General features: G+C 34.6%; 22 protein-coding genes and 1 long non-coding RNA gene across 25 annotated transcripts in view; 12 read left to right on the top strand and 11 right to left on the bottom strand.

Annotated features, from left to right (window-relative positions):
• The first annotated feature begins 2,120 nt into the window (after nt 1-2,120).
• Nucleotides 2,121-4,830, top strand: LOC106446779 (protein kinase PINOID 2). Its single transcript, XM_013888568.3, has 3 exons — nt 2,121-2,846; nt 3,508-4,049; nt 4,182-4,830. The coding sequence occupies exons 1-3, from the start codon at nt 2,215-2,217 to the stop codon at nt 4,643-4,645; spliced, it is 1,638 nt and encodes a 545-aa protein (XP_013744022.2). The 5' UTR covers nt 2,121-2,214; the 3' UTR covers nt 4,646-4,830.
• A 5,767-nt stretch (nt 4,831-10,597) lies between these two features.
• LOC106446778 (non-specific phospholipase C2) lies at nt 10,598-13,520 on the bottom strand. The gene is made up of 3 exons (XM_013888566.3): nt 12,943-13,520; nt 12,130-12,502; nt 10,598-11,409 (listed from the first exon to the last, which is right to left on the bottom strand). The coding sequence occupies exons 1-3, from the start codon at nt 13,503-13,505 to the stop codon at nt 10,705-10,707; spliced, it is 1,641 nt and encodes a 546-aa protein (XP_013744020.2). The 5' UTR covers nt 13,506-13,520; the 3' UTR covers nt 10,598-10,704.
• A 5,140-nt stretch (nt 13,521-18,660) lies between these two features.
• On the top strand, nt 18,661-25,369 carry LOC106446777 (ABC transporter G family member 32). The gene is made up of 23 exons (XM_013888565.2): nt 18,661-19,028; nt 19,124-19,244; nt 19,352-19,440; nt 19,528-19,612; nt 19,704-19,863; nt 19,948-20,024; nt 20,104-20,157; nt 20,236-20,326; nt 20,413-20,714; nt 20,878-21,159; nt 21,252-21,568; nt 21,651-21,811; nt 21,883-21,986; nt 22,066-22,225; nt 22,314-22,436; nt 22,506-22,597; nt 22,677-23,009; nt 23,088-23,462; nt 23,625-23,758; nt 23,846-24,073; nt 24,155-24,326; nt 24,505-24,759; nt 24,898-25,369. Exons 1-23 carry the CDS (start codon nt 18,754-18,756, stop codon nt 25,168-25,170), a joined length of 4,263 nt encoding a protein of 1,420 aa, XP_013744019.2. The 5' UTR covers nt 18,661-18,753; the 3' UTR covers nt 25,171-25,369.
• Nucleotides 25,370-25,650: 281 nt separating this feature from the next.
• On the bottom strand, nt 25,651-28,727 carry LOC106446776 (CBL-interacting serine/threonine-protein kinase 3). 2 transcript variants are annotated; one of them, XM_048777778.1, is made up of 14 exons: nt 28,377-28,727; nt 27,970-28,183; nt 27,823-27,885; nt 27,678-27,749; nt 27,489-27,596; nt 27,316-27,396; nt 27,187-27,240; nt 26,985-27,110; nt 26,779-26,868; nt 26,575-26,697; nt 26,384-26,494; nt 26,179-26,292; nt 25,964-26,095; nt 25,651-25,900 (listed from the first exon to the last, which is right to left on the bottom strand). In XM_048777778.1, exons 2-14 carry the CDS (start codon nt 28,141-28,143, stop codon nt 25,826-25,828), a joined length of 1,323 nt encoding a protein of 440 aa, XP_048633735.1. In that variant the 5' UTR covers nt 28,144-28,183; nt 28,377-28,727; the 3' UTR covers nt 25,651-25,825. The 2 variants fall into 2 exon arrangements, with proteins under 2 accessions (XP_048633735.1, XP_013744018.2); XM_013888564.3 differs by having other exon boundaries at nt 27,970-28,191.
• A 756-nt stretch (nt 28,728-29,483) lies between these two features.
• On the bottom strand, nt 29,484-31,461 carry LOC106448672 (proteasome subunit alpha type-3). Its single transcript, XM_048777779.1, has 9 exons — nt 31,200-31,461; nt 31,077-31,116; nt 30,914-30,997; nt 30,771-30,844; nt 30,468-30,639; nt 30,318-30,364; nt 29,987-30,052; nt 29,793-29,883; nt 29,484-29,715 (listed from the first exon to the last, which is right to left on the bottom strand). Exons 1-9 carry the CDS (start codon nt 31,301-31,303, stop codon nt 29,644-29,646), a joined length of 750 nt encoding a protein of 249 aa, XP_048633736.1. The 5' UTR covers nt 31,304-31,461; the 3' UTR covers nt 29,484-29,643.
• A 1,038-nt stretch (nt 31,462-32,499) lies between these two features.
• Nucleotides 32,500-34,815, top strand: LOC106446774 (calmodulin-7). Its single transcript, XM_013888563.3, has 3 exons — nt 32,500-32,760; nt 32,869-33,238; nt 34,489-34,815. Exons 1-3 carry the CDS (start codon nt 32,685-32,687, stop codon nt 34,580-34,582), a joined length of 540 nt encoding a protein of 179 aa, XP_013744017.2. The 5' UTR covers nt 32,500-32,684; the 3' UTR covers nt 34,583-34,815.
• Nucleotides 34,816-34,994: 179 nt separating this feature from the next.
• LOC106446773 (protein argonaute 4) lies at nt 34,995-40,960 on the bottom strand. The gene is made up of 23 exons (XM_013888562.3): nt 40,775-40,960; nt 39,607-39,870; nt 39,314-39,519; nt 39,011-39,235; nt 38,796-38,932; nt 38,612-38,709; nt 38,419-38,516; nt 38,124-38,298; nt 37,914-38,030; nt 37,716-37,823; nt 37,586-37,648; nt 37,389-37,502; nt 37,132-37,297; nt 36,935-37,050; nt 36,713-36,850; nt 36,480-36,607; nt 36,326-36,391; nt 36,167-36,230; nt 35,978-36,089; nt 35,828-35,901; nt 35,641-35,735; nt 35,512-35,543; nt 34,995-35,420 (listed from the first exon to the last, which is right to left on the bottom strand). The coding sequence occupies exons 2-23, from the start codon at nt 39,865-39,867 to the stop codon at nt 35,245-35,247; spliced, it is 2,769 nt and encodes a 922-aa protein (XP_013744016.2). The 5' UTR covers nt 39,868-39,870; nt 40,775-40,960; the 3' UTR covers nt 34,995-35,244.
• A 2,247-nt stretch (nt 40,961-43,207) lies between these two features.
• LOC106449976 (GDSL esterase/lipase At5g45920) lies at nt 43,208-46,948 on the bottom strand. Its single transcript, XM_013891632.3, has 5 exons — nt 46,717-46,948; nt 46,043-46,267; nt 45,060-45,127; nt 44,737-44,901; nt 43,208-44,635 (listed from the first exon to the last, which is right to left on the bottom strand). The coding sequence occupies exons 1-5, from the start codon at nt 46,813-46,815 to the stop codon at nt 44,473-44,475; spliced, it is 720 nt and encodes a 239-aa protein (XP_013747086.1). The 5' UTR covers nt 46,816-46,948; the 3' UTR covers nt 43,208-44,472.
• Nucleotides 46,949-47,192: 244 nt separating this feature from the next.
• Nucleotides 47,193-55,551, top strand: LOC106448671 (GDSL esterase/lipase At5g45910-like). Its single transcript, XM_048777781.1, has 6 exons — nt 47,193-49,596; nt 49,859-50,089; nt 50,386-50,534; nt 50,621-50,897; nt 51,057-52,094; nt 53,913-55,551. Exons 1-5 carry the CDS (start codon nt 49,350-49,352, stop codon nt 51,293-51,295), a joined length of 1,143 nt encoding a protein of 380 aa, XP_048633738.1. The 5' UTR covers nt 47,193-49,349; the 3' UTR covers nt 51,296-52,094; nt 53,913-55,551.
• Nucleotides 54,411-55,551, top strand: LOC106445445 (NDR1/HIN1-like protein 13). Its single transcript, XM_013887006.3, has one exon. It carries the CDS (start codon nt 54,561-54,563, stop codon nt 55,341-55,343), a length of 783 nt encoding a protein of 260 aa, XP_013742460.2. The 5' UTR covers nt 54,411-54,560; the 3' UTR covers nt 55,344-55,551.
• Nucleotides 55,552-56,692: 1,141 nt separating this feature from the next.
• LOC106446771 (serrate RNA effector molecule-like) lies at nt 56,693-60,210 on the bottom strand. Its single transcript, XM_013888560.3, has 11 exons — nt 59,755-60,210; nt 59,481-59,627; nt 59,129-59,203; nt 58,980-59,054; nt 58,842-58,889; nt 58,682-58,750; nt 57,828-58,589; nt 57,698-57,746; nt 57,359-57,609; nt 57,093-57,251; nt 56,693-56,971 (listed from the first exon to the last, which is right to left on the bottom strand). Exons 1-11 carry the CDS (start codon nt 60,129-60,131, stop codon nt 56,911-56,913), a joined length of 2,073 nt encoding a protein of 690 aa, XP_013744014.2. The 5' UTR covers nt 60,132-60,210; the 3' UTR covers nt 56,693-56,910.
• Nucleotides 60,211-62,449: 2,239 nt separating this feature from the next.
• LOC106446769 (inactive protein RESTRICTED TEV MOVEMENT 2-like) lies at nt 62,450-63,439 on the bottom strand. The gene is made up of 2 exons (XM_013888558.3): nt 63,187-63,439; nt 62,450-63,089 (listed from the first exon to the last, which is right to left on the bottom strand). Exons 1-2 carry the CDS (start codon nt 63,296-63,298, stop codon nt 62,506-62,508), a joined length of 696 nt encoding a protein of 231 aa, XP_013744012.2. The 5' UTR covers nt 63,299-63,439; the 3' UTR covers nt 62,450-62,505.
• A 234-nt stretch (nt 63,440-63,673) lies between these two features.
• Nucleotides 63,674-65,762, bottom strand: LOC106446770 (FBD-associated F-box protein At3g49020). Its single transcript, XM_048777780.1, has 4 exons — nt 65,459-65,762; nt 64,403-65,299; nt 64,233-64,367; nt 63,674-64,153 (listed from the first exon to the last, which is right to left on the bottom strand). The coding sequence occupies exons 1-4, from the start codon at nt 65,459-65,461 to the stop codon at nt 63,851-63,853; spliced, it is 1,338 nt and encodes a 445-aa protein (XP_048633737.1). The 5' UTR covers nt 65,462-65,762; the 3' UTR covers nt 63,674-63,850.
• A 1,154-nt stretch (nt 65,763-66,916) lies between these two features.
• LOC125608206 (glycine-rich cell wall structural protein 1-like) lies at nt 66,917-68,433 on the bottom strand. Its single transcript, XM_048778183.1, has 2 exons — nt 68,430-68,433; nt 66,917-67,269 (listed from the first exon to the last, which is right to left on the bottom strand). The coding sequence occupies exons 1-2, from the start codon at nt 68,431-68,433 to the stop codon at nt 66,917-66,919; spliced, it is 357 nt and encodes a 118-aa protein (XP_048634140.1).
• Nucleotides 68,434-73,224: 4,791 nt separating this feature from the next.
• On the top strand, nt 73,225-78,948 carry LOC106446766 (abscisic-aldehyde oxidase). The gene is made up of 9 exons (XM_013888555.3): nt 73,225-73,609; nt 73,774-75,575; nt 75,651-75,860; nt 75,946-76,164; nt 76,708-77,679; nt 77,764-77,859; nt 78,112-78,210; nt 78,285-78,474; nt 78,553-78,948. The coding sequence occupies exons 1-9, from the start codon at nt 73,474-73,476 to the stop codon at nt 78,780-78,782; spliced, it is 3,954 nt and encodes a 1,317-aa protein (XP_013744009.2). The 5' UTR covers nt 73,225-73,473; the 3' UTR covers nt 78,783-78,948.
• Nucleotides 78,949-84,483: 5,535 nt separating this feature from the next.
• Nucleotides 84,484-89,839, top strand: LOC106446765 (CO(2)-response secreted protease-like). The gene is made up of 10 exons (XM_013888554.3): nt 84,484-84,615; nt 84,759-84,850; nt 85,160-85,257; nt 85,616-85,777; nt 86,429-86,540; nt 86,926-87,427; nt 88,012-88,112; nt 88,205-88,565; nt 88,764-88,962; nt 89,122-89,839. The coding sequence occupies exons 1-10, from the start codon at nt 84,520-84,522 to the stop codon at nt 89,679-89,681; spliced, it is 2,283 nt and encodes a 760-aa protein (XP_013744008.2). The 5' UTR covers nt 84,484-84,519; the 3' UTR covers nt 89,682-89,839.
• Nucleotides 89,840-90,501: 662 nt separating this feature from the next.
• Nucleotides 90,502-98,642, bottom strand: LOC106446763 (structural maintenance of chromosomes protein 3). Of its 2 annotated transcripts, none has more exons than XM_013888551.3 (30): nt 98,475-98,642; nt 98,261-98,302; nt 98,091-98,166; nt 97,877-97,915; nt 97,609-97,676; nt 97,434-97,505; nt 96,973-97,052; nt 96,808-96,886; nt 96,593-96,710; nt 96,342-96,517; nt 95,863-96,108; nt 95,623-95,744; nt 95,257-95,401; nt 94,897-95,069; nt 94,717-94,816; nt 94,382-94,518; nt 94,052-94,253; nt 93,823-93,910; nt 93,588-93,737; nt 93,279-93,430; nt 92,979-93,170; nt 92,714-92,897; nt 92,538-92,608; nt 92,311-92,462; nt 92,056-92,224; nt 91,832-91,978; nt 91,392-91,487; nt 91,138-91,312; nt 90,841-91,049; nt 90,502-90,755 (listed from the first exon to the last, which is right to left on the bottom strand). In XM_013888551.3, the coding sequence occupies exons 2-29, from the start codon at nt 98,273-98,275 to the stop codon at nt 90,859-90,861; spliced, it is 3,615 nt and encodes a 1,204-aa protein (XP_013744005.1). In that variant the 5' UTR covers nt 98,276-98,302; nt 98,475-98,642; the 3' UTR covers nt 90,502-90,755; nt 90,841-90,858. The 2 variants fall into 2 exon arrangements, with proteins under 2 accessions (XP_013744005.1, XP_013744006.1); XM_013888552.3 differs by having other exon boundaries at nt 98,261-98,372; nt 98,475-98,603.
• Nucleotides 98,643-108,589: 9,947 nt separating this feature from the next.
• Nucleotides 108,590-116,893, top strand: LOC106407789. Its single transcript, XM_013848652.3, has 3 exons — nt 108,590-111,944; nt 112,032-112,206; nt 112,528-116,893. Exons 1-3 carry the CDS (start codon nt 111,735-111,737, stop codon nt 113,178-113,180), a joined length of 1,038 nt encoding a protein of 345 aa, XP_013704106.2. The 5' UTR covers nt 108,590-111,734; the 3' UTR covers nt 113,181-116,893.
• BNAANNG14620D lies at nt 110,602-111,030 on the top strand. Its single transcript, XM_013848651.3, has one exon. It carries the CDS (start codon nt 110,602-110,604, stop codon nt 111,028-111,030), a length of 429 nt encoding a protein of 142 aa, XP_013704105.3.
• Nucleotides 116,894-117,804: 911 nt separating the features above from the next.
• LOC106448667 (zinc finger BED domain-containing protein RICESLEEPER 2-like) lies at nt 117,805-122,831 on the top strand. Its single transcript, XM_013890524.2, has 5 exons — nt 117,805-118,095; nt 120,364-120,840; nt 120,915-121,065; nt 121,151-122,697; nt 122,775-122,831. Exons 1-5 carry the CDS (start codon nt 117,805-117,807, stop codon nt 122,829-122,831), a joined length of 2,523 nt encoding a protein of 840 aa, XP_013745978.2.
• Nucleotides 122,832-123,324: 493 nt separating this feature from the next.
• Nucleotides 123,325-126,026, top strand: LOC106446762 (GTPase LSG1-1). Its single transcript, XM_013888550.3, has 7 exons — nt 123,325-123,638; nt 123,710-123,811; nt 123,896-123,982; nt 124,482-124,575; nt 124,662-124,718; nt 124,797-124,876; nt 124,952-126,026. Exons 1-7 carry the CDS (start codon nt 123,412-123,414, stop codon nt 125,895-125,897), a joined length of 1,593 nt encoding a protein of 530 aa, XP_013744004.1. The 5' UTR covers nt 123,325-123,411; the 3' UTR covers nt 125,898-126,026.
• A 1,553-nt stretch (nt 126,027-127,579) lies between these two features.
• On the bottom strand, nt 127,580-128,563 carry LOC125608040. Its single transcript, XR_007339060.1, has 2 exons — nt 128,511-128,563; nt 127,580-128,417 (listed from the first exon to the last, which is right to left on the bottom strand). It is a non-coding gene; the product is annotated as an uncharacterized LOC125608040 (long non-coding RNA).
• A 1,479-nt stretch (nt 128,564-130,042) lies between these two features.
• Nucleotides 130,043-135,474, top strand: part of LOC106448665 (serine/threonine-protein phosphatase BSL3) — a 6,653-nt gene continuing 1,221 nt past the window's right edge. The window contains exons 1-18 of the mRNA XM_048777782.1: nt 130,043-130,708; nt 130,805-130,865; nt 130,957-131,035; nt 131,116-131,195; nt 131,273-131,367; nt 131,458-131,557; nt 131,650-131,719; nt 132,060-132,161; nt 132,240-132,321; nt 132,698-132,877; nt 133,222-133,486; nt 133,572-133,809; nt 133,969-134,139; nt 134,414-134,652; nt 134,743-134,827; nt 134,914-135,012; nt 135,082-135,281; nt 135,364-135,439. Coding sequence (XP_048633739.1) covers nt 130,294-130,708; nt 130,805-130,865; nt 130,957-131,035; nt 131,116-131,195; nt 131,273-131,367; nt 131,458-131,557; nt 131,650-131,719; nt 132,060-132,161; nt 132,240-132,321; nt 132,698-132,877; nt 133,222-133,486; nt 133,572-133,809; nt 133,969-134,139; nt 134,414-134,652; nt 134,743-134,827; nt 134,914-135,012; nt 135,082-135,281; nt 135,364-135,439 — 2,637 coding nt within the window. The 5' untranslated portion in view covers nt 130,043-130,293. The remainder of the gene's footprint in view (nt 130,709-130,804; nt 130,866-130,956; nt 131,036-131,115; nt 131,196-131,272; nt 131,368-131,457; nt 131,558-131,649; nt 131,720-132,059; nt 132,162-132,239; nt 132,322-132,697; nt 132,878-133,221; nt 133,487-133,571; nt 133,810-133,968; nt 134,140-134,413; nt 134,653-134,742; nt 134,828-134,913; nt 135,013-135,081; nt 135,282-135,363; nt 135,440-135,474) is intronic.

Below are 135,474 nucleotides of genomic sequence, written 5' to 3' on the forward strand. Positions count from 1 at the left end.
CGTTTATAGAAATATGAATGATTTTAATGTTGTGAAATAGACACTTTTAAAAGAAAAAAAACGGCAGCAAAGCACTATATATTTAAGCTTTGATGTTTATTTGCGAAATCAATGTTTTACAATTGTTATTTTCAGAACTGGTTGCTGATATATTATGTACCTGTGATTATCCCTTTGTGGAATGTAGAGTAGTAAACAGATTGTACTGTCCCAGCGTGGCATGCTAAAATTGTCGTATTTTATACTGATAGTGAGGTTGCTGGTGAAGTTTCTGGTCTCAAGATGTGTTTATTATTAGTTGGAACTGCGACTGAAAAGCAAGTGATATGTTGCTTATGCTAATGAGCCGCAACATGAGAAGATTATAAGGTAATGTTGAAGGAAATTTTTTGTATACTTTTTTGCATTAAGAGGGCATGGTATTTTGAATTAGCATTTCCATTTTGGTGTGATTTTTAGGTGCTAGGCTCTAAGCATATATCTTACAGTTATACGACAAAGAAGGAGCAGACGACTAGAGGTTAAAATCCTATCATCAGTATGGTGGCATGTTACGCTCTGACATTTGCTTATACGGAAACAAAAAAAATTATTGGTAAAATACCAATCTATTACACTATAATAGGCAAGGACAATGTAAGCCACACTTTCAGATAAATAAATAGGACCAAATGGAAACAAGTTTGGTATTAATAACGGCGGCGAGTGAGTTCGAGTGTCTAACGTATTCCGAAAACAAAAAAAACATGTTACACTAAAAATCAGTAAGAACATATACCGTATCTAATTTTTGTGTAAGTTATGGGCCAAATCAATCCATACATGGTAAAAGGTACATAGTTTTCCCTTGAAGTTTAACAACATAATGCAAAGACGGCCATTAGTGGCAAGATCTACTTGCTTCATCTGCATTTTTCATGTATTTATGAATGATTTTTAAAGCCGATTAGTTTCATGGTGTTTACGTGCTTCTTTCTTTATTGTGCAATTTAGCTACAACAATCACATCTCAGTCTGAAATTTTAACTTGAAACTTTTAGCTTGCTAAGCCGTTACGGACAATGGTTTTGGGAGCTCCAGTGGAGAATGCTAGACATCTTACTCAACGTTATGACAGAATGCGCCAAGAAGCTGAAGCTTACGTACTACGAAATATAACATTTCTGGTTTACTAATTTTCTTTTAAATGATTGTATTATTATCAATATCGGTTATAAATGTAGTATCTTTTTTTTGAAACACCAAATGTAGTATCTTATATACAGTGAATAATTTATATATCCAAGGAAAAAAAAGATACTAAAAGTTGTGTAGGAATTATAAAGATACTAAAAGTTGTAAAATGTTTATGAAATGAAAAATAATTGAATCATAACTAAGTTAGCTTCTTATAATTTATTTTTATACTACAGTACATATTCATTATATATACATAAAATATAATAGTGTAAACTAAATTATAAATATGTGAAAAAAACTCGGGAGTAATCTACCAAAAATACATATTAGAAATACCATCTTACGACTGAAAGAAGTTGAAGAGATTAAGCATTAAAAATAAAATAAAATCTTTTCTTATGTGTTTTCATATGTCCATGATCTAATGTTTTTGAAAATTTACTAGTCAAAAGTCAAAAAAAAAACAATTATATGTATTTATTCATAATCCGTGCGTGGTGCTACCTAGTATAATTAATTTTTGTATTTCAAATTTCATACAATCAAAATTATAAATAATTTATTGACTTGTTTGTTGATTCGAACATGCCAATATAATTCCATAATTTGTCAATCTTTTTGTTTTTGTTTGTTAACCAAATAAATTTATCTTTCGCACGTACATGTAAATGATGATTAAAATAAAAATAAGTTTGTGGTCACTGGTCACTCACGTAATTGTAACTTTTAAAGTTATTCATTATAATTTGGCTATCTACGGATTATCGAATATTCTAATACCTAAAGGTAAAAGCTGGCATAGGATTTTATTGTTCAAGCATTTAACTTTACAGAAAACAAAGGATAGTGGTGGTGTCAGCTTGGCGAAGCATGCCTGACATGTGCATCTCATCAATACTCCTTTATGTTCATATCCGCATTAGATCTATATCGGTTATCTTCACGCATGGTGTTATCTTTACTACTTTCTTTTATAAAATTGATTGGAAAGTAAATATATAAACAAAAATACAAAAAGTGAATAAGGTGGAGATTATGATAAATAGTACAGACAAGACAGTTTTCATTCCCAAAACGCTTCAAATGGCAAACTCCACAAAGTCTTACAAAGACCATGAGTCCGATTATGAAACCTCAACAGCCGGACCAGACTCCAGCCGCCGCACGAGCTGGCTAAGTAGTTCTTTCACGGCCAGTCCTAGTTGTAGTAGCTCCATATCTCATCTAAGTAACCATCATGACCTCAACACCTACAACCACCAATCTAAGCCTCACAAAGCCAACCAGATCGCATGGGAAGCTATGGCTAGGCTACGCCGACGCTGCGGCCGTGCGGTAGGGTTAGAACATTTCCGGCTGTTGAAGAGGTTAGGCAGTGGTGACATTGGAAGTGTGTACCTCTGTCAAATACGTGGAAGCCCGGAGGTTGCGTTTTACGCCATGAAGGTTGTGGACAAGGAGGCAGTGGCGGTGAAGAAAAAGCTTGGAAGGGCGGAGATGGAGAAGAAGATTTTAGGGATGCTTGATCATCCTTTTTGCCCAACTTTATACGCAGCGTTTGAGGCTTCTCATTACTCTTTTCTCGTCATGGAGTACTGTCCCGGTGGTGATCTCTACACCGCCCGCTTACGCCAGCAGTCAAAACGTTTTGGTATTTCCTCCACTAGGTAATCCTTCTTTAAACAATAGTATTTCATAGTTACAAAAAAAAAACAATAGTATTTCATCCACTATCTAAAAATAGAGGTTTCAATTGTTCTTTTGCTTTTTTGTTTGGGGTTTCGTTTTAGATTTTAACCACAAAATTCTTTTTTTAAACAAAACTTATTTATTAATTGTAAATTTTTTCCATCAAATGGCACTATATATGTGTACTTATCAAGAAAATGTTTTCACCTTTTGTGTTAGTTGACCGCTTTATATATGGTTTCGGTAACCACCCATTTTCGCAGGACCTGGATTAGATTTTTCAGCTAAAATATATATACCAATCTTTTTTGTGGTGAAGGCAATCTTTCTTCTTTAAAATAAAGTAACCCTATAATAGAGATATATTATTCAAATTTATTTTGTAAAATAACATTTCTTAATATAGAGAGTAGAAAATGGAAAACAAATGCTATCTATTTCCCTAAATATTAAAAAACAAATAGAGGAAAATACATATATAAATGTATTGGAGTAAATTTACCCTCTAATAATACTATATATTATTGAAGAAAATATAAAAATAAGTTGGAAATGCTCTAAATAATGCATGGTATATATTAGTAGGTTTACATATTTTGGCAATGTAACAACTAATCATCAAATGGTGGATAATATCAGGTTTTACGCAGCAGAAACACTAGTTGCTTTAGAGTATCTCCACATGATGGGAATTGTGTATAGAGACCTAAAACCGGAGAATGTATTAATAAGAGGCGATGGTCATGTGATGCTCTCTGATTTCGACCTCTCTTTCAAATGCAACGTCGTTCCACAGCTCCTCAACCACAATGACTATGACCGTCAAGTCCATGACTATGATGATGATGATGATGACTTCAGCATATGCTCGACACCTTCTTGCACCACGACTCCATTACACCCCGTAATCTCCTGCTTCTCTCCCGCTTCTAGCAGAAGAAGAAGAAGAAAGAATGTTATTACCACCACAATACACGAGACAGCAGCATGTACTAGCGGATCGGTCAAAAGCAACGACGTTTCTAGAACGTTCTCTCGACAACCTTCTTCTTGTTCTCGGGTTTCAAGTGGGCTTAGAGACCTCTCTGGTGGATGTCCATCAATTTTCGCCGAACCAATCAACGCTCGTTCTAAGTCGTTCGTGGGAACACATGAGTACTTGGCCCCGGAGGTTATCTCAGGTATAGCCACAGCAATATATTTTTATAAATTTTTATTTGCTTGATTTTTTTGAGTGAAAATTATATTTCTATGATTTTAGCTTGGTAAGCCAAACAAATTTTCAATACTGCTAACTAGTTATTATTTGTCAGGGCAAGGGCATGGAAGTGCAGTTGATTGGTGGACTTTCGGTGTATTCATGTACGAGATGATATTCGGGACGACTCCGTTTAAAGGCGATAACAACGAGAAAACGCTAGTAAACATTCTTAAAGCACCATTAACATTCCCAAAGGTTGTAGTGAATAGCCAGAAAGAGTACGATAATATGGTGAGTGCTCAAGATCTTATCACCAAATTACTGGTGAAGAACCCTAAGAAGAGGTTAGGGAGTCTCAAAGGCTCTATTGAGATCAAAAGACATGAGTTCTTCGAAGGTGTTAATTGGGCACTAATCAGATCTATAAAGCCACCTTGGGTCCCTAAAGAAGAGACTAATCACAAGATTAAGAGTGATAATCGTAGCGTTAATTATTTTTTGCCGCCGAGGTTTATGATGACTAGGAAGGAAAGGGATGAGCCTTACCATGTGTCTAATCATTTTGATTATTTTTAACTTTAGGATATATCTTCTTTTTTTCTACTGATACGGTATTATTTAGCACTCCTAGCTGTCGAGATGTATATTCATATAATTTGAATTATATGCGATTATCATGAGATTAAAAGTGTAAATATCATTAGGTGAATTGTTATTTCTACTTTGTACTATCATGTGATTATAAATTGTTTTTTTGAATTTTCTAACCATATTCAATAGTCAATACTCAAACAAAGAAAAATAAAAAATCTTTGTAGAACAGAAATCCATGTCTAACAAGAAATAATTACACTCTGTGACATTTTTAGAGATTAAAATTATATTAGAAGACATTTTAAATATGTGGAACATTTTTTTCAGGCGGAATGTGTAATATACTTTCAGCTTGAGACTATCTCCAATGGAATACTATTTTTTCTTCTATATTTTACAATAAAATAGAGTAATTCTATTTGGAGTAAAAAACAACATTCTTCTATATTTCAATCTATTATAGTGTAACTCTATTATAAAATAAACCATTTGAGCAAATTCAATTCTATAATAGAATTACTCTATTTTAGTGTAAAATATAGAAGAAAAAATAGTGTTTCATTGGAGATGCTCTGCTAACGAAAAACGTATGCCAACCGATATGGTAGCTAAAGAGCCGTATGCGGGTAGATACATCGACATGTGTATTAAGGTTACCGGATGGGGGTTGGTTATATCCATTGTGTTGATGCATAGAATGCGATGATAAGAATGTGATGATGGTTGTATGTTGAATGAATGATGATTACAGTTTGGTAAAGTATTGAAAGTGTGGTCAATTGTTGTTTAATTGGTCTCTGCTACTAGTCAGTTTTTGTTATACATTGAGTTATATAGAAGTTCATAAGGGAAGGTTGGTCTAAAGACTATCTTACTAATTAATCAATTTACTAATCTCTCCCTTTTCATTTCTTTGCATGCAGACTGTAAATAGAAGTAATGTATATGGTTGAGTTGGTGGATTTAAACAGTATAAAACACGTCTAAAATTCATAAAAAAAAATTGACGCGACACAGTGGCTTACTTTTAAACATGTGTCTCTAAACCCGCGTTCTCCAGTTTGCTGGGTGAGCGGCATTTACAAACGATACATATTGTTTCTTCTTTGTTTGGATGATTTATAAATTACTCGTTTTGTTTTCAACCATGTTTACACCGTGTATCCAACAAAATGAGCAGTTACGTATATATCCGGAAAGATGAACGGTATCCTAGTTATACACCAATTAGTTTAAATACTGACTAAAGTTAGATATGCATGTAAGCATGTTAGTATGTTACATATTACATGTCCACAACATTTCAAAATTAATAATATGGAAGTGATGCGCGATGATGTTATTACGGATACCATAATGATTTCACTCACTGGAATCACGACCGGAGGGGGATCTTTTATGTGAGACAATTATGATTCTTCCCCAAAACTAATGATGGGAAACTTAGTAAATTATATGTTTCCCATTACTTTTACGGAAGAAAAGTAAAAGGTTTTGGCCGAAAAGAGAATTTTCATAATACGTTTGAATTTAATGATTTTTATAATCATAGCTTTTACGCGCACCGCTTGATCCTAAACTATAAATCCTAAAAATTAAACCCTCGTCATACAACTCAATTTTCCAATATATAATAGTTTGTATTTCATCGCTGACAAAAAAAAATAGTTTGAATTTCATCTGTTTTCCAATATATAACTATTTTAGAATTGAATACACGGTTTAATAAATTATTTAACTAGGCAAAAACATCATTAGCTATCTAACTAACTATATTTCAACCAATAAAAAAATAATGTGCATAATATAAAAAAATATATTGCATAAAAATTAGTAAATTTTACATTAAGAAGCGCAAACATCATGTAGTTTAAAATAAAAATATTTCTCCAAAACGTCATCTATTAAAAACAGATGGAGTACAATTTAGCAACAGAAACTGTTTGCTTTTGTTTGGAAATAAAAGCATGTTGTCCATATAGATACAGAGCTCCAATTTAGTTTACAAAATTTATATAAGTATGTTTAAGTTACACACAAAAAAAAAAACTTAAATCAGTAATTTTACTATTTCTTTTGTTTTTTTTATTTTGATATTTTTGTTACACAAAGAATGTTATTTTAGAATCTAATACAATTTATATTTATTTTCAGTTTAGTATTAATTATAAAATACATTGATCTTATAAAAAATATTTATTCAAATACTATTAATTTAATAAATATATAAATATATATTTAAATTATTTTTAATATATATGAAAAATGTTAAAATAATATTTTTTACGAAACTAAAAAGTAATGTTTAAGTTGTAATTGATCACTACTGGAAGAACAGTAGGAACAAATGTGACAAGAATGAAAGAATGAACAAAATAATTGTAATAATGATAATATATTATCCCTTCTCAAATTTAATTTGATAAATTGTGAAAATAATTTTTTTTATTGATGGTGTATTTTAAGTAAAAACAAATAGGAATACATTATTCTAATTTATTCTTTTGATGTTGTTTGATGTTGTCAAAAAAAAAATTATTCTTTTGATAGCCATTTAGAGTTTCAATATGTTTATGTTTTTAAAAAAAAAATCCTCTATAATTAATTTTCAGTCAACTTTTACTTAGTCAAACGATAACTTAAGGGAGTCATCCATAAAATTTGATGAGTTATTAGAAATAATGGTTAAGCTTGGATTTATAATATTTAAAATAATATTTAGAATTACATTCTTAAAAAAAATATTAAAATTTAAACATTCGTAGCGAAAACACATTCGTTAAATTCCTCAAGTGTCCAAGTAAGATACAGCCACAAAAACAAATGAATGAGCAAAACAAACCACCCGTTATATAGATATGCAACATCTTTTTTCTTTACACAAAAGCAAACATGAAACTGCGATTCAAACAAATGCCTAAACTTTATTGACATAGACCACAAAACAAAAACTTCTTACGGTTTACTTACAGTTAAGACCCGGCTCTGTTCTGTAGTCTGGGCCGGCAAGCGTCACCTGTATTAAAGCCCAATACAATGTGTGATGTAAACCCATGTCTCTAGGTTTAGAAGTAAGTCAGAATTGTATAATTTTTTTTTTCTTTGACTAAAGAATTGTATAAGTTTTCTTGTAACCTTGGCTGTCTGATGTATGGTCTTCCCCACTCATTTGGGTAGCGTGACAGAAGCCCTACACTGAAATCAACATCGTGTTTCCGTACTAATGCCTCCACATAGCTACCCAATCCAGCAGCTGGCACCAAATCAGGATTTCTTATTTGTCATCGAGTAATGATGATGAAATTAGCATTTGATCATGAGGAATCATGAGGACATAACAATGAACATGGATTAATCTTTCCCAATGTGGATAATGAAAGCGTATACCGTAAATGATATTTGCATGCAAGGCTCGGGTGCGTATATATTTGTGGCACCTGATATATTATTTTTTTTCCAAAGAACATGGAATGTATATGTGATATTGGAGTCAGCGTCGGTGACCAACAATATTTAAGTCAAATGTCAGTTTAAGGTGAAATCGGCATGAATCAAAAAGCTGAGATAGAAAAAGACACAGCGGAAATGATTAAGGTTGGAATTTGACCATTATATGGAAAAAAAAACTTGAAACCTATAAATTTATCCAATAATTTGGAAATATTCTAAAACCCCAAGAAAATCTAAAAATATTCAAAATCCAAAATAAAACCAAAAACCTAAAATAAAAATATAAATACTTGAAAAAATGAGAAAAACTATAAGTACCAAGAAAATGTATTCAAATACCTCAAAAATAAAATCATTAGTACCAAAAATATGCAATCAAAATATACCCAAAATCTGTGACAAACTATAAATATCCAACATCCCAAAAATATTAGGGATTTTTTATTTATTTTTTAATTTTATAGATTTCTTGAAATTTTGAATATACATAGATTTCTTGAGGTTTGGAGTACATTTTGATTTTCGTATGTTTACCATTTTTCTCAGGTTTTTGGCTAGATTTTCAGATTTTTTAAAAAGGTTTTCGGGGTTTTAGAATTTTCCAAAATTTTGGGTACATTTTTTGGTTTTTGAGTAATTTTTGAAAAAAAAAAAAATTACAAATGGCAGCTAGCAAAGGAGAAAGTGTATATGTGCTATTTGACTCAACGTGGTTAACCAATATTATTTCAGTTAAAGTTGATTTCGACTGAAGTTTGATAGTTCAGTTAATTTATTCGAAATAAATGTTAGTTTAAAATAAAATCGACATGGTATCAAAGTTGAAGTATTAATATGCAGCAGCGACCCTGGACAGGAGCTATAGAAGCATGTGCTTCCGGCTTTTTGCGAATATGTATAATTTTCTGCCGACTTTTCAGTATTGTATGTAGTTCAGTTGGTAATATCCGATGTTACCTTCTAAAAGTGAAGAGTTCAAACCTATTTTTCTAATATAATTAACTTTTCATCATTATTACCCGTTGGTACAAGTCTTTTTTACCTTTACTGTTTCTAGTCCAATTTTTTATGAGTTTTCAGGGCCGAGCTTGTTAATACGCACGATGAAAATTGTTTAAGTTGGTATTGACTATGTTTTCTTCTTGTTCTAAGATAAGATACAACAATAAAAATGAGTTGATTACACCTTATGACACTTTTTGTCTTTCCTTTACAGTGAGAGTCACTTTCCAATTGTGAGACACTTTCTAGTGGGACTCAAGTATGTTTTTGACAAATTTGTCCTTGTGAACGACGAGTTTCTTATATTTATGTGTTTTCAAAAGATATTTGCTGATTTTTTGAAACTATAAATCTCTATTTTTTGTCTACCAATTAGTGTATGATTTCTAATTGTTTTTATTTTGGTTTTTCTTTGCCAATGCCCAACAAATTTTAAGTAGATTTTATAATAAGTCTCCTAGACCTTGATTATATATCAAATATTTTCCACTAATAACATTTTAATTAATTGTATTAAATTTTAATTTACACATTTCATTGTTACATGATTTATACTAATTTTAATCATATTTTTCTTAAACTTTTAAAATTTAATTATAAGATCAACTTATGTAGTATAAACTACTTTATCAGCTTTGGATTTTGCATAAATGTATTTTCTAGTTTTGTGTTTGTTCATAAGATGTTAGTTGTAGTTTCACAACCTATTAATGTTACTTTTACATTGAGTTGAATAAAATTATTTTGTTCTTTAAACCAAATTTTAGGTCTTTTTGAAAATTTACCTTTTAAGCTACTCCACTTCTTTTTTTTTCTGTACCAAGATTATGCAATGTTACTTTAGTTGATGTTTAAGATTAGTGTACACATATTAAAAAAAGTACAATTTTTATAAAAAATTATTGGTAACATTAAAATAATATTAAATAAAAATTAATTTAACCAATAAAAATACAGTATTATGTAATTATTTGCAAATGTCAAATGACAATAGATTTTTATATAGGATAGTGAGATCATCACTAGTTATATAATTAAAAAAAATTCTTGAAACATCAAATAAATTGAAACCAAGAGAGTGTATACTTTCATCCATAACCAAGCAATAGAGTCTTGCGGTTAAAGCTGCACTTTCAGATGCAGTCTCCTTAGGGCTCAACTCAGTCACCTTCTGGTCTGACTCGAAAACGCTCGTCTCAGCACTATCTTCTGAGGATAATGTCATTGAAATTCAAGGGATCCTTCACGATATCTCTGTTCTTCGTGAAGCCCTTGTCTCTAGCTCTTTTAATTACGTTCCTCGTCTTAAAAACCTTGAAGCTGATGCTCTTGCAAAATCAGCTTTGTATGAACCTTAACTCTGGAGTTTATAAGTAATGGAAGTTTGGTTTGTTAAAAAAAAAAGAAAAAGAGTACCGGCACAAAAAGAAAATTGTAAAGTTTGATGGGAAATGGTATCCTAAAATTGTTGTAATTTTAAAATTAGTGTCAATTAAAACACATTTTATTAGTAAAATATGAGGTGTTTGACTTGTATAAGTAACAAAGGAAAAGGTGAGATATGATAGAAATTTAAGGGGAGAACGAGCTTAATGTCTTCTTCCAGTAAGGGAAGGTTTCATATGAACAAGCTCTTCTTTATTCGCTCCCATGTCTAAAGCTAAACGACCAGCCTCTAAGAATCGTTTCACAGCATCTTCCATATACTTCTTCCCTTGAATCACAGTCATTCCTTTTCCTATTTCTTTAGGATATGCTGTAAGTACATCATCTCCTTTTAGAACCGCAGCTAGTTGTACAAGCTCTTGCTGAAACTCACTCAATTTAGCATTCTCATTCGCCTCAGTCATTCTTATCTTAACCGGTTCGGGTAACGTCTCGGGACAATCAGTTCTAGGCTCTTTTCGGATTTGCAAAATGTTCTCAAACGTCCCTGCCCATTCATCTCTTTTTGTGAGGAAAGGCGTTGATAGATTGAATAGTTTCTTTACAGTCGCCGGGATCGAAGAATGCTCATATTCAGATGATGGGAATGGTGACCCGTTTGGTCCATGTACGACCGTTCCTTTCTCGATCCATGGAGACACAGCTATTGTTGGTACACGAATACCTAAGCGGTTGAATTCGAATAGGAATGGTTCTGGTCCGACTATACCGTCCGGGCTAGGCACATTGCGAACTGGTGTTGGAACGTGGTCGAAATATCCACCGTGCTCGTCGTAAGTGATCAAAAGTAGGGTTTCGTTCCATTGTGGGCTCGCTCTAAGTGTCTCGTACACTTCCTTTATAAACTTCTGAAAATGTGTAACGAAACATTGTTGGACACTAGAAAAAACATTGGAACATTTTATTTGCACTTCATTTATAAATTCTATAATATTAAGTTATTTTATGATAAGTAGCTTAGAGTCTATGTCATGGAAATTTATATTTTTACATTGTCAAAGAAAAAACATATACATCCAAACATAAAAATTACTAGTCTATTATTATTAATTAATTCATATACTTAGTATAATATTTATAAATTACATAAACCATAATGTGAATATATATATATATATAAGTATTAAATATTTTCAAAGTTATATTAGCTATGGAAAAATAAAATATACTATTAATTAAAATAATTATGTTTCTAAGTAAATCATTAAAACTGTGATTTATCCTCGAAAGTTTGATAAAATAAAAATAAAAATAAAAATTGTTAGTAACTGGAATCGAAATTCAACATCAAGCTTTAGTTTATCTTGGAAAGTTAATTACTTATATAGCTGATTAACATATTTCTAAAGTTTGAATAAATATAATGTGAAAATTTCTAAATGTACTATATTTTAAATCTCAATATTTATGGATAATAAAACATCGTTTCTTCTTAATTTAGTTATTGTTATTTTAATAATAATTTTAATTAAAAAATCTTATCTTTCTAGAATTTTTTAAAATACTAACTTTACATAAAATTGATATATACATATATGTGTATAAATTAAATAAGAGCCAAAATAAACCTGTCCTTGGTAGACGTCATGAGATGGGTGATCATCATTAGCTGGCTCAAATGTTGTATCCATGTAACGTTGCTCAATCACAGCATAACCAGGGAGCTTTCCTTTCTTTGCATGATCCTTGAAGGATAAGCTATAGCTATGGAACTTAGGAATGTATTTAAGTTTCCTTAGGTTTCGATAAAACAATACCGCCGGAATATTCTGGAAGTAGATTCCGAAAGAGATATCGGCTTCATCAAGATTTTCGAAAATGGTTCTTTGAGGATAACCTAATGCAAGTGACTTTGGGTCGTTGCTTGTGGCTCCTCCCGACGTGCCTGAGTGCACGAACATCCGGTTTGGTTGCGTCGATGATGGAACCGATGCAAACCATCTGTTTAAAATCATTTTCAGATTTATTGCCTTTTAGTACTAGTCATTTTATTAGTAATAGAAAGTTTATTATATACACAAAAGGTCAATAAGAATATATTACGTACTTAACCAAAACAAGAGTATATATCACGTATTTTATCAAAAAAAAGAAGAGAGTATATATATCACGTAACAATACTTCCATAAAGAGATGAAAATACAAAAAAGTAATATTTAGAAAATTATTCTAATGGAACCATATGTTTTTGTTTTTAACCATTTTTAACAATCAAGTAAGATGGCCAGTCAGTACCGTTAATAAAATATATATACCCGAAACGTAACGTTAAGATGGCCAGTCAGTAAGAGGACAAAGGATGCGACAATAAAATTCTATGACGTAATAATACTTTCAAAGAAACGAAAATACTAAAAAAATTATATCATTAAAAGAATTACCTATCAAAGACAGCGAACTCAGAGACGAGTGTCTTGTAGACAGGAACCTTATCGGGTTCGAATCCATTCATAACACTTGCAGACATATTACCAGTGGGGTCCTCCGAATATGCTTGTTGAACAAACCCGTTCATCGGTGGAGGATCTTTGGATGTATCATTCGACCCGAATATCTGTTCCCTTATCGCCTGAAACGAATGACCCGGATCCGGATCAACGTAATGTGAACCTGACCCGAACTGGATTTTCTTTGAAGAAGGGTCCGATGCTGAGACCGGGTTCGACTCCGAACCATCAACGCCGTTGATTTCTGGGTTTAGTTTTTTCATCCAACCAAGCATGTGATCGAATGATCGATTTTCCATTACCAAAACTACGATGGTTTTGATTGGACTTGTTGCATGAACTTGGTTGTTGTATAGAATCGTTGTTGCTAGTAGGAGAATCGTTGCAAGTGGTGAAATGCATTTTTGGACTGACATTTTCTTGAGACGAGAGACTTTGATGATAGAGAGATAATCAATGGTGGGGATAACTTTTGTCTTAGGCTTCTCTCCAAGCATAAATATCTATATATATATAACATAAATAAATGGAATGTCTTTACAAACCTTGAATATTGAATATATTGAAAGTAGTCAAAAAGTTTCACACCAATTTTGGTATTTAAGTTAAAGAATTTAGTAAGACATTATCTAGAATTTAGTAAGACACTATCTTGAATTTAGAAGATATTATCTAGAATTTAGTTAGACTTCTTTATCTAGAATTTAGTAGATATTATTTTGAATTTAGTAGATATTATCTAGAATTTAGTTGAAACATCAAAACTTCTTTTTTTTTTTTTGTCACGAAAACATCAAAACTTCTCTAAAACATCTTTATATTATGGAATAGATGGCGTAATAATCATGGATTTTTTTTTTTGGTTCAAAATCCAGCAAAACTGATTACCTGATACAAAGTCAGCATATAATAACGACAACTAACCTAAAAAATAATGACAACTAACATAAAAGTCACTAATATAAATGACAATGAAATCGTATCCTAATAAAAAATTTACAAATTACCAAATACATGCAAATGTGTAGTAGTATATGTATGTAAGAATTTAGTGTAAATTTTCCCTTAAGAAATAAAGTTCAATAAAGCGTAATTGAAGATCTTTGAATATAGTGAATATATATATTATTAAAATATAAATACAAATATAAATTAACCCTTAATTTTTTAAATTATTTACAATACTATGCCATTGAAATAATAAATTTACCTACATGTTAGTATTTTTGTCTTTTATAGTTTAATTGATGCATTTTCTTAAAATACAGTTTAACAAATTATGTTTACTTATTTAAAAAATATTTCATATAATCTAGCTACATAATAAATTATACTTAATCAATGTCAAAAATATAACAAGATTTTATTATTACGGGGTGGTTATTTTTTATTTTGGTATATTAACTATGTTTAAAAAACATAAAAATGTTATAAAAATACATAATATGAACCACAAAACTGTAAATAATATGTTGAATTATTTAATCGTATAAATCAAATATAAAAATAGATAACCATTTTATTTACATTAAAATTTTGATCTATAAAAAATACATTTGCACGAACACACGGGTTATATATTAAAAATATGTTTGTAACAGTTGACACATCAAAAAATAAAATAAAATTATTCATTATAAATTATTAAATAATTATGTTTAGAAATATATTAAATAATTATTTAATATATAAATATAAATTTTAAAAATGTATACTAGTATTTATACAAGATAATTTTTTTTTTTTGCAAAGCAAAAACGAATATCCACGCGAATCAAGCTCTAGCCATTATTGAATTGAAAGATAGGAGACGAAAGTAAAATATATAAGGAATGAATAACGTGGTCAAACCTATGCGGTCAAAAAACCACTGTTAATAATTTCAAACTGAACTGAAAACCTTATTCCAAAGGGTAATAAACCGCATTGACTAATAACATCGAATCCACCTAAATAAATGTTATTTATATCTGATGAATGAGATAAATATTCTTTCTATTTCATGTCATTTCATTCTATAATTTCAGTGTAATTTCGTACATTAAATTTATTTTTTTATCCTTTTGAATAACTAATAACTTTTTATTTAAATCATTTTTATTTAATTAATTATACATTAAATTAGAATATATTAATCTATTATATAATTTTTTTAATCTCCGTGAAAAATGTCACAACGACAACTTATAACGAAACGGATGAGTAGATGATTTGGACTGTGGAAACCTCTTTGATTTAGTCGTTTAAATAAAAGTTAATGTTTATATACTGAAAAGCTTCGAATCCTATAAAATGTGAAACTATGCAAACTAATGGAATTTTTTTGTACAATGGATATACAGTGTTAAGAAAGATGACTTGATCTATAAAAACAAGAAAATAGATTGAAATATGGAGAACAGACTTTACACACATTCGACTCATTTCTTTACTAAATTCACTTGTTCTTTTGTCAAGGCTCGTTAATTATCAATAGTAAAGCCATTTTTTTCTTCATTCACACCTCACTTCGTTTGAAAGCCAGACTTGTACGCATGCATTTGAAACATTTTAATAGAGCCCATCTTATGGAGCCCCCATTTCTATTTTTTGTTTATATTTGTGTATTTTATATAATGCTAAACGTACAAAAAGGTTAACAAAAAAAAATCAAGTTATATCTATGAGAATAAAATATTAAGTTGTGACGTGGGTGTTTAATTTTTTAGGATTTAGATAATAATAAATTTAACACAAAATTTAAAATAAATAAAAATCATCTTCTTTTTAATTCAGTCACGGGCTTACAACGACTTTTCAGTTTCTAGTGAAACAATTTTTTTGTTCAGAGAAACTAAAGTTTTTATTTTTCTGAATGGGCCCCCAAAATACAGGTTCGCCTCTGCTTCGTCTATATCTCATTTTTAACTAAACTGTTGCATATTTTTCCAAAAAACCTTCACGATTTTTCATATCGCCAGACGATCCCGGTTTTCAGCTATTCCTATTTAATATTTATAAATTTTAACAGTTATAGTTTCTTCCAGGGCCGGCTTACAAGGGGGGACAAGCAGTGCGACCGCCCCGGGTCCGAGTCCGTGTCCCCTCATGTAATGATAAATAAGGGGCCCAATTTTTTATAAATCTATATTTTTATATATAACAAAAAATTATAAATACAATAAATAAAATTGAAAAGGGCCCAAAATTATTTGATTGTATATAGTTTTATTTTCATTACAAAATATACAAAATATTATTGATTAAATTTTAAAAATATTTTAAACATTATCTCTATATAAATTTTAGAGAGTAAAAAAATTTTTTTTGCCCTAGGGCCCCTATCAGTGTTGAGCCGGCCCTGGTTTCTTCTACAACAATACAACTCTAAAAGGAAGGGATTGGCTAGTATAAACTTCAAGGCAAAGGAAGCACAATGGTGAACAATCAGAATATGTAGAAAACCATCACTCAGTTTCATATAGAAAGAACATATGGTCGTCATTAAAGACTAGATTGATGAAAGTAACCAGTGAAAAAATGACCTATATCACAATCAATGACCGAGTCACGCTCTGAAATGACATGAATACAAACCAAGTAGCTCCACGTGTGACACAAACGCCCCCTTGCCCCCCTCCGAGGTCCTAGTGGGCGTAAATGGAACTACACTTGCAAGGCTGGCGAAACCCTAGCCATGACCTTGACAAGAATAAACCTAGAGGGTTGAACCCACAAAATAATGGGAAAGGCAGTCACAACCCAGTGGTTCCACTAGAAAGAAGTTTGAATCACATCTATACTTTTTTCCTGCATCCACCTGGTTTTTTTTTTTTTTTTTTTTTTTTTTTTTTTTGATAATCCAGGGGTTCCCCACTTACGTGGGTCATTCCCCTGGGCCCGGTTAGGCAGCGGTCCACTTCACCCGGGAGGGCTTTACCTGGGCTGGGGACAAGGCCCAACACCCAGTACCGCATTTGATGACAGAATGGGTAGTTCGCCTCCGCTTGGCGTCGAACCCGTGAGCATGACAATTGGCCCACAAGGTCCTTACCAAGTGAGCTACCACATCCCGTCCACCTGGTTTTCCGCCCTATATTTATTTCATGAAGAACATAACAATGGACGAATTGTCCAAGAGAAAGAAGTTGTCCGATTCAGTTTGGGCTGAGCCAATTAGTTCTCCAAAGAAAAACAAGTCCAAGGAATCTCAGTGACATTTTAATGCTCATAGAAACATGACAACAATTCAAAAACGTAAACCAAAAAGTTTATTAACTCAAAAGAACTTTCACTACTGCTCCAATTCATGTATCAGTTTAAATATATATATAAAAAAAAAATAACTTGTGGCTCGTCTCTCATTTCTGGTTGACCAGATTGCTCGGGCGCATGCAGTTCAATTACACAACCCTTCAGTTGTTCACGATAAAGATCTCATGAGATGGTCTCTCAATCTGTGCAGGTAAAAATGCTGCCATTGCTGGAGTCCACACAAGTTTTAAAGGCTCTGTGGTCAGCTCAAATTGCATGTAGACACGAATGATGGATACATGTCCGCCGGGAAGGAATCTCACTAGTGTGATGGCAACTCTAGGCCCATACAATGATTGCAACTGGTTCGTGTTGTGAAGTTTTTGGCTGAACCACACTAAATGCAATGGGAAAGAAGAGTCAAAAGAAGCTGTACTCCACCATCTCTCACTAGTTCTTCACCAATCAATGATGATGCAGCACCGCGGACACAGATAACTTTGAAAGCATGGGACTAAATTAAATTATAACTGCAAAATTTTAGCAAGAGATGTACGTTAACTAAACAAGCACAGTTGCTGCAACAAGGAGAGGGGCTCTATCGTTTAGACATAAAAGTTGCTGTCTTCCTTGTCCACTGTAAATGGATGATAGTATGATTGTTTTAAAATAGTATGATTGTTCTAAAATATAGCCCAAACAATAATCTATTGAGATTGATTCATCTAACTTGTAAATCTGTCAGACCGTCCAAAATCCATGTAATAAATGTGAATTGGAAATTTCTAAACCTAACACATAAATGATAGAACGTGAAAGTCGTCTTTGTTTAATACTTGTCCAAGACTTACTTATTTTTTATAAATCATGAGTTCAAGAGTTGAACTCTAAGAAAAATTTCAAATAATCACGATTTTTTCAAAAACATGTAAAACTATATGTTGAAGGGTAATTCTTATACAAACGTAATATTTCTAATAAAAAAAATATTTGAAACGGATGATAGAACCAGACAGAAAATGACGCTTGGAAATTCCAGCCTCACTTTAGTTTCAACTTTGAAAAATCACACTGGATAATCGTTTTGAAACGCTCGAGAAAAACATTGTCTTAGTTAAGCAATAAAACAAATAGAAGTAAAAAACCGTTGAGGGGAGGGGGAAGAAGAATGTCGTTGGAATCAAATTAATAATTAATTCAAAATATAGGTAGAGTAATACTACTACTATATAGTTATACTCTAATCCGACGGTCCATTTATATACTTGTCCCTACAACGATCAATGTTAGAAAGAAAAAAAGTTCAATTGTTTTTCCCCGCTTAGAATTAAATAGCCTCTCGTCTCCTCAACTGTTATTTCACCTTTAACGGCCAGATGTGAGAGAGAGAGAGAGAGAGACAAGTGCATTAATGGCAACCTTCACCTACCACTTATCTCGTGTGTGAGAGATTAAACCAACAGAAGAGAGAGAGTGAGAGCAAAGCAAAAGCAAATCTCATCTCGTCTTGTGATGTGGAACTCGACGGAGAACGCATTCTCGCGTTCGAGCTCGTTGAAAGACGAAGTAGAGGAAGAAGAAGAGCTTCGATGGGTGGCGTTGCAGCGTCTGCCGACTTACTCTCGGATCCGACGTGGCATTTTCAGGGATGACATCGGTGAGCACAAAGAGATCAGAATTGGTAACCTCGAAGCTAGCGAGCAGCGTATTCTACTCGACCGCCTTGTTAATTCCGTCGACCATGATCCTCAACTCTTCTTCGCTCGCGTCCGCAAGAGATTCGACGCGTAATTCACCTTTTTACTTTTTACTGCTTTTCTTTTTAATTTGCTTACTTCTCAAATTTCAATTTGAATTATTATTTTTTACCTTTTTTTGGCAGAGTGGATTTGAAATTCCCAAAGATTGAAGTTCGGTTTCAGAATCTGATGGTGGAATCATTCGTCCACGTGGGAAGTCGAGCGTTACCAACAATTCCCAATTTCATCATTAACATGGCAGAAGTAATTTCTTCAATTTTTTTCATCTTTTATTGTGTGAGAATGATGTTATTTTAGGCTAAGAAGATTTTTAAAAAAATTGTTATAACCATCTTTTGTGTATTTTACAGGCGTTTTTAAGGAATATACGTTTGTATGGTGGGGAAAGAAGCAAACTAACCATCTTAGACAATGTCAGTGGAATCATTAGACCTTCAAGGTATTTTTATTATTTCTGTTATTCATTTAAAAAGTTTTTGTATGTTTTGTTCAGTTATAATTCTTCATTCGCTTTTGCTTTTTGTAGATTGACACTCCTTCTAGGCCCTCCAAGTTCAGGAAAGACAACACTGCTCTTATCTTTAGCTGGACGTCTTGGAAACAGTCTTCAGGTACAAACAACAAGGGTGATAGCAGAATCTTTCTTGCTTTGTAAAGATATTCTTCTTTACGTTGACATATTTTTTTCTTGGCAAATGAAAGACATCAGGGAAAATAACGTACAACGGATACAACCTCAAAGAGATAGTTGCGCCAAGGACGTCTGCGTATGTCAGCCAACAGGATTGGCATGTGGCAGAGATGACAGTTAGGCAAAATCTCGAGTTTGCTGGTCGTTGTCAAGGTGTTGGATTCAAATATGGTAAGAAGCGGTGTGTGTGTGTTTGTGTAGTGTGCACTTATTTCTTAGTTTGGCACTTTAAAACAAACTGAAAAAAAAAAACAGATATGCTAGTGGAGCTAGCAAGAAGGGAAAAGCTTGCAGGCATAGTACCTGATGAAGATCTTGATATATTTATGAAGGTAAACTGTTGTTTTAAGTTGAAATTTAATCTCTTCTTCTATGTTTAATCATACCCTTTATTCAATTCGAACCCTCTAGTCTTTAGCTCTTGGGGGACAAGAGACAAGCCTCGTCGTGGAGTATATTATGAAGGTACCAATCCAAACTTGTGACCATTTCCTATAGTTTCTTCTTCAAACTCTTTCTGAAATTCTCAAACATCCAACAAAGATCTTAGGGTTGGACACATGTGCTGACACATTGGTTGGTGATGAGATGATCAAAGGAATCTCAGGAGGACAAAAGAAACGGCTCACAACAGGTGTGTGTGTGTGTTATGTCTTTCATCATGTAAGATGATTTAACAATTTGATATTTTACTAAATGAGTGGAATTTTGAAATGACAGGGGAACTGTTAGTAGGTCCAGCAAGAGTCCTTTTCATGGATGAAATATCAAATGGTTTAGATAGTTCAACGACTCATCAGATAATAATGTATATGAGGCATTCAACTCATGCCCTTGAAGGAACCACTGTCATCTCTTTACTTCAGCCTTCTCCCGAGACATACGAGTTGTTCGATGATGTTATCCTTATGTCCGAGGGACAGATTATCTACCAGGGTCCTCGTGACGAGGTTCTTGACTTCTTTTCATCCTTGGGATTTAGCTGCCCTGAGAGGAAGAATGTTGCAGATTTCTTGCAAGAGGTATTAAGGTTTAAATAATTTGAAGTCGTCCATTGTTTTTAATTATAAAATTTAAAAAATGAGCTTCTGTTAATAGTGTTAGTTCTGGAAGTGTTTTAAAATCTCTGTGCACCTCGTTTTGCTCATATGCTTTCTTCTAAATTTAATTTGCGTTTGTTCACAGGTTACTTCGAAGAAAGACCAGCAGCAGTACTGGTCAGTCCCTTTTAGGCCTTATCGCTACGTACCACCTGGGAAGTTTGCTGAAGCTTTTCGTTCTTTTCCAACCGGCAAGAAGCTGGCAAAGAAACTTGATGTTCCATTTGATAAACGTTTCAATCATTCAGCCGCGTTGTCTACATCTCAATACGGTGTTAAGAGGAGAGACCTTCTCAAGATCAACTTCTCTTGGCAAAAGCAACTGATGAAGCAGAATGCATTTATTTATGTGTTCAAGTTCGTTCAGGTTCGGCTCCCAAATTATTATCTGTCTTCAGAGTTATTAGTTAAATAAACTTAAAAGTAATTCATTCTCATCCACATATTATATATATGCAGCTTCTTTTAGTTGCCTTGATCACAATGACCGTGTTTTGCCGGACAACAATGCATCACAACACTATTGATGATGGCAACATATATCTTGGGTCGCTTTACTTCTCCATGGTGATCATTCTCTTTAACGGATTTACAGAAGTTCCAATGCTAGTGGCCAAGCTTCCGGTTCTGTATAAGCACCGAGACTTGCATTTTTACCCGAGCTGGGCTTATACATTACCTTCCTGGCTTTTGAGTGTTCCCACTTCAATAATAGAGTCTGCCACATGGGTAGCAGTCACGTATTATACAATCGGATACGATCCACACTTCTCCAGGTACATACATTTTCATAAAACGAATTTTAATTGCACAAAAAAGAGTTTAATGGGGGTGAACTTTTGTCTGATCAATCTTCAGGTTTCTTCAGCAGTTCTTGCTGTATTTCCTTCTGCATCAGATGTCATTGAGTCTTTTCCGGGTGATGGGTTCTTTAGGCCGGCATATGATAGTTGCTAATACGTTTGGGTCTTTTGCAATGCTGGTGGTCATGACTCTTGGAGGGTTTATAATTTCCAGAGGTTTGTATACTCTCTTTCTTGAACTTTCTCAATGAATTATTCATTAATTTCTCTTTGTTTTGATATCTCAGATAGCATACCCACCTGGTGGATTTGGGGTTACTGGATCTCTCCATTGATGTATGCTCAAAACGCAGCTTCTGTTAACGAGTTCCTCAGTCCTTCTTGGCAAAAGGTGGAGGAAAATGTCTACTACAACCTATAGAATCTGGTGTATATATATATACTAATGTATTATTTTTTTGTCTTTGAAGAGAGCTGGGAATCACACCACCGACTCTCTTGGTGTGGCATTGCTACGAGAAAGAAGTTTGTTCACTGAGAACTATTGGTATTGGATTGGTGTCGGTGCTTTGCTCGGATACACGATTCTTTTCAATCTGCTCTTTACAGTCTTCTTAGCTTACCTCAACCGTAAGCTTTCTCCTCCTTTTTTTCTTTCTACCCCTAAAAAAGCATATCAACACTTTACTAATCTTGGTCATAACCCTTTTTGTAAAAGCTTTGGGTAAGTTACAAGCTGTTGTATCTAGAGAAGAGTTGGACGACAGAGATAGGAAAAGGAAAGGCGATGAGTTTGTTGTGGAACTAAGAGAGTACTTACAGCATTCAGGCTCAATACATGGTGAGTGGAACAAACATGTTATTCTCAAAGAAAACATAATTAATGCTTATTTGTTATTTCGGTTTCCAGGAAAATATTTCAAGAATAGAGGCATGGTTCTACCCTTTCAACCGCTCTCTTTGTCTTTCAGCAATATCAATTACTATGTGGATGTTCCGTTGGTATGTAACAAACAAGTTTCCAACATTGTTTCAGCCTGAATGCATTTTTTTAAATTTTCTTGCACATGCTTTTTTTTAGGGACTAAAAGAACAAGGAATACAAGAAGATAGGTTGCAGTTACTTGTGAATATTACTGGAGCTTTTAAACCAGGTGTGCTTACAGCGTTGGTGGGAGTAAGTGGTGCTGGCAAAACAACGCTGATGGATGTTTTAGCCGGAAGAAAAACCGGTGGGACAATCGAAGGAGATGTGTACATATCTGGTTTCCCAAAAAGGCAGGAAACTTTTGCAAGAATCTCAGGCTATTGTGAGCAGAATGATGTTCATTCTCCATGCCTTACTGTTTTTGAGTCTCTACTTTTCTCCGCATGCCTCCGTTTACCATCAGATATTGACTCAGAGACACAAAAGGTGAACAAACAAACATCATCTTTTTTGGATCTCTCAAGGATTATATATACTGACTGACCTTATCTCAAACTCTTATAGGCGTTTGTCCATGAGGTGATGGAGCTAGTGGAGCTAACCTCATTGAGTGGAGCATTGGTGGGTCTACCTGGAGTTGATGGCTTATCAACTGAACAGAGGAAAAGGCTGACTATTGCGGTTGAGCTAGTTGCAAACCCTTCTATAGTGTTCATGGATGAGCCAACTTCGGGATTGGATGCAAGAGCTGCTGCCATTGTGATGAGGACTGTTAGAAATATTGTTAACACTGGACGAACCATTGTCTGCACAATTCATCAGCCTAGCATTGATATTTTCGAATCATTCGACGAGCTTTTGTTCATGAAACGTGGTGGTGAACTCATATACGCCGGTCCACTTGGCCAGAGGTCTTGTGACCTTATCAAGTATTTCGAGGTAGCTTTAGTTCTGCTTTGGGGGATAATAGCTTTATATACTTAAATTGTGTGCAATTAGGACGAGTTTGAAAGATGGTGTACACGTGTGGAAATAGTTCGTTAACCTGAACTAATAAGAGATACATGTAGATCTAAGTCTTTATCTGTTTTTTGTCATTAGTGTATTGAAGGGGTGAAAAAGATCAAAGCCGGGCATAATCCAGCAGCATGGATGCTTGATGTCACCTCATCGACCGAGGAAGAACGACTTGGTCTTGATTTTGCTGAAATTTACAGGAACTCGAATCTTTGTCGGTATGTGACTTAGTGTCCTCCATTAAGTTTAAAGGTTTTTCAGAGGTTTGGTTTTACTTTATTACCATATTTTTTTCATGTCTCTAGACGCAACAAGGAGCTGGTGGAAGGCCTCAGCAAGCCAAGTAATATTTCAAAAGAACTCGAGTTTCCGACCAGATATTCTCAGTCCTTCTACAGTCAGTTTGTTGCTTGCCTGTGGAAACAAAACCTGTCCTACTGGCGAAACCCGCAGTACACCGCGGTTCGGTTCTTTTACACGGTGGTCATCTCTCTAATGCTTGGCACAATCTGTTGGAAATTCGGCTCCAAGAGGTAAATTTAATTTTACTACTATCTGACTCCATCAGTCCACTTGTATGAACTTCTTTAAAACCATTCACATTACATTTTCAGGGACACTCAACAAGAGTTATTCAATTCAATGGGATCAATGTACGCAGCCGTTCTCTTCATTGGAATCACCAACGCAACCGCTGCACAGCCAGTTGTTTCCATTGAAAGATTTGTTTCTTACCGCGAGAGAGCAGCTGGAATGTACTCGGCACTTCCCTTTGCATTTGCACAGGTCAAAATAACATCTGTTTTCTTTTTATTTTTTTAACGTCTGGTTAATTGTGCTTACAACGATGAGAAATATTACATAGATGAATCTGTTTACAACGATTAATTGTGCTTACAACGATTCATCTGTTTTATTTATTTTGAAGAATTTTAATTAAAAAAGATTGGTATTTTTTTGGCAGGTGTTTATAGAGTTTCCATACGTGCTAGCCCAATCCACTATATACAGTAGCATATTCTATGCGATGGCCTCATTCGAATGGTCGGCTGTGAAGTTCTTGTGGTACTTATTCTTCATGTACTTTTCGATAATGTACTTCACATTCTACGGGATGATGACAACAGCAATCACTCCAAACCACAACGTCGCCTCCATTATTGCTGCCCCTTTCTACATGCTCTGGAACCTCTTCAGCGGTTTCATGATCCCATACAAGGTAATAATAAGTAGCTTTCACATTTCAATCATTTACAGAAAAAATATCTAAAAGTGACACTTATTTTGCTAACATGAAAACTTTGAAGTAGTATGTTTTTTTTTTTTTACCTTTTGGGTTTGGATTTGATTTGGACAGAGGATACCGTTATGGTGGAGATGGTACTACTGGGCAAACCCGGTGGCGTGGACACTGTACGGTTTATTGGTGTCACAGTACGGTGATGATGAGAGAGAGGTGAAGCTATCGGACGGTGTTCATAAAGTCATGGTGAAACAACTACTTGAGGAAGTGATGGGATACAAACATGACTTCCTCGGTGTCTCCGCTATTATGGTCGTCGCCTTTTGCGTCTTCTTCTCGGTCGTCTTTGCTTTCTCCATTAAAACCTTCAATTTCCAAAGAAGATGATTGATTACTACCAGTTTCTCTCAACTTATCAACTCATTTATTAATATATATATCTATACATATACCAAACCGAACCAGCCTATTTATTTATTTGTATATTGGAGATTTCATACCCCCCTAAAATGTTGGGTATTGCTGCATAACTTTCTTCCACTCTTACATGTAATAAGGATCAATAAGAGCTTTGTGTTGTGTGTTATTTATCTTCTAATGTGTATATGTTATCTATAAAACCATTAGCATATTACATGCCAGATTGGCTTCCCATTTCCCTCCCTCATGTACTTGTCGATGTCAGTAGCATCAAATCTCGATGCATCCGATGGTTCCCCAGAGGTAAAATCTTCAATAAGTATGTTCTATAAGAACTTATAAACAAATGTATTTTGTAAAACTGAACTTAAGATATGTAAACATCGTTTTTGTAGCTGTGAAAGTAGAATTCATAAACTTTATAAGCCACTGGCAATAAAATTGAAATGTTCAAGCAACGATATGACTTTATAAGTGATATTGCAGTTCATATATACACCTTACACAAACCAACACCACTCACTCATCGATCCTTACAAAAGTAGAGCCGGATCAGCAAAAAAAAAAGCTCATAAATAAAGAAAGTAAGCTTGTCCCAAAAGACTCAAACATTCATAATACATCACTTTCCAGCTTTCTTCACTTCGTTGTTCGTCCAGACTACATTCTCCAGAGAATTAGACAGCTTCTTATAAAACTGCAAACACACATCATTCATTACCTCTGCTTAGCTGTAAAAAACCAAGCTATGGAGTTTTACCTTGTGGAATTCGAGAGTGTCTCCTTTTGATTTCGAAACTTGAACCATATGAAGACTTGGTGCTACTTGGAATATCTCTGTTGCCACATTGAGATTCCCTTTTCTCCCAGCCTTTACATTCTCAAGCCTCATCTGATTTATAAGTAATAATACCACAGATTAGTTATTTGCTTCTCCTTTTTTTTCATTTTCTAACAAGAATTTTTTTCACTAACCTTGTAGTTCTTCTTTTGCACATCAAAACCGAGAGGCTTTGCAGCTTCTTCTATCTTGTCGATGATTTCGTTTGCGCCTCCTCTCAGAGTTATCCTTGTTTCTCTCTTAAATTCCTGATTTGTAAATACAAAACAAAAAGTATTTAGTAATCAGAATACAAATATACAGAACAAGCTAGAAGACAAAAGTGGACAAAACACAAACCTGCTCAGGATCAAACAGGTTTTCCAAGTTAAGCCCCCTTGACATTGAGATGATCTCAAAGGCATTGATTGCAGCTGGCTGTTCTTCCTTTTTTTCGGTAACATGATGTTCCTGTAAAAGACCCAATCACATGATGTTATTATTCTTCATAAAAAATGAAAGGGAAAAAAAAAAAACTAATTCTCACACACCTCGGAGTCCTTGAAAACAGCATCAACATCGTCCATGTTTGAATCATCCTTCTCCTCAAACACTGGGGGCTTGTAATCTTTCTTGAACCATTCATCTTCGAACACCTCTTGTGGTGTTACACGCTGTGACACACAACAACTCTTAGTAGAGACAAAGAAGATAGACTTTTATTGTTAACAAATGTAGTAGGTAGTACTACTTACAGTCATGGGGTTAGGATCTAAGATTCGAGTGATCAGTTTCATGGCGCCAAGTGATAGCCATGGAGGACAGTTGAATTCCCCAGATGAAATCTACAAATATAAATGAAAACTGATACTAAGGATTGCTTTTTTTTCTTTTTTTTTTTACTAAGGATTGCTTGGAAATATTCAAAATCTAAAAAGGGAGAATTTGTGAGTTTGCTCACTTTCTTATAAAGATTCATTAGATTAGAATCATCGAAAGGCAAGTAACCTGCAAGCAGGACATAGAGTATAACACCACATGACCACATGTCTGCTGTTGCTCCATCGTAGCCTCCGTCATTAAGAACCTAAAATAAACCCACAAAGATTAGAGATCTATACTCATCATATGTATTAACAAAAATGATGTTGTTAAAGGCAGACCTCAGGAGCAACGTAGTTTGGAGTTCCACACGATGTATGAAGGAGTCCATCATCCTGAATCATCATATGATAAAACCATGCTTAACAATAACATTAAAAACTGAAATAAAATACTATAAGAGTCATTACCCTGACTTGCTGAGACAAAGCACTTAATCCAAAATCTGAGATCTTGAGGTTTCCATATGCATCCAATAGCAAATTTTCAGGCTGAACATAACATAACACACGGAATTATAGTTGAATCAATTATAGTTGTTAAAAGATTAATAATAGTAAAACTTTCTTAGAATGTATGTAACCTTGAGATCTCTATGGTAAACACCTCTGCTATGACAGTAGTCCACAGCATGCACAAGCTGTTGAAAATATCTACGAGCCTCATCTTCTTTCATCCTCCCATCATTCACCTTCACAGTAAATCAGATTTTCAGTTTACACAACCCCATCAATCACAATTATATTTATTAAAAAAAAAAGTGCTAACTTACAATCTTATCAAAGAGTTCTCCTCCTGTAACATACTCCAAGATGATAAATATCTTTGTCTTGCTTGCCATCACCTGCAAGTTAACATGATATTATTAAATTAAATAAATACAAACAAAAGCCAAAAAACAAAAGGAGTGTTGTTACCTCATACAACTGAACAACATTTGGATGCTTAATCAACTTCATAGTAGCTATCTCTCTTCTGATCTGTAAACAGAATCAAATAATAAAGAAGAGGCTAAGCAAAAGATCAGTTTCCTAATTAAATCAAGAGAGACAGAGAATAAAGACCTGTTCAGACATCTTATGCTTGAGGACTTTCTCTTTATCAAGAATCTTGAGGGCTACAGGTTCTCCAGTTTCAGAGTTTCTTGCAAACTTGACTTTAGCAAAAGTTCCTTCCCCAATTGTCCTTCCCACTTCATACTTACCTACTCTACGCTTGACTTGCTGCCTCCGATTCATTTTCACCAAATCACCAGATTTAGAAAGGTTCCACCAAATGCTAAGAACCTCCAAAACAAAGGTTACTCCAAATCAAGACAAGCTTAGAATGAAGAAGCTAAACTGAAGAGGAAGAATCAAGAGAGGATTTGATGTGTGAAGAAGAAGCAAGACATTGAGAGACAGATAAGACCACCATTTATATATATTTAATAAGACAGCTATGCAATATATTTATATATCTATATATTTACCTTATTTTTTATTTAAAAAATCCCACAAAAAGAAGCTTAGTTTTTTTTTTCTTTGGGATCAACACAGAAGGAAAGATCTGAAATCTGCAGGAGATTGAAATGGCCTTTGAGGAGACAAAGAGGCAGAGGTTACACACGATGACCTGATGATGAAGACCAAGATTGATATTCTTTTTCCTATTTATTATATTATTTTTCTTTTTTTGAGAAAAAATTACAGTTTTGCTAGATGGAGTTAAAGGACAAGGATCCTTACAATAGAAAGAATCGAATCAAAGACTCAATTTGCTGTTTTAAGTTGTAGAGTTTAACCACTAAACGACAGAAAAAAAACACAACCGATTCAAGATCTTGGGATGAACTCAAGTTGTATTTGTTTTCTCCTTCTCTGTCAATTCTTTATTTTTTTTTAAACTATAAATATCGTTTTCACTTGTATATATGCATGAATGTATGATTCACGATGACAAACCGCATATTCCAATGAATTTATTACTAACTGCGGCGAATTTGTTGAGAGTCTCGTGACAACAAACTGCATCTAATACCCACGTATCAGTAAGGAGACAGAAGAGTAAAGATATTTTGACTCGTAAAAAATATATATATAACAGAATTTATATAGGGATAAGTAAATTTAACTGACTAACAAACTCTATAACCGTCGTTAGTTTTAATACCCCTCCTCCCTCAAGTCGAATTCTTCATGGGAAAAAAAGAGACTTGAAAACGTATATCTGGACATTAACAACTTGAACGTCTTGGGAGGTAGATCTTTAGTGAACAAATCAGCCAGGTGATTGTTGTCTTTTCGTGGGAGACAGAGTTTGATGCAATCTGTATAGCAGTTGTATTGTCAAAACAAATTCATCGTCCAGTAACCTTAATGTGCAGATCACAGAGGACTTAGCCAAATAAGCTCACAAGTTGTGTCTGCTAATGCCCTGTGTTCGGCTTATGCACTACTCGTTCTTGTATTGAAACTGTTCATTCTCTCTAAACTGAAACTATGAAACATACATTTGTTTCCATCGATGTAAACCTCCGAGCCTATCCCATAAAACGTTCATAAGGAACTTGCAGCAACAATCCCTCGAGAGTTATAAGAAGTCGTAGAAGAAACTGTCGATATCAATAGTGACGAAAGTCCCAAAAGTTCATGAGAAACTGCAACAATTGCCCCTAGAGACAAAAATTCAAAGTCTTACAACAGAACACCACCAAACGATGCAATAAAAAAAAACTAAATTTAACCCATTTTCTCAGTTTAGTCAGCATCCATCTCCTCGAGTGCAGTTTTAGCTGCCGTCTTTGCTTCCTCCAGAAGATCATCAGGGACCTACGATGAGACCAAATTTTCAGATTAACTTCTTTTTGAAATCATCAATAAGCAGCACTTATATATATAAGAACTACCTTCTGATGCTCTCGTTTTGACTCCTCACATATCCAGCTCATCTCCAATTCAAATGCCTTGTCTTTGGCTTCGTCATGTAGCTTGTAAATGCTGCACATGAAAACTCACATTAGACCTTGCAACCACCGAGGATTCAGAAGCAAATGGTTGTATACAAATCATCAAGCATATAAAAGAAGCAAGCACTGCTCACATTTTCGCAACTTCAATAACGCCTTCCTTGCATGTCATCTCAGATAATTTCAGTTTCTCAATTTCCCTGCAAGAAAACCTTGATCCATCAGAACACTTGTATGCATAATAAATAACGCCTTCCACAGATCAAAAACAGCCAAACTCTATACAATCCAGAAACATGTGTTATAAACTCAATCCCTTTAACCATAAAAGCTAAACTGATCCTTCGTGAATCAGAATCAGAATCAGGTTGACTACGAAGTTAGTTAGAATATGCTTCAGACAAGCAAGCAAAATTGGTCAATCCATAACAAAACAACCAATTAAAGTTCACACAAGTAGCTTACGTTTTAGCAGCTTGTTTCCCTTTGCCAATGGCAGCACCAAAATATCTCTGCAGGATAAAGAATCCATAAAATTTAAAAAAAAAGCTTGAAGTCGACATCAGATATCTCTCAGTTCAAAAGGGGACATAGAAAGAAAGAAAGAAGACTTACGTATGATATCCCCGATGGCTCAATCATGTACAGCTGAGGTCCATCTTTATCATAACCCCCAAGGATAACCCCACATCCAAAAGGCCTGAGCCACCAATAAAGGGTACACAAATGCACGTAGCTTGCAACACGCTCTGAAAGTTCCTTCACTGGTACAGCGTCCCCATAAACACTAAAACACATCATCACACAATCAGTAAACGATTAGTGTCCATAAAATTCAGATTTTTCTACATTTAACAAGTAAATATTAGCAGCAGAAGCTAAAAAAGATGAACACTTTCCAATAATAAGAAGAAGAACCTCTCATAACTTCTGGCTTCGGATTTGGCCCTTGCAACAATTTGCCTGCCGTCAGCTGCAAGCCCAGCAACGGCCTATAAACAACATAACAGGATCTCCTCAAGATAATGAAAAGAATATATATATGACTGAAAAGTATATACCATGCCAGCATGACGATGAACAGAATGGATTCTGCGGTTAGATCCTGGTAGCATCATCTTCGAAGCAATAAGTTTCTCCACACCCTAAGAAAAAGATAAAACCTTTGTCAATTCTACATAAACCTAAAGGGGTATTAAACTAATCTGAGGAGGAGAATCAAACCATTACGATCCCGTCCTTGCACTTGATTCCAACAACAGTTCTGCGAAAGAAACAGAAAATACGAGATTTTTAAAGCCCTAATTTCGATTTCCAAAGCTAAAAAGGGGAAAGAGTAGTACTAACCCACTGTTGTCGACGGCTTTGGCGGCGTACTCGATCTGGAAAACACGGCCATCGGGGGAGAAGGTCGTTACTGAGAGATCGTATCCAGTGCCAATGCTACTCATCTTTTGATTTGAGCGAAGGAGAATGGGGGGGGGGGGGGAGGATTTCTTTGTTGTCAAGCCAGAAGAACACCTTTGTCTCTGGCCGATGGGTCCTCGATTCTGTTCTTATCGGGCTTTTTTGTTTTTAGTTTTACCCATTTAGCTGCTTTTTTCAGGTTTTATTATAGAAATTTTACACACACCACTATTATATATGATACCAATACTGTTTTAGTTTTTAATAACATTTCTATAATAAAATAATCATTTAAAAAAAGTAAAACTAAAAATAAGAAATTAGAATAAATAAATAAAAAAATTAAAGAATCCAATATCTTCACTTTTAACCTAATGTTACATCGACGATTTATAAATTTTATATCATCTATCCAAAAGGCATAAAATTTTGAACAATAAAAAAATTCGAATAAAATCTGTATGACCTAAAATTATTTTTACTGGACTTAAAATCCATTACTTAACAGCTGTAGATCCGATATAAAGAAAAATACACAACAATACTCAATTTCTATGTCTGGTTCGATTAATCAGGGCGAGAGAGCAAATTTCCCACTTTTTCTCAATGTCTCATCCCATGCCAGCATCAAGCTCCAACTTACCAATGACGGATTTGGGATAGTAGCAATTCCGATGTCAAAAAGGCTCTTAAACTTGCACAATGAACATATGTTCAAAGTTCAAACCAAGTCAGATGAAAATCTCTCAATTTAAAACTAAATAGCTTTTTTCACTTGAACTCTGATTAGGCTGATTTGAATTGGAGATGAACTAACTGTTTTTTTTCTGTGGTGACAATTTAGGGAGTAGCCAAGAAGTATGGGCAACATTTTTTTCTTGTTCTCTCTTATTTGGAAAGATATATTCAATTGAATGCAAATGTATTTTTATCAGTCCAATGCGTTTAAAATGGTGTGTTTTGGTTAACATTTGATGGATGGATTAAAGTATAAGATGAACAAATTATAAAAAAATCTTCCATCCTTTTATCTTTTTTATTTTCAAAGAGATATTTGTCTCTTGTTTATCTTTTAGTAGAGCATTATGTCATTTGATTCCAATTTTTATGGCTGATAAAATAAATTTTTAAAGTTTGAGAAAAAAAACTGTCGGCAAAAAAACATGTATGGGTTGGTCATACACTCATACATCGTATGTTTGGTCCTTTTCTTTTTAATATAAAAACGAATTCTTACATCAATTCCATCGTTAAGTAATAAAGAAAGGCCCGCTGGAGAAAAAGGAGAGAATCGGATGCTTAAACTATTGTTAGTTGCCTAATGGGCTTTCTTCACTTTTCTTCTTCTTTATAATCTCACAATTCGTCTTCTCTCATTTACACACCCAACCAACTTTAATCTCTCTCTCACACACACACAAAGAAATGGCCGATCAGCTCACCGATGATCAGATCTCCGAGTTTAAAGAAGCTTTCAGCCTCTTCGACAAGGACGGAGATGGTCAGATCTTTCTCCTTCTCCTTCTCATTGTGATTAAGAATCTGTCATAGTTATTTAATTCCTCATTGGTCGCAAATTGGATCTCTATATCTCGATTTATTATTACAGGTTGCATCACAACAAAAGAGTTAGGCACAGTGATGAGGTCACTCGGACAGAACCCGACAGAAGCAGAGCTTCAAGACATGATCAACGAAGTGGACGCCGACGGGAACGGAACCATAGACTTCCCCGAGTTTCTCAACCTGATGGCTCGTAAGATGAAGGACACGGACTCGGAGGAAGAGCTCAAGGAGGCGTTCAGGGTTTTCGACAAGGACCAGAACGGTTTCATCTCCGCTGCGGAGCTGAGGCACGTGATGACCAATTTGGGGGAGAAGTTGACTGATGAAGAGGTGGATGAGATGATCAGAGAAGCTGACGTTGATGGAGATGGTCAGATCAATTATGAAGAGTTTGTCAAAGTTATGATGGCAAAGTGAGGATAAACATTTTTACTCAATCTCTCTTTTCTTTATTCTTATTTGATCATCTAAAGAACAAGTCTTTATGCTGCTTTTTTTTTATTGAATTTGAAGAAGGCTGGTTTTGTTTTTATTTTCATATATTTGACTGTTCATCATCATACATTCGTTGCTTATTCGTCTTTTATCATTTTCCCAAGAATTTTATGTTTATAAAGTAAACTATTTCTTGACTCTGTTATATTTTTAGAAAACGTCTAAAGAACAAAAAGTTTACTTTCACGAAATATCTATACTATTAAAAGAAAAGTCACAACTATGACTCATGTGTGATTTTTAAAAAATGAAATTAATTTCTAATATTATCATTATTATAGATTTAAATAACTCACTTTCTAGATTATAGGAACTAAATAATATGTCTACTACATTATAGAAATTAAATAATTATCAATCTTTTTCTAACAAAAAAACGTGATCTGAAAACAACCAATTCAATAAAAAAATATACGATAAAATTATTATATTTTAAAAATATACAATAAACTTATATTAATATATACTAATGTAAAATTAAAAACAAAATATTTATATAAAAATAAATAAAAATAAAAACCCGCGCAGTTGCGCGGATCGAGATCTAGTTAATTTTAAACTTGAAGGTAGTTTGAATTTAAATCATACAGTTTCTTTGTTTTAGAATTAGAACATGATTTAAGTTGTTTTAAGGATGGCATTAACTCAAATTCATATCCGTGTTTTTCTTATCATACGCTTCACATAGATGCAAAAGTAATTTAATCGATAAATGGTTATAGAAAACCAATTTCGAAACAAACATTTTTTAATTAATACAACCAATAATGACGTTGGCGAAAAACAATTACAACCAATGAAATAATATTCAAGAAATTCGAAAAGGGAGTGTTACCAAAAAAAAAAAGAATACGAAAAGGGTAAAAGTAGGTAAAAGCAAAGTAGGCATCCACTTACTTTGTGAGTTGGAACAAAAAGAGTTTTTTTTTTTTTTTTTGTCACAGAAGAACAAAAAGAGTTTTAAAACTATTCTTTTAAAGGAAAGCTAGATATGTTTATGGGAATAAAATCAATAATACGAATGGTAAGCAGCGAAAGCCAGATAGATGAAATGATAAATTTTCGAACATTTAGTTGTAATTGTACCTAACCTTTATTGTCTTCTTTTTCACTAATTATTGTCGAATCTTAATTGGTTCCTAATTACTCTTCTTTAAAATGTGTGTAGGAGAAGACGTAAGAGTATGGCGGGGAAACCTAGCAGCAGTACTGAACGCAAAGAAGAGAGACGTCGCCGTAAAAGTCATTGCCGTATTCTCTGATCGCCCGGATTTCAATCCCCCGCTCTTCATTTGCTTCGTGTGTAGAGAAATAAGAGATTTGAACCTCTCAACCCAATAAAAAAATTCTAAATATATCATTGAATGAATTATATGTTTAGTTTTTAACAATATCAGGGTGGTTTCAAATATCATGTCGCTTTGGTTGAACATTCGTAACGACCATCGAAAGTCCTCGAAATGATATTAAATAAATCTAAATATATTTTTCTAAATGTGTACTATAAGAATAAACCTTGGTAAAAATTAGGATTTTTTTTTGTCAACATAATAAGAGTTCTTAAATTCAAATATATTTTTTAAAAATATCAGTTTTCCTTAAAATATCAGTTTTCCTTTAATATTTGTCTCGGTGGTTATATTCACTGTGCGTCTCTAAATTAAAGCTTAGAGATGCACAAAATAAATCATCCCAGATTAAAAACCACTTAAGAGTCAACGGGCCAAATATATTCCAAGCCCCCTACAGGCAACAAGACTGGCGAATGAAGTCACAAAATACATACCATATCTATTGTTTAGTTGCCTTAACCACTTCAAAAGAAACCGATAAAAGCCGATTACTAGAGTACTTAAAGAGCCAAAGTTGGGGAAAAACAGACTGCTGCTGCACATTAGAGTTTAGAGAGATGCTTCTTCTACACCTAACAGAAGAACATGGAGTTGGCGACGTTGTCTTTGAGTTTAGGGAGCTGCGCAACAGAGACTGGTCCTGGAGCTGTCACGCCACCATGGCTCGAGGACGTCTCAGACTGATCTTCAAACTTCATGAACGTTCCTAGCTGAGCAGCTGCCAAGTGCGCATAGCAGATCGGTGCAACTGCATAAGAACCACAAATGTCTCGGTTATTAAACAGACAACCAGAGACTTTCAAATGTCAAACACAGAAAATAATATGGGTTTAAATTACCAACAGAGATGGCGGTTGTGCTTCTTTGGTACCTGTAAAATGGCGAACAACGAAACAAATCTGTTCAAAATGTAATCAAAACACAATAGAAGCCATAAGAGTTAGAAAAAGGTTGAAACTACTACATACACGTAAGAGAGCGAGTGGACGAGCTCTTGAAGCTCATCAGGTGAGAAATGAATCTCATCATACAGGACGTGGTAATGCGTAGGACGTGTTGTTCCCTAATTCAAATACACACAAGTGTCGTAAGAAACAAAACAATAGTGGCAATCAACAACAAACGTAGCTTTCTAAGAGTTGAGATAATACTTACAATCATCCCAGCGTGGGCACAGAGATAGAAGTCGTTGTTCTTTGGGTGGCAGATTTTGTTGTCGATGATAGTCCCTACAGAAACAAACACAACATGAGATCATGCATGTTATGTACGTGTTTTAAAAAAAAAGGTTATAATCAAAATCACCTGGGGGAACGTTGTCAGGAGAGTTTGGCTGGAAAAACTTGGTGTGGTGATTCTTCTGAGCCACCAACAAGAGGAACTTTGGGTTCCAGTTCTCATCTAGAAGCTTGCAGGCCTGGGAAAAAGACAGAAGCAATCAAATTCCTAACAGTTGAAAAACAATACGAAACTGTTTCTGTATGATTCAGTTACCTCAATGATCTGATCGAGCTCAATGTTCAGAACCTGGTTGAACTGAGATTCACTAACACCATCCCTAGAAGTATTGAGACATTTAAACAATCACATATGAGAAACATACGGAACGGAAGAATATAAAGATACAAGTTCTGATGTAACAAAGTAAATTACCTGAAGATTATGATATGCTCTGGCTTTCTCTTACCCGAGCTGGTGTAGAAATCTACCAGCAACTCCCTGCAAATCAACAAAATGAAATTACATTAAGTACTTAAACAAAAGGAAGAGCAAGAACAAGGCACAGAGAGAGTTGGTGTATAAGTACTTGATTATGCCATCATCTTCAGTTCCATTTTTCTTGACGAGTGACTCAATCATCTCAGCCTTTGAAGGCTGTGTGCGTACAGATGCTCTGTATTTCGAGACTAGAGGCCACTGCCTTGAACTCACCACCTATGTAAAAACCATACACAAGACATCAGCATCAAAGAAAGAGCACAAATCAAAAGGTTTATGCAAAAGCAAACAATATATATAGTAAAGAGTAAAATGTATTACCGCAGCAATGGAGGGAACATCAGACTGTCCAGGAGATCCATGTGAAACATCCATCCCAAGGATGATGGTTGGAACCTTGGAAATGACGGTAAAGGCTGGAGTACGCTCCACACTCAACATGGAGTTGAGGCCACCAAGCTGTAGAGTATATGCATCAGAGATTGTATACAAGAAGCAAAATGAACGATTGGTACAAAGGAAAAAAAGAAAGACAGAGATCACCTTTGCATTGATCTTCAGAAGACAGTTGGTAAGATACTGATCATTAGGCTGCCTCACCGGAGCCATGCATTGTGTAACGATGCCGTATTCAGTTAAGTTTTTCTTCTTCCATGGCCCTGAGGAGTAGCAAATTCAAATTTTAATCAAAAGGAACATTTAACAACCTAAAGAACTTGAGTTGAGAGATAATATCTAACCGTAGATGTCGCAGTTCTTCCTTTCGGGGAGGAGACACAGAAGGAACTGAGGAGCACCAGGGAGCTTAGACTGGATCTCTTCAAACATCTTCTCTACACGAATCATAGGAGGAGCACGGCGAAACTGATGACCCTCCTCAAACACATCAAATGGGGCAGCAATTTCCTGTGACAGAAAGCAGTTTAATACAAATGGTGATGATGATGATTACAAAACAAGTTTCCAAGAAACATGAAGAAAAAAGAATCATGCTTACAATTCCTTTCATTCCACCAATTCGGATTAGATCATCAACCAGTTGACGCACGTTACAGCGAGCAGAGAAATTTGCTACAGCCCATTTATCAATCTTGGTTGGCTCCACAAATTGCTGCAACAACAAAAAAGAGGGAATCAGAACATCTTTCTTACATGAAAAAGTAAATACAAAGAGAGACAGACAAGACACAGCACCTTGTTGTTGAAATTCCAGCGACCATTTCTCGGAAACAGTTCATCTCCACGTCCCATTTTCAGCTGAAAAGAAAACAAAGAGGACATTAAAGACAATTATTCAAGTCAAAACTAAGTAACTGTACCATACCTTGGGAGCTGGCAGAACACGACCCTCCACCTGAGTAAAGTTGGAGCTGATAGAAATCCCACATGAACGCAGGAGAGGTTCAGCGTCATAGTTGCTCACTTTCAGCGCCTGAAAACATTAAACCAAATATAAATATAAAAATTCCAATCCTCTTGACTGATAAAACATAACAACTATGAGAGAGTAAAGACACTGTACCTTTGACAGAACATTCATCCTCTCTTGCGGCTTCTGTCTAGATTTCTCAACCAGGGCAGATCTTTGGAAAGTGTTCAGAGCCTTTGTGTACCTCTGAAGGGGAATCAATGTGCAGTGCTGCAAAAAGTTCCACAAAATAACAAACATTTTAGGATGGACTTCGAGAACATAAAACAAGTGAATACTATGAGAAAAAAAAAAGAGGGAAACCTCAAGGGGGATATAGGTGGGTCGCTTTGGCCTCCCAACATTGACGCAAGGCAAATCCGCAGAGTACTGCAACTCTAGGTTCCGTTCTCTGAGGAAGTAGTCATACACCGTTATTTCAACGGTTTCAGACTCTCCATTCTCATTCTTGGGTGCGTTCCTTGGTCTATACTCAAACCTACACAACGGTAACAAGCAAACATCAGAGAGACCTTTCTAACTTTGAAAGGGATCACACAATGTCAGCAAAGTAAGACATAAGCAAATACAAAGTGATTTTGAGAGAATGGCATCTTACGTTTGTTCCCTGCAAGGCTTGTCACTCATGCCAGTGATCCTGTACTCCTGGTTTGAGGGGCTGACTTTAATCCTCAGATTCTTAAGTGTTCTTTTAGCCTATTTAAAACATCAAGTCAAAACGTGTTGAGCTAAAAAAAAAAAAAAGCAAGGAACCTGCTAAGAAAATGACATAGCCACGTTTAGTAGATTACCTTAGACCAGTCAACCGTAAAGGGATCCTTTGCACCTTGGTTAGCAATGACAAAGTCAACAAGCGGACCAGGCTTGATTATCATAGTGGTTGTAACATCTGGCATAAGAACAAACAAAAGACATCAGACACTATACTGTTGCTGCAACAGAAAGGAAACACGACGAACAGGTGAAACTACTTACCCATGTTGAGTGACATTCCACCTTGTGTTGTCCGGAAACTCGAATGGAACCCTCTACATCCCAAGATGTTACCACCAACAGGTTCACAGTTGCTCGGGTCATTGTGGAAGAAGGACTGTCTCACAAGCAGGCAACCTCTGCAGTTTTCCCAGAAATTAATTAGAGAGACAACACAAAAGATATTAGGATCATGAAAATGAAACATATACACTTACTGTCTAGCAGCATGCTGTCGAAGGATGATGTCCAACACCCTTATTGCCTCCTGTGAATTCTCGGATTCTTGCCCACGCATAGCGTTAGCAAGAGCTTGGAGAGGAATTTTTGCTGCGTAACTGATCTCGACTCTGAAGCTCTTGGAACGGTTAGGCCGACGAAGTCTTTTTCTATCACCGTCACTTGGCTCTTCATTCCCATTGGGGCTTGCGTTTCCATTAGTCCTGCTCATAAAACATTGTCAGTAAGAATCATAACTCAAGCACTCAAGTGAAGGAACAATGTGATGATATCTTTTTTACCTGGCGGAAGAAACTTCCTCAAGGACCACGGAGAAATCCATTTTGTTGCTGGGCAAAGCTCCAAAAGTGAACAGCGTCTTCTCTCCATCGTAGGCGAACTGCTTGCCATCAAGATCCGAGTGGTACGTCTCATGAACCTTGTCAAGAACTTTCCTTCCAACCCCTTTCTGCTCAACAGGACGCCCATCATCATAGAAGAGCGCCACCTGTTCAAGACAACAAATAATTCTATTGGTTAACATCACTGAAAACAAAACAGATTGAATAAACATGACAGTAGCAAGAAGACATACACTGTAGTGGTAGAAGAATCCCTGAAGATTTGCAACTTTGACTCCGAAGTGATTAGTCAAAAGCTGAATCTTTTGACCCTTTGATCCAAAGCCTGGACGAGCCATAGGTACTCTTAGGTTCTTCTTCACAGCAACTTCGGTTTGAACCCTCACAGGCTCCACGTTGGGCGGTATGACCGGTGGAGGAGGAGGCAGCGCGTCGGAAACCCCACTCCCATTTGCTGACTCGAGCTCAGCTCCATTACCGGTAGTAGCATCCATGTTCTACACACACAAACAACAACAACAACAAAAAAAAACTCAGTTTTCATCGTTGAGAACATTTACAGATTAGTTCAACATAGAAAACCAAGAAAGGTGAATTTTTTTTACGGAAACCTCAGTAAAGTTTTCACATTTGCAAAGGAAACCCACAAAAACAGAGATCACAGAGTAAAGTAACAACCTTTTTAAGATTTTAGCTTCTAGTTCTAACAAAGTTTCCAACTTTCATTCACAAGAACCCACAGAGAAGTAAAATCTTTGACTAAAACTAAAAACCACCCAACAAAAATTTTGAAAAAAGCATGCAGGTGTAAATAAACATGTAAGAACCCCCAAAGAAGTCAGCTTTCATCACATATTAGCTAAACACAGTCACGCTGAGAACATTCACATGTTTATTTTAATAAAGAACCCAAAAAGATGACATATTTCAAGCAAACATCAGCAAAAAAAACTCACTTTAGTAAATAAACACACAAACAGAGTGGTGAACTTTATAAAAGATGACGCAACAAAAAAACAAAAAGATGCAAGCTTTCATCACATACTAGCAAAATACAATCACTTTCTAAGAACATTTACGGCTTTGTTCAACATGTAAAAACCCAGAAAGGTTAATTTTTTAAACGGAAACCTCAGTAAAACTTTCACAAAATCAGAGATCACAGTAAAGCAACAACCTTTTTAAGATTTCAGGGAACAAAATAACCCATAAGAACAATGCATGCGACGATAGACAAAAACTCAAGCTTTATCGGAAAAAAAAACACTTTACTTCTAAAAAAGCACAAACACAGAAGCCACATTACGAAGCTATGAAGCTAGAAAGCATAAACCCTACAGATTAAAAAAATCCACACAAGTCTTAAACAGAAGAAATATTTGCGAAACCCTAAAATCATACCTCTGAGTGTATCGATGAAACGAACGCGAAACCCTAAGACGAGACGAGAGATTAGTTTCTGAGATTCTCTTTCTTTTTCCCTTTCTGCTCTGAGCTAAAATGGGTTAAATTGATCAGTAAACAGTGGAATATATCCAGGATGGATCCTTCGCCCTACGGTTATATTCCTCTACTATGCGGTGCATATAACAGTAACCTGCTCTTATAATGTTAACCGTTCGATTCGTTTACTTTACTTATTGACTTTTCTTGAGCTATGATCTTGACCGCTCGTTAGTCTATATAGATTTATTTTTAAGTGAATCTGCTCTTACAATCATAACCGTTCGTTTAAGGGATTTTGTTTAAAGACGTTCCAGGATATACGATCCTGATCGTTCGTTAAGAGTGTCTTTATTCCGTAGACTTTTTCTTGGAAAGAGTTTTTATATCCCGCTACGATTATTTTGAATTTTTAAATTCGATGTTTTTTTTCTTATTGGTAGTAGTGGTAGACAAACTGTCCGACGTGTCCGTAATAAAATTAAATGCGCGCATTAATCGACACGTACATTTACACAAGTTATGGATATATGTCTAAGCATATAATTAAATTATATTAGTGTATACTTATTTAGTGATGATCAACGGGACCAGTATAATGCATGTCTCCTAAACTGTGATTATTGTGAATACGATATTTAATTATTTTTTAAGCTCTAATCATCTTGTCTAGGCTTGGTTAATCCTTACTGTAATCCACTTTACTTCCTGACAAAAATATATATTAATTTAGAGATTCTCATCCGCAATTTTTAAATTTCCCAATGATAGGAGATTAGTTGAATTCAGTTAAGAAAACTCTATTCCATCTAATCAACTATGGGGGTTGTCTCTTTATAGAGATTATATTCATAGCATACGTTCGTGAGATGATAAATTATTATTATTCAGTGTTGCCTTTTGTAATTTGCAGAGCTAGATGGAGAAGGAGAATATACAGCTACGCTCTAGAGTCTGACCATATTAATAATATTTGGCAGGCAAGCTAGCTAGATGGTACTGGAAACCTTATTTCACTTTTGAAAGAGCGTTACTAGCATTTTTAGAGCTTCGTAGTTACAGCTCAACAGAGATTAGATATCTACTCTATGGAGTTCAATGGTCTTTTATGAGTTTATCTTTTTAATTTCACTACTCTTATCCATGTCTTATTATTATGATTTCTTTTTTGAAAGCAATTGTTATTATGATTTCTTACAACATGATTGGGTAGTCCTACATTCTTACTAGTTAAAAATGAGGTGAAGTTGTGAGCTTTATTGGTTTTATTGTTTATATATATTTGCATTTTATGCAAGTTATGCATTCACGTAATCGAAAGATTTAGTAAATATGCTTTTAGCTTATTCAAGTTATGCATTCACCTAAAGAACCCACCTCTCGATCAATTTTTTAGCTTCTCTCTCCTAAATCCTCTCGCTTCTCTCATCTCTCAAAACTGATAATCTGCTTTCACCGGCGTGTGCGGCTTGCCGCCGCGTCGGTGCTCCTCCTCCCCCCTCTCTTATTTTACCTTTGCTACGTGTCTTAGTCTCCTCTCCCTTGCCGATATGCTGAAGCACTGAGTTTGTTGTCTGATGATGGATTTGGGATACGACCATGGCGTTTCTCCGGATCTGTCTTCACCGGTGAACTTGGTTGGACGGCGAGGTTCGTGGAGCCGCAACTAAGAGCGGAGTCGGCGTTTTAGGGTGGCTAGGGTTTTGATTCTCTCGATTTTCAGATCTGTTTGGTGAGACATTTCCCTACCGGTTCTGGAGGCGCGTGATCTTGGAGTGGGCTCAATCTGCATAGATCTGGTTCTTTTGGTCTGTGTCGGTGAGGGGTGGTGATCCGGAGTTTTAGCTTTCTGCCTTGGTGTCTCGGCGACAGCTAATCCCGTTCATGCCCAAGTAGGACGTTGTGGGCTATGCTCACTCGACGCGCGACGGTTTTGAAGTTTCTTGGCGGTGCCAAGGGTTTTCTCCCGGCGGCGCGTGTAGCTTAAAGGATGGTTTAAGCGCGTGGAGGTGTCTGGTACTCAGGCGTCGGCTGTCTGGTCAAGCTTCTCCTGTCTTCGTCCTCTTCGGTTCATGGCGATGGTGTTTGGAAAGCTCGTATCCCGGTTCTGATCATTCCGGGTTTCAGGGTTTGCGGGGCTTGGTTCTTCAATTTCCTGGGCATTTGTTCTGTCTCATTTGTTCCATTTTACCAAGAAAGGAAACTCCCTCTTGTTCTAAGAGAAGTATCATGGGAGGCGTTCACGGGTTCGTGGTCATGGAGCTCGGTTTTCACCTCTGTGGCGGCATGATTAGGGCTATCTCATCCCAGTGCCGTGGTGGTTCTTTTGATTTACCGCGGCAGATTTGGTTCTTTTCCTTTCAGTGCAGGTCCCGTTGTTTCTTTGATCTAGCTGCCTCCTTTTCATCCCGTTCTTTCGGCGTTTGGTGTTGCGTGCGTACAGGTTTGTTGCTCCTCACCTTCCCTGCGCTTAATTGTCAGTGGTAGTACTTGTTTGGAAGCAAGTCAGGATGCTCCGGCTCCTCTTTGGATTAACAGCAATTGGTTGGTGAATAGGATGTAAGACCCGGAGTTTGCTAACGCTACTTGCCTGTGTAGTCAAACCATCTAAAAGCTGCCATTGTATGTCGTACCTATTTTACTTGCTTCTTACTTGTGAGCCACTGTTATCCCCATCTCGGGTTGAATATATTCGGATTGTGTTGTCATGTTTTCCTTTTAGTTTCAAGTTGTATTTTTTTTTTCTTTTGTTTCTTCTTTGTAATCTCTGTATTTTTTTTCTTTATTTCAATATGAAAGCCAGTTAAAAAAAAAAAAAAGATTTAGTAAATATGACTTGTAGTGTCTTTATCGTCATTCGCCATAGATAGATTAACAAAATTGATCATGCTGCCCAAAAATCAATTCTTTATTTAGTTTTTTAAAACAATTTTCTTTATTGAGTTGTATGTGTATTTGCTATCATTGTTCACATTATCCACTCTCGTTTTTAAAAAGCAAAATAAACTTGGGAAGATGAAGTCGAGAAATGTCTTTTGTTATTTCATTTTCGCTCAAGTATTACAATGGCTAAAGCTTCTTATTCATACTAAAGTCTAAACCCTAGCTCCTCATATGAACGTGCACAGGTGTCGTCACTACACTGCATAATCTGGATCTTGTACCGCAAAGCTGTTTGCCAGCGTGACGTTGGACGTCTCTTTTGATTTAACCGTGCAGTCAGACGCAGCTCTGTTCTTATCCTCTGTTTTGGGAGCCATTGGAGAAAGGCGACAGGAATGTGCAGCTGGCGTGGGCTTGGTTTCTTTTAGGCCCAATATTGGCGATGTCTTTGGCCCAGAACTTGTAACGACTGCGTTGTGATCTTGACTGTTGATAGGTCAAGGGTTTAACTAAATATTGTAGTTTCGGTGATTTTTCATATTCACGACGACATTTATCTATCGAACCGTAGTCGTTGGACATGCATAAATGTGTAGTTGGAAAACTACTACTATTATAGAGATTTAGATATGATAGTTTACGTATGTGACCCCCAATATCAAACTTAAGCAAAACTTAAATATAGTTCAGTTCAATTAGAGCAGATTTTGTGTGTGAACAATAGCGCATTATTCAATCGAAGGATTAACGATACATTATGATTATGAAAAGCATCATAACTCATCAAAGGCTGTGAGAGGTTTCTTTGGGTCAACGTCTTCAATGAGGGGAAGATCCACAACTAAGTCCTCAGCTCCAATACCTTCTCCTTTAAGCGTATTTGTAACTTCTTCAAACACCACTTTGTTCCCGACCCGACTCAAATGTAAACCGTCCCTGGATTCCGAAAGAACAAACAAATTTTAGAAAATAACAACTAAGTAAATACATTGGCTGTTTCCAAAATTGTAACATATGGCATGGGAATACGTAGTTACCATAGACATTCAGTTTGCCAGTTCGGAATTTGCTGCATCTTGGACCAAAGATCGATGGCTGGAATTTGGCATTCATTAGCTACGGCTACACACGCTTTTGCGTATGTTCCTGCTGCTTCGTTTGTTCTTTCTGGCAAGCCTATCGTGTTTTCGATATAAGGATATCTAGCAATGTTTAAGATTATTCAGTTATAAAATTTAGTGGCAAAAATTATATAAAGAGAGGTTATGCATTTAGGAAATCTATGGTAGATTTTGAAAAAAGAAGAAGCAAAAGGGGATAAAATGTTGAAAGTGGAGAAAGTTAGAGATATATGTCGTACCGGAGCCGAGCCTCTTCGTCGATTGGTGGTGGAGTTATGAGAATAATGACCGTTCGTGGCCAACGATTCTGAAATTAAAAGCAAAAGTAAACTTTATAATTATACGAATTCCATTCTTTAATTAAAAATGTATAAAGTATATTTTGCATTTTACTTAGTGAATCAACAAGTATATATTGGTGCTGTTAAAGCTACATATACTTTCCCAAAAGAGAAAAATGATCAAAACAGTGGCCTTTCCAGTCAAACGATTAAATATAACATAATAGATTAATATTTATAACGTGTACTATTAATATTTATAACGTGTACTTGAGAGGCATATTATGAAAATTTTATCTTTTTATGATAACATATATATAACCTCATGTTGATCTTTATAATTAGAAAGATTAGCCACTATACATGTAATTTCATTTTCTGAAAAAAAAAAAAAAATTCATTTTCTGTTCAATCTAAAGTGTTATCAAGATCACCATTCACCACTTACTAAAAAGCAACTAAATAAATCCATGTCATCTTTTGACCACAAATGATTACATTCTTTTTTTTGGAGACAAATGATTACATTCTAGAACTACAATTTTGACGTTTTTTTAAGATGGTAATCAAATATATAAATTAAATATACACTCTCTTTTAAAAATAATTAAATATACACATGGATAAAGATACACTAAATTTTTGTAAGAAAATACATACTTAAGTAATTTATTTTCCTTTCTGTGTTTGGTATTTACGTTTGCAAGTTTTTCTAAAAAAATATCTGCAAACTGCAAAAACATTTATTCAGAACTGCAAAAATATTTATGGAAGCCTGTAAAGATGTGTAAGATTTCAGACAATGTTAATTTCTTTCACAATATATATCCAAAAACAATTGCCTGAGATTATGTTTATACAATAAAAGTAGAATTCAGTTGAATTTTTTTGGTTCAATTATAATTCAATTGAATACGTAGTGGATATAATAAAAATGTCACCTTGAGAAACGAAACAATTAAGCGAAGATTCTGTTTATATTCGAGAAGTGGCACATGCTGAAACCCCGAGCATCTCTCCGGCAGACACGCATCGTTGGCTCCAAAAAATACAGTCACTGCCGATGGATATGCTCCGCCGTCTCCCGCTGCCGGAAAAACTCTCTCCATCACTTTTAATGCCCATCTCGTGTTATATCCACTGTATCCTCGTAACACCATATCAGCCTAAATTTTTTTAATATAGTATCAGAAAAGTCATTCGAAATTAGTTAATATATGCTCAATAGGGAAAAAATTGTTAAGACGTAAATGTGATTTGATATTACATGAATCCATTTCACAGAAAAAAGAAGATATATTAACATGTTTATTTTTTTAAACTAAGATATGTTAAACTTTTTTACTAGTACAATATGATGCTTAATTTCCTGAAAATTATTTTTCATAACGAGAACCAATAAAAATCTATGAAAACCTGGTAAAAAACAATCTATAAGACCAGTTCAAAACAAATACATATATCAAACAAAATGTTAATTTTAATTGATTTCAACTGAAACTTTGTGAATATTCATTTCTCCACTGTAAATTAGATGTTACAAGATGTATATAGTTTTTTACATAATAGAGTAATTCATACAAAACTGTGTATTTATAAAGAGAAATATATATACCTTGCGCCGGAGAAGATCGGCGAGAGAAGCTCCCCAGCCACCGTCGCCAAATGATTCTTCAGTGATGGAGTCGCCAAAAAGAACGACCTTAGGCCTCATCTTTTGAATTTTCTTCCTCTTCGAACTTTCACTCTCTCTCTCTCGCTCTCTAAAGTTTCCAAAAGAAAACCCACTCTAGTAGTCTCTATTTTCCCGAGAGAATCTAAACGGAACAGTGTATAGTGGTTTCGCTGAAGTGGTCGTGTTTAATTTACTAAAGAAAGGCTTATTATTGATGAAAGTAGTAAAGGTTTGTTATTGGGACAAACAAAAATTAAAGTCGATGCACTAAATGCTCCCATTGCCACTAGTCACCGACCTTACATGATTTATATAATGTGTAAATTCCAATTGAGAAATATAGGCTTAATAAACTTCCAAACATAAGGTATGACCAGTTTACCACAATGGAAGGATACAAGAGTTAGTCGAGAAACGAGAGTAGATCACATGTTCTGAACGACACTGTCAAACTTTGTAGTCGAACCCATTCAATTTCAAGTGTTTAGTAAATAGTTCATCCGTTTCATTTAGCTGTGTTTTACGTTTATTCACACAGATTAAAAAATATTTAATTTTATATATTTTCAAAATAAAAACATAATTACATTACATATACATTTAACATATTTCAACAAATAAAAAATAAACTACAGAATATTGTTAATAAATTTTGTATTGAAATTAAAAAACAACACTTGTTTTTAAACGGAAATTTCACTTTACAACCATAATTAAACTGAAATGAAAGGAGTAATAAACAATTTGCTTTGTTAAATTAATAAATAAATATTAATTTTGAGTAAAGTGAAAGAAAACGTTAAACATGAATTCTAACTATAAAAACCTTATATATAAGACAAAAACATGAGATTCTATAAATTTACCATATTTATTTACTTATCGAGAATAAGTATTAATTTATAGATTTGGATTGTATAACCCACAAAATTCTTAAGTGATTTCTTGTAATAAGTAGGGTAAAGAAGATTTTCCGTACTATACATATCAAGTTACTTCCTTATTTTGTAAAAGTACACTAATTTATAAATACACACAAAGTAAAATTCCTAGATTTTACAATATATTTTTATTTATGAATAAACATTATATAAATAAATATTAAATCAATGACAATAAATTATAATTTAAAAATAAAAATAGATATTAAAATTAACTAATATTTATATTATACTATAATCTAATAAAACTAGTTATAATTGATATATTAATATTATAAATTTTGATAGATTATTTCATCAATTTTGAAATATATTAATCAAATACGAAATTTTTTTAACAAATACATTAACTCGTTTATATTAAATTTCTATAAAGACAAAATTTAACCAATGTGAGATATGTTACAAATTGTACTACTCTATTTTGTTTTAATTTAGTAAAAACTAAAATAAATGTGTGACACAACAAATGAATAAACGGTTTTACTTTTATTATTATAAATTTATATTTATATAAAATTTACATTTAACTAACAAATATTATCAAAAAATTATATGAAGAGATGTTATTCCATAAAACATAAATATTATAAATCAATGCAGTATATTAAACTTGCAATGAATATTATATTTAAATAAAATATTATTACTAAACTATGATACTGTGTTAGTACATTTTAGTTAATAGAATAAAAATATTTTTTTAAAAAATTCTAAGATAAATTAATCTTTACGAATCCTATATATGAATATATAAACATCTTAAGTTAACGCTTTTGTATTTCAAGAATTTAAGGCTGAAATCTAAATTTATATACATGTAATAAAATGAAAGATACATTTTCATAAATTATTTAATATATTTAAATATTTAAGTTAAAAATCTGTATAGAATAGTAATTATATTTTTTAATTATAAACTTAAATTTTCAAAAATAATTAAGATATATAATATACACAAATTTAAATTAAATAATAAAAACATTTAAATACAAAAGTTATGGATGCTTTCAAGTAAATAATTTTTGTAATAAATTATTTTGTACTTTGTCTCGTAGTTCAAAATCTAGTTATTTTTTTTTTGTTTTAATAAATTAGCTTTTTCATTTTGATTTCGCTTTAGGATTTTGGACCTTCTGGTATACGATTGTTTCAGGAAATGTAATATTTTAATATGATATAGGACTTTTTGAAGTTGTATTTTTTGTCTAGATATGAAGATAATTTCATTTAATATGGCTGGTTAGAAATTAAGAAAAATTCTCATATTTTGTTAATTCAACTTTGTTATTATTATTAGTTGTTTTGATTCCTGTGTGTACAGTTTTAGTCTTTTAGAAGCATTTAATCTCAGCTTTTATTAGTATAGAAATCTTTACTACGGCACCTAACCCTAATTCTTGTAGGTTGCCTGTTTCTGCTTTATCATTATAAGGCTTATTTATCAATCAACAAGAAAATAACAACGTTACCGAACAAAAAGGTCACATGCGTATTTCTAACGTTAAACACTACAGTTATGAAAAATTTATGATCTCATCTCATAAGTTTCAGTATAAAAACTTACTTCGAATGTTCATGCATGCATAAATTATAAAACATCAAACTAAGTAAATAAAAAAGACCGATAAAATGAAAATCAATATGCTGGTCATTGCTGCATTCTCCTTTTTAATCGCCGCGAGGTCACTACCAGTGAAACCAACGCTTAACTACGAGTCCATATTTAATTTTGGAGATTCTTTAAGCGACACTGGAAATTTTCTTATCTCCAGTGATGTGAGCTCTCCGTCCATCGGTAGACCACCATACGGTCAAACTTTCTTTAACCGTTCAACCGGCCGTTGCTCTGACGGACGTCTCATCATTGATTTCATTGGTTAATTTCTCATCTCCTACTCCCTCTCTCTTAAAAAATTATCATGGCCAGACTCGGAAAATATGCATAGGAGAATAATTTGTTATATTCGTTTCAGTCTCTTTTCAATTTTTACAATATAATTAACCAAAATTCAGGATCCCGGCTTCAAATCCACCATATACATAAAACGTTAAACTAAAATATGCACCAAATGAAACTTACATGCATAAATTGGGATCTCCTAAAAACGTACGTTTTTTGTATATGTGACTACGTGCAGCTGAGGCAAACGGATTACCGTACGTTACACCATATCTCCAAAGCGTGCGAACAAACTTTTCGGTGGATTTCAATAAAGGAGCAAATTTTGCAGTGGCCGGAGCAACGGCGAATGACTTTAACTTTTTGAAAGAAAGAGGTCTTTCAGTAACATTGTTGACGAATAAGACATTGGATGTTCAGCTTGATTGGTTCAAGAAATTGAAACCTTCTCTCTGTAAAACAAAGCCAGGTAAATATAAATATTAGAGAACACGACTAAAATAACAGTTAGATTTTGGAAAATACCTGACAAGAAACCGGAAAAAAAAACTGATGGTTGTGATTATTTCTGTCAATTTTTACAAAACGGTAAACCTGACACATACTTAGATAAAAAGTACACTGTAAGGAAATTGAGACATTATGCAAGAGTTTGCACGAACATTTAGCAAAAAAAGAAGAAGAAATCATTTGATTTGTAACAGATAATATACCTTAATTAAAAATTTGATGGTGTTTTTGGCATAATATAGTTTATTTTGGCAGATTGTGACCAATATTTTAAGAAATCTCTATTTTTCGTGGGAGAAATTGGTGGAAACGATTATAATTACCCTCTATTAGCATTTCGGAGTTATAAACACGCCATTGATTTGGTACCATCCGTCATTAACAAGATCATCAACGTCACAAGCGTAAGTAGGAAACATTTACGTTAAATGAATTGTGTTTAAACGTTAATAACATTCGTTTATCAACTATCGGTTTTGTTTAATCCTAGGCCTTGATAGAGGAAGGTGCAGTGACGCTGGTGGTTCCGGGAAACCTTCCGATCGGTTGTTCGGCGGTTCTGTTAGAGCGATTCAGTGATGATAATAGATGGCTCTATGACACAAGGAACCATTGTCTTAAGCCGCTGAACAATATTGCCAAGCTTCACAATACTAAGCTCCAGGAAGGCCTTGTGACTTTAAGGCAAAAGTACACTCATGCTAAGATTATCTATGCTGATTATTACGGTTCAGCTATGCAATTCTTTAACTCACCTTCCAAATACGGTACTCCGATTTCGATAATATTTTCTATAATAAATTAAATTTGACGTTTAGTGAGTTGACAAAAAAACTCAGTTAAATTGTGTATAGTAAAATAATAAATACTGATAAAATAAAATTTGATATACGTTTGATATCTTTTTCTTTTCTTTTGCGTTATAGGTTTTACTGGAAGTGTCCTAAAGGCATGTTGTGGAGGAGAAGATGGAAGATACAACGCAAAACCAAACGTAAAGTGCGGCGGAAAGGGTTCAACGACTTGTGAAAACCCATCAACGTATGCAAATTGGGATGGAATCCACCTAACCGAGGCGGCATACCGCCACATTGCAACTGGTCTCATCTCTGGCCGTTTCACCAAACCTTCTCTTAGTAACAGTTCATCATTTTCCAAGTTCTAATTTAGTCACACGAAATATATAAGCTTTAATGGAAACTCCTTTGTAACGAATAATTAATTGGTATAAACTCAAGTGCTTAGCGCAATGCCGAACGTTCTATTTATGTTTGATTATTCAGACTATCTCACATTTGGTTATCCAAAAATAATGTAAAAACCACTTGCAATTTTTTTATGCTTTTTATTCTATTTACAAATTTGGGAACCTAATCTTTCTTAGGTTTTTATCCTAATATATTGAGGATCTCATGTGTAAATAGTGAAATAATTCGTTGTGGGTAAAATGAAACAATAACTAAAAGCAAATTAACTCGATCAAACAAAGAGATTATATATAATCAAGATTAATATTTCTATGATTTGGTCGGCCGAACAAGCCGATTTAAGATCATTGATTTTTTCCGGATATAAGCTGATAAAAATATTAGTATTTAGCGTATAACGAATCAGAATCCAGGATGGAGATTTCCGGTTCGATCGGTCTGGTATTGAAACCAGATCCACTTGTCCTCTTACTCCATGGGGCATTGAACAGAACAACAATGTTGGTACATTCGATGTTCCTCTTTAATTAATATTTAGTGTAAACATTTTAGTTTAATTATTATATTTTTAAACTGGGGCACTTTCCCAATACTTTAAATGGTAAAGTATGAACTCTCTCTCTTTTATACGGAGTATTTTAGTAATCCTTGCAAGGGTGGCATTTCTCGTCTCCTTCATTTTCTTCTCCGAGAAACCTCATAATCCTTGCGAGAAAGCAAAAGGAAAACAATCTTTGCTTACCTTCTCTTTTTAAGGTATGTGCTATTTCTTCGATACACTTTCTTTATTTTCTCTATGATAATGAATTCTAAAAAAATCTTTGATTTTAGGGCTTGATTTTATCCATGTTTTGCAATCTTTTCCGTATATCGATGATCATAAAAATGAATTTTAGAACAACACAGAGACTAGAGAGTATATAGTGAACGATTAAAAAGCGTGTGCGTGTGAGGAGTATCTTTTATTTGTTGTAAAAATATTTCTAAACCAGAGTAAGAATGGTCACATAAAAAATGTGCATCATAACGATGCTTGTGGTATAAGATAATTCTATGTTTTTTGGTTTTCTGTTGATAGTCTCTTTGGTGCCACTTGTTTCAGACGATTAGGTTGAACCACTGTCTTGTTTTTTTGATCCAAATCAAAGCTATGACAGTTTCTGCACCAACTTGCCATTTCTGTATTGACTTTTGATGATATGATATTCATAAACAATGTTAAACTTTTGACTGGTTATTAATTTAAATTACTGAATTCAGATTTTATCTACTTTATATCTCCGGAATAAGCAAGAAACTAGTTCTGGGAAGAAAGTTATTCACATTTTGACTGGTAAATGTTTTAAAAGATAGTTCAAAAGGCTAAATTTGTTTCCAATATATATTCAAGGTTAAATATTAAACCGCTGAACTAAATTGAAAGAAAAATCTTCTTTGTAAAGTTCCTTATTTTATGTTTATATTCTTAATATAAAATGATAAATAGTTGTTTGTAATTTGTATATCGATAATTACTATTATAAAGATATAGTTTTTTTTGATCAAATAAAGATATAGTTAGTTTTTACTTTTTAGTCAAAGTCTAAAATAAAAAAAACCCATAAACAATTTAAACTATTCATGTGATGCAGACTAACGTGCACTCCACCACAATTAATGGCACAATGTGATCTCCACATACAATTATTAGACATCTTGACCTTTCAAGAAATAATGTTTTTTCCGTATGGCATATTATTCCGTATGGATTCATTACATAACTTTATGTACAAACTTTATGCTAGAGCAGGGCATTCGGATTTTCGGTTTCTCAGATTATTTTCTTTTGGTTTTTCATTTCTTCGGTTTTGGGAAAATGTCACTTAGTTGTACCGTACTACATTCCGGTTTGAAATACGGTTTATTTGGTTTGGTTTTAGGTATATTATTGTGTTTCGAAGTAAACCATCATTATTTCATAACAGCCAAAATTGTCTCAGAATTGGTTTATGCGATAAAAAATTAAAAATCTGGTTAATTTCAGTTTATTTATTTATTATGACCGATCGGTTTATACGTACCGATCCGAACTGAACCAAAAAACCAATTAATTTTTTAATTCTTCATATTCGGTTTGTAACCAAACCATACTTAAAACCAAAAACTGGAAACTTTCGGTTCGGTTGGTTTGGTTCATTTTGGTTTAAACCAAATGTCCATTGCTACTTTACACTCATTTGTAATGTCTTATCTTTAGGTAATGGTTGCTGATAGAAAGAAGAATGTATTTTGGATATATAAAACCAATTTATTATATATATGTATACATAATACATATAAGTGTTTGATGTTTTGTTTAACCAAATATTAACCGGTTTTTGTTTTAAAAAATATATTTTATAAGATATCACCTTTCAAATATCGTAAACTAGATGATTTTATGTGTCATGTGCAGATATATATATATATATATATTATTCATATTTTGTTTTAAGTTCATTAATTTTTAAAAGTATAAAGCAATCATTTGTAGTTTTTTTATTTAATTTAATTTTTAATCTATTAAAATTATTTTTCATTTTTGTTATTTGGTAGTTTTGGTCAATTTCTGGTAACTCAATTTTCAATGGAAAAAGTATCATTTGGACTACGGCGGTGACGAACCGTGTTGCTTTTCTGCCTCTTAGCTGTATGTAACTCTCTCATCACTATATATAGACTTTGTTCTTTAACTTGCGCTTGTTATCTTACTCGTGCGCACGTAAATTTTATTTTATTTATATGTGTAAACAAATTTATAAACTACAGTTTTATTTACTTGTTTCGTTGCTTCTGTTTGAGATATTATATTCCTTATAAATATTATAATAATATGCTCTTGAACTGTTTCTTTCATAATTATATATATAGAAATGGAGCTATTGGCCCTGTTCCCTGTTGGACTGATTCATTACTAATCACGTATTAATTTACTTGCTAATCTGAAAGAAACAACAAATATTAAATAAAAAATCCACAGTAAATTAAATGTGGGCCCTCCACATGAGCAACGCGTACGATCTCCTCTTTTTTTTGTTCTGTACGCGTTATCGCCAGCTTAAATATTTATTGCAATTGTTTACAAAGAAACGCTTCTCTCTATTAAACACTATCTCTGTTTTCAAATTCAGTTTCACTTTCAATCACTTCTTCGTTTGTTTCTCAGTTACTTTTGCAGAATCAATCTCTCTCTCTCTCTCTCAAATGGCTGAACGAGTCCATCCCGCTGATTCACCACCGCAGAGCGGCCAATTCTCCGGCAATTTCAGCTCCGGCGAGTTCCCGAGAAAACCAGCTCCACCACCCGCCACTTACGTGATCCAAGTCCCCAAGGATCAGATCTACCGCGTCCCCCCGCCGGAGAACGCGCACCGTCTGCAACTCCTCTCCCGGAAAAAGCCCAATCGCAGTCGCTGCAGGTGCTGTTTCTGCTACTTCCTCGCCGCAATTTTCACCCTCGCCGTCCTCGCCGCAATCTCCTTCGCCGTTCTCTACGCCGTCTTCCGTCCCGAAGCTCCGAAATACTCCGTCGAGGGATTCTCGGTCTCAGGCATCAATCTGACGTCCCCGTCTCCGATTTCTCCCAGATTCAACGTCACCGTCAGGTCGCGTAACGGTAACGGAAAGCTCGGGATCTACTACGAGAAAGGGAGCAGTGTGGATGTTTTCTACGGAGACGTCGATCTCTGTAACGGCGCGTTGCCGGTGTTTTACCAGCCGGCGAATAATGTGACGTTGGTTAAGACGGCGTTAACTGGATCGGGGATTCAGTTAAATAGTGGCGCGCGGAAGGAGATGCGTAATGAGCTGAGTAAGAAAACGGTGCCGTTTAAGGTGAGGATTAAAGCGCCTGTGAAGATTAAGGTTGGTTCGGTTAAGACGTGGACGATAACCGTTAAAGTTAACTGCGATGTTACGGTGGATAAGTTGACGGCACCGTCCAGGATTGTGTCGAGAAAGTGCAGCCATGATGTGGACCTTTGGTGATTTTCTAATTTTTTTATCCAAAAACTGCAAATGACATTAAAAAAAAAACGAGAGTACAGAGGCTGTTTTGGATTATAGGATTTTACTGAATGTTTTTTTGTTATTGATTGCGTTTTAATGTTTTTTTATGAATCATACATACATTGTGAATTTGTGATTGCAAATGAGGAAATTTTCCAATTTGAACTTATTTAATATTAGTTGAAAACTTCCTCTTTGGACGATTAAAGATTTGCGAAAAGAAAAACCAATGAAATGCTTAGCTATGCTGTGGAAGGAGTCAAACAGGGTTTATTAAACACCCCCAAGTGAAATTAAGTTGATCAAAAAGGCTTCCATCTCAGAGAGAAGAAAAGAGCTAAATTAAAGTATCATCAAAAAGTTAATTACTTTCGACATTCATTACATGGAGGCGTTTGGTCAAACAAGAACATCCCCCCCCTCCCCCACACCATTTTATGCCAATTTACTGATTAAAAAAAGTCCTATTTTGATGTATATACAAAAAGTAGTCGGTAATTAGGTAGATGGTCATAACTTTTTCATATTTGCAGATCTGGTAAGAGAATGGTGGTGTACTGATTTAAATATCCTTTTCATCGTGTCTCAAACCTGTTTGCAAATAACATTAAAGACAAAAATAACAACTGATCTTTATTAAGATTGGAGAAGAAGCAAAGATTGTTTAAGACTAAAAGAGACTATATGATGAAAACAAAGAGGAAGAGTTTCAAAAAAAAAAAAACCGAGAGGAAAAAATAAATGTAGGCGTATAGATAGATACATACGAAGAGAGAGACGTAATATCAATTGTCCAAAATCGATAGAGGTAGATATGCAGGATTAGGCTTGGGTTTATAAAATTTGCACAGTGACTTATCCATATAGCTAACTATACTTTCTTTCATAACGTCTAGTGCAAATTCCCTTAAAAAAGTAATCAATAAGAAGATGGACTTTTTGAACATTTCGTTGAGTGACAACCCATGAACATTTAGTTGATATTGTACCCAACCTTAGACTACGAATATTTGTTTCAATACTCAGCACCTTTTTATTTTCAACATTCCATAACATTTTTCCCACCTAATAATTTAATATTCTTTTAATCTCTATAATAATTACAATTTAAAATCAAAAGACAAGTAAAATTTGCTAGTCATAAGCAAGGCACATAAGACATACCATATATGTAATTATTTCAATGATAAAATGGCTAGGATTTTTACTCAGATTGCTATAATTTCATGTTATAAGAAAAAATAATACATCTTATTTCGCTGTTAAGAGGTTTTGTATAGAGATACAATAAAAAAAACTTTGAAACCAAATAAAATTTAGAAAGCAAATAAACTTCGAAAATCAATCGTGTTTTATTGTTGAGGACAAATTTGGCATGTTGAGTACACAACTAACATGTAACATAAACTTGTTTATTGCTGAGTACAAATTTGGCATGTAGAAAATAGTTTAGATTGATGGTCACAAAGAGTTATAAAATATTGGGAAAGTCTCATTCGTTATATTTCCCAAGACCTGACATCTCTCTATAGCTTTCTCCCTTTGCCTACAAGCTCCTATAATCAATAACGGTTACCTCTTCCTCTGGAGCATCTAGGTCTTGGTAGCTGCATCATATTTTTCGTAACATTAGTTTCTTATAGAAACTACTCTCTTGTTCAAAGGTAACCGACTCTGGGTTGAAAGCAATGTGTGATCATACTCATAGCGTAGAGTGAAACACATTACCTGCGTAGCCGTCTAGGATCCTGTCTAAAGGCCGGAGACAGAAGGAAAGGGGCTGGTCCACCTCTGCCACCGCCTTCTAAAGGAGGGTTGGGTCCGCTTGGGTCCCTGAACATCTGCATAGCAAACTCAGGTGGTGCTGGTACAAATGGTCCTAGTGGCCTGTCCACATCATCATTCAGACAACATTACAGATCACGAGTTAATAACGCTTTATTTACCATAATACTAAGATCATGTGAAGAGTGAGTGGTCATTGCTAAACCTACCCGGCACCGGGAACAGGCATCAGCACTGGTGGTGCGTTCATATCAGCAGAGTAGGAAGGAACATGAACACCGCCTTGTCCACCAAATGCATCGTAACCACCTTCCTCGGGATTTGGACCATTAGGACCGTTACCATCACCTCTCTGCTGATCCTCTGACCGATCAATTCTGTCTCGCTCTCTGCGTCCACCTCGATCATCCCTCAATCTGCTCTCCATGCTTGGTTTACGTCTCATCATGGGTCTATCTCTCTGCCAATGGTATGTTCCACCCACGTAAATAAAACTCAAAATTATAGACTACTCAACATTCGATCAACTGATGAAAAACATCATTTACCTGGCCAGGTTGCTGCGTGGCTGGTTGTCCTCCTGGAGCATTAGGATCACTGCAAATGGCACACAAATATTTCATTACAACCCGATCAGAAATAACAGAAGAGGAAATCCACTAGAAACGGCCTACATACTTCATATAGTTCTGAAAATACAGTTCTTCTCGCACTTTGACAGTCATATCAACTATAAGCTCAGCGTGCTTCAGCTTGAGATGCTTGTGAACAAATTCAGCAGCATGAAACAGTTTCGTGCAGCCTTTAGCTCCACACCCATATTTCCAACCATACTTCTCATCCCTAATCTTTCGGACATGTGGATCTAAAGCTTCAATAGCAGCAGCATCTAGCTTCTCTTTGGCAGCCATCACTTCCAGTGGATCTTGACCTTTCAACCTTTGTTGCCAATGAGAATCAAATTTATCTTCGCCCTCATCTCCTTTTGCATCAGAGCCTTTTCCTTCCGCTCTCACATGCCGCAGACCCTTAGCTTCGCTTGTTTCAAGCTTTCCGTAATAGTCCACACCATGAACACGCCAGAGATACGTGATAAGCGTGTCAAGTAATTCAACACCCTCAAGGCCTTTCACAGATGTCAAACCTCTTATGATTATAACTGGACCAGTCGAGCCACTGTGCGACTTATCTTTTCCTGACGTTTCAGTTTCTGAACCTGATAAAACATTCTCCACGATTCCTTTCTCAGAGTCCAGCTTACGAACAAGGGCTTGTGCTTGTTCAATGTCGGTTAGGATTATCTTTGCATCAGAAGTGAAGCTGGGTGCTTTTGGTGCCGCTGAAAAGTCACTCTCTTCACCTCTTTTACCAACACCACCACCTGCTTCATCCTCAGACTTTGGCTCACTTGTCTTATTCAATGCTGTCACTGCAGGACCTCTGGAACAGATCGAAGTAACACTATGGGCTTTAGCGATGGCAGAATTATCATAATCATAAATGCGGAGTAGAGGCCAAGGAAATGATCTTACAAATCAAGATTCCCGCTCTGTAAGTCAAGTGAGAAGTCCTTCGCCAGCTTCCGTGCATGTTCATTCCTCCTGAAAATTTAAAGGAATAGATAAAGAAAATAAGATATCATATTACACAAAACCGACTAACTGCTGCAATTTTCAAAGGAATTGAACTCACTTTTCTATGACAGTTAGCAAGTTGGTTGGATGATACTTGTCTTTTAACCTAGAAGCGTAACAGTAGATAAGCATGTCAATAGATAAGCAGAATTTCCCAAAAGAAAGCAAACGATGGGAATAGATAGTGGAAAATCACCATTCTTCCTCTTTGTGAGTGTTAAAATAGACACGCTTCTGTGTTGTGATATACTCTGACTTGTATTCTTGATATCTGCAACAGAAAAAAAAAAAGACATTACCCCTGCAGCTTTAAGTACAAAGACAATTTTGCAATTATAACCATACCTGCGTTCAGCTTCTGATGGCAATATATCATCTTCCAGCTCCTGGATAAACTGTTTGTATGACATCAATCCGTCCCTGGATTAAAGAAATACAACGGTGTTTACAGCTATAACAACGGCAAGGGCGTCTACAAACAGCCTCTATCTTAAAAAGTGAAAGAGAACAAAAAAGACGGCTTTATCTGGAACTTAAACAGCTGAAATAGAGATGATAGACTTCAACATCTCAAACATTCACTCTAACATACAACTCTTTACAAGGGATGTATCTCCCTTTCACTGAGCATCATTCATACTTCCTAGTTTGCACATTCACTAGACCAAAAAAGAACATTAGATGAGGGAACTCTGACCTTTGAGTACTTCCTCTGTTAGATGAATCACCATAACCTCCACGACCTCCCTCCCAGTCCTGATAGCGCCCCATGAAGCGGCCAGGAGGTCTTTCATCACCGTAACCATGCCTTCCTCCCATTTCACGGTCATTCTCATATCCAAATCTATCATTGAAAACTTAAGAATCAGAAACGCAATTCGATCTTCTATACAAACTATTAGGCAAGCAACAACGCAACGTCATAGATCAGATTGGCGTTTCCAAGCATATAGGAGATGAAGATTGATTACCTTCTATCGGGAGGTCCATAGCCACCACCACCACGCCGACCATCGTATCCGTTATCGTCCCTCCGGTATCGCTTGGAAGGAGGAGGCGAGCGGCGCAGGGGAGGAGAGTGCCGCCTGTCTCTGTACGGCGGCGGAGGGCTCCCGCTAGGCCGCCTCTTGTAGTCCCTGCGGGGCGGCGGCGGCGGGAGGGGAGAACGGTCACGGCGATTAGGCGGACGTTCTAGGTCTCTGTCGTCGCGCCTCTCGCGGGAATCTCTCTGAGGAGGCTGCTGCTGCTCTTGCGGCTCGTGTTCCTGCGGTGGAGGTGGAAGAGAGGGGGTATTCTCCGGGGGACGGATGTCGACGGAATCCGGCGGAGGGAGCGTCACATCGGCCATTTAAGAGAAGAAGATCGGAACCCTAAATCGGGGTGTCAGGTTTGGTGCGATACACACTCTCACGTTTTATAGGTCTGCCTAGGGATGTTAACGTAGGGTAAAATAACCCAGCCCAGCCCAACCCACAAATAACCCAACCCAGTTTATACCCAACCTGCAAAAACCCAGAAACATCAGGGTTGAAATCCAAACCCAGAAAATAAACCCAATATGGTATAGGTTTACCCGTGGGTACCCAAAGTATTATCTTATTTATTCTGAAGTTTAGCAGTTTTGGCAGGAAACCTCGCTTTTGCGGTTTTGGCGGAAAAACTCGTTTTTGATTTTGATGGAAAAACTCGTTTTTACGGTTTTGGGAAAAAACTCGGTTTTCGGCTTTGACGGGAAAACTCTATTTTTCGATTTTGGCGGGAAAACTCGATTTTTCGATTTTGGCGGGAAAACTCGATTTTTCGATTTTGGCGGGAAAACTCGGTTTTGCGGTTTTGGGGGAAAAACTCGGTTTCTCGTCTTTGGCGGGAAAACTCAATTTTCGGTTTTGGCGGAAAAACTCAGTTTTACGGTTTTGGCGGGAAAACTCATTTTTTGCGGTTTTGGCGGAAAAAACTCATTTGCGGTTTTGGCGGGAAAACTCATTTTTTTGCGGTTTTGGCGGGAAAACTCGGTTTTTGCGGTTTTGGCGGGAAAATTGAGTTTTACGGCATTGGCGGGAAAACACCTTTTGCGGTTTTGGCGGAAAAACTCGATTTTGGGGCTTTCAGTCGGAAAACTCGATTTTACGGTTTTAGCGGGAAAACTCAGTTTTGCAGTTTTGGTGAGAAAACTCAGTTTTGCGGTTTTGGCGGGACACTTAGTTTTATGGTTTTGGCGGAAAAACAAGTTTTGTGGTTTCGGTAGAAAAACTCGATTTTTCGGTTTCGGCGGGAAAACTCGTTTTTGGTTTCTGTGAGAAATATTAGTTTTAGGGTTTTTGCGGAAAAAAATCATTTTTTGGTTCTGACGGAAAAAAACGTTTTTGCAATTTTTATATAATTTAATTAAAATGGTAAAAATCTATATATATAATTGAAAACCCATGGGTACACCATTACCCTTTTGTATTTACCCAACATAAATATGGGTTTTAAAATTAATACCCATGGTTGACCCAATTAATCTTAGATGGGTAAAAACCCAGCCCATTATTAGTGGGTTTGGGTAAACCCATGGGTAACTACCCATGTTAACATCCCTAGGTCTGCCGTTACAACTTACAGTGAACCATGACTCGCATACCTATCTCGGTCTTTAGATATTTTTTTTCAGAGAAAATCAATAATTTATAATGTTTGTTGACCAAAATATTTATCTAATCAAAAGTCTTCAGATTGGCAAAAATAATAATAATAATATCTAATCCTTAAAATTAATAATAATGATATTTAAATTTATCAAAATATTAACAATAATTTTAAAATAAAAATGTATATAAGATTTTTAATTATTTATGTGTATATTATTATAAAATATATATAAATTTTATATATACTATTATAAAATGATTATATAATAGATAAATTTATTTTTTATATATAGATATTACTATTTTGAAATATTTATCGATAAAAATTAAAGATCCGAATATCCAAACTAAAAAAATAAGATATCTAAATCCATATTCGGTTTTGACGGATCCAACATTTTATTATCCAGATTTGAATCCGTTCGCTCTGGATATCTAAATTTTTGGAATGGATCCGGATCGGATCTCGGATCGAATCAGGGTCTCCGATAATAATTCCAGGCCTATCAAACACCATCCAAAAAATAATACATAGTCAAATATTCACACAGATTTAAAACTTTTATATTCAGAAAATAGAATTAAAATCGATCCGAAGCAATTCAAATGCCCGAAAATATCAAAATATTATTTTTTACTTTTTTCTTGCGTCAAATAGTAAACTTTAGATCCACTCAGACCTTAAAGTTAGAGTTTAATCTTACGTTTTGAGCAAACACATAAATCGACTTTTTTTCTATGATTCAAAAGATTGTAAAGACAATACAATGAAGATTAAGAGAATGTATAAATTTGAATACAACAAAGTATCAGTTTTCACCTAGAGAGACTAGGGAAAAGCCTGCTGATACGGTGATTTCATTTCCATCAGATTAAGCTGTAGCTTAGGAGAGGCTGAACGAGTTGGCTATAGTATCATCTTAACATTTTTTTTTTTTTTGGATAAAATTAACTGCATGACTTTGAATTTCTATTTCGTTTTTTTTTGACAAGGTGTTCGTTGGAATTTGAAAACTATTAAGAACAACGTTTCTTCCTTTGATGATTGTTTATTAATTTATGCAAAGTTTATACATTTTATCGTCCATTTTATTAAGAAGAAAACATATGACCAGCATAGAATCCAATCGACAGCAACAGAACCGCAGCCGCCGGAGCAACCACACCAACTGTGAGTTCTCTCTGATTATTCTTCATCATTGTCATATATCCTCCAAGATTCTCCTTGTATGCATTCATTTTACTTCTATAATCTTGCTTAACTCCATCACAAACGTTTCCCTTAAGAGCTTCTTCTTTCTCAGCCCGTTTCTTGTCTTCCTCTCTAGATGGCGTTGGCAATTGAGCTTTCTCAGCATGTTTCTCTAGTTCCGCTTCTTTCTCTCTTGTTGGCTTTGTTGGTTGAACCTTCTCGGCTTCCTTATGAACCGGGGGAGGTGTTGCTGCGGTTGTAACAATGGGAGAAGTTTGTTTCCCCATTGGCTCTAGTCTAGGGAGCTTCACAACAAGACTTGTGCCCACAAATATGGCAGCGATGGAGTCAACATTGATGTTTGCTGGAATAGGGAACTCCTTGCGGAGACGGACCCATCTGCTGGCTCCTGCATGACGTTCTCCCATCACTCTTACCTGCCTCGTTGAGGTTACTTGCACTTTAAGCTGCTCTTTCCTAAACCCTGTTTTATGAAAAACCGATCAAAATAATTCAAGAACCATGAGTAAACAAAAATCACAATGCAAGTAATACGAGAGATTGTTGATTAGTAATAATACCTGGAAGGTTAATTGTGAGAATTTCGAATCCCTGTTCACTTTTCCAGTTAAAGACTGGATCGAACTCATCGTAGATGCGGTTGGCAGTAGCATGATCAGCTTTTCTCTCCATTTTCTGAATTTTCTTGGTTTGTATTTGGATTTGGAATTAAGGATATTAATTTGGGTTATGTTGATAAGAGGGATCCAATCGATTTCTTTATGTACTAATGAACAAATGTATTTTTTCATAAGATGTTTTCTTTGAGGTTAGGTTATTCCTTTACTTAGCCTAACTGTTATGGTCCCCTTCTATATTGTTCTTCCCCTTTTATATTCAAGTTTATTTTCCAATTCTCTAGAAAATAAACAAAAAGGTTGAGAAATGCGTTGCTTTAAAGAGAACAAATAACAAGTTTTCCAGATTGGACAACCAAAGTTTTTCTATAAGATTATGCGTTTTTTTTTTCAAAAGATTCTCTCATTCCAATATAATGCAATGAATTTTGACATCAGCCTCAGTTCCATTTCCAAATTACCAAAAGCTTAAATAGATGTCACAACAGTCTTTACCAACAACCCAACAACGTTTAATCATCAAAATGCACCAGACTCTTACCACTTAAGAATCCACTTCGACTTTTTGAAAGATCATTTGCTAAAACAGCAGTAAACATTCTAGAGATCATTCGGATTCAAACACAAGGTGACATGAGGTCGATCCTCTGGCCACACTAGCCAACTCGTTGAGCATCTCTCGCCTCTTTTCCAACTTTTCCAGCTCTTTCGGCCCGACGTATGCTGGGTCGAAAGTTGCTTTCTTCAACTGTTTAGCATTCTTGAGGATGTAAGTGGCCACTTGTTTCTCATCTTCTCGTTGCCATCCGTAACTTCTCCACACCAATGTCTCCAGATGAAGCAACAGACATTCTGGTACACATTTCGGCTCATTCCATTCCCAGCCCACCGGACAGTCTTCCCAACATGACTGACAACAATGCAATTAATATGATATTAGACCATCAAAATATATATATGAAAAAAGAAGCTCCGGAGTAATTGCTTACGCCATCGAGTTTGAGGGATTGCAATTTAGGAGAGCTATCGAGCATGAACGAAAGTAGATTCCACCAATTTATTCCTTTTATATCTAGCTCTAAAGAGACCAGCTGATAGAAGATGCTTCCGGTCGGATACTTAATCTGTGGATGGATGATTAAGCATTAGTACTAACAACACACAAAGGCAGATACAAAAACATTGTTAATTGAAAGGAAAGACGCTTGGCTGAAGTGAGAGATGCAAGAATGTTCTCATTGTCTATATGAGAAACATCATTGATATCTGCTTCCACAAGCTCTGGCGCATTCTCAATTAGACAGAAGTCAATACCATAGAGGTCTTTGATGCTCAAGTACTTCAAAGATGGTGCATTTATCACATAACCGCCACCATACATATCTTGGCTACCATCGTCTTCTATGGTTAGCCTCTGTAGTGATGGCACCGCAATAGTGTAAGTCTCCACATCAAAACTGCTATATCGTTCCACAACCAAATCTTGAAGCCTAGGGCAGCCAGATAAAAGGTTGCAAACAGATTCTTCATCTTTGAATTCCACATGGCAAAGATGCAGCTCTCTGAGGGCATTGAAACAAACCCGAGAAGGGAAGTCTAAAAGAACGTCTTGGGCGAGCTCTAGTACCTCGAGTGTATTGTTGTAGCTACACAAGACACTCGGAAACCTTACTTTCTTTTGATCATCATGGCAGAGATTTAACACCAATTCACGCACATGGTGTGAAAATGCAATTCCAATCAAGAAACTGATATCCGAACGACCTTTTGCATCTTCAATTTTCAAATGAAAACTTTCGAGAAATGGAGCTTTATGCAAAATCAGCAACCTGTAAACATCATCTATCCTTAACATAGATAAAAATTTAAACTCGAGCTTTGGCACCATCTTCCAGAGAGATTTCCAACGTTTAGACAAAACACTAGTGGCTATGACATCTTCTGTTGGAACATAAGACAATATATGCAGGAGCAAAGCTTCAGGTAACTCACTGATCATGTCCTTCTTCATAGGATCTCGATTTCTCAAACTTTCACCACCAATTTTGCTGCAAGTCTGCAACAATGTTTTAAAAAATAAAAATTCAAATAACTAAAAATATGGGTTTTAGGGTTGAAACAAATTAGGATTTCGATTTTTACAGTTTTATTAAAACCAAAGAAATGGATTCCGACCAAAGCATATAAAAATGGATTTCAAAACAAAGAGACATACCATTTTTGTTACATTTCCGTGAACAGAAACAACAATAATTCCTTCAGATTAAGAATGCAATGACAAACACATAACACAGCCTACACACGAATCTGGCTAAAGCTTAGAGATGTCACACTTGTGTTTAGTAGTAAAATGATGAGCGAGCAGCAAGATAAATAAAGAGACGGAGAAACAATAGTGACAATAAGTACAGAGAATCTGGAGAGAAAGAAAACGAGAAGTCCAGTAAAAGATACTGAGACGGACCGTTTTTCTGTCCAATGGGAGATTGGGCTCTTGAGACTTTTACTTATTTCGAAGTTTTGACAGCCAATATTTAGTCAATGAGGCTTTAATGACTGTTGTTAATGTTAAAGTCCCTATAACTATATTTATTATTTTGCGCTTATTACTTAGATGGTTTTCTTTTTTTTTTCTTTTTTTTCTTTTTTGATCAAAACTTAGATGGTTTTCAAAAACCAACAATTTATGGCTTCAGAATTATAATAATTAATATATTTTCTTCTGAAAAAAGGCATAGGCTTCAGAGTTTTGTAAAGCGAATGACAGTTTTATAACATTTTTAAAATAACTAGGGGCTTAGCCCCGCGCAAGCGCGGGGATCATTAAATTTAATTATTTTTCGTTACCGTATGTTGCAAATGATTTGGTGTAGTTGATGGAGCATTTGTTTAAACTCTGCAGTAGTTGTGTGTATAATTATGGCTATAACTTATAACTGGTGATGTTGTGGATTTTATGAGTTTGTATACTTTGATAGTGTCTTCCCTTCCTAATAATCCTATAATTTATCTATTCTGATTTTGAGATAACAACATGCAATATTATCTTGACCTTTCTGATCCATAGTGACAAAAGAGTCTTGTGGGCAATTAACACTAACATTTTTTATATCAATTCTTATAGCTGCTCTCCTCGTGGGAAATACTATATCGTAATTGGCTGAAAATAAAAACACTAACAGCAAGTCAATATTGTTCAGATGAGTAACTTATGAGAATGTGATTACATTTATTAACAACGAAGGTATTCTCTTCTGAATTGCAACAGTAAGATATTTAAGTAGGCTGTATCCAATACTCCAATATGATGTATGATTTATGAAATTTTTCCAACCATGTCCTTTCATTCTCTTCTTTATACATCTCCACTTCAGTTTAATAGGTCTTCAAGGATGAACATGCGTTGGGTATCTAACCAAGTCAAAGAAATCAAGATTTGTTGCTTTGTAGAACTGGAAATGTCAAAGGCTCTCTCAGCTTCTCAGTCCATACCTTTTAGTTTCTTCATAGAAAGCTTGTTTCCTCTCACTTGTAATTGATATGCTTCAATGTATTCAATGGTAGTTACTGTGTAAAGTAGAATCACAAGTACGTCCTAGTAGTTGAACTGTCGAGTGCACTAAATCACGAGTGTGTTAATATGAGCTCTGATTAACGGTTTCCGCCACCGCTACTACCGCTTCCGTTGCCAGAACCTTGAGCCTCCACCAACCCCAACACCGATTCCTATTCCAATCCCAAAGCCTCCTCCTCCGCCATGTCCTATCCCATGACCTCCACCAGCACCAAATCCACCACCATGTCCAGATCCACCGCCCACACCACCTCCTCCACCACCACCTAGTCCACCGCCTCCCCCAACACCTCCTCCCGCTCTACCACCAACTCCCCCTCCAACTCTAAAACCACCACCATGACCAGATCCACCACCAGCACCACCTCCTCTGCCGCCACCACCTCCACCACCAACTCCTCCAACACCACCGAATCCTCCTCCCGCTCCAAATCCACCACCATGGCCGGATCCTCCTCCATGTCATTAGATACTATTTTCATACATGTCTTCATGAAATGGATCAAAGTAAAGTGGAGTTTTGATTGTGAAGAAGGGGATTCATTAGAACTCTATCAGTAGGGTTTCAAGCGGAGAAGATGAAAAGGTTAAGATCCTCGTCACTTCCGTCTTACTCGGGTCGATACAAATGAGAAAAAAAATAAAGCGTACCACGATGCAATAAAGCCCAGCCCACTGCAAATGAAAGAAATACGTGAAACCAGACGTGACTAAAGCTTGTGTGACGTGTAAATACAAAATGAACTGATTGGTCGATTATATTTGATGACGTGGACAGCCTAATTGCTCACTATATTGGCCTTTTAGTATTGTGATGTTTGAATAAGGGTTCATCTAATCTATTAATTTAAGATCATATTTTTATCTACCATAAATAAATCATAAGAGGATAACAAAATGTGTTAAAAAAAATCTAACAAAATCTTACTTAATTTTTTTAATAATAATATAAAATAAAATATTAATTAATTTTGTAATTAGTAATATAGTATTGATATAAATCAATGTTAACTAAAATTTTATTATGAAAAAAAGAAAACAAAATTATATACTATTTCTTTTATAAATTATATAATTATATTTTGTATTATATAAAAATAGAAGTGCTATATGAATTAAATAAGTAAATTAACAAATTTTATTTTTAAATTTTTTTTCATTTAAATATATTATCACTCATCATTAAAATGGGTTAAAATTTGTAAACTATAAATATTTTTATGCAAAAATAAATTTATTAACATAGGTTAAACTTTTATATCTACAACTATATATTATCTTTTTATTTATTTTGAAACTCTCAACAATATATTGTTTAAAAGACTTATATACAAAATATAATAGTATATAATAATATTTAGTTCATATACTATTTAAAAATTATGTTATTAGAAAATTATGAAATTTTAGTAATTCATTTAAAATGTATAGCTATTAATTTTAGTTATATATATATATATATATATATAACTGTCAGTGTCAGTAATATATTTTTTCAAAACAAATTCTGAATTTTTTTAAATAATTTCTAGGATCGATCAGCGCTACGCGCAGAATATTCTTTACGTTGGATAAATGTTACTCTGTAATTGTACTTTTTTATCGAATTTACTCATGTTTTTATTTGTTTATAATTGTTTATTTAGACAATGTGGAATAAAATAGTCAAATTACCTTGACAAAAAGTATAACTATTGATTCATTTATATGCTACTATATTTGTAGATTAGGTAAACAATATTATCTAAATAAATGACTACAATTTTCTAAATAAATGTTATTGATAATTTTTAGTATATGATTTTAACATTTATTTCTTTATATATAGTATATATTTAGAAAATTGACTATAATGAAATTAATAAATAATCACAAAATATTTATGTTCCAGGGTAATTACTCTTATTATATAAGGAATTTTTATATCATATAAGAATCATTATTGGGTAATTACTCTTATTTATTTTTCATGACCTCTTTCAGTTGAAATTTTTGATGGTAACATATTCAACCTTCCTTTCGTTGAGTCAAGTTAACTTTTTAAATATAATTATTAAAATAGTTTAATATGGTTATGGTATATTTTTATTTTGACGGGTTAGATTTTAAAGTATTTGATCTATTTGTATATATACCTTATATGTTTTTGGTCAAATTGTTTTATATTGAGTCTCTGTTTACACTGTAAAATATATATATTTTTAAAACTGTTTATACTGTACAACTTAGTTTCGTTGTTTTATTTTATTTGTGTTTATACTGTACAACTTAGTTTCGTTGTTTTATTTTATGTAATGTATTTATACTGTACAAATATATATATTTTATTATTATTATATCAGTATTAAATTTCTGTTTGAATATTTTTATGGGATCAGTACATTATATTTTTTGTAAGGAATTATTTTTATTTAAAATATAATAATGTCCTTTGTGTTTTTTAGTTATTGTTCCATTTATTAGATCAAATATTTTTGTTTTCCCAACTACTTCTTTCTGGAAATCTTTTTTTGATTATGTGTTAATTTTTGTTTATGGTTTTCAATCATTTTCTTGTTAATTTTCTAAACTTGATGAAACCAAAATAACAATATCATCAATAGATTTTCCTCCCTTTTTTTTTTCTTTACAAAAGTTTTCTATTTATTACTGAAAACTTTTATATTATTTAACTATATTATGTATATACACTCAATTATTATTTTAAACAATTTTTTAGAACTCTGTTGAATAATTTTAATTAACTTTTTGTTCTCAAAATCAAAATCAACTCAGCATATATCAGTAAACCCCTTTGTTTTTAACTTTGATACTAAGTTACAATTATAGTGCTCTCACTTAAATATAATTATTGTTGTATCTACTCCTTTACTTCTAAAAAATGTTATTTTACCTAAAAAATGTCATTTTACCATTTTTTATTGTTACAAAAGAGTGTCATTTTAGAATTCCAATGCAACTTCCAACTTAGTATTAATTGTATATGCATTAATTTTTTTAAATAATTTTATTTATATCAAATATTAATTATAATTTTTAATTATAACAAAATCTGTTGAGAAAAATTTAGAAAATATTACCAAAAATTCAAATACTTTTATAAAATAATGTATTAATGTAATAACAAAAAAAATTCAAAATTCATATAATCTTCTGAACTCAAAAATAGTAATGTAATTTTTTAAAGTATTCTTGACAAAATATAACATTTTGAAAATAAATATTCAAACTCAAAATGATAATATTTCAAAATTTTACAAAAGATAAAATCATAGATAAAAAAGAATAACTTTTTGAAATGCACCACGAAAAAAACAAACTATATTTGTTGTAAAAATTAAAGCAATCTAATATTTTGAAATCTAAATTGAAAATAAAAAGAAAACTTAATATCATAAATTTTTTTAAAAAAATCTTATATCAATAAAATTTACTAAAAAAATTCAATAAATACTACTATGTACAAAATTTACTAAAATAATAGGGATATATTATTTAAACAAAACATGGTTTTTACTTATAAACCAGTAAAATACTAAAATAACATATGTTAAAGTATATTTATCTTAAACATATTTATTTTCTATAATATAAATATATAAATTTTAAAATGTATTATAGAAAAATGTATAAATTAAAAAAAAATCTGAAAGAGGTTATCTATTTAATTATTTCCGATTGTTATTTTATTGTACATAACTCAAAAATATATTAGTAAGTAATAAAAATTAATAACAAAGTAAAATGTATTCAACAAATTATTATATATCACTGGTTTGAAAATTGGATAACACCAGCCGGTTGGACCGGTCAGACAGTGACTCGACTTTCTAACTGGTTCCGGGTTGTACTAAACCCTGATGAAACTCGGTCAAAAACCGGTGAAACTCGCTAAATCGGTGACCCGGTTCAGTATTAAAACCCCCCATTTTCTCAAATTCAAGTAAAATTTTTTTTTTTTAAAAACTGCAATTTAAAAAAAAAATATCATAAAAATTTCATATTGGTTTTTAAATATTTATCTAAATAAATTATTTTTCATTGAATTTTCATATCATTTTACATTTTATAGTTATGCATATATATAGTTACAAACTCCAAAATTAAATTAAAATTAAAACCCGATTGAACCGGTTGGACCAGTCCGCCACATGACCCAGTTACAATACCGAGTCAATTTCCGGTCCGATTTTCAATATATTGCTATATATTAATAATGTCGAATAAGAAATATAAACAATAATATTATAGAGTAATACAATATAAGACTAAAATGTAAATTATATATATTTAAAACATTTTAATAGTATCAAATACATTTATAAATTGAAAAAAAATATGTACGTGAAATTTTGGTTTTGAATCTCCGAAATAGAAGAATTATGAAACTTATAAAAGGTCTGTACTATAGCGTAAACGGTATTATCAAGCATAAATTACATATGACAGTTCACGTAATACAATCATATATGATTCTTCATAAAGATTACACAATTTTCGATTGAACATTAAAAACCAAAACGAGGAACTGAACCGATTTACCCAATTTGGATCGAATATGCAGTATAAACATAAGAATTTTGTTTCATTTGCAATATCTTTTGTACAATTCTTACAAAATTAGAAATGTGTTTTTAAATAATGTTAAAACCATCTCCAAAAAAAAAAAATTGGTGTAATTTCATTTGGGAATTCGGCCAAAAAAAACACGAACTTTACACGAATTGCCAAAATAAACATGTACTCGAGCCTGGCCAATAAAATCCTAAACTTTCGTTGACTTTTTTAGTTTATTAAGAAACTTACGATTGACTGACCAAAATAACAAACCGTTAACCGACAGTTAAAACTGTGTTAACCCACCGTTAAATACTACCGTTTAGTGAAACGACGTCGTTTTATTCAGTTCTTTTGTTTAAGACAAAATCTTAAAATTGTTGTTGGTTGGACTCGAACCGACGCACTCTTCAACTTAACAAAGGAGAGCTTTGCAACTGGGCTAGTGAGACTTTTTGAAAGATTAGATACAAATTTTTTTTTATTGATCAAAAGACGTGGATGATTGAAATAAAACAAAACATAACCCTAATTTCTCATAAACTCAAAAAATTCTCTAAAAACTTTTGAAAAATCTTTAAATTTCCAAAAAATTGAAAAATAATTATTTTTTGTAAATTTAATTTTGAAATTAAAAATAAACTTTTTCTTTCTTTAAAAAATCAAAAATCTTCAAAAATTTTCTTTAAAAAAAAATCCAAATTTTTTAAAAAATCAAAGAAAATGCAAAAAATTAAGTTACAATTATCAGCTAAAAATTAAATTTTTTTAAAAGTTGAAAATTTTGGAAGATTTTTTTTAATAGAAAAATAATTATTTTAGTTTCAAAATTAATTTTATAAAAAAATTATTTATTTTTTCAATTTTTAGTTTAATTTTAAAAAATGGAAAATTTTGGAAGATTTTTGTTTTTTTAAAGAAAAATAATTATTTTAATTTCAAAATTAATTTTATAAAAAAATTCTTTATTTTTCAATTTTTAATTTAATTTTAAAAAAATGAATTTTTTTGGAAATGTTTTGATTATTTAAAGAAAAAAAATATTTCTAAGTTCAATTTGTTTTTTACAAAATCTTTATTTTTCAATATTTTGTAATTTTAAAGATCTTTTATGTTTTTAGAGAACTTTTTTCAGTGAGTACCAAATAAAGTTAAATGTGTTTGGAACTATATTGAAAACGCCTTTAGCCTAGTGGTTAAATACATTTTCATTTTACCCAAGCAACCCGAGTTCAAATCCAGGGTTCTACTTGTTTTTATTTTCAGATCATGTAAAACAAAAACGACGTCGTTTCAGTTAACGGAACAATAAATGACGTCAATTTTTTTCTGTTAAGTTTGCTAACGGTGTGCTAAATTGGCAAGTCAATAAAGACATTGTTAATAAATTTTAAAGTCAATGAAAAGTTTGGTATTTTTTTAGCCAGTCCAAAAGTTCAGGTTTATTTTGGTAATTCGTGCAAAGTTCGTGATTTTTTTGGTCGAATTCCCAATTTCATTTTAATAAAAATACTAAAAACATTAATGGTGCATGCAAGTTCTGTAATGACTGATTATAAGACTGAAAATGGCAGTTTATTAAAGCTGAAGGTCAATGAATTATTAAAGAATGGATATCTACGAGAATTTATATCTAACAAAGCCAAAAATTGTTGAACAAGGAGGAAAATAATCTACTAACTTTGATTTACTCCAGATTCGACACCCACCATGATAGAGTAATTAGTGTTTATTTGCTTAGAAGAAAATTAAGAAATAATATAATACAAATTTAAAAAACTGAGATTGAGATATCTTTCCAAATGTCAATATTCTCTTTACTCATTAGACTGACTACTGATGGACTGACTCGTGGCGCACAGACAGCCTTCGAGCCTCTGTCTGAAAAAACAAATTTAGAGACAGAGAGAGAGAGAAAGATCTGTGCGTGAAAAAGGCGCAACTATAAGAGAATCCGATACGAAACTCTTTATTCTTCCTCAAACCTTTTTGCTCACTTCAATTCACACAGTTCCTGTGTTTTGAATTCATTTGTTTTCCTGGGTTTCTCACAAATCAAATATCTTCCTTGTCGTCACTGTTTCCGAACATCCATAAAAATGGAAGGAAAAGATTTGGAGTTTGCAGTAAACGGAGAGAGATTCAAAGTCAACTCTGTTGACCCTTCTACGACTTTACTCGACTTCTTGCGACTCCACACTCCTTTCAAGAGTGTCAAGCTCTGCTGCGGCGAAGGCAAACTCTTTTTTTCCTATTTTCTTTTGTACTGTTTTTTAAATAAAGGCCTAAGCTTTATATGTCTGAAACAAATTTGACTTTCTGCATCTTTCAGACAAGATTTTAACTGTCTTGTCTGACTAAAAAAAATGTGTGTTTTTTTTTCTGGTTTTAAAGTGCAGGAGGATGTGGTGCTTGTTTAGTAATGCTATCAAAATACGATCCAGACTCAGATCAAGTGAAGGAACATAGCATAAACTCTTGCCTCACACTTCTCTGCAGCATAAACGGATGCTCCATCACAACATCAGAAGGTCTCGGAAACACAAAGAACGGCTTCCACCCAATCCACAGCCGTTTCGCCGGGTTCCACGCCTCTCAGTGCGGTTTCTGCACGCCAGGGATGTGCATTTCTCTCTACTCTGCTCTTTCAAATGCTCCAGGAAGCCTCACGGTCTCCGAAGCTGAGAAATCAATCGCTGGAAACCTCTGTAGATGCACCGGCTACCGTCCCATTGTAGATGCTTGCAAGAGCTTCGCTGCTGATGTTGACATCGAGGACTTGGGGTTGAACTCGTTTTGGAAGAAGGGAGATAGCAAAGAGGCTATGTTGAAGAGCTTGCCTCCTTACAACCCCAAAGACCATCTCGTGACAACTTTCCCTGAGTTCTTAAAGAGTGTTGTTAGTAATGGTTTGGATCACTCGAGGTATCATTGGACTACTCCTTTTAGTTTAACCGAGCTTCATAACATATTGGAGTCTGCTAATGCCGGAGGCTCGTTGAAGTTAGTTGTTGGCAACACAGGGACGGGTTATTACAAAGACGATGAGGGAAGGGTTGATAGGTATGTTGATATCAGCCGCGTTCCGGAGATTACAATGATCAAGAGAGATGAGAATGGTATTGAGATTGGAGCAGCTGTCACCATATCGAATGCTGTTGATGCTTTGAATGAGGACGGCAAGTCTTTTGCCATTTTCAAGAAAATGGCGGCTCATATGGAGAAAATTGGTAACCATGCGATCAGGAACTCAGGGAGTATCGGCGGGAATCTAGTCATGGCGCAGAGCAGAAAGTTTCCTTCTGATATCGCCACGCTTCTGCTCGCTGCAGATGCGTCAGTGTATGTGTTTAACGGCGGGGTAATCAAGAAGGTTAAGCTACATGAGTTTCTTGACTCGACTCGGGTTTTAGACACCAAACAAGTTCTTTTAAAAGTTGAGATTCCAGCGTGGACTGATGACGCTGGACTGCTCTTTGAAACTTACCGAGCCGCGCCTCGCTCTATTGGAAACGCGTTGCCGTATGTGAGTGCTGCTTTCTTTGCAAGAGTGTCCCGCCAAATGGTGGATGAATGTTTGTTGGCATTTGGTTCTTACGGTGGTGATCATTCGATCAGGGCGACGGAAGTAGAGCGTTTCCTGACGGGTAAATTGCTGAGTCACAGTGTGTTATATGAAGCTATGTGTTTACTTAGAGGAATCATAGTTCCAAGCAAAGGCACCTCTTACCCTGAGTATAGGAAAGCCTTGGCTGTTGGGTTTCTTTTTGAGTTTTTCTCTCCACTGATTGATGATAATAATGGACATAGCAACGGCCGTGTAGATCCCACAGAGTCTCTTCTTCCCTTCCTCTCATCTTCACAACAAGTGTTAGAGAGCAATGAGTTTCAGCCTGTAGGTGAAGCTGTTACCAAAGCTGGAGCTGCAATACAGGCTTCAGGTGAAGCTGTTTATGTTGATGATATTCCAACTTTACCAGACTGTTTACATGGAGCATTTATTTACAGCACAGAGCCTTTGGCTAAGATTAAAAGCATAAGCTTCAGTGAGAACGTGACTCCTGCTGGAGTTTTTGCAGTTCTTACTTTCAAGGACATACCACAACAGGGACAGAACATTGGTTCCAAGACTGTTTTTGGACCGGGACCATTATTTGCAGAAGAACTCACTCGATGTGCTGGTCAAAGAATTGCTCTTGTGGTAATTCTATATTTTTTTATTTATTTAATTGATTTTCTGTCTTTTTTTTTTTGCATACTGATTTCGGCTTTGCAGGTTGCAGACACACAGAAACATGCAGACAGGGCAGCAAAACTTGCAGTTGCTGAGTATGATGTAAATAACTTAGAAGAGCCGATATTAACGGTCGAAGATGCGGTTAAGAGATCTAGCTTCTTTGATGTCCATCCAATGTTTTACCCTGAACCAGTAGGTGATGTTTTAGAAGGAATGAAAGAAGCTGATAGAAAGATACTCGTGGCTGAGGTATCTCTAAATGTTTGTAGTTACACATCCTTAAGCTCTCACTGTCTCGTGTATGTGTTTTTGAAACTTGGTTATATACATCCAGTTCAGGCTCGGTTCACAATACTTCTTCTACATGGAGCCACAAACAGCACTTGCCTTGCCAGATGAAGACAACTGTGTGAAGGTGTTCAGTTCATCTCAAGCACCTGAGTACGTGCATTCGGTCATTGCTACATGTCTTGGCATTCCAGAGCATAACGTTCGAGTCATCACAAGAAGAGTTGGAGGTGGCTTTGGCGGCAAAGCTATTAAATCAATGCCTGTAAGTTTTTTTTTTGAATACCAATAGGTTCGGAGCTGAAGCCTGTAATCTCCCATGCTCTGTTTCAGGCATGGGGGATTAAGCGCATTCGGTTTTTGGTTTCGGGTTTTGGTTCTAAAAATTTAGGATCCGTATTGGTATTCACAAAACTCGGTTCATTTCCGGTTCTTTTTTTGTTCTCCGTTCAGTTCGGGTAACAGTTAGGAACCGGCCAAGATCTAATATAATTTCGGATCCCATTCGGTTTGTTTTTTCTGTTTATTCGGGTTAAAAAGTCAGAAAATTCATGTTTTTAGAATTAAATATATAAAAAAAATTTGGATAAAAATTTGAATAATTCGGATAGATTTAAATATTTTGGATAAAAAGTATTCTAATAATTTGTTTTATAAATAGTATTTTAAAATATTATTTGATTATTAGAAAACTAAATATAGTTAATAATTTATAAGTATAGAAATTATATTATAGAAATTTGGTTCCGGATAAATGAGCCAAATGGTTTGTTTTCTCGTAAATGCTCATTGAGACGTGATGTTTCAGGTTGCAACAGCATGCGCACTGGCAGCTCACAAGCTGCAGCGTCCTGTCAAGATGTATCTGAACCGAAAGACGGATATGATAATGGCTGGAGGAAGGCATCCAATGAAAGTGACATACAACGTCGGTTTCAGATCAGACGGGAAGCTCACAGCGCTGGAGCTTACAATGCTGATAGACGCAGGGATGGAGCCTGACGTGAGCCCGATCTTACCTAGGAACATAATGGGCCCGCTGAGAAAGTACGACTGGGGAGCCTTGTCGTTCGACGTTAAAGTGTGCAAGACGAATCTTCTGAGCAGAACAGCGATGAGAGCTCCAGGGGAAGTCCAAGGCTCGTACATCGCGGAGGCCATCATCGAGAACGTAGCCTCTTCTCTTCAGATGGAAGCTGATGAAGTGAGAAAGATAAACCTTCATAGTTACAATAGCCTTAGAAAGTTCTACAAGCATATCTCCGGTGAGGCGGAGGAGTACACACTGCCTTTGTTATGGGACAAGGTGGAGATATCTTCAGAGTTCGAGAAGAGAGGTGAGATGGTTAAGGAGTTTAATATGCGTAACGTGTGGCGAAAGAGAGGGATCTCTCGAGTACCTATTGTTCATCAAGTTATGCAGAGGCCCACGCCGGGTAGAGTAAGCATCTTGAGCGATGGTTCGGTTGTGGTTGAGGTTGGTGGAATCGAGATAGGTCAAGGGTTGTGGACCAAAGTGAAACAGATGGTTGCGTATGGTCTCGGTTTGACGAAATGCGCCGGAAGCGATGAGCTGATTGAGAGGGTACGTGTTGTTCAGGCCGACACGCTCGGTTTGATCCAAGGAGGTTTCACTGCCGGTAGCACCACGTCCGAGAACAGTTGTGAAGCCGTTAGGCTTTGCTGTGTTATGTTGGTGGAGAGGCTGAAAGTTACAATGGATCAAATGATGATGGAGAAGAAGTCAGGTTCCGTGACGTGGAACAAGCTTATTCAACAAGTAGGTAGCCTAGTAACTCTTAATCGTTTATTTTATCGAAGATTCTGCATGAATAACAGTAATGTTTGAATGTCTTATCATCAGGCGTATGCTCAGTCTGTGAATTTATCGGCGAGTGCATTGTATACGCCAGAGTTTTCTTCCATGGAATACCTCAACTATGGGGTTGGAGTCAGCGAGGCAAGTCACATGCTAAACTATTGTTTGTTTAAATCAGTGTTCTAAAAATCGCTCTAGCCGGCGCCTGATCGACAAGTCAGACCTGAACAAAACAGTTTTTTCAGAACGATTTTATTTAAACAGTCAAAAAATCAGTCTAGGCATCCGACTAATTAGTAATTCTATATAAAGCGCCTAACTAGCGCCTAACGATTTCTTGAACATTGGTTTAAGTGTTGAAGGACTTAAACAATAATCTGATTCTACTTGCAGGTGGAGGTAGATGTACTGACTGGAAAGACAGAGATTTTAAGATCAGATATCATTTATGACTGCGGAAAAAGTCTTAATCCTGCTGTTGATTTAGGACAGGTTAGCTAATCTTTACTTTCTTGTTTCTTCTGAGTCATTTATTTGAGCTAAGTAGGGATGGTTTGTGTGAAAAGGTGGAAGGAGCTTTTGTACAAGGAATCGGATTTTTCATGATGGAAGAGTACACTACAGATGAGAAGGGGCTTGTGGTGCAACAAGGCACTTGGGACTACAAAATTCCCACGGTTGATACCATCCCTAAGCAGTTCAACGTCGAGATTCTCAACACTGGACATCACAAAAACCGCGTTCTCTCCTCTAAAGGTACACTGCGCTCTGACTTTATCTATTTGTGAAAGTTCTGTTTTGATATTAGTAACGATATTTTCATCTGATCCACAGCATCGGGTGAGCCGCCTTTGCTTCTGGCGGCTTCGGTTCATTGTGCAACGAGATCAGCGATTAGGGAAGCACGGAAACAGTCCCTTTCATGGAACTGTAATGATGGAAATAGAGACGTGTCTGGTGTGGATTTTGAGTTACCGGTTCCAGCTACTATGCCCGTGGTAAAGGGTCTTTGCGGATTGTATAGCGTAGAGAAGTACTTAGAAGGGAAGATCTGTGGGAAATAAAGGCAAATTCTTGTTGTTGCTGTTTAGAGCGTTACTATTGTTGCGTCTTTATATTATACATAACTGATGTCGCGAGCTAATGTTTTCAAAGCATGAGCTTGTATGAAAGGAAAGAAGACAGAATAAAGTGAAGATAGAAAGGCTTCAATAATATTTATTGTACGGAGATCATGTGTGTAAGTAACATGAAGAAGTATAAGGGAAACTTATCTTCAAAGGCGAGCTTAGATAAGTGTTATGGCATAATGAGTTTTTTCAGTTGATTTTACATAAGACAGGATGAAATTTGATTTACTTACCTGCCAATAATTTTAATGTCGATATATTGTGATACTAGAGAAAGATTACATAGATAAATCTGTAACCAACAATTCTATCTATTTTACTAGGGTTTATGTTTTATTGCACCTTTGCTAGCTGCTGATGATTTTCTGTAAATTCTTTTTTTTCTGCTAATCTGCATGATTAATTAATAAATCGTCTTCTCCGAAATTTAAAACCCGAATTTCTTAATATAATAAAATCATTAATAAACTCACAATCAAACAAATAGACTAAAAACTTTCATAAACTACCAAAATCTTATTTTAAGAATAAAACCTCAAAATGAAAAATTGATGATTGATTGCTTAAACCATAAATCATCAGAAAAAATCCTTAAAAATTTATTCATTTGCTTTATACTTCTTGACATTAACAAAGATACTAATAATGATAAAATTTCACAAATACTTATAATCCATACATTTAATATATTATACAACATACAATATTATAATATTATATAATAAAATATAATATAAATTACATATATAATAAACAACACACAAGTTTTAGAAACTTACATATAAAGTACCAAATTACTCGAGCACTATTTTTGTAATGCTCTCATATGTGCTCAATCAAAGCATTTCGAAGTGATAAATGAGTTTTTTTTTTAATTTGTAGATTATAAACTAGAAATTGTTGAAATCAGATATGTTCATCAATTAAGAGTAAGAATTACAAGTTGCAGAAATTACGTCTCCAAAATCAGGCTAAAATTAGCCCTAAAAGAACGAGAACGAGATAATATGATATTACTTACGAATTTAGACAATACCAATGATGATACACATGAATATATGTGATTTGGAAAAGGCGAGACTCGTGCAAAAGAAGAACTCAAGAGCAGCAACAACCTTCACTTCATCTAAATAACTGTCAACCATATTTTGATTTTTTTGGAGATTCAGGTACGGTTAACCGTAAATTATGGTATTTTGATATCATTTATAAAATATGTAATATTTAAGTATTTATGTAATTTTCTTTAATTTGTGTTAAGTCTGTTTAATGTATTTTTATTTTGTGAGCTTTATTTATTATATTTTATACTGTGTGAAATTTATTTTAATGTTATGCAATATTTATCCTTTATTTAATTTGGTGTAATTAAGTTATTCTAAATTAAGTTTAATATATGTATTTGTAAAATAAAATAAGTATAAAGACCAAAAAAATAAAAAATAAAATAGTTTTTAAAATTTGAGGCTGGATTGGAGATACTCTAATAATTACATTAAATATTTGTATACAAGTACTTTACTAGGACCAATGCACCCCCTCCCTAACTTAGATCATTTCACTTGGTGCCTTCGTTTTTGAAACTTAATGTGATTTTACTCTCACGAATTGGAAACTATTTGAATGGAAATAGTGTTATCACATTCTAATGCCCTTAGTAGCGATATCAACTAGTAACACTAATCTCAGGGATTGTACATGGGATTTTGGATGGGTTCTGACTTTTAACTTGTTTTCCCAAGTCTTTATTCGCGTCATTCTTGTTTATTTGGCTAGTTGAAATGGACTGCGTCCGGATTAAGAAAAAATATATTATATAGAAGTAATTGATTGAATGACTATGTCATATGACTCATATCTTAGAAATATAATATATACGTGTTACATATGTGAAATAAATAAAATTTTAAAGAAAGTAATCATCTTTTCTTCTTTTTCTGAAAGAAAGTAACCCACGTTTTGTAACAAAATTAAAAAATTCGTATATTTTAGTAAATTATAATATACTCTGTAAAAATTCCACTTTCAACACAAAGTTATTTAACGATTTTGATTTTTAGGCTGCACGACTAAAGTTGTTTTTTTTTTGTTGTTGAATGGAAAATAATGTGACTTCTTTTATCTGTACTTTGGTATATAAAATTACGAAGGTTGAATATATCATCTAAAGAATCTTAGTAGAGTGATAAGATTCCCTAATTAGATTACTTTTCTAATAATGAACTAAAAGATAAAGAGAAAGGATAAAGAAAAGGCCGCTCCTCGTTGTCTCGTAATGCATGTAATTGCTGACTTTTGTTATATATTAATATGTTTCCATTTAAAATATCATGGATGACCTTTAGCATATTATCTCTTTGATTTTGCTTTGCATTGCGATCTTAGTATAATACTAGCTAGTATAATCTTTAATTTACAAAAAGACAAAGTATCTGCATGGCCTCCATGAACTAAAGTAATTTGAGTGTAGAGCATAAACCAGCTCATCAGCTTGAAATAAAACTTTTAATAGTGGTGCAATTATTTTCTTTGGATTTAGAAAATAAACAAATTATCTTCTTTGGAATGTTGTGCACTAATTAATTTTTAAACACATTTACTTTCTCTAGCATCTGATTTCCACTAGTTATTGGTTATGTATTTCAGTTATTGATCACGTGTGTTATAGAGTTCAAATAAAATAATGGCCATATCATATGATTTAACAACTGAATGGAAATAACTAGTCAGTAACAAGCTCATTTGTTTCCTTCATGCGTTAGTTTTTTTTTCTGAAAAGTTATTTTTAATATATCATCTTCCAGTTTTTGACAGAAATTACCAAACAAATAAAAACAGAAAATTTCACCCAAAAAAGTAAAAATCAAAACAGATAAATAAAAGGGAAAATTCATAAATACTTCTTTTTAGTGTTTGTTGCATGAACAATAGTATAATAATTAAAACATTTTTTTAAATAACATTTATTAATTAATAGAATTAATTTTTCTTCTTTTAATTTTTCATTTGAGAATTCTTTTATATTTCTTTCGAATCCTTACACGAGACCAGTTGGACAAAAAAATTAGATTAATCTCTTTTTATGTGGTAGTTTAAATAATAACCTTACGAGATTCGAACCGTAAAATATGTTTTTTCATGTGGTAGTTATTCTTGATTTCTTGTGAAAGATTTTTATGTCTATTTACATATAATACTTAATTCTTTATATATTGATTATGAAACACAATAAAAACATCATTTAATAACTACATCACACATATGTGTGTTTGTATATATATATATATATATATATTATATAGTACTCTTCACAATATATATTTTAATAATGAATAATAGATAAAGAATGAAAACTATCAATATATCTATAACAACATCATTTTTAATTAATTGGATCCTACACCTCTTTTAGTAAAGGTTCACAGCTGTGAGTGCCGTCATCTGGGTTCAAGTACAGTCATTTAGAATGTCTTAAGTGGTAAGAAAACATGGATTCTACGGGTTTTGTGGTGATTAGTCTTTAGGTCTGGAAAGCTTTTGGATAAAAATCATCATTCTTAATTTATAAATTGAGTATTAACTTCACAATAATCATACCATGGATCATATAAAATATAATCATTCAGAATGTCTTAAGTGGTAAGAAAGCATGGATTCTACGAGTTTTGTGGTGATTACTCTTTAGGTCTGAAAGCTTTTGGATAAAAATCATCATTCTTAATTTATAAATTGAGTATTAACTTCACAATAATCATACTAAAAGTTGCATGGATCATATAAAATATAAAAAATAGTACATTTTTATCGTGTTCTCTCTAAAACTATGTCAATTTTTAGTTTGATGTAGAAACAAATTATCTCTTCCTCAACTCTCGACTCTTTTATGGTTACAAGATGAGCAACTCAGTGTCAAAGATTTTCGGTTCGAGTACATTCACTATCTGAGAAGGGATCTCGTAAGCAACCCTTGTACTTGGTCTTAGGGGAACTAATCTGGCCGTAAGCATGCATCATTCCTAGTCTACCAACGAAAAAATCTTTTTTGGTTCGTAACTAAATGTTGTGTCTTTTTCTCTTCTCATTTGAGAGTTGTAAAAACAGAAAACATTATTCCAGTTTATCAGAATTTTTCAAACAACGTATATAAGTCTATACCTTTACAATTGTAAATTACATCGGCACTCTCTTTAAAGAACTGTTCTTAACAGATATAGATACTGATGCAGCTTTTTATTTAGTTTATAGATTTGATTTTAAACAACGTATAAGTCTATACCTTTACAATTGTAGTTTATCTTTTTAATCAAAGAGGATGGATAATTCCCTTTAAGGCAAGCAAGTTAAAGTTAAGAAAGAAGTTTGTGTTCAAAAAAAGAAAATTTGTTAGTTTTCAAATTTAAATATTTATATACTAATAAAAGAAAAATGTTTCTCTTTTTTATTGTAGCACACAACAATCAAAGATTGAAAGAGTACCACTTCAACACATGTTTTAAATACTTACAGAATGTTAAACATTTTTTAATCATTTTAACTAAATATATTTAAATAATATTTTATATTCATATATATTATAACCGATAATACGTTTTATACCCAACTACATTTTAACATTGATATTCATATTATTACCCACAAAAATAAATAAAATTAAGATGAAGTTTTAAAATATTATTTTCACATCAAATAAAATCTAAAAATAACAAAAGTGATTTTTTTTTTACAAATTCTTCATTTCTAGTTCATCAATTCCATTTGAGAGATATTTAAGCACAGCTTAGACCTTAATTTAGATTTTGTAAAATTCTAATTTCTAATATATAATGTGGTGTATGTGGCTGAGTCTATTTATGTTGATGACAAACAACATATGGCGTATGTGGAGAAACTTATAAAAATTGATTTGGTTTTCTATATTATTAAAGTATATTTATCATTTTGTTCACGCGCTCATAGATTAAATAACTTCAAGATTCATGGTTAAGTTCGAATAGTAAAAAATGAGTAGAAGTCATTTACTGTATTATGTGGGTGAAGGTTTTTTTTTGGCAACATTATGTGGGTGAAGCTAAAACACTGAAAAAGATCATGTAATTATTGTATAGCTAATAAACAAGTTTTTATAAGCTCCCGAAACTAATGTACTGGCCATTACACAGATTAGACCCACAGATGGAAAGAACGTGCCTAAAAAACTTATTATAGAGGTGTTACAGTTTTAGTCCAGAACTCTTCAAAATTAGACAGTAATAGAAGCTAGTATTTCAGAAAACTAAAATTATTTTCGAAACATGCATATAAATTTTACCTTTGCAAGTATTTAAGAAGAATCGAATAAAAACTATGTGATTAAATTAAATTAAATTGCCTGTACATCGCACTCGATATACAGTTATATGTGTATATATAACTAGTATTGGTATATTAAAAATAAATATTGCTATATTAGTAATCAACGCATGGTTGTTACTTAATATTAATGTCTAGAAGAATTCAGTATAAAGTAAATGATATCTCTAAATATTACGACAAATTTTATTTTATTTTGAATAAGGGGCTATTACGACAAAGTTGAGTAGGCAAACCAAGCTACCAAGCTACCAAGCTATACTGTGTATATATATATAGACATATACATTCATACCAAAACGAAGAAATCTTCGGTCCCAACATGTTCACGACGTATCTTTCTTCTTCATTTTCTCTTATTGTGATCCTGTTCACATCTCTCATCTTCATCTCCATTTCCTCACTCCAAACTCCCAAGGTAAACTGGCTCTTACTTTAAAACTAAGTCCTCTTAATCGTTGTATATTTTTGAATTGAGCTTTTTGGTGATAAATTTGTATTTGAAACATTATTAATTTTGATCTGTAATCCCATAACATACATGTGAAACTTCTTTTGTAGCATTATGTAGTGTACATGGGCAACCCCATTGAAGCTGATGTGCATAACAGTGAAGCTTATTATCTCCAAATGTTGGACACTCTTCTTCCAAGGTTGCTTATATATATCTTCATTTTCTACTTGGACGTGGAGTATATATTAGAGTTTCGACTTGAGGGGGCGTTTTGTCTATGGTAGTAGTTATATTGGTTAAGGCTCCTATGGCTTGAAATTCAAGGGTTTGAATCCAAAGACCAAATTTTCCCCAATCATAACTAAGTGAAATACCAATGATTGAATGACAGAAGATTTTGGAAACTACTGACAAAAAGTCTGAAACCAAAAACTGAAATATCACCAACAATTTTTTATATTGTAATAAATATCGATTTAGATGTAATGAGGTAATGATGATTGTGCAGAGAAGAGAGTGAGAGGAGAAAAGGAGTACATCATTACAAGCATGCCTTCAGAGGCTTCTCCGCTATGCTTACAGAAGAAGAAGCTGCAGCACTTTCTGGTACTCCTTACTTTATAAACTAAATATTGTATCATCGGTTAAAATTATATTAACTAAATATTGTATCATTGGTTAAGAAAGTTTTACAACTAATTGAACAGTCTTTATCTAAGAAACGTCATAAGTCCTTGCTTTGTTCAATTAGTCTAAGAAACGTAAATGAGTCTTTGTTAGTGTGTTATTATAATAGTATATGTGCTGTTTTTGCATGGTTTATACTGGCCTTCGCCTTTAGATTTATCAGTGGCTTTAAACATAAAGAAAGTTATAAACTTGTAATGATAGATCGGTTAGGTTAAAAGGGTGATGATATATATTTATTATAATAAAAGGTTGTGAGATCTGTGTGATATTGCAGGACACGATGAGGTAGTGTCGGTGTTCGAAGACCCGATGCTTCAACTTCACACAACTCGGTCGTGGGATTTTTTGGATTCACTTTCTGGAGAATCTTCTTCATTTCCAATTTATAACAGTTTTCATGGCTCATCTGATATCATCATTGGCGTTGTGGATACCGGTGAGAACACTATGTTAAAAACGTTTTGTCCTAATAAATATACGGTCTCAAACTATGTGTAAACTCAATATACATACTACTAGAAATAATAAACGTCTAAAAGAGAAACGATCCACAACAAAATAATCAAACTATTTGGACGTTCTATATATGCTATTTCGATTCAATGATTAATAAGAAGAACTTCGGAATACAAGTATTTTCTTAAAAAAAATTAGAACTCTCATTTCAATAGTAGCTAATTATAAATAAAATATTTTGAATACATTTTTAAAATATTAAATTTTTATTTTCGAAACGGAAGGTCACGGAAAAAAAAATAGAACATCACTTACGCTTCTAAATAGAGACTCACAAGAAATAGATTCTAGAAGTTAAGCATGATCTAATTAAAAACGTTCAAATCCAATTCCAATCTAGTTTTATACTAATTGAACAGCATTAGAATTTTTGTTTACTAAGAATTTCAATTTGTGCTCTAGTGCAGTTTGTATTCATAATTAGCATAAGAAATTGAAAAAAATCTTCTTTTTCAATTGTGTCTATCGGAAATCCCAAATTTTATATCTGAATTAAAAGAAAATTAAAAGTAAATAAACTGTGAAACGGTCCTAATAATCGCATATGGCTAAATTCATAAAATATATACAGGTATATGGCCAGAGTCTCCAAGTTTCAGTGATAAAGGGTTCGGAGAAATACCTTCAAAGTGGAAAGGTATTTGCATGGAAGGTCCTGACTTCAACAAATCCAGCTGTAACAGGTCTCTTCCAGAAACTGTCATAAAACTTTTCCTCTCTAATAAAAAAATATTTTATGTAATAATTTCTGGTTTGTTTTTACTTCCTTTTAGATATAATGAAGATTATAGTCTTATAGAACAATGAATTAATATATATACACTGAAAGTAAATATAATGATAGTTACAGATAACAAAATCTTAAAGTATTATTATAATCTATTTGCATTATTTGGCACATACAAAGGTTATGATTTAAGGAAAATGCATTTAATGTGTAATGAAACTGAAGCAATTTATTTATTTTATTTCTTTGCCAACGAAGCAATTTATTACTATTATTACAATGAAGAAAAAGGAATTGTGTGAATGAGAAATTTTTAAAGAAAACTTTGTCGGATAGTGCAGAAAGCTGATCGGAGCAAGATATTACAAATCAACCGGAGCTACATCAGCAAGAGACTCCAACGGTCATGGGACCCATACGGCCTCAACGGCGGCAGGAGCGCACGTGGTCGAAGCCAGTGACCGAGGCCTTGCGCGTGGGACGGCCAAGGGAGGCCAACCAGGCTGTAGGATAGCCGCGTACAAGACCTGCACCGCCGACGGTTGCCCTGGCTCCGCCATGTTGAAGGCTATGGACGACGCAGTGCATGACGGCGTTGACATCATCTCTATCTCCATCGGCTTGAATGCTGCTTTCAAATCAGATTACCTGTCCGACCCAATTGCCATCGGAGCCTTCCATGCAGAGCTCAAGGGCATTATGGTCATTGCTTCTGCGGGTAACGACGGCCCAATTGCCTCCACCGTCACCAACGTTGCACCGTGGTTGTTCACGGTGGCTGCTTCCAACATTGACAGAGATTTTCAGTCCTCCGTTATCTTGGGAAGCGGCAAAGTTATACGAGTAAGCTTGCATGCTTGCTTCATTCATTATATATAAGTATGAGTTACAAAGATTCATATAGAGCAAGAAAGTTTTTTTTTTGCTAACTAAAGTGGTTTCATCTATTTGCCGCAAACCAAGTATTGTAAATAGTATCGAATCCATGTGGCGGTAGTGCTAGCCGGAACCCTTTTACCACTTGGACCAATGCGTTCTGATTAAAAAAGTTTATTTTTCTATTAAGGTTTTTGGGTTAAGCAACTAGGATTGTGCTTTCCAGGTAGAGGTCCATGTAATAAGAGTTAGATGACTTGTGCATCTGAGGTAACTAGCTAAGATTGGGTAATGGATTGATTAGTCAATTTTGTTTCATATATTGCATGTAGGAGTTCTTTTACATGCCCTTAAGATGATGCATGAGTCCTTATGTGTGTCTTCGAGATGATGCATTTTCTACTCAACTTTGAAGATAGTTTCACTTTAATATCAACAATTTACTCTAATCAATTTAGCATGGATCGTGATACCATGATAGATGGTTTTGCAATAACAATCGTCAATCAAAGGGTAGATAATTAATTCATTACTCTTTGAGGGTTTTGTAGGGAGCAGGGATTCATTTCTCGAATTCCACAAGACCTAAGGCATACTCTCTTGTGTATGCAAGAAATGCTGCTGCTGCATCTAAACCTGTCGAAGATGCAAGGTTTTCTATATATACAACACAATCTTATAATATAAAATAATGTGAAAATTGCAGATTTATTTATATCTGCGTTTATGTGTGAAAAAATGAAGGACATGTCTTCCGGGATCCTTGGACCCCAAGAAAGTATCCGGGAAAGTTATTGTTTGTGTGATGCCAAGAGATGCAGTTACAACAAAGCAAATTATAAAGGTGGTGGTAGAGGATGCTGGAGCTAGAGGTCTGATTCTGGTAAACCAGAAAGAGAAGATTCGTGCTTCCGATTTTGGTCACTTTCCTTTCTCAGAAGTTGATATGACTGATGGGTACAAGATTCTAAAATACATGCTTCACACCAAGAGTCCAACAGTTACAATTGTCCCAACCGTTGAGGTCAAACCCACTAAACCTGCACCCGTTGTTGCATTCTTCTCATCTAGAGGTCCTGCCTCTCTAACAGAGAACATTCTCAAGGTTTAATATTCGATACCAACCTTTTCTTCCTCTTAATATTAGAAATGATAAACTGATTTAGTAGGTTGAGAATTTGTTATATTGGCAGATTCAAGAAATTGAATTTTAAATGAAAAAAATTAGTTGAGGATTCATCATTGTAGACGTTTATAAATATCATAAAAAATCACTGCTCATGTGTGTGTGTGTTTTTTCCAGCCTGATGTAATGGCACCTGGTGTTTTGATTTTGGCGGCATTGCCTCCGCCTAAAACCGCTAAACCATCCACACCAAAGTTTGGGTTAGCGTCAGGAACGTCCATGTCCTGCCCTCACGTAAGTGGAGCCGCCGCTTTCGTCAAGGCTCAACGCCCTTCTTGGACGCCTTCCATGATCAAATCCGCCCTTATGACCACAGGTATTGCATCTTCTTCTTTTGCTTCCATGTATGGTCTTTTAATTTGCAAAACTATTTTCTTTATAAGAAAATTTTGAATATGTAATAAAATTTGAATAATTTTTAGACGACCTGATTAGATGATTTAATTTATCTCATGTTATACTTGGCTTGATGTAGCAATAACATATGACAACATGAGAAGACCAGTGACAAACACGTCCGGCCTCACATCAACACCTCACGAAACGGGTGCAGGAGAGATCAGTCCTCAGCGTGCAATCAATCCGGGACTTGTCTTTGAGACAACCACACAAGATTATCTCCAATACCTCTGCTACTTCGGCTACTCTCAAAAGACCATTAGCAAAACACTCAACAAAGCAACTAAATTCAGCTGCCCCAAAAAGACCTCTAAAGATCTTATCTCAAACATCAACTACCCGTCCATCTCCATCGGAAACCTGCGTCGCGGCCAACGTAAAATGATCGAAAGAAGTGTCACAAATGTAGGACCGGAGAGGAATGTGACGTACGTTGCCCATATCGAAGCTCCAGAAGGATTGGTGGTTAAGGTCGCACCAAAGAGACTAGTGTTTGGAGAGAACGTGGACAAGGTTTCATATAAGGTTTGGTTCTATGGGGAGAAGAGTGCATCAAAGCGTTATCATCATGGATCTTTAGAATGGTCAGATGGTTACCACTCGGTTCGGTCGGTGTTTTCAGTTAACATTAACTAGTGGCTAAGAAAGCCCCTGTCAAGAACAATAATGACAGTTTTATTGTAATGTTCGTTGGGTTGTTGTGTGTTGGTTTAATAATTGCTCGATGATTGTATGTTTGGTTTAATAACTGTTTGGGTTGTGGATGTGGGCATCAATGAAATTGTTTTCCTTTCTTTGTATGGATAAAAGTCTAAGAAAGTGATTAGTACGGACAAAAATATCAGTTAACCTGATGCATCAGATCAGGTATCATGGGACTGTTCATAAAGTGTAACGACTGGTCCTTTGAAATAAATAACATCCACAACATCAACACTCACTCTGTTCTTATCAAATACCCCATATATGTTATCCTAAACTTTCACATTGTCGGGACGGAAAGTTGTCGTAATGAACTGATGTCCTGATCGTCAGCTAAACAACGAATCATGTCTAAATAAATTGTCAAAGATGTATGAACTCTTGCTTTTTTAGAAAATGAACAGGCTGGCAAAAAGAGTTAGTTAAAAGATATCATTTTCTCTAACTCCATGTATAGTTAACAAAAACATTTTCATTTCATCTTTCATTTTGTCTATTCCCTTACACACCGTCCCAACGCTTCTATTTCCTTGATAAAATTAATTCTAATTCATATATAAATTGAAATAGTGGTGTTTCATGACTTTAAAATAATTTTATTCGAATGCACTAGATTCGGTTTTTGGCTTAATTGAAAGGCCCCTAATTGAAGCTGGATTTTCATCCGAAAAAGGCGAAAAGAAATTGTTGTGCATCAAATTGAAGCTTCTAGTCCAAAGTGCACTCGAGAAAAGCAAAACCCAAAGCAGCAAACTTTCAAAACCAATAAACTAATTAGATATTACCATTAATCCATCAAACTCTAGAAACTAGAAAGTAAGAAGAGAGTCGACACGTGAGAATAAAAAGAAACCGTTATTTCTCAGGTATACTTGGAGATAATTATACAAACCTGAACTGCACATTAGAGATATTATAATCCTAAAAGCAAACCTCGATAACATGTTAAATCCATTTTAAACAAGTGCGACACAAGCTCTCTCAAGACATGCAAACGCACCAACTTCCCTGCCACAATAAATTAAAAAAAATCAGTTATCAGTTATTTAGCTTTTGCAAACAGATTAGTACTGAGAAGAAGGAGTTAATGAACCTGAGTGAGTGATGATGATCAAGTATCATGGGACTGATCTTTCTCGATGAAGTCCAACGCCTGATCCTTTGAAATAACTTGCACAATACTCACTCTGTTCTTATGAAACACTCCATATATCTTATCCGCAACCTTCACAAGCTCGGGACGGAAAGTTGTGGTAATGAACTGCGTGCTTACACTGTCATCAGCTAAACCACGAATCATGTCTGATAAAATTGTTAGGTTAAGAAAATCATAATGCTACTGAGGGGAGCACGAAAGTTTGCAGTAAAAAATTAGATAGAAAAAGGATACTGCCCACAGCAGTTCGATACTGAGGATCGAGTGCGGCATCAATCTCATCAAAAAGATAGAATGGTGCAGGATCGCATCTCTGGATTGCAAAGATTAATGCGAGAGCAACGACGGTCTTTTGGCCTCCCGACAATTGTTTCATTGACTGTGTCTCTCCTTGACCAGTAAAGGACACCTACAAAACAAAAATGCCAAAATGAGATCAGCCTGAAAAATAGATAAAGGGATATATGTATGCAACGTTCTTTCTGTACCTTCACTTTTACGCCAAGGTATTTCTCAACCCTTCCCTCTGCATCAGCCTGGCGACCTCCATCATCGTCATCATCTTCATCATCATGATCGTGGTCCTGTATATGCACCCAAAAAGTTCATGTCCACATAATTGATTAGTTATAAGATCACAAAAACGTATGACAGAAGAAACAACAGGACAACAATTAAGATAATGGTAGTTTTGTCTGGAGCCAAAAGAAAGGTGTAAGGTTCACACACCAGTGATATACCAGGCAAATACTTCCACACTTAAGGTTCACTAGAAGCTCTGCACCTAGCTTGTTGATTAAACTAAATTTCTCTCGTTCAATGATACTATGAATTTTAGTTAACCATTTCACAGTGGAAAACTAAAAAGAGATTAAAGTAAACAAAAGATGGAGATGAAAAAGTGTTATCAAGGAAAGCAGAAACGTGCCTTTTTCTTCGTCATGACAAGGTGACCATGCCCACCTTGCACAAGCTTGGAGAATACTTCCCGGAAGTTGCGTGCAACCCCTTTGAAAGTACGTTCTATAGATTCATCTTTCCTCTGATCCAGAACTGTTATCAGTTCTTTAATTTTCTGCAATATCATCAAATGTGTTTTAGCCAAGCTCTACTTTCTACGTATAATGAGTAATGAAATCTCCCATTATTTACCTCATCTCCTGCATCAAGCTCTGCTTGCCGTTTCTGAAGTTCTTCTCGTTGTTCTGTGAAATTAACATATTGATCAAGCGCTTTCTTGTTTACATGGCTGAATTGTTGCAGTTGTTCAGTGCATCGGTGTAGCATCTTCTGCAGCTCCTTGATATTTTTGCGTTTGTACCTATAATATATGATAGCTTAAACATATGTCAGAGCTCGTAGGAGAAAAACAAAGGGAAAAATAGGCTTGACTGGATGCAAACATACGTATCAAAAGCGTCAGATGACAATGGACCCAATCCTCTAATTTTCTTCGTATACTCTTCTTGCTTAGCGAGGAGTGTGTTGCGAAGGCTGAACAGTTCCTCCAACTTTTTATTTGCATCTTGCACTGTCATATCACAGTCATCTTGCAATGCCTGAGAGAACAAGAAACTTTGTCAGATACCTATAGGAAACGTGATATACTCTTAATTTACAGAAAACATTATTACCTTTAACTTCGCTTTCTCATCTTTATATTTCTTGACCTGCTTAGTCTTCTCATCAATGCTTCGACAGAGACCTAAAACCATTAAATGGTAGTGTGAGTCTACAAGTCCAAATAGTAAAAGACAGCTCAAAACAATTCAAGCAAATAGCTACGTATATCAGAGAGTTTGGGGCTCACTTTCGAGCTCGTTTGTGATCTCTTCAACCAACAATTTTGCATCATCGAGTTCTTGTGTTTTTAAGCCAGCTGAACTAGGCAAACTATCATCCTCGATGGAAGCTATTGTAGCCTGTAACTCATTTATTCTCCTCTTTAAGTTGGTAGATAAGTTAGTCTCCAACTCTGCTTTCCTTGTCTCCCTCTATTTATAATGAAACGTCCATGAATCAGACTGTATAAATTAACTCAAAAGAGAAATCAAACGTTCAAACTATTTTCTTACCTCAATGCGATCTGTCTTATATGCAATGAGTTTCTCCTTAAGATCCTTAATTTCGGGGTTTAGTCGTGACAATTGCTCCCTTTCCTCTGGCGTTAGATGATCCACAAGTTCTGTTCCCATTTCAGCTTCCTTCATGGCCATGCTAGACCTTAGTTGCTCAATTTGTGTTCTAATATCATCTAGTGATTTCTCCTGAAAACAAGTGAAGAAATTTAGTATGCATAGCATAGGAAATATATATTTAGCACTGAAGACCGCTAAAAAGCTAATAAAAGAAAGGAATATATTAAAGAACGAAACCTTATTTTCAAGGGCTTTACGTATAGCCTGTTTCTGCCTATTCGCGTTAGCTATCTCTTGCTTCAGTTGCTCCACTTGTAGTTTGCTATGCGTCCAGTCTGCTTCAAGCCTCTGCTGCTCAGTAACAAGCTGTGTGATCTGCTGATCTATCAGTGAGACAAGTTAAGTAAAATGCTTTGAATGAAGAACTGTTGGCATGGAAAATGAAAAGAAGAAACACACAACACACATCAATGAGCAATACGATATAGTACATCAGAGAGCGAAAATGCAATCAAAGTAAACCAAAGTAAGTTACGGAAAGGATATCTTGTAGCTGTCTTCTAACATCCTCCAACACCTTCTCCTTCGTATTTATCGACTTTGTATTTTGTATTATGGTATTCATGAATCTCAATTTTGACCGCCTGTGGTCATAAAATCCACCGGTCATGCCACCCTTTCTGCTAACCTGGTCACCTGTCATGGGCCACCAGAACGTTCAGGTACAACATACATGTCAAATGGGAAGTATAATATATAAAAATGCATTTTCAGTTCCAACCTTCCAGAGTTATGCAATCTAAGCCATCGTTCTTAGCAACTCTTGTTGCCACATTCAGGTCACGACATACTACTGTTCTACCAAAAACCTACATAAGACACGTAAAGATATAATGAGATTACCATGTAAAAAAAACGAAAAAGTCAAATTGTTCCATCGAAGGTGCAAATAATATATAAGTGGGCCATCAGAGAGCAGAAAGGCACATAATTCAGCTCAAAGGTGGTACCTGGCCCAATGCAGGTGCAAATCTAGAATCGAACTTCAATCTTCTCAGTAGTGGTATTGCATCAGTACTTTGTGGATAATTTACGTGAGGCGCCTTTACTCGATTCAGAGGTATGAAGGTTACCCGTCCACCCTTTCGAGAATTCAGGTGTTTAATTATCTGGGTTGAAATATCATCGTTCTCAACTACCACGTGAAATAAGCTGCTTGCAGAGAACAACAGATGAAACAAATGAATGCGTCATAAGGTAAGAACTAAGAAGTAAAGCTCAAAAGTGAACAGTGTAAACATTCTAGCTGTGAGGTAAATATTAGGAAGTTTCCTGCATACCTGTTTCCCGCAGTGACTTCAACTGCAGTGAAAAACTTTTCCTCGCAATCAACCAACTCAACAAGTGGGCCAAAAACTCCATTGATCTTATACTCAGAGCAAATCCGTTTAATAGAGCTCAGCCCTCGCCTAACATCCTGAGACAATGAATCAGCTGAGTCACCAGAAACGAAAACTGAAAATGGCAACTTACTATATACCAGAAGTGATATAAAGTCAGCACATTACTGAAGGAGCTTGGATGGATCTAATGCATCAACTACTTTGAATATTAAATACGGTGAAGGAGCATGCATCAAAGCAATACATAGCAAAAAAATAGCACGATCACTCACTCCTGGAGTGGCATGGTCAAGGTTTTTCTTTGCCCTTTCAAGTTCCGTTTTCAACTTCTCAAGTTCAGAAGATAGTTCACTTTCTTCTCCCCATTTTTCCCTGTGTTAACAAATCTTATGTTATATTACCAAAAAATTGCCTTCTGTATTTACAGGTATGGAAAAGACAGCAATACTTACTTTCTTTTTCTCTGTTCTTCATCTCTCTCCCTCTTTTTAATATTAAATTGTTCATGGGACTTAGAAATGTGAGATTCCAGTTCACCAATTTCAACTTCACATTTCTTGATGTGTCCATCACGCTCTGTCAAATCAGCATTGAGGCGAAAAATTTCATCCTGAAGTTTTTGCTCCTACAAAAGAAAAAACATGTTACATCACCAATCGTATGAAACTGATGCCATGTACAAAGATTATAGAGATTCAAATGTCATGGATATATAGAAGATATGGCAAATTTTCCATCTTTAAACGTAAAAAGGCTGTAATCATATTAATTATAGTATGATTCATTTTTTATATGTAATAAAGTAAACTCACTTGATTCAGATTTAAGTCTAAAACACGCTTAAGATCCTCAATCTCCTTGCGGAGCCATTTGTCTCGTGCAGCCTTATTTGAAAACTGAGTTGAACGGCCTTGTTTCTGATAAAGAATACTAAGCTTTTTCTCCAGCTCCATGATTCTGTAATAAAAAACCATAAACAGTAGTTGTCCATGTAAGAGGATTCATTATATATAAAAGGGAAAAAAATATTTCTAATCTGCATCACCATATTTAACTCACAGTATCTCACAAGTCACACCTAAGCTTTACCCAATTTGAACTCAGTTAACATACAACCCACCCATTTTAAGTAGGGACAAAGACAATTTCCGCTTGGCATTGACATAATATAGACCTACCTTTTTGTCGTCTGCTTCTCCTTGTCAACTTGACTTTCATACAAAGGATTAATCGCCTCTAGTTCCTTCAAAGAATCCTGCATTTCTCTTTCCACCATACTAAGTTGCTCAAGGGCATCATTCTGAAAGGCATAGTACTTCATTAGCGGACATTATCCATAAATATATAAAAAAACAACTTTAAATGCATACTGATGTACAGTTTACTCCCAAAGTTTAACTACAAATGTGAGTGAGTACCTTAGACTGGATATTTCCGGCAATCCGTTCCTTAAAGTCATTCTCATCAAGCTCCAGTTTTGTCTTCTTCTTTATAGCTTCAGTTCTTCGTGCTTCAACAGTTTCTTTCTCCTTGTTCAATGTCTGAAGCTCCTTTGTCAGTCCTTTCAGCGACTCATCTAAGCTTCTGGACTCGTCCTGGGCCTTCTCAACTCTATCATACATTTTTGTAGACTCTTCAGATGCCTTAGTTCTTGCAACTTCTACCTGGATCATGAAATAAAATGCCCAGATGTTGAAATGGTAATCCCAGTGATGAGTGAAGTAATAAATAATAAAACGAAACTGGCTCACTGAAGAGCATAGAAGCTTGGAGTCTGGAAGAGTACAACAAGTCACTAAAATTATAGTAGCACGCGCAACAGAAAGACCAGCAATAGTTCATTGGACAAAACTAGTAAGACAACACTGAAAACATATCCCTAATGTTACTAGCTGACCTGTTCCAGTTTCTCCCTAGTTTCGTGAAGCTCTTTGTCGTAAATGGTGTATTCCAGTGATTTTCTCTGCTTATCAAGTTGTTGGTATTTTCTGAGTTCTTCTTTCTCTTCGTCCAATTCCCTTAGTCTTTCATCCAGGTATTGCACAACTTGGATGATCTGCTTCCGTTTATTCCCTGGGAGACAAGTCAAGTGTTAGATTTTTGATGAAATTAAAGAGTTTCCACTACTACTGCCGACTGATAACTTGCCTGTATCCTGCATGATCTTTAAGCTCTCCCGGCGCCTCTCCTCATAAACACGGGTACCACCAATCTCTTTTAGCAGATCCAGCCGTTCTGGGTCTTTCATCAGTGTCAATGAGGCTATCTACAAACGTACCAAAAAAACACATGTAAGCTATAGAAGTTTGGTAGTCCACATAATCTTCTCAAATCTTACAACATTATCTTTTACAGGAGCTTACCTTTCCTTGTTGAACAACATAGTACGGATTAGAACGAGAAAATCCAGCACTCTCCAGTAAATTCATAACTTCATTTTTTCTGCAAGTTTTGTCATATAAGTTTTCTCCCATCCACTAAATAGGGGAATGGGAAAGAGAGTGAAAACTTAAAAAGCAAGTACGCACGTAATGTGTTTCCCGTCCAGGAAATACTCATCCTTCTTCAGGCCAATTGTTCGGCGCAAGCGAATTTCTTCCTTATCAACCTAGTGGAAAAACATAAACCACAGATCAGAAAACAAATCAAATGTACCATTCTTGAACCAACTCTGCATTCAGGGCAAAGAGGATGTGCTGATATACCCAAGTACGTTTTGATACAACAAAATTTCATAATATATATAAATCATAACAAGAGATCAGTTATGACTTAAGAAAAACACACCCTATAAATAGCCAACAAAAGGATGACAGTTTTACAAAAACCTAAATGGGACTTCAATTTAAGTGAATGACGAGACCACATAAAATGAACCGATAACATGCTATACACAAGCTTAGTTAGTAACAGAGTTCTCTAGCCTTGAGCTGACATATTATTAGCAGAAAACTGCCGGTCACAAGTAGTAGGGGAAAGGTGTTATTACCGGGATACGGTTGTCGGAGTTATCAAACACAATCTCCACGAACGCAGACCCAACCTGATGACCAGCACCTTCCTGCCCAACAACAAAAGGCTCACAGTTAGAAAAATTATCAGGATAGCATGAGATGCACTCAAACAGAGCAACTTCGAAGCCAGCAGCAAACAAGAGAGCATACATGGAGTAGTGCGTGCCTATCTTCGTTCCGCAGATTCTGGAAGATGTCACTCAACACGAAACGAATTGCTGCATATAATACCAATAATATGTCACTGATAACTGAAAACTATAGATATTTTTTACCCGGCAACAGAGCCAATTTTTTACCAACTCAACTCAAGCTTGAGTAATAGAATAGCCGTTTGAAAAGAAAAAAAAAGATACTTTCTTTTCGCATACAAAAAAAAGTGTTCAAAAAGGATGAAGAATAGGGTGAAGAATATTACCATGGAAGAAGTTGCTTTTCCCAGAACCATTTGCCCCAACTGCAATTAAAAAAAAAAAAGAATCAGTTTCAGCAACAATTTTTTATTATACTTCAACGAAGGTTTTAAGCCTATCTAATTGCATCCACTAAACAAAAAACGAACACACATAATAATTTGACGAAAAATTGAACAAGAGAATCAAATTTGAATCGGAGAGATCCGTGAATTATACCAACGCAATTAACTTTGGGGCTGAAAATCTCAGTAGCGACTTGCTCTTTGTAACTCTTGAATCCTTCGATTATAACCTTCGCGAACCCAAATCCGAAACACCCGAGAAGAAATTAGTTAGTGACGAAGAGCAAATTCAAGTGAACTTAGAGAGGAAGAGAATAAGCGCACCAGCTTAATATACATAGCGATAAGGTCACCAGCTACTTCCACCTGTTGGAATTGGAGCAAACCCCCGGGAGAGATTAGTATTATGTCAAGCGATGGATGAAACTCGAAAACCCTAATTTTGCGAGAGTATGAAATGAGGAAGTTGAATTATACAAAGGGGGGTTTCTTTTTTTAGTCGAGTAAATCGAAGCAAGAGGGGAGGAAGAGTACTTACAGATTCAGTTTGTTCAGAGAGAGAGAGAGATGGCGATTGAGGAAGAGCTCGAGGAGTTGAAGAAACGCCACAAATAAAATTGGAGGCAAAGTCGATGAAAAATGACCGGGAAAATAATTAATCAGCCAAAATATTAGGTCTCTCCAAGATGCATAATTTTGTTTGTTGGATCTTACGGAGAAAAACAACATATTATATACATTAATAATACATTGTTGTTCAGAAAAATATACATTAATTCATGGGTTAATTTGCCAATCTGACCAATTTTGGAAAGGAAATGAAGATTATGTAACTGATTTTTTGACGTTATTAACTCAACTAGAGCCGGGGTCCGTGCTACGCGCGGATAATATGTTTAATTAAAGTAATTTTATAATTTTTGGTACTTTTAAGTTCTAGAAATAGCAAGTTTTTTGGTATTTGGAAGTGTTAATTTTTAATTATTTTGGTGGGTTTGCTAGTATGTTTCAATTTTCATCGAATTTTATAGTGTTTGTGTGTGGAATTAGTATTTTCTATTTTTTTGCGCGGGAAATTTTAAGATATAAGGAAACGTAAGCCAGTTCACACAGTTCGAAACTGAATAGTTTGACAGTAGAAATAAGTAATTGTCTAAAAAGGCGAAGCATGAGTTTTTTTGTGTTTAAAAAAAAAAACTAAAAGAAATAAAAATAAGATAAGACGTAGACGATGTCTCCGAAGTATATTGTGAATGGTCTTCTAGAGCTGGCACCTTCTATTGTTGGCGGACCTATATTGTTATAAAAAAATTTTGTTAGTACAGCTTTGTTATTGAGTTTAGAGATTATTGGTCGGCAGACTTACTGGTGTCTTGCATCTTATGGTATAGAAAGTTGTTCGTGATTCCGGAAAGTCTGCTACGGGTGAGCATTTGATCGTGATTCTGGGAGAGAAATAGAAAGGAATTTAGTATTTTTGCATAATGTTGTGTATGGTGTTGCAAATAAGTTTGGATTACCTTCTGAGTGTGGTAGACCGTTGTATATTTCTTTGTAGACTATGTTTTTAACCATTCCTATCTTTTGATATTTTTCTTGTATAATTTTGAGGCCTGACTTGGTAATAACGCGGGAAAGACCAACATAGAGCTGTCCATGGGTGAAAACGGGTTGCGGCAAATACAGCAGGACACCTTTCAAACTCTAACCCTGACTTTTGTTAATTGTCATTGTGTAACATAGTCTGATTGGAAATTGCCGTCTTTCAAAAATAATATTTGTTTGTCAATTATAGAGTTTTAACCGGCTAACTATCTAAAACTACGGAAAATTATTTGGCTTTGTCATTTTTTTTGTTGTATGGTTAAGAATCAAATTACATAAGATGTAAATAATTAAAAATGTATTAAAACTAAATATATATGAAACTAAATTTATGATAAACAGTGTAAAATGGTCCATAATTTGTATTTTAAAATTAAAAACATCACTACTATATAAAAGGGAAACCTACGTTTGCAAACAATTATAATGATGTGCTTTTATATTTGTTTTATTAGAGTTTTGGATTAGAGTATTAAACTAATATATCAATACTAATAATTTAAAATTATTATAGAAAATGGTATTACATACAAACAAATAATGAAAATAATTTCGAGATTATATTGTTATTTTTAATAAATATGTTTGGTTTGAATTAAAATTCAAAGATCTCTTATATATTAAAGGAGAAGCATTGTAATAAATGCGTTCACACTAAACTGAACACATATCACGTATAGAAGCATTGTAATAAATGCGTTCACACTAAAATTGATACATATCACATTGAGAGAGCTTTTCACCCAAACTCTACATAAATATGTTCACACTATGTACTTTACTTTTTTTTAATATAAAACTCACATGCATGATTCTTCTTTACGTTATTTTTACAGTTTACAAATAGAACTGGATAAATTATTCATAAATTTTGATTCGATTCGTTATCCATTTTGATTCGAACCGAAAAATCCGGATATCCGTTACTCTACGAAGCAAATCAAATACTGAAATGCAATATCCATTAAAAAAAACAAATCACAAATATCAATATTTATAGGAATGGATATCCAATTTGATCAGTTATATATATATATATATATATATATATATATATATATATATATATATAAAGAATTATGTGTAAGTTAAATATTACAGTTTATATAAATTTTACAATATTTTGTTTTAAAATAATTTCATTTTAAGAATTTTATTTTTCATGTATTATTTTGAAAAAAAAAATTAATATTAGTTAACAGCATCTTTATATACTTATCAACCATCTTTATATACTTTTACATACACATACAAGTGCACATTGACGTGAGCACCTTATAACTAAGTATTTACCACAACTGAAATATCTAATTTTTTTTGGAAGTTAAAATATTTTTTTCTTAATGTTTTTTTCACTATCGACCAAATTGTAATAAAATGATTTGTCTTAATAATTTTCTTTTCTTTTTTTAACTATTATCTGTTTAGAAACTATAATATAAAACCATTGGTTCGACATCACGACTATCTAAGATTTATAACATGAAAACAAACAAATAATAGTAATTTTTGATTATCACAAAAAAAAACTCAAAAAATCAAACATTTTAAACGAACAAACTAAATAAATATTGATGTAAAATAATAGTTATATTTTAGGTGATTAAAAACCAAAAAACAACCTAAAACCGAACCGATATCCAAATTAAATAGATTAATGTCTCCTTATTAAAAAATAATGAAACTAAAAATCACATTCTGCGCAAAGCGCGGGTTATTACCTAGTTTTAGCAGGTAAAAGTGAAGTTACGTCCTTTGTGAGGGAGTTATTGATTGGAGAATTTGTCTTTGATTTTGGACTTTTGTGAATCACACGTGTGTTTTTCAACTGATTTGTACACAGAGTATTTATGATGTTTGTCAACATTATGTAAAATCAGTTATTTATTCATCTTTATTTTTCGAAGTAATGTAAAATCAGTTATCAGTTTCAACTTAAAGAGAATTTTTTATTCTAAAATAAATAACATTTTCAAGTTTCTATATAAAATTTATTAATAGTTAATGTTATATAATCAGTATTATTATACATTATATTTTATTATTGGTTTAACAACAGATAGATAAATAATTAATGGTTTTTTAATATATAAAATATAAAAGTAAAAATAATAAAAAGGAACTTTAAGAAGTAATGTCAACATTATGTAAAAGGGTGTTTTTCAAAACCAACCCATATTTTCAAGTCAAATCCAAAACCAACCCTTTTTTTTTTGTCCATACTATTCATCAATAAAATTTCCATACTATCCTTATGTTTTTGAATTATTCACAAAATTGCCATTTTTATTTATTTTTTTATTAATTTCGAAATTAACAAAAAATCAAATACACCCTAACCATTTCTTCTTATTTACAAAAATGTCATCATCATCAATTTTTCCAACCACCATGAACCACCATTTTTGAGCTCTAAAGCTCTAGAATTCAATTTTCAACCACTTTTTTTCTCATTATAACCCAAAAAACTTCATTTTCTCTCATCTCCTCTACATTTCCATCTAAAAAACTCTCATAACTATCATTTTCATAATCACAAACTTCATATTTTCGAGTTTCTTCATTAGTGAATCGTTAAAGATGCTTCTTTTTGCTCATATTTGGAGTTTGGACGGTTGAAAAGGTTGGAAACAAGCTTTACACATGAAAAATGTAACTATTTACATGGTTTTCGTTCTTTTTCAGATCTGTGTCGCGACGGTAGACTGTTTTGTATGTCTACGCCTCCGTGGAGACTTACGATGCAGTCTATTTGTCAACGCACGGGTTAGTTTTGCAATTGAGCAGACAAATTTTTTTTCTAACGCAGACTTCCCCAGTAGTCTCCGTCTTTACCTTTGACAACAAAAATAAAACTTTCGGTAGACTTACTAAGACGTCTACCTAAAAGAGGTTAGTTTTTCATTTGACCGAACTTTTGACTTTTCAAAATAGACTTCAACGGAAGTCTACAAAATGTAGACTGCCAACAAAGTCTATAAAAGGTCAGTTTTGCATTTGACCAAAACTTTGACTTCGTGGAATAGGTTAGTTTTGTGTTTGACCAAAAAGTTTAAAAAGCAATCAAAAATTTATTAAATTGTAGACTTCATATGCAGTCTTCTTATCTTAAAAAAAAAATGTAGACTGCGTATAAAGTCTACTTTTTTATTTTGGTCAAATGCAAAACCAACCCGTCGGATTTGAGAGTAGACTTCACAAGAAGTCTACACACCCGTAGACGTTCATTTTAATCTACTGATTTGAAGTCAAACTTGGTCAATTGCAAAACTAACCTCTTTCAAAAAAATTCAAACATGTAGACTGCATATGAAGTCTAGTTCTGAAAGTCAAATCTTGGATGAATTCTGGTCAATTGCAAAAAGTAACCTTTTTAAATTGTAGACTGAAATGAAAGTCTACATGTACAAAATTACAACTTTTATTCAACTATAAAAGCAACCCGTAAAATGGTCAATTGCAAAAACCAACCCAAAGAGTAGACCTATTTGACAGTCTACGTCTGTAAACTGAAAAGAACGTCAACATCTTCAGAGACTAAATATTAAGTCTTCATAGAAAAATCTATAAAAATGTGAATTTGTGTATTATTCATTAAATTTTTTCTAGTTTTTTTGTTTGACAGTGTGTGTTAGTTAATCCTAATGGGTTTGAGTGATTTTGAAAATAATTTTTTTTTTATAATTATGAAGGTATAATTCATTTGATTTGACAATGTTGTTAGCTAATAATTGTAGACGTATTTCTAAGTCTTCGTTTATAGTTTTGCTAGTAAGGCTGAGCTTGTTTCAAAGCTGAAGTCGGTGACTGTGGAATATAATTTTACATTTTCAGCATATAAGACAACAAAAACTCTGTATGTGGCTAAGTGTCGTGTTCAAGGATGTGGTTGGAAACTTAGAGCGAGTGTGAAGTATGGGCCAAAGACATTTTGGGTGACAAAATATTCGAAAAAGATGAAGAATCGGAAAGGTTGAAGAATGTTCCTTGTGCATGATGGCTGTACACATGGTAAACTTCTTGAAATGACACAAGAAGATTATGATCTGGACAACAAAATTGAGAAGATGGTGCTAACCTATTCCTTACCAAACATCATTTAAAACAAATGACTCCGAATAGGAATATACTCCTCTTATGCCTGTCACGAATAATCGACAAGTACGGAACTTGATCGAGTTATCTAAGACACACTTTGTACGCCTTTGTGTATCAAGCCTGCGCCAATACACTAAAAAAATTTGGATTGACTATATGTTAAATAATAAGTGTAGACGTTTTTGTAAATCTACAAATGTAGACTGCAGTTGAAGTCTACGTCGTAAATTCTATTAAAAGTGTATTTGTGTATTATTCATCATATTTTTTCATGATTTAATTATTTTACAGTGTATGTTAGTAAAATTTTAATGGTCTTGGATGAATTTCACAATTTAATGTGTTATAATTATACACTTGATACTTATTGCAAATTGTTTTGATTAGTATTATTCTTGAAAATTTTTGGGAAAATTTTGTATAGATTTTCTTCTTCTCACATGTGTGTTAGTTATTATTTTAGCTTATGGTGGTTTTACTTGTTTGGTTGGTTAGATCTTGTGAAAAAATTGATATCTAACAAAAAATTAATAATATCATACAAGTGAAAACAACTAAAAATGAATACAATGTTTATAGATTATGCATTAAAAAATTATTTAAAAATTAATATTTTATTATGAAAGTTATTACAGAGCAATATTCTAAAAAGTATTCTTGAGTATGTTTGATTTTTCATAATCTTGATGCTTCAAATAAAGTCTTGGAAAAAGTACCTGCCAAATAAGATAGAGTTATGAGAAAAACATAAGATAAAAAATAAAATCATATTTTAGTAGACTTTTTATTAAGTCTACGTAAAGTTATTGTTTAGTAGACTTTTGTTGAAGTCTACACTAATGGAAAATTTTCATATTTAAAAGTGTGCATTTAGAAAATTTGAAAATACTTTGTTCTGGAAAATATTTCAAAAATGGTTTTTTTTCATCCTTGTAACAAAGCAAAAAGATAATGTATGAATCTATAAATTTAGTTCATTATAAACACAAAATATCTTATAATGAATATATGGAAAGCTTACATTTTTGGGAAGATGATTTGAAAATATTGGAAGAGAATACCTGCAAAATAAAATAAAATTTTAAAAAATAAGATAAAAATTAAAATCATATTTGAGTAAACTTCTAATGAAATTTGCTTAAAATTCAAGGCTAGTAGACTTCATTTGAAGTCTACCAGCCGTAAGTTTTAAGTAGATTTCAAATGAAGTCTACTCTATCAAAAAAAATAGATCTGAAAAATAATACATTAAAAATATGAAATAAGTTTAAATCTAAAAAACTTTTAAAAATATGATTTAATAGACAAAATAGTTATAAATTAAAGACATATTAATATGAATTTTAATATGTAACTTTATTTGAATATAAATACTAGAACACATATTTTAAATCTATAGATGTAAACCTTACATTTCTAGGAGGAGAAGAGAACAACTATGGAAGAAAATACCTGCAAAATAAGATAAAATTATTAAAAAACATAGAAAAAAAATTAAAGTCATATTTTTGTAGACTTCCAATGAAGTCTGCTTAAACTTTATGGTTTAGTAAACTTCATATGAAGTCTGCAAGCTTTAGTAAACTTCTTTAGAAGTCTACACTGTCTGATAATTTTCAGATCTGAAAAAATCTATATATTTTGAAATGTGAAAATAATTTTAAATCTGAAAATACTTTACATAATATAATTTATAAGGTAAACTAGTAGCAAATTAATGTAGAGAGCTTGATCTATAAATTTATTTGAATATAAACATGTAAATACATATTTAAAATCTATTAATCTAAAACTTACATTTTTAGAGGAGATGATGAAATCCATGAGTGATAATACCTACCAAAAAAGATAATATTGTGAGAAATAAACATAAAATACACATTTAAAATCTATAGATCTAAAACTTACATTTTTTAAAGGAGAAGATGAAAACCATGAATCATAATATCTAAAATGACAAGATAATATTGTGAGAAAGACTTGAGAAAATTTTAGAGAGAAAGAAGATAATGAGAGAGATTTAGAAACAATTGAGAGAATTTTAGAGAGAAGAGAGAAAGTTTTAGAGAGAAGGGAGAGAGTTTTAAGAACTTGTGCAGCCACTTTAGAGAGAGATTGAATAAATTTTGTTTATATAGGGAGACAAAAATGTAACTAGGTTAAAATTTACGATACTGTAGACTTCGTTTGAAGTCTACTAAAATTAAAATTTTGGAGTAGATCTTACTATAACATAGTAGACCTTTTTGGAAGTCTACTATAATAATTTAATTATTGTTGTTTATTCTTTATTATTTTAATAATTTTAATATATGATTTATTAAATTTATTTCTTTATTTTTTAATAGTTATAGTATATGATTTCACTTTTTTATTCTTAAGGAACTTAACTTAGTTTAAATATAATGATTTTTTGTAAAACAAATTGAAAAATATAGACTGAAAAAGACGTCTTCAGATAAATAGACTTTATTGTAGGTCTACGAAACCCTAAACCACAAATATCAAACCCTAAATGTTTTGCTTGATAATCAAAAAGTCTCATTTATACAAAATATAAACTACTAAACATTAATATGCAGATTTAAGTTAATAAAACAAAAAAAAAAACAAAATCTAAAATCTAACCCTATGAAATCAACTACTAAAAGACATAACATGTTAGAACCTTTTGTTTCTAAACTATGAACATAGTCTAGCACATGATAACCAAATTAGTATATATTCTTCAAAATTGTTCGATTATATGAAATTTTAATTTATTTACTTCATATTATCCATTATATTGATGATTAATTAAAAATATCACAATAATTATTTTTATACATTTTTAAAATTAAATTAGTAGACCAAATTAGAGTGTAGACTACAAAACAAGTCTATAAAGTAGACTTCGTAGGAAGTCTATATATATGTAGACTTCTTTTATTACGTGTAGACTTCCAAAGGATAGAAACGTAAAATACATTTATGTTTTTTGTTTGGTCATAAGGGTGAAATAGTACTTTCACTACTCCTTTAGGTTGGTTTTGCATTTGACTGAAAGTGGGGTACACTTTTACATTTGACTTGAATATTTGGGTTGGTTTTAGCAAATGTCCCTATGTAAAATCAGTTATTTAGTATATATTATATTTTATTATTGGTTGAATAATAAATACTAATGATGTTTTATTTAAAAAATGTAAAATATAAATATGTTGTTGTAAAATTAATACGGTTCATAGTTTGTATTTTTAAATACAAAAAAAAATCACTACTATCTGAAAATAAAATCTACCTTAGATCTAAGTATTAAATTAATATATCAATACTAATAATTTTTTGACTCAAAAATGAACTTGTAAATATAAAATACCTCCTAGAAGGGGAGGACCTTTGGAGGTTGATTTGACCATGGTGTTGGGAACAACACTTCCTTAAACAAAATGAAGAAGATTAAAATGATTCGTCAGATCGACCACAAAAAAATGGATTTTTGCAAAATTGACCTACAACTTAAAGTCAAACACAAAACTAACCTTCGTTTTTTTTGAAAATTGGTTTTGCCCAATTCACCCCATAAGTTCATATAATTCACGAAAATGCCATCAAATTTTTTTTCTTTTCGAAAATGACATTTTTACTCTCTCACCCTCATCATCTTCAAGTAATTACAAGATTGTCATTGTCATCAATACCCTAACCACCATGAACAATCAATTTGAAGCTCTTAATTCTCCCAAAATCGAGTTACCCTTCTTCTTTTTCCATTTTTATGAACTAAACACAACATATCTCTCACTTTCTCTCCACATTGAGCTAAAAAACCCAAGATTTTGATTTTACATTTTTTATGGTTCATAAAGTCATAGAAGCTAACGATTATGGGTGGGTCACTTTCTTTGAGATTATGTGTGCTTGGAGAAGCCTTATGTGTGTTAAGGAAGTTATCTCACCAATTTAAGGTATGAAATCGATTTTTTTTCCAGATCTGTTCGTCAGACGACTTACATGGAAAGTCGTCTGGCAGTAGACGACTTACCTGGAAGTCGTCTGGTCAACCAGAGGTTATTTTTGCAATTGACTTTGAAATCTGTTTTCTGAGACGACTGAAAGTTAAGTCGTCTGATTTTGTTTGGTTACAAAAAAATCTCCAAAGAACCTAGACGACTTACATTTCAGTGGTCATAGGTTAGTTTTGCATTTGACTGGATTATTTCGGAAGTTTGACTTTTCCGGACGACTTACATTTCAGTCGTCTGGTGAAAATTGAAATATCAATATTTTATTAACACTATACGACTTACAATTAGCTCGTTATAGGTAGTTTTGCAATTGAAAAAAAAAACTTTAATATTTAATTATATCCAGACGACTTATAATTCAGTCATCCGCCCGACGACTTACATGTCGTCCATGATTTTATTCCGAGATTCTGGTCAAACCTCGTAAATCTTAGACGGTGATTAGGGTGACTGAGAGGATGAGCGAGCTTTAGCTTTAGTTTTAGGGAGACGGCGATTAGGGTTAATAGACTAGGCTGCGAGATTGTTCTTTACCTGGCCACCGGCAAATCGTAGCCTATTTTGTAAGCGGCAACAAAGCCCAAACTGTTTATTGCAATTTTAATTAGAAGCCCCATCCGCTAGTGACATGGCAGTTTGATAGGTGAAAATTATTTTGTCCATGTGGCACTCCTTAGAAACTCCCAAATTAGCCCTTTTTATATAGTATGGATAACATTTAGTGTATAATTGTGCCGGTTATATCATTTTTCTTTTCAGGTAATCGGTGATATAAAAAAAAAAGTAACTTTGACATTTATAAAAGTAAAAAAGAAATATTGAAATAGAGGGTGTATTTTGTTTTGTTACTGTTTCTGAACCTCTATCTATACTATTAAAAAGGAAGGAGTCCCAAAAAATCTACTTATGAAAGGTTGTTGGACCTATTCACTAAACATAACTATTTTTTTGGTCTCACCTTATATTTCTCTAACTATACACTAATCAATTACCTTATATTTCTCTAACTATAAAATAACCAATGCTCTTATTTAATACTCAACTTACTATAATACACCAAAGATTTATACATCAATATTATTAATTCAGAATCATTGATATATTTTACCCCTATTTTTTCTTGGAACATTACTTTTGTACCACTAAACCTATTAAAAGAAACAGATTATTTTATAACTGATTTAATAATCATACAACCCACGATCATTTTTCTTTAACAAAAACAATTATTATAAAAACATTTGGATTTATGGTAATTAAAGTCTGAACAATACCATGCTTTTAATTCATATTAAATGTTTTATGACCCAAACTAACATGATACCATTCGACGGTCAAAACATATTAACTTCCAATTACGATTAGAGAAATAGTTCACAGTACAACAACAAGCTTAATTATATTTTAAAATTATAGTTTTTTCTTTGAAAACCTTCTTATGTTATTTTTGTGATAAAAATCTTTTACAACTGGGTTTATTATGAGAAAGAGTTTTGTATAAATATTTTCTCAGAAAATTATAGAATTTTTAGGATGTTTTTTATGTTTAAATAAAATATATTATTTATTTTTAACATTTATAGGTAACTCAACTATACTCAACTTAATAATAATTTCATTTATAAAACTCAAAAATTTAATCTTAATATAGTCATTATAAAACCTATAAACTAGAATGTATAATATAAAAAAATGTAGTTTATTCAATTTTATATCTTAGTAAAATTTATATGAGAAATTTAATCAAATTTTGAAAAATATTATCATGTTATTTTAGATATTTATCATGTCATCTGGTATAGATTCACGAGTTAATATGAGTTTTAAATTTTAAAGGATTTTAAATAATAGATTTTTATTAAACTGAAACTAGATTATATATGGTGACTGCGTTTACTGGTTTGACTGTGGATACCACTTATTGGTGTTTTGGTTCCTTTTAGTAGAAAATTAGACTGAATGTTGAGGACTTATTAAGATATTTTTTTAATATTTGAAAAAAATGTTTGAGTAATTTATTTTTATTGGATAATTCAGCTTATAAATAGTATATTTAAGATATTTAGTTATTTAGAAATTACATATAATTAATATTTGTAGGTATATAATTTGTATTTTAAAAATTCAGGTATCTATTTATCTTGGTTCTAGATATACATGATATGTTCGGTTATTTATAAATTTTGGTTCAAGTTTAGTTTTATTTTTTCAATTTGGTACGGGTTGATTATTCCGTTCCGAATAATATGGCCAAACTAATAAACTATCTTATATAAAAATTTATATTAAAAATTATTAAATTCAAAAAATAAACCCGCGCTTTCTAAGCGCGGGTCAAAATCTAGTTTTTATTTAAACTTCTGCAGCTAACGAAAACAACAAATCCAGTTAGCAGTTCCACAAATTGAGGTGCTTTGATAGGCAACGAATTAGTGGTTCAAGTATAGAAGATAACTCCAAAAACGACTTTGTTCGAAAATATTGTTGTTTAATTTTAGAGGAAAATAGCAGTCTTTGGTTATATCCTCTTCGATAGCCTCTCCGATCTTCCCGGCTAACCAGACGTTTCGGAGTTTTCTTTCATTTCCTCTGATAATTCCAGCAAATCCCGAGAAAATCATGTAATACAGTTTTTTTTTTTTGTTAAACTCATAATACAGGTATTTTCTTCTATCTCCATCCTCCTATTTCTACTTGTCACCCACACATTATTTTGTACTTTCTCGTCTCCTAGGATCTTCATGATTTGATTTACAACATAACCAGAATCAATGATGAGTGACCTATATGGGTCAATCTTCACTAGATTCTGTTTTCTCTGAGAAATCATCTTTCTCTGAGACGTTTATCTCGCTTACAATCTGAAGAACCCATATCGTTCTTTCTCTTTTACGTGTTTTCGGTATGACTCGTCGTCACGTGATATTGATATCTGACGAAAGAAGCTCTCCGCCCATGACAACGAAGATGAGCAAACACGCGAAGAGGAGGAAGGTGGGAGAAGTAGCGGGAGGAGCGGCGGCAGAGTGCGCGGCGGTGTGCTGCTGCTGCCCATGCGCGGTGGTTAATTTGGTTGTTTTGGCTGTTTACAAGGTTCCCGCGGCTGTTTGTAAGAAAGCGTGGAAACGTAGCAAACGTCGACGTTTTATGATGAAACGACATGGTTTGCTTGCTTCAGCGGGGGCGAAAGGGAGCGAGAGCACCGTGCATGCAAGATTGAAGGAAGAAGATCTAACGGCTGAGATTGTTGTTATTGAGGAAAACGAAGCGAATTGCCAACCAAACGATGTTATCATGCTTGAGGATGAAATGTTGGAACATTTTTATGGGGCGGGTTTTTGGAGAAGCCCGTCACAGAGGGATACGTCAACGGGAAAATTTTAAATTCTGTGAACTTTGTGAGAGAATAATAGTATTTGATTTAATATATACAGTATTTGACTTTGATAATTATGTGGGTATGTGAATAGAACAAAAAAAACATAGCAGTATTTATGCTTTTAATTTTGTTTGATTCAAATATAATGTTTACAATTCTTTGGTTGCTTGGATGTTTTTGGATTTAGTTTGGGATTTGAGTGGTTTTTATGATACTAGATTCTATAAAATTATAGATATTCGGAAAATTTCGGTTCAAATTGAGATAGCGAATGAATCAAAATTTACAAAATTTTGCACCCTAATAACTATATTTGTAGCTAAAATATTCTTTAGTTTTTTTAATCTCTGTATTCGTCTGTCACTCCAACGATTTTATTTGATGACATACATATATATGTCAAAACACATGAGACATGACACACCACACATGTACTACCTTTAATTTTCTTAGAGATCATCGACCAGAAAACCAGTGTGTCCGATATCTGGTTAACATCAAACCAATACACACCTGGAACTGAATCACCAAAAGTAGCGCTAAACCTAAATTCTAACGTCCCAACTTTGTAGGGATATGATTTTTATAAATCTTTCTTTTTTTTTTTAACAAGATTTTTATAAATCTTTCTTATATTCGTAAAAGGACTTTGTATATATATAAATAAAAGCTTGTATCCTTATTGGCAAACATAGGATTGAAAAAGAAGATGAATAGCGTTGAAGCAGAAGAAAGATCTGCAGAATTTCTAGACATGGCCAGATCTTTGTTTTGGTTTGAGCGTTTGCTTCTCTCCGTGATACTTCTCTTCTCCTCCAATGGAGTCTCATTATTTATCGGTCCTCTCCTTTTCTCCACTACCTTTTGCGCATTACTCTTACACTGGTTATGCCGTAAAAACTCTCCTGCAGACCGCTCTGTAAGTATATCATATATACACATCTTTAGTTTACCTTTAATTCGTGTTAAATATCTCTCTCTTTCTTTTTGTTTTGTTTCATATTAGGGTGTTACTACTAGCCGAATCTGGCTGTTTCTGTCCGACCGGTTCGTGTTTCTGGCGGCTCTAGGCGCTTATAAGGCCGTCTGGCTTTTGCGTCTCACCGTTTTTATTGCCGTCGCGGTTCACTATGTTTACATCATCCAGTACCTTGATATATCTTATAAAACCCATCTCGCCGGTAATTACAATTTGTCAATTTTAACATGAAGAAACCCTAGATAATATTTTATTTATTATATATGTTAGTTTTCACCTCTCTATAGTGAACAATAGAACTCGATCAAGGATTTAGATTTATTTTGTGCACTCCATATGAAGAGAGAAATCCTTTTATTCCCTGTCAAACAATATGCAACCTACTGGTTAGAAGTACTTAGAACCGAACTGGTCAGCTCTAACTAGTGTTTTTGTCCGATCTATATATATATATATAGGGTTTGCTATTTGATTATGTTTTGATGCTGATTCTAACTTTGTCTTTGGTTTTTATTTTTTTCAGAACTGAGAGGGATTGATGATGACTCTAGTGAGGAAGGAGATGTGAGCAAGGAGCTGGAGAAGACGAGGGAGTTATTAGAAGATTTGAAAGAGCATGGAAAGAAGATTGATACAGAAATGGAGTTTATAGACCACCTTATCAATCCAGATCTTGAAACACATAGAAGAAACTTGTCCGTAAAACTCATAGCGTTACGTAAAGAGACGAGAGATGTTGGAGGAAAGATAAGAACATATAAGGAGTTGATGAGCATTTTTGTCAACTCAGAACTTACTCTAAGATCTAAGGTTGAAGAGGATATAAAAGCTTCGAGAGAAGTTGCATCTCTAGCCGACCAAGTTCATGAAGCCTACTTTGTGATCCAAGAAACTGCCAAAGCGGCGAAAACAACATCTGACAGAGCTTATCTAACCTACTTATTTGCGCAAGAAATCTCTGCACAAATTCAAAACAAGAGATGGATGATAAGATTAGATATTGAGGGGTTGCCAGAGCTTAGAGAGGAAGTGAGGCGAATGTCGTTGCAATTTGCTGCTAGAAGAATGGAGGCGAAGGTTGCTGCCGACAGAGCCGCCGAGGAGTTTTCAAATGCAAGGGTGAAGCTGATGGAGGCGGTCGGGATCCAACAGTGGGAGGAGTACAAAATCGACTAAGTCTTGCATTATATTTAAGTGATAAGTAATATTTCTCTCTATTATGTTATACTCGAGGAATTTCATTTTCAACCGGTGTTGGGTCATAGTTTAGTGGAGGGTTTTGGGTTTTTACCAAATTTATCAAGTTTTTAATTAATGAGTTTTCATTAACTCTGAACCAAATTATATACGGTACTGCATTACGGTCAAAATCGGGTATAAAAACACCGAATCAAACTTAAAATAAAAATTCTGATAATTATTTTCATATAATTTTTAAATTTTGAATACAAAATTTAGTGAATAAAAAATTTAGTGCGTAGTACAAATTACAATTTCTTCAAAATCCAAAAAATTATCACACATATAAAAATAATTTAAATAAATTATGTACACATGTTAAACAAGAAACAATATACAAATTACTATATTTTTCGAAAGAAATAATTTCACGTTTTTAAAGCGCATATCAAAATCTAATTTCTTTTTATTATGTTACTCAAGGAATTCCATTTTCAAGTTTGTGCTTTTTGATTTTCATATAGGCTTATTTGATGGGTGCTCCTTAGTCTTGTACATATATTGATTTTAGGGCCCCCTTGATTTTAGTGGAACTTATTTGCTTATCTATCTACCTTCAAATTCTCCAATATGTTGTTAAATGATTAGTTTTTATTGCTTTATTAATTAATAAACTAGTAGGATAAAAAAAATTTACATTGATAATTGATATACATTTAGACACAATTACAATATGTAGGACACTTATTTAAATAAAGTTTCTTTATTAGCCTTCTAATCTAGTATTTTACTAATTACTAGAGTAAACCCTCCCTACGGGCTGGCAAATAAAATAAAAATTATATAAAATTATTTTAAATGTTTAATGTAAGGTGTACTAACGTTCATAAGTTTTTCTAAATAAATTTAACTATCCATTTTAAATTATGTACTTCACTAATTATTATAAAATTGTTAAAATATTTTTATACATTTTTGAGAAAAAAACTAAAGATCTTCATGATTTTAAAAATTATCTTATTCATTATAACTAAAAATATTTAAAAATGGATGATATGAAAGTATCGTTACTCTTTATACATATACATTTTTTGAGAAAGGGTGTACATGTACATTTTTTTGAGAAATGGTATATTTCTAGAATTGGACATGTGTCATGTATTTAAATAAACTTTTATTCCTTTTGTTCTATAGCTTTTTATTTTTGACATTTATGTGTTCTTATTATATTAATTATTTTCCAAAATTATTATTTGTTGAATAAGGTTTTTATCGAGCTCATTTTAATATTATTTATTTTTACAACAATATTACTTTTTTATTTATTAGATTCTGTTATTTTCTTAACTACTTTTCTAAAAAAGTTTGATTAGTTATTAATATTTTGGCATGGTTTTTTTTGTTAATTTTCTGAGATAAGATTCACTTTTGTGTGGGCTTGATAAAATATGGAAATGTTATATTATCAATGTATTTTTTTAGTATTACTATTTCAAAATTTCTTCACTTATTTTAATATTTTATATTTTTTAATATGTATTATGTATTTCTAAATAAATTATTATTTGTTGATAGAAAAATTGATGTCAACCATTTGGTTAAATTAAAACGCCTGATAATAATGAACATTTATGGATTATTAAATATTAAATATCTTGTTAATAGATTTAATTTAAATTATAACAGAATTAAAATATTGTCAAATTTTTAGAAAGTCTTTTGATGAGATGGCAGTTTAAGTGGGGGTTATTGGTTCTAATACTTAAGTCGATTTATAATTTTTTTTTGGATTTAGAAATCATTGACAAATCCCTTTATTTTAAAATCAAACAAACAGATTTCAAAATCAATGATATAAATTTCCAAATCAAAATAAGTTGATTGTTATAAATGAATGAAATGGATTTTCAATTGAAGTTCTCATTGCATAATAGGGCATCTAATTCATCACTTACATGCGACATTTACATTTTCTTTTTCTGGAGTGTATTGATGTCTACGAAATTCTGAATTCATGTTGATAATGTATACATTTGACTAAAAAGCTTAAGAACCTATCAAAAGAAGCATGGAGACATTGCTAAGTTCGAAAAAGTATAATGTTCTTGTTTCATTTATTTGATGGTGTTTCTTTATGATTTGTGATTGGTTATGTTACTTGAATCACAATAATATAATAATTAATTTTAATATGTTGGTAGGCAAGACACGTTTTGTTTGTATGGTTACTCTCAGGTGTCAATTTAAAATTGGAAGAAGTGCCAATAATATCTCTCTTCACAAGAGACAACCAATCCATCATTTCGGAAGAATACGGTTTCGTAACGATACAAAGGTAACGCCGCCATCCGAGTCTCGTGTCGGTACGGCGAGAAGGTAAAACACTCCGGCCAACTGCTTAAACTCCTCTGCTCCATTGATGAAACGTCCGACGGACAAAGTTAGAGTCTTTGGTGAGAAAGACGCATAAACTGAAAAACAATATCATCAACATTCCAGCAGGTCTTAAAATAGTGAAGAAACACCTCAGAAAAAACAAATCATTTTCGTCAATAAGGACTCCGCCGTCTTCTACTGTGGCAACAAAAAAAGAAAAAAAAAACATCGTCTGAGGCACGGAGACGGAATAACCCTCTTCTGCAACAACAAGATAGCATAAAAGTGACATCCTACACGATAATATGATAAATAACCCCAGCTTCGTTTGTATGTATTTTACAATAAGTTTGTGTGCAAGACATGTCCCTGATGCAAATTCTGAACATGAACAAAAGATATTATAATGAGGTTTATATCAACCACGTGACTTGGGACACAGAAAAAATATAAGGAAATGGAAAAAAAAAACAATAATGCAAATCCAATCAAAATAACAAAGTTTAACTTGATATTTGTTTTCTTGTATTTTACTCTTAAAAATACACATAAATCCACTCAAATCAAAATCAAAACCAAATCTTCAAACAAATCAATAACATTGAATAACACTTGATTCTAAAATCTGTTTAAAAATCATATAATTAATAACACCATATTTAAAATTGAATTTTGAAATAGTAGAACCAATAACACTTGATTTGGATTGGATTTTCAAATCCATAAAAATACATAAACCCATAACACCCTCTAAACCACCATACGCTAACAATCCACATTTCACTATCAATTCCATTATTTTGATATTACATTTCGAGACGATTTTGTTTACTAATTCTAGAGATCTCAGGGATAGACAAAGAGCTACTTCGTCACTACACACAGAGCAAAGGAAGGAGGTTGTCGTCATTCCTGGTCTGATTATTTGCGAAAATTTTAATGATTAAAAGGGTGAAGTGATGAATTTCACAGAATCCAATACCCTTATTTATAGATCTAGACTTGTTAATATGGAAGAAAAAAGAGGTGGTTTAAATAAGACGTAGTAGTGGGACGAATGGTTTATCAGCGATTAATAAGAAATTTAATAAGATTGATTGAATTCAAATGACAGCCGTTACGCCATTGGGCTTGAGAAGCGGTTGAGACAAAGATCTGGAATACCTTGACGAAACCCAAATAAGCCCAATAATGCAAATCGTGAAAACCCAAACGAAAGCAACAATAAGAAACACATGTCGGTTCTTTAATTTCCTATTTGATGAGGGCATCCCCATTGAGAGTTCAACGGGGGAGTTCACACGGTTTTCGAAAAAAAAAAATTATTAAAATAAGTAAAAGTGGTGAACCTGTCTCTTGCAAGTTCACTGCAGTGAACCCGGATCAACACTATAGCGCGGATCCCACGGCACGTGGTGGCCCGCGATTGATCCGATTATTTTTTATTTTTATTTAAAAAAAAAAAAACAAAATTCAAACAGAAAAAAAAATAATAAAAAATGCTTTGTGAACCCCTTCCATAGAGCTGGGTTGCGGGTCAAACCCGCCCCGCTGACCCGCCAACCCGCGGATAAACTGATTTTTTTTACTCAAAAAATTTGACCCGCTTGACCCGCAAAAAGAAAATATGAAATCCGCACCGCCCCGCTAAAACCCGCGGGTGATCCGCTAGACCCGCAGATAATATTAATAATATTAAAAATTATTAATTTAAATAATTTTTATTAAAATAACAATAAAATTTAATATTTTAAATATTTTTTATTAAAAATAATAAATATTAATCTATTTATAATTAAAAATAAATTATTTTTTAAAAATTTTCCAATTTAAAAATAATATTTGAAAAAAAAATCTTTTTTTTTTAGTTTTTGCGGGTTGACGGGTATCCGCGCTGAATTTTGGCTGATCCGCACCCGCCCCGCATAAAAATCATTTAACCCGCACCCGTACCCGCGAATCAAATTTTTCAAATCACTCGACCCGCATCCGTCCCGCAGCGGGTCAAATGGAGCGGGGTCCGCGGATAATGATTCATATTCCCAGCACTACCCTCCCATGAAGTTCACTGATGTACATGGCCTGAGGTGGTATTTGAAAATCTTATTTTATATATATAGACAGATGTTGAAGCGTTTTTTATACACCTTTGATTCAAAGTAATCAAAGGTGGCCGCGGATACCCCCTCCTTTCGTCGAAGCCGCCTCAACCTCCGCCTCCCTTCTCTTCTTTCTCAGTCGAAAAATGCAACAGATTGGCTTTACTTACAAATTCCTAGCGGACGACCGTAAGTTTAAGAAGGTTGCGTTGAGATATCATATTGTCCTTGTTTCAATTCTGTTTGCTCTGCTGCGTTTTGTTTTTCCAAGGGGAAACTATGAGATCTTCGACGATGTGTATACCTTTGCGAGTTTCCGTTGGTTGATGGGGATATTGGCTGGCATGATGGCATCTACTTATTCCATGGCCCTAGGCGTCCGTGCTTACTACAAGGCCATCGGTTCATGCGATAGGGTTTACGAAGAGATGACTGGTGTTCTTTTCTATTAACCTCTTCGGGTTCTGGGGAATTATATGGCTCCCATGTTTTCCTCTGATTGTCCTTGCGAGTGCAATAATCCCATTCTGACGGACGGATCTGGGATTGTAGTGTTTGGTTTTAATTTATTATTGTGTCTGAATGATAGAATCTCGTATGCAATGAACTTAATTTTCATATTATATGTAGAGTATTTCTTTGGGTTAAATTTTTGTTTTTACTAACTATGTTTAATTCATCTTCCTAAAATTTACTCACAAATTGTCTACTTCGTCTTTATTCTGCTCCCTTACACTCTTGTTGGAGAGACAAATAAGAAAACGACTGAATCTCGTACCTTCCCCACTAGTTCATTGTTGTCTCTTCTCACTTCTCTAATTACATCATGGTCAACAAATTAACCGCTAGAGCTTTTTTCTACGGATTCACTAAGTCACCGCCTAGTCATCACCCCGAATCAAACCACTTCGACAGTTGTGATACCGCCTTGGAATCACTCCGGTGCTCTAAACACTTAATCTCAATAGAATTGCCAGCTCTGATGTGGAAGATGGAATCGTTGTCGAGATGATGATGATGAACAAAATTGACTCACTCAATCAATGGGGTTTGAATCACACTCTAAAATACTCTGGTCATGGCTTCTTTAGCATTTGATGAATCAATCAAAAAGAACTAGAGAAAATAGAACACAAAATGCTCAGTTTTGTGAACTGAATATAATAAAATTAGTGCTCACATTTGCATTGATAACAACAATTCATGTTCATTTATGTCTTGGTTAGAGTTACTAATAATTCCAATCAAAATTTGATTCATATTTGTACAAATATGCTGTTCAGCTGTTCAGCTAGCATTTAGATTGGAATAATATTTACCATTACAACATATATGTATGTAAAAATATGCATAGCATGAGCCACAATCCCACAGGACAATTGTAAGACACACACATGTCTATGTTCCGAGACTGAAATAGCAACTCTAAGGACGATTAAACCAATCCACAAACTCACCGAAGTTTTCAAAAATGGATAATAAACCAAAAATTAATTAGATGACTTCAAAGAAATAAAGATAATGATGATAAAGAGAAAGAGATGAAGAGACCCTAGTGAAGCACCACAAACACATTGCACTGCTCCAATCAAACAGACCGGAATTGCAAAAAGAGATGATTAAACCGGACAATTGAAATAAACCCGAACAAGGGAAAATAAACCGTTTACAGTTTTGAGTAATTACCATTCGAACCCTACAGTTTACATTTTATTAAATTTCGCCCCACACGGCGGCTACATCTAGGGCTGGGCATATGGTCCGAATCCGAAAACCCGAACCGAACCCGGTCCGATAAAACCGGTTCGGGTCGGGTTCGGATCCTCTTTAAAAACCGAATGGATCCAATTATTTGCTACTGTCGGGTTATGGGTCGGTTCGGGTTTAAACCGAGGAACCGAGTGATTACATCCGAAACCCGAGAATCACTTAACCCTAATCCTTTTTTCCCCTTTCGATTTTCATATCCCTTGAGCAATAAGGAGAATCTCTCCAAAATCTCTAAGACATTTCCTAAATCTCGATTCCCCCTAGATATTCTCACTGAATTCGTTTCCTAACTCCGATTATCGGATATCTCCATCGATTCTTCTAACTGATTTTCCTCAATTGAAACCGAAACCCTAAGTCCACGATCCTATAAATGGGTCTTCTATCATCATCGTGTCCTCCAACACAAAGCTCTAGCAATCAATCAAAACCTTTGATTCAAAGGTACTCCTTATTCAGATTACTTGATGCTTATCTCCAAGTTTATTGATTTCGGGTTTTTTGGTTTCAGTTGTATTTTAGGTGAAGTCAAGTTTTTTGTTTTGTAGTAAAAATTAAGTCTTTCGTCTCAATCAAGCATCAAGAGCTGTTGTTGTTTTGTTCGATGATCTTAGACAAATATTTTGTTGTTGCTCGTACGGGTTCTCATATGACTAGTTGCTGTTTGCTTCTACTTGTGATGTTACGTTGTATGTAGTGTAGATAAACCATATATTATCAAGTACTACCTGGTCTTGTTCCATAGATGTTGTTGTTACTTGTAAAGGTTCTCTTATGTTGTTGAGGCTATGTGTTAAGCATTAGCTTGCATATTTGAGTTAGAAAGTATATGTATTTTCATCTCGTGAGCTGTCTTAAGATTCTTGTAACTATATTATCAAAGAATTGGTTTGTTTTGATGTTACATACTGATTTTTTTTAACCTTTTTTTGCAGATGGTTTCGTCATCCTCCAAAGTCCCGCACACCGATGAAGAAACAATGGATGTTGAAGTGCAATTCGAAGAACAGTGCCAAGGGAAGTCCAATGCTGAAAACATAACACATGGAGTATCTTCTCAGTCTAAGAAGGTGAAGAAAGTTGTGGTGCCAAGGTCTGGTGTGTGGAAGCATTACACCAGAACCAAAGACAGCCGTGACAAGTGCATTTGTCACTATTGTCAGAAGGTCTTTTCCTGTGCTAGCAAATCAGGAACATCAAACCTCCAGAAGCATCTGACGATCTGCAAGGAGTACCAATCATGGTTGACCAGTCAAGGGAAAGATCAAACTGAGATTAATACCCAAGGCTATCTGAAGTCATCAAGGGTCTCAGAGCCGGTATTCAGAGAAGCCTCTAACGAGTTGATTGTGTTAGGCGAGTTGCCTCTTTCATTTATTGAAAGTGTGGCTTGGAAAACCTTCTGCAACAAGGTAATACCATATAACCTCTTATCCGTTTACATTTCTATAATGTAAGTCTAACTTTTCTTCTCTTAACTTGCAAGGTTAACCTTTACAAGCCTCACTCGAGGAGGACTGCTACTCGAGACATTGTTGAGATGTTTGCGAGAAAGAAGACAGCTTTGAAGAACATGCTTCGCACAACGAAGCAAAGAGTGTCACTTACTACTGACATTTGGGTTTCTCAAGTCACAGGTAATGAATTTAAACATTTTTAGTAACCTGTTTATTTACTTGTCTATAGAATTTAGTAACCTCTTTTTTTTTTCATGGTTAACAGGTGCTAGTTATATGGTAATAACAGCCCATTTCATTGACGCTTCATGGCAGCTCAACAAGCTCATCCTCGGCTTCAAGTACGTGATGGACCATAAAGGTCAGACCATATCTACTGTCCTCTTAGAGTGTTTAGCCGAATGGGGAATCGAGAGAGTCTTTTGCATTACAGTAGATAATGCTACTGCTAATACGTCTGCTATTAGGAGATTCCATACGCAATTTAGAGAGGTTGGCCCTGATGCTCTAGTTTTGGATGGTAATTTCTTGCACATGAGGTGCTCTGCTCATATCATTAATTTGATTGCTAAAGAGGGTTTGACCGAGGTAGGAGAGAATGTGTTAGCCATTAGGAATGCAGTTCAGTACGTTCGTTCTTCAACAACTAGGCTGAATGCGTTTGATCTGAGAGTCACTAGTGGGAGAATGAGCCGCGGTAGCTTGCCAATGGATATTAAGACGAGATGGAACTCAACTTTCCTCATGCTGTCTAGAGCTTTACAATTCAGAGCTGCATTTGATAGGATGGAAGCTGAAGATAGGCTGTATAATGACTATTTCTTGGAGATGGATAATGGAGTTAAGAGGTGTGGACCGCCTGCTTTGAGAGACTGGAGTGCTGTGGAGAAGCTGAAGAGATTTTTGGTGATCTTCTACAACAGCACTCTGGTTGTTTCTGCCTCGTCGAAGGTGAACTCGTACAAGTGCTATGGAGAGATCGTGACCATAGAAAGAAATCTCACTGCACTGGCCAACAGTTTTGATCCCGAGCTGAAGGTTAAAGCATCAGAGATGTTGCACAAGTTTCTGAAGTACTGGGATGGTATCAAGAGTGTCAACAGGATGCTGATCTTAGCCACCATTTTTGATCCTAGGAAGAAGATGCAATTCGCGAAGCTTTGCTTTGAGAAACTCTATGAGAAGGAGAGCTTGGAGTCTAAGGAAATGCTGCAGTCTGTTGGTGATATTCTCAAGGACATGTTCACTGAGTACAACACTCGTTTCAGAGGGTCATCTGGTCAATCCTCTCAAGCAAATCAAGCATCATCTTCTCAGCCGACTCAAGAGTCTCAAGATCAGGGCACGGATAGAATGGAGCTGGTGGTTGAAGATTTTGGTTATGAGAGGATGGATTGTGTCTATAAGGAGCTGGTTGCTGAAAAGGGAGAGGATACACGTGATGAACTAGAAGTGTATTTGAAGGAGCCAGTTGAGAACCCAAAGCTCATAATTGGTATTGAGTACGACATTCTTTCTTGGTGGAAGGTCCAGAAGATGAAGTACCCTGTTCTTGCAGAAATGGCTAGAGATCTCCTCGCCATGCAAGTGTCCTCAGTGGCGTCAGAAAGTGCCTTCAGCACAAGTGGTAGGATCTTGGAGCCATATCGAAGCTGTCTAACACATTACATGATAGAAGTCCTCATGTGTACCGAGCAATGGATACATGCTGACATCAAGCTGAGTGAACAAGTCAGAACAAACGAACAAGTGCTTGCTGAAGTTGAGATGCTTGATCGACTTGAAAAAGGTTTGAAATGCTTCTTCACTTTTGTTTCTTCACGTTTGCTTATTTTAAATAACTATTGTAATGTATGTCTAACTCCCTCTGTTTTGGTTATCTGTTTCAGAGTTTCAAGCCCAACGTCTTGAAGATTGAAGTTGAGAAGTTCGTGGTTGAAGGTTGAAGATGGTGCTTGCAATTGAAGCTTGAAGTTTTATTGGTTTTTGGGTTTTTGATTTCATTGAATACTATGTTCTTCATTTGGTTTTGGTTTTGGTTTTGGCTTTTTGCTTTCTTTGAATTCTCCCATTTGTTTTGCTTTACTTATAATCAATAAAGATGCTTTGTTTTCGTTTCAAACTTGAGTGTAATGCAAGTTATAATTTACCTTATTATGAAATTGGTGCTTTTCCTTATTTACGTGTAATGCAAGTTATAATTTATTTAGATTTGTATTGGTTACATTTAGTATAAACGTAATACTCAAGACCCGAAAGTCCACTTGAAACCAAAACCCGATAGCATTTCGGGTTATACAAATACCAAAATAATTTACCAATCCCGACCCGAACCGAAGAGCACCCGAACCGATCCCGAACCGAAGTTTTGAATTATCCGAATGGGGCTGGTTTTTGGTAACCATAAAAACCCGAACCCGATATAAATAGAACCGACACCCGAATGGTACCCCGGTTGCCCAGCCCTAGCTACATCCGTCGGCATCAGGTTCAATCTTTTCTCAATCTCCGCCAAAAAATCCGAAAATGGGGAAGAACGAGAAGACGTCTCTAGGCCGAGCGCTAGTGAAGCACCACAACCACGCGATCCAGGAAACCAAGGAGAAAGGGAAAAACTACAAGTCCCAAAACAAGAAGGTTCTTGAATCCGTCACGGAGGTCAGCGACATCGACGCCATCATCGAGCAAGCCGAGGAAGCCGAGCGTCTTTACGCTATTCACCACGACTCCGCAACGCCTGTGCCCATCAATATGTAAGATCGGTTTGAATCCTTTCTCTCTAGTGTTTGTTGATGTTCTTGTTCTTGGTTTTGGTGAAAAACAGGGACGCAGGTTCGAGTTCGAGTGGTGTAACGGCTAAAGAGTGGAAAGAGCAGCGGATGAGAGAAGAGGCTTTACATGCTAGTAGTCTTCAAGTTCCCAGGAGGTCTCTTTTGCTTCTTTAGGTTGTTGTTGTGGAGTCAGATAGAGTCTGTTTGGTTTAGTGATGTTGTATTTTGTTAATATTCAGGCCTCCTTGGACGCCTAAAATGAGTGTGGAACAACTTGACGCTAATGAAAAACAAGCTTTTCTCTCTTGGCGCCGCAAACTTGTCAGGTTTGTTCTGTTTTGATCTCATCTTCTTTGTAGTGTTGGCAGTAAAGAAGATAACAAGATATTGTTGTTGTTGTTGTTTAGTAGAATTTGGGATTAATCATGTGCCAAGTGTTCAAATGCTTTGCTACGATGTTTGTGTATTAAGAAAACGAATGGTTAAAAGGATGAGAAAGTTGAGAAGAATTCATATTTGCGTCAGTGTTTACAAAAATCATCACTATAACCATGATTGCTTTATTTGAGAATGATTTTTTTTTTGTTTGTTTGTTAGTCTTATGCTATGAGTTTGTGTTCTTATCTCTAAATAGCATTTGAGAATCTTAAGTTCTTTGGGAATGCATTTGTAAGTTCAAGATTTTGGGAATAGAGTAACAAAACAGTTATAACTCATTCAAGATGTTATTTTGCTGCTGTTTTAGATACTTGGTTTGATTTTATTATGTGTAATTTTCCTTGGGGCTTGGTGATATTCACTTATGCATACCTACTTTTCATTCAGCCTCGAGGAAAATGAAAAGCTTGTGCTGACACCATTCGAGAAGAACCTTGACATATGGAGACAACTTTGGCGAGTTCTTGAACGAAGTGATTTGGTATATCATTTTCGCCTCCTAGATCCCATTTGAATGGGTTAAATTCATTTCGGAATATAATTGGCTCTTTTTCACTTCTCTTTCAGATTGTTATGGTTGTTGATGCTAGAGATCCTCTGTTTTACCGTTGCCCTGATCTTGAGGTAACTCTCTCTCTCTCTCTGCCAACTTGCAGCTTTCTCTTATTAGAGTTTTCATTGATACATTCCAATCATTTACAGGCATATGCACGAGAAATTGATGAGCATAAAGAAACAATGCTTCTTGTAAACAAGGCGGATCTCTTACCTCCTTATGTCAGGTAAACTTGCCCCTTGCCTCTTTTCCTCTAACCTCTTTTTATTTTGGCTATAACCATTTTGGATTGTTAACACAGGGAGAAATGGGCGGACTACTTCACCCGCAACAACATTTTATTCGTCTTCTGGTCAGCCAAAGCTGCTACCGCTACCTTAGAAGGCAAACCCTTAAAAGATCAGTGGACGACATCACCTGAAACCTCACACAACACAGATGATCCTTCCGTTAAAGTATACGGAAGAGACGAGCTTCTGGATCGGTTAAAACTCGAGGCTCAGGAGATAGCGAAAAGGAGGAAAGCTTCTGCTGATTCGCACCAAGAACGTGTTGTGGTCGGCTTCGTTGGGTACCCTAACGTGGGGAAGAGTTCAACTATCAACGCACTGGTGGGTCAGAAGCGAACAGGCGTCACATCCACCCCAGGGAAGACAAAGCACTTCCAGACATTGATAATCTCCGAGGAGCTGATGCTATGCGATTGCCCCGGTTTGGTCTTCCCTTCCTTCTCGAGTTCTAGATACGAAATGATCGCTTGTGGAGTGCTTCCCATAGACAGGATGACAGAGCATCGCGAAGCTGTTAAGGTTGTGGCTGAACGTGTTCCTCGAGATGTCATTGAGGGAGTGTACAACATCTCTTTGCCTAAACCGAAAAGCTATGAGTCTAAGCTCCGTCCTCCTCTTGCCTCGGAGCTTCTTAGGACTTACTGTTTGTCTCGTGGTTACGTTGCCGCTAGTGGACTGCCTGATGAGACGAGAGCTGCTAGGCAGATTTTGAAAGACTACATTGATGGTAAGCTTCCACATTTTGCAATGCCTCCCGAAGATGATGAAAACGAGACGGGCGAAACTGGAGATGGTGGTTCAGTGTCTGAGGTTTGTGAAGAAGCTCGTGGGCTTGGGCTTGATCAAGTTCTAGAGGATTTGAGCTCGTTTGATCTTGCAAATGGGCTTGGGTCTTCCAAGAAGAAACAAGTGGAGTCGCATAAACAGCACAAGAAGCAGCCACAGAGGAAAAACTAATCGGTTTCAATGTATTTGATCAATAAATGCTCGAAAAATATGAAACAGTGTTGGATTCTTATGTGGAAGTGTTATATGTTGTCCTTGTGAAATATTATCGAGAAATATTTAGTTTCAGTTTATAACCAATAAGTTCGCTGTGTACCATGATGAGACAGTTATGTGTGGTTTCTTAGGTGTTGATTACATAAAGATCTTCTAAAACGTTTAACTTCTTCATCCTTCAACATAACTCGTGATCAATGCACATGCAAGGTTTCTTGCCTTTTCAAGTAAGTTCACGATCTTGATGTTTGCATTTTCACCTCTACTTTCGTAGCTTTGGACTTTGGAGAAATTTAGTTACCTCTTCCTAAGCTTATGTATCGTCATTTTTAGCAGGGTAGGTCTTTTAATGAGCCACAAAACTTATCACGTAAAGGAAGCCAACACGTTTTTTAATAGAGAACTAAACATTTTGTTGCTCGTTTCATCCGGATACTGATATCAAAATTAAAATTGATATCATTTGGTGAAGATAATGCCTGTTCAAGGCTCATAGGCTGCCTTTTGCATTTTTGATGAATATTAACCATGTATAACGTTTTCTTCCTAACTCACTACAAGAAAACACAAGTTTTACGAGGGCAGTTTTCCTCGTGATTTCGTCGTAAAAGCAGTGTTACGAGGAATTAGCGAGGAAACCCGTTTCGTCGTTATACGTTTGTCGTAACGCATATATCCTCGCTAATTCGTCGTAGCGTAGCGAGGAAATAATTTCGTCGTAAAAGCGAAGAAGAATATTTCGTCGTAAAGACCACGTAAAGCTTCCACGTAAGGACGTCGCTAAATTTCCTCGTAAATACCTCGAAAGCCATTCCTCGTTAAAGCCACGTAAATAACTCGAAAGTAAATACTCGTAAAGTAAACGTAAATATCTTGATAGCTTTCCTCGTAAAGACCACGTGAATTTTCCACGTCATTTCCTTGTAAACATTTCCTCGTAAAAACCTCGTTAAGCTTCCACGTAAAGAAGTCGCAAAATAGCTACGAAATTACTTCGTTTCGTTATTTTACAGAAATAAAAAAAATTATAATTAAAAAAATTATTTAAATTATTAATAAAATTAAAATTCTAAAAAAATCAAAACCAAAATATTTTATATATAAATAAGTTTTGAATTCATAATACAAGAACCGAAATTAAAAAGAACTAAGGGTCGTTAATCGCCCGGTAGAATTCATCACTCCTCGCCGTTACATCCGCCTCGGCATGTGAGTCGTCGGTTGGTGACTACCTGGCTCACCGAACATCTCTCTGTAATGGGCAGTAAGTCTACCTTTTCGAACCTGAGAAAAAAATTTAATTTTTTAAATTTCCGTCAACAGTATATTTTCCAACATTATCCACCTAATCAACACTAAATAACATAAGATCCGTAAACTTATCTAAATTCCCTATACTAACCGCCTAATCTACCTAAACTAACCAAATTAGAGAGGAATTAGAGAGGCTTACCATTGCAACGAAACAGGGAGGAAGTGGAGAGGAAGTAGAGAGGAAAGAAAGAGTGAGCGCTCGGGGTGTATATATAAGATTACATTCCGTCGCAAATTCCTCGTAATTTTACGACGAATTACAGAGGCCCGTGTTTTTTTTTACGACGAAACAGCGAGAGATTACAAAGGCCCGCGTTTTATTATACGAGGAAGTTACGAGGAATTACAAAGGCCCGTGTTTTTTAGGTACGAGGACGTTACGACGATTTTGCTTACGTGGAATTACCGAGGAAAGCTTCCCTATAAATATACCCGTAACTCTCCTTCTCAACCCACACCCAAACTCCCAAATCACACCCTATCTCACTTCATACTCTCAAATCCAATCCTATTCAAATTATAAAAATTTGAAAAAAAAGGAAGAGAAGAAGATATTGGAATTTATGTTGGTGAGACTTAAGTAATATAATTGCTGGAAGTCTTGCCACATGTAAATCCAGTATATTTCTTCTTCTTTTTTTTTTTCTAGTTTTTACGGTACGAGGTGTTTACGACGATTTTGGTTACGAGGTGTTTACGACGATTCCGTCCTACGTGGAATTAAAGTGGGCCGCGTTCATCATTTACTTTACGTGGTATTTACGACGAATCTCTCCTACGTGGTATTTACGACGAATCTGTCCTACGTGGTATTTACGAGGAATCTGTCCTACGTGGTATTTACGACGAATCTGTCCTACGTGGTATTTACGACGAATCTGTCCTACGTGGTATTTACGAGGAATTCGTCGTAAGTTCGACGTTAACATACGAGGAATTAACGAGTATTCCATTTAAATCCCTAAAACCCGAAACCCCAAACCCCAAACCCCATATTCTTTATCTTCTACTTCATATATTCCAAACCCTATCTTTATTTTCATTCCAAACCACAATTACTTATTTTCATTCACTCAGAGAGTCTTACGTGGAATTAGCGTGCCCCGCTTTCTTTATTTTTTTTTTAATTTCGTCGTAAACTCCTCGTGGCCTTACGACAACCTTACGACGATTTTGGCTTGCGTGGAATTAGCGTGCCCCGCTTTCTTTATTTTTTTTAATTTCGTCGTAAACTCCTCGTGGCCTTACGACAACCTTACGACGATTTTGGCTTACGAGGAATTAACGAGTATTACGTATAAATCCCTAAAATCCGAAACCCCAAACCCCATCTTCCTTATCTTCTACTTCATATATTCCAAACCCCAAACCCATCTACCCTTGAACCTCAATCTATTCTTTCACCTCAAACCCTATTTATAAAATATTCCAAACCCCAAACCACAAGTCCATATTCATAATTAAAATAAACTTTCACATTACCTTATTCATAAATCAAACTCCCACATTATCTTATTCATAAAACAAACTACATAAAATCAAATACATCAATCGGATACATCAACATTCTCGTCATCACTAGAAACATCATTATTTTCATTAAACTCGTCTTTAACAGCTTCGTCTTTGGCATCGTCGGTAAGATCTTCGTACTCGTGATTATGCGGATCAATGAGAAGGATGTCATCAATTTCTTGTTCAGGTTCCTCGACTTCATTTATCTGTTCTTCTTGCAATGGTGGTTCTTCTCCACTGATAATTCGTCCTCGAGGTGTAACTTTGATCACAGCTAACCAATTTATACCCGAATCTCTCATTCGAGGGTATGGAAGGAAGCTAACTTGGTCTGCTTGTGAAGCTAAGATGAAAGGCTCGAATTTGTTGTACCTTCGTCCACCGTTGACATCAACTACACCGAATTTGTTAGACCGAACACCTCTGTGACGACGGAATCGAACCATTCACATTGGAAGAGGACGCATTTCAGCTTCAATATCCCTGGAAATTCGACTTCAATAATCTCCGTCAAGATCCCGTAGAAATCTATTTCCCCTTTCACACATATTCCATAGTTACTGGTCGTCCGCTGTCTACCATACTCATATGTGTGAAAAGTATAGCCTCGTGTGAAATTACGACGAAATTAATTGGATGGCCAAAAAAAACGTGAGCTACCTACCAAGTTGGTGGATTCAAAATTTCCTCGTTAAGTACACGTAAAGTATTTCGTCGTAAAGAACTCGCGAAGTTTACGTGGTATTTACAAGGAAATAGTGTTTCCTCGTAAAAGCCACGTCAATTTACATCGTCTTTACGACGAAATTGTTTTGTCGTTACCTTACGACGAAATAACGATGCTTCTCTTTTTCCACGTACTTTCCTCGTAAAATCAACGTACTTTTACGAGGATTATTTTTCCTCGTTAATTATCCTCGTTAAACTTACGTTTTCTTGTAGTGACTTTTTCACATGCATATTTGAAAGTTGGCATATAATACATGCAATTCTACATCAGTTATGATAAAATGTCAATTTTATATCATCGGTTTGAATACCTAAACCGTTTCAAGTAGTTTAGTTGTTGACAAAATAAAATTTTAAGTTTTTGCCTCAAATATATATAGTTTGGATTGCAAGAAACTAATTTCTTAACTTTTTTGGTACTCAACATATTCGAATCAGCACTATTTTTATTTATTTTTGGTAACATAATCAGAACTATTTCCAAATTTATATATGTTTTATAAAGTAAATGATAAAATGATTAAAAATTAGTGACAAATTATCTGGCTGAAGAGAGAGAGAGAGAGAGAGAGTGAGAGTGAGTGGAGGTTTTGTGTTTGTCTCTCAACTCTCAAGTTCGTCCCTCTGTCCTCTCTTTCTTTCTCCTCTCGAGGGTTAGTAGAGAACTAACAACTTCATATCGATTACAGAGAAGAGAGAAGAGAGAAACTCTAACTTAATCCTCTGAGAATCTCACCGGAGAAGAAGCTAGGGTTTTGGCTAATGCGCGAATCCTCTCTCCAAAATTGACAACATGGATTCGGATTCGTCTATGGCACCAGAGGAGAACGATCAAGATCCCGCGTCTCTCAATCACCAACCTCCACCTCAAGATTCTCCCTCAGAGTCCCCGGCCCAAACCGGATCCGAATCGGCGTCTGCTTTCACTCCCACTCCGGCGGCGGCCTCAGCTCAACAACAGCCGCCGCCTGTGGCTGGTCCGAGATGCGCGCCGCCGTATTCGGTGGTTAATGCGATACTAGAGAAGAAAGAGGACGGGCCTGGTCCTAGATGCGGCCACACTCTGACGGCCGTTCCCGCCGTCGGCGAGGAAGGATCCGCTAATTACATTGGCCCGCGTCTGATCTTGTTCGGTGGCGCCACGGCGCTCGAGGGCAATTCGGGAGGAACGGGAACGCCTACTTCTGCTGGAAGTGCGGGAGGCATTCGTGCGTTTTTGTTTCCTAATCAAGATTCAGTTTTTTTTTTTTTAAATCGATTCTTTGTGTGTTTTTGATGATTTAGAGTATTGTTTGCTGTGACAGGTTTAGCTGGTGCAACTGCTGATGTTCATTGTTATGATGTCCTTACTAATAAATGGTCGAGGTGAGGTTTTAGATTGAAACTCTTTTGTCAATTTTTTATTAAAGAAAGTGTGAAGTGAAGTGCGATTGGTGTGATGGAATAATGGTTACAGGCTTACACCACATGGAGAGCCACCTAGCCCGAGAGCTGCGCATGTGGCTACTGCTGTTGGGACCATGGTTGTTATTCAGGTAGAGGGGAGAGTTTATGTTAGTGTGTCTCTTGTAATGGTTCTTTGTTTACCAATTCGGGGTTACGGTTTTTGGCGCAGGGTGGAATAGGTCCTGCTGGTTTGTCAGCTGAGGATCTCCACGTTCTTGATCTGACTCAACAACGGCCACGTTGGCACAGGTTCGATTAGTATAAGTCTGCCGGTTCATCTATAAGTCTCTGTGTGTCGCTTGATTTAGAATATACTCTTTATCCAGGGTTGTTGTCCAGGGTCCTGGACCAGGACCACGTTATGGACATGTCATGGCACTGGTAGGACAGAGGTATCTCATGGCGATTGGTGGGAATGATGGTAAGCAGTTTTACTCGCTATCTCAAGTAAAAGTGTGTTTTATATTCTCGTTAAATATCTCACTTTCTCATAACTTATGTATTCTACTAGGAAAACGTCCGTTAGCTGATGTGTGGGCTTTGGACACTGCTGCTAAGCCTTATGAATGGCGTAAGCTGGAACCAGAAGGGGAAGGTCCACCTACATGCATGTAATTTTGCTTCCTTGGCTTAATTTCTGTTATGTGATTGTTTTGTTTGCTCTTTAGTGATATTTGATGTCTTGGGTTTGTACGTTAACTAGGTATGCAACTGCAAGTGCGCGGTCTGATGGACTTCTTCTCCTCTGTGGTGGAAGAGATGCTAATAGTGTGGTAAGCCAAATAGTTCCCCTGCTACAAAGTTTATCCCCTGTTTGAAAATAGACACTTGCTTTGCATTGAGCCTTTTAAGTTTATCAGCTGGAGGAAATTTATATGTTGTATTGCTCTCAGCTACCATTATATTAGCGCTGCAGTGAGGTGATAGGGGAATAGCTTCTCTTGGCCAATTATTTTAAATAAAAGTTCAGATAGAAAATTATCTACCATGTTTCCATAAATTGAAAATTATCTATCATGTTTCCAAAACTAGAGTTTAAGAGCTTCTTTTTCCATCTTTATCTTCAATGTTTGACTGACATGCTTTTTGTCTTTGTGTACCACTATATGATAGCCCCTTGCAAGTGCATATGGACTTGCCAAGCATAGAGATGGACGTTGGGAATGGGCCATAGCCCCTGGTGTTTCACCTTCTGCCAGATACCAGCATGCAGCAGTATGAGATGCTTCTTCTTTTCTTTTATTCTCTTATCTATAATCATCAGAAAAACCAACATTTGGTGGAATATTCTAGGTCTTTGTAAATGCAAGACTCCATGTCTCTGGTGGGGCACTTGGTGGTGGACGCATGGTAGAGGACTCATCCAGTATTGCAGGTGAGCAATAGGAGAGAAACAATTTCATGTTGTTTTGGAGATTTTCAATGAGAGAATACTTGAGTTTCTTCTTATACATGCAATATCTAAAAGGATGAATATGTTACTTTTATACAACCTTAGCCGTCGTAATCGATGAGTCTTACTGAAGTATATAGTTTATTTTTATCAATTATCATTCTTCCTAATGGACTGTAGAAGGAAAATTTTGCTTTCAGATGTGAGATTCATCTAAAAGCATCAAACAGGGATTGTAATTTGTTGCACCCATCGACTATAGCTATCTTCGAGGGGCTACAATATTCGATTCATAATAAATTGTACATGCGGACATCTAAATTTCTCTGACTGGTTCATGTTTTTTTGCTTTGTTCAGTGTTGGATACTGCAGCAGGTGTTTGGTGTGATACAAAATCGGTTGTTACTAGTCCTAGAACTGGTAGATATAGCGCTGATGCAGCTGGTGGTGATGCTTCTGGTGAACTGACTAGGCGTTGCAGGCATGCTGCTGCTGCAGTGGGTGATTTGATATTTATCTATGGTGGTTTGCGTGGAGGTAACGGAAATTTTTTTATAGTTATTGGCAATATACAATTGCATATTTGTTCAATGAATGAACCATTTTGTAGTATCTGATAATCCAATGATTCTGCCAATTTGGCATAATATTCCATCGAGTTGCCAATGTATGATACTTCCACACTTTCTTGTATTGGTAGTTTGATCTTTTTTCGAAGTCTGGTACTTTATATCGTTATGTATAAACATTAATCACGTAATATTATAGAGTTTCTCTTATCACCAAATATTAGTGCCATTTTTCCCTCTCCTCTTTGTAGACGCGTGCACTTTTTCCAAATTATAACTGCAAAACTTAACGATAGTCTATTGATGCTTTAGGAGTGTTACTTGATGATCTACTGGTTGCTGAAGATCTTGCCGCTGCGGAAACAACATCTGCGGCCTCTCATGCTGCTGCTGCAGCAGCAACAAACTCACCACCTGGCCGTTCAGCTGGAAGATATGGATTTTCTGATGAAAGGACAGGGGAACTACCGGAATCAGCTCCTGACGCTGTTGTGCTGGGAAGCCCTGTTGCACCTCCTGTGAATGGAGATATGTATACTGATATAAGCACAGAAAATGCAATGCTCCCTGGAACTCGGTTAGCGTCTTACTTTTTCGTTTGCTTTATTGTTAGCGCGTCTCTGCATTTCTTCATGAAAATTATTTAACAACCAACATTGTAGGAGAACAAGCAAGGGTGTGGAGTATCTTGTTGAAGCATCTGCTGCGGAAGCTGAGGCTATCAGTGCAACATTAGCTGCAGCGAAGGCACGGCAGGTCAACGGTGAAGTTGAGCAGCCAGATAGGGATCGTGGTGCTGAGGCTACACCCAGTGGAAAACCTTCATCCTCCTTAATTAAGCCTGACTCTGCGGTGTCGACTAGTGTTATTCCTGCAGGGGTTCGACTTCATCATAGAGCTGTGAGTCAAACTAACTATATTAAGTAAAAGTTTTTTCTTTTTGCGAAACTATTGAAGTTTATAAACATATTTCCAACATCATGCTTCTTCACTTGCTAGTGTTGTACGTGTCTATTTATAAGTGCTAATACTTTTTTATTATTTCTGGAACTTTGTAAGGTGGTGGTTGCTGCAGAAACAGGTGGAGCCTTAGGTGGAATGGTTAGACAGTTATCTATTGATCAATTTGAAAATGAGGGCCGCCGTGTTGGTTATGGGACACCCGAAAGTGCAACAGCAGCAAGGAAATTATTAGATCGGCAGCAGTCGATCAATAGTGTTCCGAAAAAGGTAAAGATTTTTTCTCCAAAATGTAGTACTGCAAGAAAGCAAATATGTTCATGAATGCCGATTTAGAAGAACTGCAAAATATTGCTTCCTTAAATTATTGCAGAGAAATTTTCTTGCTGTAACACCGGTCATTTGGTTCATCTGATCGGAATCATATTAGTATTTAGATACTGCTTGTTTATTGTTCAATGATATTAGTAGCCTAGAGGTTCCACTTGGCGGTTCCAACGTGGGACTATTCAATACCTTATAATGATCAACTCTGTTTTATTAGGTTGTATCTCATCTTTTGAAGCCTCGTGGGTGGAAGCCTCCTGTTCGACGCCAGTTTTTCTTGGATTGCAATGAAATAGCTGATCTTTGCGACAGTGCAGAACGTATCTTCTCAAGCGAACCTACTGTATTACAGCTTAGAGCTCCTATTAAGATATTTGGTGATTTGCATGGTCAGTTTGGGGATCTCATGCGACTTTTTGATGAATATGGTTCGCCATCAACAGCTGGAGACATATCGTAAGTGCACAGCTCAGTCTCTAGTGCAATATCATCTCTACTTTTGCCATTGCTGTTTTTGATCTGACATTGCGTATTAATGGTTATCAGATATATTGATTACCTCTTCTTAGGGGACTATGTTGATCGGGGTCAACACAGCTTAGAAACAATTACACTCCTGCTCGCGTTAAAGGTAGTTTTAAGAGCACCATATCAGCGATGTCTCTATTACGGTATTCTTCATAAAAAAAGTCTGATGTTCGATGGTTAACGCTGCAGGTTGAATACCAACATAACGTACATTTAATTCGTGGAAACCATGAAGCCGCCGATATTAATGCTCTTTTTGGTTTCCGGATAGAGTGTATTGAGCGAATGGTAAGTGTATTATCTTTGTGAATATCTTATTCCCACTTTTAGGGTCTCATGAAAGTTACTACTTTGCAGGGTGAACGTGATGGGATCTGGGTGTGGCACAGAATAAACCGCTTATTCAATTGGCTACCTCTGGCTGCACTGATTGAGAAGAAAATTATCTGTATGCACGGGGGAATTGGTCGGTCTATAAATCATGTGGAGCAGATAGAAAATATCCAACGTCCAATTACGATGGAGGCTGGGTCAATTGTGCTTATGGATTTACTTTGGTAAGTTCATGTCTAATGCTATTTCGTTCTTGTTTTTTACCTTATCCTCTGCTCACTAGTATGTGAATTTGCAATCTGTTAGGTCCGATCCAACTGAAAATGACAGTGTCGAAGGTTTAAGGCCAAATGCTAGAGGCCCTGGGTTGGTTACTTTCGGGGTGAGTGGTCTTTGCTTCTTTTGTTTCATACAGTT

Source organism: Brassica napus, chromosome A4 (genome assembly GCF_020379485.1).
Source record: "Brassica napus cultivar Da-Ae chromosome A4, Da-Ae, whole genome shotgun sequence".
NCBI classification, from domain to species: Eukaryota; Viridiplantae; Streptophyta; class Magnoliopsida; order Brassicales; family Brassicaceae; genus Brassica; species Brassica napus.

What these genes read in the sequence shown, in the direction of transcription:
- LOC106446779 (XM_013888568.3), top strand. Translation starts at nt 2,215, where the DNA reads ATGATAAATAGTACAGACAAGACAGTTTTCATTCCCAAAACGCTTCAA. An exon ending in TTTGGTATTTCCTCCACTAG is followed by an intron (nt 2,847 to 3,507) that starts GTAATCCTTCTT and finishes GGATAATATCAG; the next exon opens with GTTTTACGCAGCAGAAACAC. An exon ending in GGCCCCGGAGGTTATCTCAG is followed by an intron (nt 4,050 to 4,181) that starts GTATAGCCACAG and finishes ATTATTTGTCAG; the next exon opens with GGCAAGGGCATGGAAGTGCA.
- LOC106446778 (XM_013888566.3), bottom strand. Translation starts at nt 13,505, where the DNA reads ATGCTTGGAGAGAAGCCTAAGACAAAAGTTATCCCCACCATTGATTAT. An exon ending in GAGTTCGCTGTCTTTGATAG is followed by an intron (nt 12,503 to 12,942) that starts GTAATTCTTTTA and finishes GATTTTAAACAG; the next exon opens with ATGGTTTGCATCGGTTCCAT. An exon ending in ATGACGTCTACCAAGGACAG is followed by an intron (nt 11,410 to 12,129) that starts GTTTATTTTGGC and finishes ACACATTTTCAG; the next exon opens with AAGTTTATAAAGGAAGTGTA.
- LOC106446777 (XM_013888565.2), top strand. Translation starts at nt 18,754, where the DNA reads ATGTGGAACTCGACGGAGAACGCATTCTCGCGTTCGAGCTCGTTGAAA. An exon ending in TCATCATTAACATGGCAGAA is followed by an intron (nt 19,245 to 19,351) that starts GTAATTTCTTCA and finishes TGTATTTTACAG; the next exon opens with GCGTTTTTAAGGAATATACG. An exon ending in GTTTCATGATCCCATACAAG is followed by an intron (nt 24,760 to 24,897) that starts GTAATAATAAGT and finishes TGATTTGGACAG; the next exon opens with AGGATACCGTTATGGTGGAG.
- LOC106446776 (XM_048777778.1), bottom strand. Translation starts at nt 28,143, where the DNA reads ATGAATCGGAGGCAGCAAGTCAAGCGTAGAGTAGGTAAGTATGAAGTG. An exon ending in TAATGAATCTTTATAAGAAA is followed by an intron (nt 26,869 to 26,984) that starts GTGAGCAAACTC and finishes TTATATTTGTAG; the next exon opens with ATTTCATCTGGGGAATTCAA. An exon ending in ACCTGTTTGATCCTGAGCAG is followed by an intron (nt 26,293 to 26,383) that starts GTTTGTGTTTTG and finishes TTTACAAATCAG; the next exon opens with GAATTTAAGAGAGAAACAAG.
- LOC106448672 (XM_048777779.1), bottom strand. Translation starts at nt 31,303, where the DNA reads ATGAGTAGCATTGGCACTGGATACGATCTCTCAGTAACGACCTTCTCC. An exon ending in TTCATCGTCATGCTGGCATG is followed by an intron (nt 30,845 to 30,913) that starts GTATATACTTTT and finishes TGTTGTTTATAG; the next exon opens with GCCGTTGCTGGGCTTGCAGC. An exon ending in AGCCATCGGGGATATCATAC is followed by an intron (nt 30,365 to 30,467) that starts GTAAGTCTTCTT and finishes TTTATCCTGCAG; the next exon opens with AGATATTTTGGTGCTGCCAT.
- LOC106446774 (XM_013888563.3), top strand. Translation starts at nt 32,685, where the DNA reads ATGGCCGATCAGCTCACCGATGATCAGATCTCCGAGTTTAAAGAAGCT. An exon ending in CTTCGACAAGGACGGAGATG is followed by an intron (nt 32,761 to 32,868) that starts GTCAGATCTTTC and finishes TTATTATTACAG; the next exon opens with GTTGCATCACAACAAAAGAG. An exon ending in GTCAAAGTTATGATGGCAAA is followed by an intron (nt 33,239 to 34,488) that starts GTGAGGATAAAC and finishes AAATGTGTGTAG; the next exon opens with GAGAAGACGTAAGAGTATGG.
- LOC106446773 (XM_013888562.3), bottom strand. Translation starts at nt 39,867, where the DNA reads ATGGATGCTACTACCGGTAATGGAGCTGAGCTCGAGTCAGCAAATGGG. An exon ending in TTCTGAAGATCAATGCAAAG is followed by an intron (nt 36,851 to 36,934) that starts GTGATCTCTGTC and finishes TATACTCTACAG; the next exon opens with CTTGGTGGCCTCAACTCCAT. An exon ending in TCCTGACAACGTTCCCCCAG is followed by an intron (nt 35,902 to 35,977) that starts GTGATTTTGATT and finishes TTGTTTCTGTAG; the next exon opens with GGACTATCATCGACAACAAA.
- LOC106449976 (XM_013891632.3), bottom strand. Translation starts at nt 46,815, where the DNA reads ATGAGGCCTAAGGTCGTTCTTTTTGGCGACTCCATCACTGAAGAATCA. An exon ending in TAATTGTTTCGTTTCTCAAG is followed by an intron (nt 45,128 to 46,042) that starts GTGACATTTTTA and finishes TTTTAATTTCAG; the next exon opens with AATCGTTGGCCACGAACGGT. An exon ending in GACGAAGAGGCTCGGCTCCG is followed by an intron (nt 44,902 to 45,059) that starts GTACGACATATA and finishes AAACATTGCTAG; the next exon opens with ATATCCTTATATCGAAAACA.
- LOC106448671 (XM_048777781.1), top strand. Translation starts at nt 49,350, where the DNA reads ATGAAAATCAATATGCTGGTCATTGCTGCATTCTCCTTTTTAATCGCC. An exon ending in AGATCATCAACGTCACAAGC is followed by an intron (nt 50,535 to 50,620) that starts GTAAGTAGGAAA and finishes GTTTAATCCTAG; the next exon opens with GCCTTGATAGAGGAAGGTGC. An exon ending in TAACTCACCTTCCAAATACG is followed by an intron (nt 50,898 to 51,056) that starts GTACTCCGATTT and finishes TTTGCGTTATAG; the next exon opens with GTTTTACTGGAAGTGTCCTA.
- LOC106445445 (XM_013887006.3), top strand. Translation starts at nt 54,561, where the DNA reads ATGGCTGAACGAGTCCATCCCGCTGATTCACCACCGCAGAGCGGCCAA.
- LOC106446771 (XM_013888560.3), bottom strand. Translation starts at nt 60,131, where the DNA reads ATGGCCGATGTGACGCTCCCTCCGCCGGATTCCGTCGACATCCGTCCC. An exon ending in AACAGAGGAAGTACTCAAAG is followed by an intron (nt 59,204 to 59,480) that starts GTCAGAGTTCCC and finishes TCTTTAATCCAG; the next exon opens with GGACGGATTGATGTCATACA. An exon ending in GATCCTAGACGGCTACGCAG is followed by an intron (nt 56,972 to 57,092) that starts GTAATGTGTTTC and finishes AATATGATGCAG; the next exon opens with CTACCAAGACCTAGATGCTC.
- LOC106446769 (XM_013888558.3), bottom strand. Translation starts at nt 63,298, where the DNA reads ATGGAGAGAAAAGCTGATCATGCTACTGCCAACCGCATCTACGATGAG. An exon ending in TCTCACAATTAACCTTCCAG is followed by an intron (nt 63,090 to 63,186) that starts GTATTATTACTA and finishes TTCATAAAACAG; the next exon opens with GGTTTAGGAAAGAGCAGCTT.
- LOC106446770 (XM_048777780.1), bottom strand. An exon ending in TTTTGTATCTGCCTTTGTGT is followed by an intron (nt 64,368 to 64,402) that starts GTTGTTAGTACT and finishes ATCCATCCACAG; the next exon opens with ATTAAGTATCCGACCGGAAG. An exon ending in AATCCCTCAAACTCGATGGC is followed by an intron (nt 64,154 to 64,232) that starts GTAAGCAATTAC and finishes CATTGTTGTCAG; the next exon opens with TCATGTTGGGAAGACTGTCC.
- LOC106446766 (XM_013888555.3), top strand. Translation starts at nt 73,474, where the DNA reads ATGGAAGGAAAAGATTTGGAGTTTGCAGTAAACGGAGAGAGATTCAAA. An exon ending in CAAGCTCTGCTGCGGCGAAG is followed by an intron (nt 73,610 to 73,773) that starts GCAAACTCTTTT and finishes TTTAAAGTGCAG; the next exon opens with GAGGATGTGGTGCTTGTTTA. An exon ending in CTGCTGTTGATTTAGGACAG is followed by an intron (nt 78,211 to 78,284) that starts GTTAGCTAATCT and finishes TTGTGTGAAAAG; the next exon opens with GTGGAAGGAGCTTTTGTACA.
- LOC106446765 (XM_013888554.3), top strand. Translation starts at nt 84,520, where the DNA reads ATGTTCACGACGTATCTTTCTTCTTCATTTTCTCTTATTGTGATCCTG. An exon ending in AGAAGCTGCAGCACTTTCTG is followed by an intron (nt 85,258 to 85,615) that starts GTACTCCTTACT and finishes GTGATATTGCAG; the next exon opens with GACACGATGAGGTAGTGTCG. An exon ending in TAACAGAGAACATTCTCAAG is followed by an intron (nt 88,566 to 88,763) that starts GTTTAATATTCG and finishes TGTTTTTTCCAG; the next exon opens with CCTGATGTAATGGCACCTGG.
- LOC106446763 (XM_013888551.3), bottom strand. An exon ending in CCCCAAAGTTAATTGCGTTG is followed by an intron (nt 97,916 to 98,090) that starts GTATAATTCACG and finishes TTTTAATTGCAG; the next exon opens with TTGGGGCAAATGGTTCTGGG. An exon ending in ATAGGCACGCACTACTCCAT is followed by an intron (nt 97,506 to 97,608) that starts GTATGCTCTCTT and finishes GTTGTTGGGCAG; the next exon opens with GAAGGTGCTGGTCATCAGGT.
- BNAANNG14620D (XM_013848651.3), top strand. Translation starts at nt 110,602, where the DNA reads ATGACAACGAAGATGAGCAAACACGCGAAGAGGAGGAAGGTGGGAGAA.
- LOC106407789 (XM_013848652.3), top strand. Translation starts at nt 111,735, where the DNA reads ATGAATAGCGTTGAAGCAGAAGAAAGATCTGCAGAATTTCTAGACATG. An exon ending in ACTCTCCTGCAGACCGCTCT is followed by an intron (nt 111,945 to 112,031) that starts GTAAGTATATCA and finishes GTTTCATATTAG; the next exon opens with GGTGTTACTACTAGCCGAAT. An exon ending in TTATAAAACCCATCTCGCCG is followed by an intron (nt 112,207 to 112,527) that starts GTAATTACAATT and finishes TATTTTTTTCAG; the next exon opens with AACTGAGAGGGATTGATGAT.
- LOC106448667 (XM_013890524.2), top strand. Translation starts at nt 117,805, where the DNA reads ATGCAACAGATTGGCTTTACTTACAAATTCCTAGCGGACGACCGTAAG. An exon ending in TTTACGAAGAGATGACTGGT is followed by an intron (nt 118,096 to 120,363) that starts GTTCTTTTCTAT and finishes CTTTTTTTGCAG; the next exon opens with ATGGTTTCGTCATCCTCCAA. An exon ending in TTGGGTTTCTCAAGTCACAG is followed by an intron (nt 121,066 to 121,150) that starts GTAATGAATTTA and finishes CATGGTTAACAG; the next exon opens with GTGCTAGTTATATGGTAATA.
- LOC106446762 (XM_013888550.3), top strand. Translation starts at nt 123,412, where the DNA reads ATGGGGAAGAACGAGAAGACGTCTCTAGGCCGAGCGCTAGTGAAGCAC. An exon ending in TTCTTGAACGAAGTGATTTG is followed by an intron (nt 124,576 to 124,661) that starts GTATATCATTTT and finishes CTTCTCTTTCAG; the next exon opens with ATTGTTATGGTTGTTGATGC. An exon ending in ACCGTTGCCCTGATCTTGAG is followed by an intron (nt 124,719 to 124,796) that starts GTAACTCTCTCT and finishes AATCATTTACAG; the next exon opens with GCATATGCACGAGAAATTGA.